Source organism: Hemitrygon akajei, chromosome 29 (genome assembly GCF_048418815.1).
Source record: "Hemitrygon akajei chromosome 29, sHemAka1.3, whole genome shotgun sequence".
NCBI classification, from domain to species: domain Eukaryota; kingdom Metazoa; phylum Chordata; class Chondrichthyes; order Myliobatiformes; family Dasyatidae; genus Hemitrygon; species Hemitrygon akajei.
The window spans coordinates 23,808,287-23,952,465 of record NC_133152.1 but is presented as its reverse complement, the minus strand read 5'-3'; the positions used below and the strand labels follow the sequence as shown (position 1 = coordinate 23,952,465).

At 45.3% G+C, this 144,179-nt stretch overlaps 3 protein-coding genes across 6 annotated transcripts; 1 reads left to right on the top strand and 2 right to left on the bottom strand.

Annotated features, from left to right (window-relative positions):
- Positions 1-50,670: 50,670 nt before the first annotated feature.
- Positions 50,671-60,871, bottom strand: fndc10 (fibronectin type III domain containing 10). Its single transcript, XM_073031902.1, has one exon. It carries the CDS (start codon positions 52,076-52,078, stop codon positions 51,275-51,277), a length of 804 nt encoding a protein of 267 aa, XP_072888003.1. The 5' UTR covers positions 52,079-60,871; the 3' UTR covers positions 50,671-51,274.
- A 417-nt stretch (positions 60,872-61,288) lies between these two features.
- Positions 61,289-115,150, bottom strand: LOC140718321 (Golgi integral membrane protein 4-like). Of its 4 annotated transcripts, none has more exons than XM_073031895.1 (14): positions 114,516-115,149; positions 104,588-104,662; positions 96,618-96,667; positions 90,566-90,619; positions 89,388-89,538; positions 84,562-84,644; positions 81,604-81,753; positions 79,740-79,964; positions 75,516-75,679; positions 72,768-72,991; positions 69,466-69,560; positions 67,719-67,871; positions 66,700-66,774; positions 61,289-61,836 (listed from the first exon to the last, which is right to left on the bottom strand). In XM_073031895.1, exons 1-14 carry the CDS (start codon positions 114,700-114,702, stop codon positions 61,723-61,725), a joined length of 1,800 nt encoding a protein of 599 aa, XP_072887996.1. In that variant the 5' UTR covers positions 114,703-115,149; the 3' UTR covers positions 61,289-61,722. The 4 variants fall into 4 exon arrangements, with proteins under 4 accessions (XP_072887996.1, XP_072887997.1, XP_072887998.1 ...); XM_073031896.1 differs by having other exon boundaries at positions 66,700-66,768; positions 114,516-115,146; XM_073031897.1 differs by lacking the exon at positions 79,740-79,964 and having other exon boundaries at positions 114,516-115,150.
- On the top strand, positions 105,546-142,158 carry LOC140718190 (olfactory receptor class A-like protein 4). Its single transcript, XM_073031632.1, has 2 exons — positions 105,546-105,635; positions 141,184-142,158. Exon 2 carries the CDS (start codon positions 141,211-141,213, stop codon positions 142,156-142,158), a length of 948 nt encoding a protein of 315 aa, XP_072887733.1. The 5' UTR covers positions 105,546-105,635; positions 141,184-141,210.
- Positions 142,159-144,179: the final 2,021 nt, after the last annotated feature.

Sequence of the window (144,179 nt, the reverse complement as noted above, 5' to 3'; positions counted from 1 at the left end):
GTCTCATGGCTATGGTGAAATCACTATTTTCCATCCTGAGTTATATTTACTCTTGTTTACTCAGGTAATGATTGGTAGCAACTAATAGCAGGTGGCTATTCCACCAATGTATTAAAAGTTCTTAAACTTGTTACCAAGTGGAAATACAATATCCCTTGTCAGCATTGAAAATAGTCTTGTAAGTCTTGACCAATGTTTATTCAACACACAATATGTAGACCATAAGAGACAGGAGCAGAATTAGGCCATTCAGCCCATCGAGTCTGCTTTGCCATTCCATCATGGCTGGTCCCGGATCCCACTCAACCCCATACACCTGCCTTCTTGCCATATCCTTTGATCCCCTGACCGATCAGGAAACGGTCAACTTCCGCCTTAAGTATACACAAGGACTTACCCTCCACCACAGTCTATATAAAACATAATTTGGTGATGATTTATTTAATTTCTGTTTGCTGAAGGTTGTTGTGACAAATTGTTTACTGCATTACAACATTTGGCTTCAAGTTGACCAAAAAAATCCAATGAAGGATAGGCAAACAGTGCCCCTAGTGGTACTTGAAGGTGTTTTCGTTAGGGATGTCCACTAATCCTCTCACGATTTCACAACGCAGACACTCAGAATCGGGTTTAATATCACTGGCATATGTGGTGAAATTTGTTCTTTTGCAGCAGCAGTACTGTACAATACATAAAAAATACCATAAATTACAATAAGAAATATACACTCGGTGGCCACTTTATTAGGTATTAGAGTGGAACCCAGTGAGATATTCTGCTGCAGTAGCCCATCCACTTAAAGGTTTGATGTGTTTTATGTTCAGAGATGCCCTTATGCACACCACTGTTGTAACGTGTGGTTATTTGAGTTACTGTCGCCTTCCTGTCAGTTCTAACCAGTCTGGCCCATTCACCTCTGACATCTTTCATTCACAAAGCATTTTCACCCACAGAACTGCCGCTCACTGGATTTTTGTTTTGCTTCTTGCACCGTTCTCTGTAAATTCTAGGCACTGTTGTGTGTGGAGATCCAGGAGATCAGCAATTTCTGAGATACTCAAACCAACTTGTCTGGCACCAACAACCATTCCACAGTCAAAGTCATTTAGATCACATTTCTTCCCCCATTCTGATGCTTGGCCTGAACAACAATCGAACCTCTTGACCACGTCTGAATACTTTTGTGCATTGAGCTGCTGCCACATGATCAGCTGATTAGATATCTGCATTAACAAGCAGGTGTACTTGATAAAGAGGCCACTGAGTGTGTGTATATATAAAACTTTTAATTAAGTAAGTTGTGCAAAAGGAGAGCAAAAATAGTGAAGTGTGTTCAGGGGTTCATTGTCCGCTCAGAAATCTACTAGTGGAGGGGAAGAAGCTGTTCCTAAAAAGTTGAATGTCAGTCCTCAGACTCCGATAATCTTCCCTCTGATGGTAGCAATATGAAGAGAGCATGTCCTAGGTTGACGATGTTCCTTAATGATGGAAACGCTTATTTTGAAGTATTGCCTTTCGAAGATGCCTTCGATGCTGCAGAGGCCAGAACTGGCTGAGTGTACAGCCTTCTGCAGCTTTTTTCCGATCTTGTGCAGTGGCCCCTCCTTGCCAGATGGTAATGCATCCAGCTAGACTGCTCCCTAGGGTACATCTGTAGAAATTCATTACAGTTTTTGGTGACATAACAGATCTCCCCACTGAAAGTACTCGTTGCTTCCCCGAACACTCATTCTCCATTTTGAGCATTTAATGGGCCAGGGTTCCCCATATGAGTGGGTTAGGATACACTTTAAAAAAAAAAAAGTTTTTGAGAGCATTGACCTTTTCTTCACCTTCACCTTCCTTAAAATATCTTGTGGAGCTCGGAGTGGAGTGCTTGTTTTGAGTGTCTGATGTCAGTGTTGACACATTGATTGCAACAGTTCAGAAGTAGTTAATTAATAGTACATGTTAAAATGTCTTGAAATTGTGAAATGTGCTTTCGAAAGGCAAGTCTTTAGTGTATATTCTTCAATATTATTTATAGAGCAGGTGTCAACAACTATGATTCACTCAGATCAAGTCTGAACAAGTTCTTGTGTCGTGGCTTGCCCAACCAATCTGATTCTATACAGCAGGGAATAAATTATCTATCCATGAGAAAAACTGAAGGCTTATTTACTCCCAATAATGACTATAAAAAACACACATATGCACACACAAAAGTATAACAGCTGCTTAAGTATCTCCTGAAATTATTGCAATTTAATGGGATAGCTGGGTAAATAAATGAGCAGCTTACTCCATTGGATATAACAGTTGCTTTTCGCTGGCGGGAGAAGAGGTCAAATCCAACAAAAAGCATCTCTGTACAAGACAGTCAGATCACAAAAAATGAGTGAAAGTGAACAGCACAAAATGAGGATTAGATTTTCTCCCAGTAATCAATTTACTCTCAAGTGATTCCGGACAATTGATGTCAGGAATATACAGCAGAGAGGTTGATAGCTGAAATCTTCCTTAAACTCAATGTTGCTCCATGAGACCGTAAGATATAGGAGCAAAATTAGGCCATTCAGCCCATCGAGTCTGCTCCACTATTCCATCATGGCTGTTTTATTATCCCTCTCAAACCCATTCTCCTTCCCTCTCCCCATAACCTTTGATGTCCTTGCTAATCAATAACCTATCAACCTCTATTTTAAATGTACCCAATGACTTGGCCTCTACAGCTGTCTGTGGTAATGAATTCTACAAATTCACCACCCTCTGCCTAAAGAAATTCCTAATCTCTAAAGGGATTCTGAGGGTGTGCCCTCTTGAAAAAGGTGAGGTGCCTAAGGATGGAATATTAGGCGACTGGAAATAACATTACAATGATAGGAGCACAAAACATTGCTGAAGATATACCAGCTATAATCGTGATGTTATGAGTTCTGTGGTGACAATAAGCAAACCTGCTGGAGGAAGATGCGATCAACAGCCTAATCACTAATTCAGATTGGGATTTAGATTCATTTATTTATCACACGTACATTGAAACACACAGTGGAATGCGTCATTTGCATTAACAACCAACACAACCTAAGGACGTGCTGGGGGCAGCCCAGAAGTTTCACCATGCTTTTGGGTGCCAACGTAGCATGCACACGATGCTTGGCAGAACAACACAGAACGCAACGAGCAACAAAACCGCATCAGCAAGACGAGCCCTTTTCCTCCTCCATCCACAGTTCTCCAAATGTACCACGGTAAATGGATAAGCCATTTAGCAACAGGGGACGTCTGACAACAGTGACAGCTGCTCACCCTTGGCATCACACAAGCTTCCAATCCATCTGTGTGGAAGTGCAAAGATGGAAGTTCGAAGACCAAAGCTGGCGAGTCTGGAAGTCGAGGGCCAAAGCCCTGTGAAGTCAGAGGCCTGAGGCAGGCCAGCCTACTGGAGGCCGGAGGCCCAGAGGTGACCAGTCCTGGGTTGGAGGACCATTTGTGTGTGGGTGGGTGGGAGGGAAGGGACTTGTTCTCCCCTTGTCGTCCTGTTGCTGTTGTTCCATTATTGTCGTTGCTTGTATTGTTTGCCGAACTTTGTTGGCACTGGAGTGCGTGATGACACTTGCAATCTTTTCCCAGCGTATCCTTCGCTTGTATTGGCTGTTAATGCAAATAATACATTTCACTGTGTGTTTTGACATACAGTACATGTGACAAATATTTTTTTATTTTTTAATATTTTGATTTAGAGATACAGGACGGTACAGACCCTTCCTGCTCAATGTGCCCGCACTGCCCAATTACACCCATGTGACCAATTAACCTACTAACCCGTACGTCTTTGGAACATGAGAGGAAACCAAAACGCTCGGAGGAAACCCACGCACTCAAACTACTCTCAGAAAATGGTGGAAATAAATGGATGCTTTGGATAATATGGCGGTGCGTTCAGTCGCAGCAGCTTCTCCAGGGTCAACAAAGGGTGCTACTGAAGTATTTAAATGTATTTTTAATCATCGCAAGATCCTGCTGTACAGAGTACTCACAGTAGAGCAGGTCTACACCATCAGCGAGTTGCTCGCTATACGTTAAGAACTCAGCGTACTGAAGGTCTACGCCATCAGCGAGTTGCTCGCTATACGTTAAGAACTCAGCGTACTGAAGGTCTACGCCATCAGCGAGTTGCTCGCTATACGTTAAGAACTCAGCGTACTGAAGGTCTACGCCATCAGCGAGTTGCTCGCTATACGTTAAGAACTCAGCGTACTGAAGGTCTACGCCATCAGCGAGTTGCTCGCTATATGTTAAGAACTCAGCGTACTGAAGGTCTACGCCATCAGTGAGTTGCTCGCTATACGTTAAGAACTCAGCGTACTGAAGGTCTACGCCATCAGCGAGTTGCTCGTTGGCGGAGAAAATGAAGGAGCTGCGCAACGTGCTGCTGCCGGAGTCGAAGGAGGCGTACAGTCCACTAGCGAGTGATCACCTTGGTTGATTTTCTTGTGATCACAGAACCCCTTTGGACATTGCTAGCGTGGAATGCTGCAAGAACGATTTATTGGAGGGGAGCAGGTGTGGGTGGCAGGGGGAGGCTGCACGGTCTCGGCCATCGCAAGGACTCGAGCCACGGTGCCACCACCATGAGAGAGGCATTGGAGCTATTGCGCTCCACCAGGGGGCGGTGTGGTGCAGCGTTCATGCCAGAGCCAATGCTGCCCCCCACCCAGTATTCGCCTGACAGAAGACAAGTTCTGTTCTGGTTGACTGCAGGTTTCAGTGGACCCAGGGCGTCAAGCCGAGGTGTTGCCTGTTTATAGCCACCAGGAGAGAGGAGTCAGAACCAGTGCGTGCCACCGGGGTGGCATAGTGCCACATCAGCCCACTTCCCCCAGTGTCCGCTTGACAATGGACTCAGAGTCTGATCTACACATTTATATGTTGTGTGGTTTTATTTTACTGACATCCTGTATATTTAAGGACTAGGCCTTGAGCCGTGGTGTCATCTGTTTACAGCCAGCAGGGGAGAAGCATTGGAGCTAGTGTGCTCCGCCAGAAGCGGTGTGGCCTGGTGTCCAGGCTGGACTCGGTGCTGTGCACTGTCCTTCCCCCCCCCCCCCTCCCAGTTTTTGCTCCACAGAGGACAAGCTCTGTTGTGGTCTGCAGATTTCTGCGGCATTGGATGCCTCAAGTTTGGACTCTCTTATAGAGTGGCTGTATCTTTCTATCTTATACGTGCTCTGTGTGTTTTGTGCTGTGTGTGACTGTCGGTATTGTGTTTTGCACCTTGACCCTGGAGTAACGCTGCCTCGTCTGGCTATATTCATGAGTATTCATATGTGGCTGAATGACAATCAAAGTTGAATGGAATTAATCTGAAATCTGATGCTAAACCACAGAAAATCATTCTGTAGGTGTGAACATGGGTCCAATGCAGTTGCCTTAATTCAGTCTGTAGTAAACGGAGTTCACAGTGAAATTCACAGAGCAATTGGGAAAAATTGACCTGAATCTGGACCCTGGGCTAGGAAATTTACATATAAATGATTTTAGTTTATACACGAATAAATATACATTTGGAAAATTGCATTCATTATCTGAATGCAGCAGGACTGATTATCCTTTGAATCGTATTGATATCAACGGGTTCTGTTGGGTTTCTTTATTTTGTAAGGAGACTAATCTCAAGATTGTATATCGTTGTACATACTTCGATAATAAATGTACTTTGAACTTTGATTTTAACGATCAATCTCTTCCCGCCGATGGCCTTTCATTAACCCGCTTATGAATGTTAGAGTTAGTAGGCGGATTGTTAATGAAAACCTACTTTATATTAGAGTTGAAATGAATCTAACTTCGATATTTCTGTTTCACTTCCAATTGACCGAGAGAGCGGACGCGGGTGTTTGTGGACAGCAACAGCCTAATTCTCTAAACGATGCTTGGCAGTCTGCTGGGAGAATCGGACTGAGCATTTGATCTAGAAATACGCAAGGACAAAGCTGTCAGCATCCTCGCTGACAGATGAGCCTGGTCACAACTGTACTCAGCCCCACAATATGACAGATGTTGCCTTGCAAATAACTCGGGACTGCCACGGTGCTCTGCTTATTTTCCTCGGCGCAGATTGCTTGCTTGGTGGCTGTGCAGTGTGATGGGCTCGTAATAGAGCCGGCTCATTCGAGGTCGCTACAAAGTGAGCTGCTGTGAAACGAAGCAAGTGCTTTTCAGACTTCTGTTGCTTGCCAGTGTGGCAGGTCTTTGAGGTGAAACCCCGCTGGTTTCCTTGGCTGAGTAAGTCTAGGGAATACACACTCCGGGCCCGCCAAACCCGTGAGATTGAGTCGGTTCTCCCACTCCAAACCCCGGTTTGTGTGGATGCTGTGTAATTTGCTGCCCTGTTACAGCTCAGTGCCAAGAAACAACAGACAACACACTGCACACAATTAAATCAATTATATTTATGAATCTTAATTAAAGGGTTAATACAGAAAAGGAAGGAAAAACAAAAAGGGCCCATCATAATTAAACAATCAAAATGTGCACCAGTTGGAGCTCAATTCACCGATCTTCAGCCAATCTCGGCACCTGGCTCCATCGAATCATAATCTCTCCACCGGGTTGTATCCTACGACTGCTTCTCGCCAGCGTCGTCTCTCTTCATCTCCCACTGAACGAAGGACCCAGCTCACACTCCAAAGCACCCGTTAACTCTAACCATAACACAAACACTGCTTCTACAGAAAGACCATTACGCTAGCAGTGAAAACCTTTCCCATGGTGTTACAGAGGGAAATACAAAACTTTGATGGCAGGGTCAGGTACAGCGAGGGCCAGGCAGGGACATACTGGGCACAGGTGTAAACTGCTCACTAGTGCTCCACCTCCTCTCGTCATCCAGTTTCCATTGGCCTTCTTAGGACACGTATGCTAGTTTAGAATTTCATATTATCCACGCTGTCACAGAGACAGAAGCCTTTGGGCTGTGGTGTATAAAGATGGCTTTTAATCTGCACTTGATAAAAGCTTAGGGCCTGGGGGGGGGGGGGGGGTGTACAGTGGTGCAGCATTTGGTGTTGCTGCCCACAGCTCTAGCAGTCCGGCTTTGTTCTTGCTGTCTGTGTGAAGTTTGCACCTTCTTCCTATGAGTGTGTGGGTTTCCTCTGGGTGCTCCAATTTCCAAACATAGGTTAACCGGCCACTGTAAACACCAGAGATTCACACACAAAATGCTGGAGGAACTCGGCAGGTCAGGCAGCGACACATGGAAATGGATAAACAGTTGACGTTTCAGGCCGAGACCCTTCTTCAGGACTGGAAAGGAAGCCAGAATAAAAAGGTGGAGGGAGGGGAAGGAGGGCAAGCTAGAAGGTGATCGATGAAGGTAGGTGAGTGAGAAAGGTAAAAGGCTGGAGAAGAAAGAATCTGTTAGGAGAGGAGATGGACTATGGGAGAAAGGGAAGAAGGAAAGACACCAGGGGAAGATGAAGATCAAAGTGGGGAATAGAAGAAGAGGGAAGGGGGAAAGGAAAAGAGAAACAAAATTACCAGAAGGAGAAATCTATGTTCATGCCCTCAGGCTGGAGGCTAACTAGACAGAATATGAGGTGTTGTTCCTCCACCCTGAGGGTGGCTTCTTTGTGGCAGAAGAGGAGGCCATGGACCAATATATGGGAATGGGGATGGGAATTAAAATGGTTGGCCACTGGGAAATTTCTCTTTTGGCGGATAGAGCACAGCCTCAACAAAACAGTTCCCCCAATTTATGTTGGGTCTCACCAATGTAGAGAAAATCACATCAGGAGCAGCACATACAATAAACGATCCCAGCAGATTCACAAGTGAGGTGTGGCCTCACCTGGGAGAACTGTTTGGGGCCCTGAATAGAGGTGAGGGAGGAGGTAAATGGGTAGGTGTAGCATTTCTGTTGCTTGCTAGGAAGGATATTAGTGGGGAGGGACAAATGCACAAGGGAACCTCAGAGAGAGCGATCCCTGCGGGAAGAAGAGAATGGAGTGGAGGGGGGGATTATCGATGTGTTGGGTGGTATGATCCTGTTGAAGATGGTGGAAGTTGAGGAGAATGTTGTGTTGGATATGGAGGCTCTTGGTGTGGAAGGTGAAGTCAGAAAGAACCCTCTCTCGGTTAAGGTGGCAGGAAGATGAGGTGAGAGCAGATGTCCGGGAAATGGAGGAGATGCGGATGAAGAATCCCAATGGCGGAAGAAGGGAAGTCTTGATAGACAAGGAAAGTCTCCACTTGGTAGACAAAGGGAAGTCCCAGAAGAGGGCAGCACGCTTGGATGCAAAGGACTAATATGATGGATGTGGAGAGGATGTTTCCTATTGTGGGGTATTCAGAACTAGAGGGTACAACCTTGAAACTGAGGGGCAACTCTTTAGAACAGAGGTAAGCAGGAATTCTTTTAGTCAGAGAGTAGTAAATCTGTGGAATGCTCTGCTATAGACTGCAGTGAAGGCCAAGTCCGTGTGTATATTTAAGGCGGAAGTTGATCGTTTTCCTGATTGGTCGGGGCATGACAGGATACAGCGAGAAGGCAAGTGTATGGGGTTGAGTGGGATCCAGGATCAGCTGTGATGGAATGGTGCAGCAGACTCGATGGGCTGAAAGACCTAATTCTGCTCCTATGTCTTATGAGAGGCCGCTCCAGGTCCAATCAAAGGTGTATTTGTTTGTCTCTGATGTCCTGGAAAGGAAAGCCTCATCCTGGGAACAGAAGGAAATAAAAGGGAATGGTATTTTAACAGGAGACAAAATGGGAAGAGGTATAGTCAAGGTAGCCATGGGAATCAGTAGGCTTATAAAATATATCGGTAGACAGATTGTGTCCAGAGATGGAGACAGAGAGGCCAGGAAAGGAGAGGGAGATTTGAGAAATGGACCAAGTGAATTTAAGAACAGGGTGGAAGCTGGAGGCAAAGCTGGTGAAATTGACAAGTTCAGCATGGGTGCATGGAGCAGCACTGATGCAGTCATCAACGTAGCACAGAAAGAGTTGGAGAGCATTACCAGGGTAGACTTGGAACTTGAACTGTTCCACATAGCCTACGAAATGGCATCCATGCACATGTCCATGGCTACCCCTTGAGCTTGGAGAAAGTGGGAAGAGCAGAAGGAGAAATTGTTGAATGTGAGGACCAGTTCTGCTGAATGGAAGGAAGTGGTGGTGGAGAGGAACTGGTTGGATATTTTGCTGAGAAAGAAGCAGAGAACTTTAAGGCCTTTTTGACGAGGGATAGGAGTATATAGGGACTTAATATCCGTGGTGAAAATGAGGCAGTCAGGGCCAGGGAGTTGAAAGTTTGTTGAAGAGATCAAGAGTGTGAGAAGCGTCATGGATGTAGTGGGAAGGGACTGAACCAAGGGGGATAGAATGGAGTTGAGGTATGCAGACATGGGTTCAGTGGGGCAGGAGCAGGCAGAGACAATGGGCTTATCCAGACACTCAGTTTGTAGATCGTGGGTAGGAGGTAGAAATGAGCAGCATGGGGTAGAGGAACTATGAGGTTGGTTTCAGTCAAGAGTTGATGATGTTAGTGATAGTGCAGAAGACTCCCGATGCTCCGGAGTGGGGTCCTTTTCAAAGGATAAGTAAAAGGAGGTATATCAGAGTTGCTGCCTGGCCTCAACAATGTAGAGGTCAGGCCACACTGTGGCACACTGTGCTGTCTTTCTGGTGTAGGTGAGTGGGTGATGAATTAGAAGTAGCTAATGAAAGGGAACAGGTGTTTGGGAATTATGTGAGTGAATGGGACTGATAGCATTGATATGGGCTGAATGGTCTCTGACTCATAACCAAAATTGAAGAATATGAAATATTGGAGAAAATGGGAAATGAAATTGGCACTCAATGGAACATTCAATTTACAATATCAAATACCAATTTATTTTGTTAACAAGAAATTATTTAACATGCCAAGAATGGTTACTAATAATAGCCAGATTTATCATTTTCTCAGAGAATACTACGTCATCCTGGTCCTATTTATAGTTTCTACTTCAATGTCATGAACTTGCCTATTCAATAGTTTGATTAACCATTACAAGGATAAGACCTTCTTATCTTTCTTCTTCGTCATCACTACTTCCTTTCTCATGTTTCCAAGGAATCGAGTCTGTGAACAGTTCACTGGATTATTCACTTCTAGTATAACAATATTTGCCCCAAACTTTTATTTCATACTTTACAGATTAAATGCTCCCATTAACTAGTCTGTTGTAATGCAGCAAGTAGAAAGTTTAAGGCGGACTCATTTTCCCATAAACACAGACTAGCTGATTATTGATTATTGAACGCAACATCTAAGCCATTGAGCTACCATCGAGCAGGAGATAGAGAAGCCTGAAGTCCCATGTCAGCAGGTTCAAGATATTCAACCTTGACCAACCGGTACAACCTTATTCACTACAGTTTAGCACCATCATGACCACTTTGATCACTTTGTACTAAAATGGACATTTTTTCTAATTGTGTTCTTTCTTTTTCTTTTTCCTTATGAATTCTGCTTATATGATGCTAAGTAGTTGTGGTGCCACTGCATGTAATGTTTTCATTGCTCCTTTCCATACACGTACTTGTGCATATGACAATAAATCAGACTTTGACTTCATTAGAAGCACCTTACTGCCACTCACGCATGAACAAGGAAATTAATAGCAGTTTATTTTTCAATCAAAATGTACCATTTTAAACTTGCTGACATGAAATTCCATCTGTTTCCATCAAGTTCATGACATTGAAATGGAAACTATCAATAGGAGCAGGATTACGTAGTATTCTCTGGGAGAATGATAAAGCTGGCTATTATTAGTAACCGTTCTTGGCATGTTAAATAATTTCTTTTTAACAAAATAAATTGAAATTTGATATCGTAAATTCAACATTGCACTGAGTGCCAAATTTCCTTCCTGTTTTCTCCCATATTTTATTTTTTCAAATACTTCATTTTTAGTTATCACAGAGATCATTCAGCCCATTGTATCAATGCTATCAGTCCCATTTGCCCACTTAATTTCCTGAAACCTGCTCCCTTTCATGAGCAACCTCTAATTCATCAACCACTCACCTACACCAGAACGATAGCACAGTCTGCCAGTTAACCCACAAAGGAAACTGAGGCACCCGGGGAAAAATTTAACCTATTACATCTTAACAACATCCCTTTAGATTTCTTCAAACTTTCCAAGAATAGCTGCAACTACTCAGAGTGAATATATGGGAGCCACCATTTTTAATACAATTTTGGAAACGCTGTCTTTATTTTTTCTCAATTTCCTTCCCCTTGGTTGATTTTTAATCCAACTTTGGAACATAAAACAGTTCAGAACAGAATCAGGCCCTTTGTGACACAAGTGTGCGATTATGGCCCAAGTACAGAGGGAGAGATACTGAAGCACATGAACAGTTCACAGAATTTTAATAAGAACTGCACAGAACAAAAGGAAAACAAATAATGCTAAATCAACAGGGCTGTTAAGTAAAACTCTCAGACTGAAAGCTGTAACTTAATACTAAATAAACTCCACTCCTTTACAGCGTCAATCTAAACAAGTAGCCTTTTTTCCCAGAATAAGGACAAAGGTAAGCAGGAAGCATTGACGTCACTGAGCTTTGGTCAGGACCCGACAAGACTGAAACGAGAGGAAGGAGGTTAAATATGTAATGCTCTGATTCACATCCTTACTGTTTTGCTGTAGGTATTTCATTTAGCAGCCTGTTTGTTGAAGATAAGGGATGATGTGGAATGTGTGCCATCCAATTAGCGGCAGGTTTTTCTTGGTGAGGGACAATAAGATTGCTCTTGGGGCTTCTGTTTGAGAGGAGATGAAGAGAGAAGATGCTGGGGAGAATGGTCGTAGCGTGCAATCTGGTGGGAGACCCGTTTGTTCGAGATGGGTTGTGAGCAACATTCGGAAGGTGGCGTGTGTTTTCATGTTGACCGAGGGCCCAGCGCGTGAGTGACAGAGAAGTTCAAGATGAGCTCCAACTTGTGCACATTTGACTGTTTAATTAGAATGGGCCCTTTCCTTTTTGTTATTCTTTACTAATCCTTTATTTTAAGTTAAGATTCATAAATATAATTCCTTTAATCATATGCAGTGTACTGTCTGTTATTTTGTGGCACTAATTTGTAACAGGGTAGCAAATTACACAGCATCCACACAAATCGGGGTTTGGGGTGGGACGAGCCATCTGAATCCCACGAGTTTGGCAGCACTTGAGAGTGTCTTCCCTAGATTTACGCAGCCAAGGAAACCTAGGTGCTGCCCCCGAGGTGCCAGAGACCTATGCTCACTGGAAGTCCCAGATAAGAGAGACTTGTCCAGGATGTCATGGCAGGAATCCAAGAACATTCCCCAGAGCCATTGCCCTCCCCATCCACAAGATACTGGACCCTGTCCTGCCCCAGCAGGAGTCGCACAGAATAGATTAGCAACCCATCCACCAAGCAGGGTGGGGGGTCTCTGGAGCAAGGGGTAGGAAGTCACTGGCTTGAGCTGAAAAACATGGAAAACTGGGTGAATCTTTATTGATGATGGTAGGCGAAGTCTGTAGGGCTTTTGTTGATAGCCTTCTCCACTATGAATGGTCTTGCTCAGTATGGTGCCAATCTGTGGCTCTCAGCTTTCAAAGGAAGATCTCTAGATGCAAGCCAGAATTTCCCTGGATTGAGAGGTCTCACCAATCGGTGGCGCTGATCAGCCTGCAGGCATATTGTTTCTGAGTGTGGAGCAGAAAAGCCCTGGCCCGTCTCCACGCATATTTGCAGCACTGGATCAACTGTCCTGGAGCAGGAATTCCCACATCAATCTCTTGGTCAGGGAAGAGTGGTGGCGGGATCCCATTCTGGCATTCAAAGGAGGACACGCCAATGGAGAATAACTGGAGGCAACTGCGGGCAATCTCTGCCCAAACCAGTTGGGAGCTCCAGGTTGTGGGTTTGGAAGAGACAAGGCAGTGCACCTGATGAGAGGCTGGCCGTACCTCCCAAAACAGAACTGAGAGCCTTCCAAAAATGGGACATGAACTGTGGTCCTTGATCAGCCACTATGTCTTGAGGGAGGCCGTACAGTCTGAACGTATGCTGGACCATGAGGTTGGCAGTCTTATGAGCCTACTGGAAATTGGAGAGACCAATGAAGAGTGAAGCTTTGGAGAACCGATTCACAACTTCCAGAACGATAGTGTTTCCATCTGACAGAGGCAAACTAGTGATGAAACCCACCAAGTGGTGGGACCGGGGGCAGTGAGGCACAGATAACAGGTAGACTGGACCCATAGGGTGCTAACATGATGTCTTGTTCTGAGCACAAGTGGGACAGGCTGAGATAAAGTCATGAACATCTTAGGACATAGATGGCCACCAAAATAATCTCTTTTTAAATTCCAGGGCTCGTTGAATCCCCAGATGGCCAGCCAGACGGGAAAAGTGACCCCACTCCAACATTCTGGAGTGCATAGTGGCAGGGATATCCCCCACCAAGGCCTGAATCCAACTGTTGGGCAACCTTCACTTCTGCCTCTACTCCCCAAATCACTATAGCAGCAATGCATGAAGGAAGAATGTGCTCTGGATTGGCGATGTCCTCGGATGTCAAACTGGTGGGTGTGAGCATTGGCCTTGGTATTCTTGGTGCCAGAATGGTAGATGAGGGTGAAATTAAACCAGGTAAAGAAGAGAGCCCCATGGGCTTGATGGGATTGAGTCTCTTGGCGTCCCGAATGTATGAGGAGTTCTTGTGATCTGTCCATACCGGAAAGGGGTGCTCTGCCTCCTACAGCCAGAGTTGCCATACTTCCAGGACCACCTTAGCAGGAAAAGTTCTTGGTGCTCGACATTGGAGAAGAGCATTGGGAGAGTACAGCTCCAATGCCAACATCTGATGCATTGACCTCGACGATGAATGGATGGAATGGGTCTGGATGTTGCAGCAATGGGGTAGTGGTGAAGTGACACTTTAGATCTGAGAATGCTTGGTCTGTTTTGCTTGAACAGCGGAATCCATCAGAGATCTGCTTAGTGAGAGCCACGACGGAACTGAAGTTTCTGATGAAGTGGCAATAACATTTTTCAAACCCCATGAAGCACCTCAGCTGTTTGACAGTAGGTGGTTTGGGCCACTCAGTGATTGAACTTTACGCGGGTCCATTTGAACACTGGAAGGGGTGAGGATGTAGCCCAAGAACACCTTCTCTTTGTGGAACTTACATAACTCACACTTCTCTGACTGGCATAAAGGTTGTCTCAGGGAGTCGTCCGAGAACCCTCTGGACTTGATGGACTTGGTCCTGGTGAGATAGGGTGTAGATAAGAATGTCATCCAAATACATGAAAGCAAATGGATTCAGCATGGCCCAGAGCACATCGTTGATCAGGGCCTGAAAAACAGCAGGATCATTGGCTAGTCCAAAAGGCATCAAGTGTGTATTCATAGCGACCACTGGAGGTATTGAATGTTTTCTTCCACATACACCTTCTTGGTTGTAGGTATTGCGCAGATCTACCTTGCAAAATATGATTGCTCCCTGGAGATGTTCCAAAGCTGAGGTAAGCAGGAGAAAAGGGTAGTGGTACTTTAATGTGATATTGCTGAGGGGCCGATAGTTAATGCTGGGATGGAGCTTGCCATCCTTGTTGCTCACAGAAAAGTAGCCCGCCCTGACTGGTGAGGTAGATAGATGGATAAGTCGCAAGTCCATGCTTCCTTGATGTATTCTTCCATGGCCATCATTTCAGGATGAGAGAGGGCAAAGAGCCAGACCTGGGGAGGGTTAGAACCAGGAAAGAGGTCAATGGCACAGTCGTATGGCCGGTGTGGAGGCAGGGAGATGGCCTTCTTACTGAAGACCTCAAGAAGGTCAACATATTCAGCTGGAACACCAGACAGGTCCACACTAGCAGTTGGCCCAGGAATGGATACGTTGTCAGGGGCTTGAACTGGGGCAAGCCGGTCGGCACTCTTGGAGGGCCTCTAGGGACTAAAGGATCCATGGGTTGTGTCGAGGTGGCCAGTAAAGGCCAAGTGTGAATGACAGTGCTGACAAGTCAACAAGGGAGAAGGAGAACTGTTCCCTGTGATTACCTTCTAGCACAAGTTGGAGGGGTTCTGTGAAAATGTCAAACTTGCTGGTGCCCTGAGCACTACCATCCAGAGCCTTTACATTGCTATTCTCTCTCAGTTGCTGAGTTGCAACTCTCCACCTTTGAACCAGAGAATGTCCATGAGTTTCCCAGTTGTCCTGGAGTCAACAAATGCCTGAAGCTCATGGGTCTAAGACCCCCATGACAAGGAAGCTGGGAGCTCTACGCAATTAGGGGAAGATACTTGCAGGGAAAGTTGACCTGTCAAAATTCTCCTTTATACAGACAGGTTTCCTCTTTTACTGGGCATGTGGGACATGATGTCCGGAAGTGTCCTGGATGGCCACAGTAGAGGCAGGAACCTGTATTCCTATGCCGATCTCATTCTTCCTGACAGAGGTACATGCGCTCCACCTGCATAAGCTCCTCCGTGGACTGTGTACCGGGGGATCAGGGAAGGTGAAGACAGACTGTGATCTAAAGAATAAGAAGCTTGGGGGGATTTTTTTTTTTCTGTGCCACTCAGTTGCCCAGTTGTCAATTCGAATGGCCAGATTTATCAGGTCATCCAGGTTGCCTTGCATGTCATGGACTGCGATCTCATACTGGACCTCTGTGCTCAGCCCATGCTGGAAGGCAGTAATGAGGGACCTCTTGTTCCACCCCATCTCAACCACAAGTGTGCAGAACTCTATTGCATCGTCCCTCACTGTCCCCTTCCCTTGGCACAGACAGTAAACTGACTCCTGACCCTGTGTTCCTTAATGTAGGCATCAGTTACTCTGACTTGAATCATGAATTGAAATAACAAATATCGGTGATTTTTTTTTAAAAAATGGTACATGATAGGGAAATTTCATTGTGATTTTCAAGATCAGCAGCCCAAAATCTGTAAGATACAATTTGCCTAACCTCTAATTATAGCCGTGCCCTCTAATCCAAGCAGTATCTTGGTAAACCTTGTCTGTAACCTCTACAAAACCTTGACACCCTTCCTATAATGGGGGCGACCTGAAATGTGTGCAATACTCCAGTTGTGGCCTAACTAGGGTTTTATAAAGTTGCAACAGAACCTCCTGATTTTTGAAGGTCTTGTCCTTAACTGCCTCTTTACAGTTGACCTACCAAGGTACAACACTTCACATTTAGTCAGGTTAAAGTCCATTTGCCATTCTTCCACCCATATCTGCAACTGATCTATATATTTTGCCAGCCATCTAATCTGTCCACAACACCACCAATATTTGTATCTCCTGCAAACCCATCTACATTTTCATGTATGTTCTTTATATACATCACAGACTGCACAGATCTCAGTACAGATCCCCGCAGAGCACCACTAATCACAGACCTCCAACTAGAATAAGTCTTATCGACCACTACCCTCTGTCTTCTAAGGTCAAGCCAGTTCTGAATCCAAACAGCCAGCTCACCATTGATCCCATTCATATTAATCTTCTGGATGAGCCTCCCATGAGGTTCCTGGTCAAACACCTTACTGAAATCCATTTGACAACATCCACAGCTCTAATTTCATCAATCACCCTCATCACCTCGTCCAAAAACTCAAATCAAATTAGAATGACATGATCTGCGCCATATAAAGCCATGCTGACTCTCTCTGATTAGGCCATGGTTTTCCAAATGCTCATAAACCCTGTCCCTAAGAGCTCTCACCAGTAACTTCCCTACCATTGATGTAAGACTCACCAGTCTACAGTTTCCAGGATTATTCCTGGTTCCCTTCTTGAACAATGAAACAATATTAGCTACTCGCCAGTCCTCCGAGGCCTCACTGGTGGCTGGAGAGGACACAAACATGTTGGTCAAGGCCCCAGCAATCTCTTCACTTGCCTCTTTCAATAATCTGCAGTGTAGCCCATCAGGCCCTGAGGACTTATCTACCTTAATGCTCTTTGAGACCCAACACTTTACTCAAGATGCCCCAGCATATCAATAAACACAGCGCTGATCTCCCTATCTGCCGTGTCCTTCTCCTTGGTAAATACTGATATAATGTACTCATTAAGAACCTCATCCACATCCTTCATATGCAAGAAAATACCCCCCTCCCACCCAACCTTCAGTGGTCCTACCTTCTCCCTTGTTATTCTCTTGCTTTTTATGTAGATAATGCCTTGGGATTCTCTTTGCTCATACTTGCCAAGGACTCTTCATGGCCTCTCCTGGTTTTCCTAATTCCCTCCTTCTGTTCATTTCTGGCTTCCTTATAATTGTCAAGGGCTCTGTTTGATTCTAGCTTCCTAAGCTTCACATACTTTTCCTGGCTAACTTCATCATCTCTATTGACATCCAAGTTTCTCTTACCTTCTCGTCTTTGTCCTTCCTTCTGGCTGGAACGCACCTGTCCTGTACTCTGTGCAGTTGGTCTTTAAACACCCTCCACGTGTCAGATGTGGACTTGCCAAAAAAACAGCTGTTCCCAGTTAACTCTTCCTAGTTCCTGCCTAATGCTCTCATAATTTGCCCTGTTCCAGTTTAATACACTCCCTCAAAGTCCATACTTATCCTTATCTATAGTTATTGTAAAACTTAAGGAGTTTTGGTCATTGTTCCCTAACTGCTCACCCATCGAAAGTTTGGTCACCTAGCCAGGCTCTTTATATAACACCAGATCCAGTACAGCCCATCCTCTTGTTGGACTATCTATCTACATGTTGATATAAGAAACCCTTCTGGATGCACCTGACAAATTCTGTCCCATCTAAACCTCTTGCACTAAGAAGGTCCCTGTTAATATTAAGGAACTTGAAGTTTCCCCATGACAACAACTCTATTGTTTTGACAACTTTCCTTAATCTGCCCACGTATCTGTTTCTCAATACCCAGTGGCTACTGGGGGGGAGGCTTTAAAGTTTAATCCCATCAGAGTGATTGTACTTTCCTATTTTTGAGTTCTTCCCGTATAGAGTCAATGAACGAGCCCTCTGAGTGCACAACATCATATTTCCATATACTGATCCATGCTCTAAGTTCATCAGCTTTACTCATAATACTCCTAGCATTAAAATACACAGACATCAATTGTATTTATTACTTTGCTCCTGGCATCTACTGGCCCTGACATCTACCTTCCTCTGCTACTCTCTGACCTGGTGTCTTGGTTCCCTTCCCCTGCCAAGTTAGTTTAAACCACCCCAAGTAGCACCCCGGGAGAGAACCTCCCAGCCAGGATATTGGTTCCCTCTTGTACAAGTCACCCCTGCCCCAGAAGAGGTTCCAAAGACCCAGAACCTGAAACCGTGCCCCCTGCATCAATTCCTCAGCCACTCATTCATCTGTACTATCATCCTATTCCTGCCCTGACTCTGGGAGTAATCCAGAGGTTACTACGCTGGAGATCCTGCTCTTCAGTCTCTTCCTAACTCTCTATACTCAATGCACAGGACATCTTCCCCCCCGTCCACCCATGTCATTGGTGCCCTGGCTGCTCGCACTCTCCCTTGAGAAAATTCTGCAGCTACTCCAAGGTATCCTTGACCCTAACAACTTTGAGACTACACACCATTCTGGTGTCCCTTTCACAGCCACATGATCTCCTGTCTGTCCCCCTAACTATTGAGCCTCCTATTACTATCGTTCTGCCTGACTTTACCCTTCTCCACTGAGCCTTAGTGTCACTGGCCTGGCTGCTGCTGCTGTGCACTATAAGTCATCTCCTCCAGCAGGATCCAAACAGGTATAGTTGCTGCTGAGAGGAGTAGACACAAGGGAACCCTGCTCTGGCTGCGTACTCTCCTCCCTTCTCCGGGCGCTCACCCATCTACTATCTGGTGCCTGCACTCCAGGTGTGACCACCTCAGCAAAAGTTTCACCTATGAAGTTTTCAACCTCCCAGATGGTCCTGAGTGTATCCAGCTCCAGCCACAGTTCTTTGACCTTGTTAGTCAGGAGCTGAAGTTGGGTGCAAAAAAAACAAACAAAAACGTTTAGTGAGTGGCAGTTCTGTGGGCGAAAACACCTTGATAAGTGTGTGAGCGAATGATGTTGTTGCAGGCCGCGAGCCATTTGGAAAGAACAAGTCTCATTCGGAGTGAGTTTTATTTGAGCCCATAAAAAGAAGGGAGAGGCCATTGTGGGAGAGCGCCAGTGTTAGGACCACATGCAGACAAAAGTGACAGGAAGTTCAGGAAGGCATCTTGGTTAGCATGGATGAGCTGGGCCGAATGGCCAGCTTCCATGCTGGGCAAGTCTATGACTTCATGAGCGGTTTCCTGATCCATATTATGTCATCTAACTCATGCCCCGTTTTTCTAAAATCTGCCCTAAACACTTGAAATATTGTTAGAATACATTTTCTAAAGTGCAAATTCTCAAAATTCACTCATAAACTCCAGACGTTAGGAGTTGCAATCATATAAGTAGTTATTGTTACTCAAAGGTGTCAGAAGTAGAACAAACTGTATTTTACTCATTAAGTAAAATGAGTTAAAATCAGAGTATTACAACACAGAAAAAGACCCTTCAGCCCATCTAATCTGTGTCAGCCTGGTTTTCTACCTGGTCCCATCTGCCTGCACCCAGATCATAGCCCTCCACATCTCATTCATCCATGTACCTGTATAAACTTGTTAAATGTCACAATTAACCCGCGTCTACCACACCTCCTGTACCTAATGAAGTGGCCATTGAATGTATGTCCGTGGTCTTCCACTGCTGTAGCCCATCCACTTCAAGCTTTGATGTGTTGTGCATTCAGAGATGTTCTTCTGCACACCACTGTTGTAATGCATGGTTTTCTGAGTTACTGTTAGAACTCGGTAACTCAGAGGAGAGTCTAGCCATTCTTCTCTGACTTCTCACCTACAGAACTGCTGCTCACTGTTTTTCTCACCGTTCTCTGTGAATGCGCCATTGTTGTGCGTGAAAATCCCAGGAGATCAGCAGCTTCTGAGATACTCAAACCACCCCATCTGGCACCAAAGATCATTCCATGGTCAAAGTCACTTAGATCACACTTCCTACCCATTCTGATGTCTGGTCTGAACAGCAACTGAACCTCCTGACCATGTCTGCATGCTTTTAGGCATTGATTTTCTGCCACATGATTGGCTGATTAGATATTTGCTGTAATGAGCAAGTGTACAGACGTACCTAATAAAGTGGCCGCTGAGTGTTTTTCGATAACCCTGAAAATATAATTCTAAGAAGAAAGATAAAAGTCAAAATACTTTTTTAAAAATGACTTTCCCAATTGCAGTAGAGCAACATATACCCAAAAGTTATAAAACCTTTAGTCAGTTCACCGCCTCAGGGATTTGTAAACAAGAATTTGATTCTGGTGTCACATCCTTCAATGTAAGCTACTTTGCAGAAAATGAATTTTGCAAAATGTGCCTCTTCTGCAATCATAAATTAACACCCCGAGGGGCAATCCATTTGAAACTGATAGCTCTGATTCACTTTGCTTGTTGCTACATTAAAAAAGTCGCCCAACAATATTAGATGAATTCATCATTACGGGAATAGCCTGCCACTGCCCCCTCCTGGTACATTGGAGAAATAGCACGGAAAATATTCCTCTGCTTCATTTGACCAGATTATGCAAAAGCAAGACAATAAGAACAAAGACAGATTTTTATTTCACTGACAGCTAAATCTCCAAAGAGATGGATTAAGTTAAAACAAAGAAGGGTAACAGAATTGCCATCAGCATCAAGAACAAGATAAGAAATAGGAAACCTCTGACTACTTTTGTTTGAAGAGTGAATTTACAGAGGTGACTGACACAAGTCCCCTGTACAATCCCTCTTCATCTCCCTGTGAAGGATGAATACTGATGAGGAGGTGCTACGATACGTCTAATTGTGCAATTTTATCTTTTGGTGATGGTTTTCCCCGGACCTTTGGTTACCTCAAATCAAAGACTAAGGTTATATAACATCGAACAGTACAGCACATGAATGGACCCTTTGGCTGACAACGTCTGCACTGAACTTCCAGTTTCTTATTTTCTCAGCTTTAAATGATGTTTCTACTTCTCCTGCCAGACTGCTCCACCTGACATTGACTTGCGTTGAAGTTCACTGGCTACTTACCTGTTCAATCTGCAAGTCCTTCCTCTTACCTTTTTGCACTCTGGTGCAATCTCCTTGAGAGTTACCCATCACCTCCCCATCTGTGTCATGTCTTGATTTTGAGTCATTTGATTTTCATACAAACATTTAATCTAAATTAGACAAAATACCATACCAGAGGTAAGACCATAAGATATAGGAGCAGAATTAGGCCATTTGGCCCATCGAATCTGCTCTGCCATTTCATCATGGCTGATCCATTTTCCCTCTCAGTCCTTCTCCCTGTATCCCTTCACACCCCGACTAATCAAGAATCAATCAGCCTCTGCCTTAAATATACCCAATGACTTGGACCCCACAGCCACCTGTGAGAACGAATTCCGCAGATTCACCACCCTCTGGCAAAAGAAATCCCTCCTCATCTCCACTCTAAAAGGACGCCCCTCTGTTCTGAGGCTGTGTCCTCTGATCCTAGACTCCCCCACCATAGGAAACATCCTCTCCACATCCACTCTACCGAGGCCTTTCACCATTTGATAGGTTTCAATGAAGGAGTACCCTTTTCACGGACATTTGGTTCTGTGGCATTTTTGAAGCTCTGAATGTATTTTTCTAGTGCAAACTTGTAACATTTCCTATTCCAGGACTATAAAAGGTATAAATTAAAATCTTGCTGAATGCTTGTTGGGGTCATCATTTTCAACATAATTATGTTTTGCAGACTCTGTAATTTCTAAAGGCTTCATGAAGTTACATTTTTAGTAAAACTGAGGAACTGATTGTACACCCATAATCTTGCCACAGGGGTTGACAGTTCTATCCAATCATTTCAGCTCCCTTGCTCTTTCACATAGGATTTGTCATTCCCTCGATTATTTATCCAATTTCTCTTTGAATTTTAATGTATTTGTTTCAGGCTTTGCGGCACAAATCATAACAGCTCACAATGAAAGCATTGTTTTCTTATGTTGTGCCTGGGTGGACTTGAAATCCAACATGGTTTATCCTTGCGGTGCACAGTCTGGATTAACCTGCCAGTTCTGGCTCTCATCAACGCAGAGCCAGGTGTTACAGCCTGCAGTGTTATTCATAGTTATGACTCACAAAGGCCAAACATCGAAGAAATCACAAGAGGCAATCTTGATTTAGCTTCCACAACTGGCCCAGAAATCTATAGGAATTAGGTTGTAATAGACCTTTGGGGGTAAAAGCTATCGAAAAGTCTCACACTGGTAGTTAGAAATAATGACGAGCTTGTGTCTATCTGATAATAGCTAACAATCAACACTAGTGCACTGCTGTACTCTCTCTACTGTGTGGCTAGGCACGTAGGTAGCTCAAATGCCATCTATAAATTTGCCGATGATACAACCGTTGTTGGCAGCATCTCAGACGGTGACAAGAGGGCTTACAGGAGTGAGACATACCTGTTAGTGGAGTGGTGTACTTTGCAGTCAATGTTAGCAAGACCAAAGAGCTGATTGTGGACTTCAGAAAGGAACACAAGCCAGTCCTCATAGAGAGATCAGAAGTGTAGAGAGTGAGCAATTTTAAGTTCCTTGGTGTCAATATCTCTGAGGACCTAACCTGGACACAACATATTGATGCAGCTTAAGGCAAGACAGCATTAGGAGTTTGAGGAGATTTGGTTTGTCAGTTAAAGCACTCAAAAACTTCTACCATGGAAAGGATTCTGACTGGCTGCATCACCATCTGGTATGGGGGGGGGGGGGTGCGGTCTACTGCACAGGATTGAAGTAAGTTGCAGAAAGTTGTAAAATTAGTTAGCTCTATCACTGGTACTACCCTCCATAGTATCCAAGACCCCTTCAAGGACTGATGCCTCAAAAAGGCAGCATCCATGATTAAGGACCCCACCACCCAGCACATGCCCTCTTCTAGTTGTTACCATCAGGAAGGAGGTGCAGAAGTCTGAAGGCACACACTCAGTGATTCAGGATCAGCTTCTTCCCCTCTACCATCCAATTTCTGAATGAAAATTTAATCCATGAACACAATCTCACTACTTTTTAGAAAATTATTTTCTGTTTTTGCACTACTTATTTTAACTTAACTATTTAATATACATATAGATATTTACTCTCATTCAGTTTTTTCTAGATTTATCATGTATTGCATTGTACTGCTGCTGCAAAGCTAACAAATATCACAACACATGTCGGTGATATTAAACCTGATTCTGATTCTATAGCACGTAGCTCCTGACATCCATTAAATAAGAAGAAAAATAAATTTGAGGAGAAAAGATATCAAAAGAAAGTTGAATATAGCAAAACCTAGATAATCCACTATCCCACTATTTGGAAATCCCATTGGCTTTGCATTAAGTTGCAGGTCCCAAGCTCCCTTTAACACACCCAGTTTCTATGCTCTGTTGAACACACAAAGGCCACTGTTCTTGTGCTCACTGTTAACACACCCCAAAGAGCCTGAAACACAGAAGTTGTTGATGAGGTTGGCAGAATTGTGTAAGTGTCAGAGAAGTGACAGAATCATAGACCATGGAAACCAGCCCTTTTAGCTCGTGAGTCAGCCGAAGTGCTCGGCGACGGCCCAAGTACAGAGGGAGAGACACAGAAGCAGATGAGCAGTTCGCTGCATTTAAAAAATAACTATACAGAACAAAAAGATTAAGTGCTAGGCCAACAGGGCAGCCAACTAAAAATCAAACACCGACACTGTAGGTTGGCAGCAGTAACTTAATACTAAATTAAGTCCACTCTTTAACAGAAGTAATCTATATTGTGGCCTTTTTTCCCCAAAATGTGGACTAAGGTCAGCAGGGAGTGTTGTCGTCACTGTGCTCCGGTCAAGACTCAACAAGACTGAAACGAAAGGGAGTGAAATACAACCACAGGGACCCCCTAATCAGCTGGAATGTGCATTCTTATGAATGTGATTGCTGACCCCATTCAGCTGCCCATCTGCAGGGGTGCCCAGACTCTGTGGCAGAGTCTGTGTTTGTGACATATTTACATTAATTCTATTTTATACTTCCCACATTCCCATCCAACCCCCACCACCACCAAATTTCACCTACACATCAGGGGCAACTTACCTATTAACCTATCGACCAGCACCTGATATGGGAGGGAACTGGAGAACATCGGGAAGAAACGTTCTGTCACGGGGAGAATGTGCAAACACCACAGAGACGGTGCTGGAGAATAGGACTGAACGTAGTTCATCGAAGCTGGAGATAGCAGCTCCACCAGCTGTTTCAACTTCGATGCTGTTGCGATCCAACGGTCCTTCAGAAGTCAAGAACGAGGCATAAAACTTGCTGCTTACGGCGTTTTATCAAATGTTACGCAAGCAAAGAAGGAGAAGAGCGGCAGGAGAAACAAAGAAAAGAGGAGTCTGAAAAGTAGTCGTGTTTTTTTCAGGCCGGGCTAGAGATAAGAGTTAGCCAATAAGTTAGCCAGATGCAAGTAATACCACACCCGCTCAAGGGATTTTCAGAATCAGGCATACGTCATGAAATTTGTTGTTTTGCACAGCAGTATATCACAATGGATATTAATAAAAATATAAATTATGATTTCAAAATATATTAAAAATTCAATTAATTAGGTAGAGCAAAAAGTAGTGAGGGGTTCGTGGGTTCACAGTTTATTCAGAAATCTGGTGACGTAGTTGAAGAAGCTGCTCCTGAAACATTGAAGTGTGTGCCTCCTCCTTGATGGTAAGAATGGGAAGAGAACATGTCCTGGGTGACGGGGGTCCTTAACAATGAATGCTACCTTCTTGTGACATTGCCTTTTGAATATGTCCTGGATGCTGTGGAAGCTAATGCCCATGATGAAACTGACTGAGTTTACAACCTTTGGCAGCTTTTCCCAATCCTGTGCAGTTGCCCCTCCTGACCAGACGGTGATGCAACCAGTTAGAATGCTCCCCGTGGTACATCTGTAGAACATTGTGAGAGTCCTTGGTGATGTACCAAATCCCCTCAAACCCCTAATGAAATATAGCCTCCGCTTGTAATTGCGTAAAAATGTTGGACCCAGGATAGGTTTTCAGAGATATTGACGTCCAGCAACTTGAAATCACTCAGCCTTTCCACTGCTGATCCCTCGATGAGGACTGGTGTGTGTTCCCTCAACTTCCCCTTCCTGAAGTCAACAATCAATTCCTTGGTCTGACTGATGTTGAGTGCAAGGTTGTTGTAGTGACACCACTGAACCAGCTGATCTGCCTTGCTCCTGCATGGCTCCTTGTCACCATCTGAAATTCTGCCAACAACAGTTGGGTCATCGGCAAAGTTAAAGATAGTATTTGAGCTATCCACAGAGTTGTGGGTGTAGGGAGGGTGGAACAGCGGGCTAAACTCGCATTTCGGGTGCATCAGTGTTGCTAGTCAGTGAGGAGGAAATGACTGTGTTCTCCTGGTGAGGAAGTCAGGGATCCAGTTGCAGAGAGATTTACACAGGCCCAGGATTTGGAGCTTGCTGATTAGTACTTACAGTATTGAACGCAGAGATGGGACCAACAAACAGCGTACCATTGTGCAGGTGACCCAAGGCCGAGGGGAGAGCCAGTGGGATTGCATCCACTGTGGACCTATTGCAGTGATAGGCAAATTGCAGCAGGTCCAGGCCCTTAGTTGATTCTGGCCAGGAGCAACCTCCCATCACAGTAGATGTGAGTCCCACAGGGCGAAAGTCATTGGGGCAGCTCACCCTGCTCCTCTTGCACACTGATATGATTGTCACCCTCTTGAAGCGGGTGGGAATCTCTGACTGCAACAGAGAGAGATTGAACCTGTTCAGAAAAATACAGAGGCAACTGCACCACAAATGAGTCTGTACTGAGCTGTACTGTCCTATGTTCTAATTGCTGGAAAACTCACTGAATAATCACACAGTAAGGGATTACTTATTAATACTAGCAAGCACAGGAAAGTTAAACTACAAGGAAAATACAACTCAACACCTGTGCTGCACTTTGATAGTTTTATTGGGAACAATGTCAGTAAATCTTATGGTGAGAAAGTGGTCAAGTAGGTTCAGCTGTGACAGAATTGACCCAGCAAGTGGAGAATGAAAACAGGGAACGAGATAAATTGAAGCCAGGGTTGTAAGGGTAAGAGTTTTATTTGTCATGGGCATATTAATGATTGTGTAGAGTACATAGAAAGTTAGAGGGATGTCGTCACGGACATGAGGAAATACTCAGATTTCAAAGCTACCATTCAGAAAGCCATCAGATGTAGCAAAATGTGGGGAAGGGGGGGAGGTTTAAGAAAAAATATTTTAAACTTCACAGTGGGTAGGATCACTGAGAAAAAATAAATTGTAAAAAAATTATAGAAATCGGTGCGTTAGCGTAGTGGTTAGCACAATGCTTTACAGTACCAGCGACCCGGGTTTAGTTCCCGCCACTGTCTGTAAGGAGCATTCACGTTCTCCACGTGACCACATCGGTTTGGTCCGGGTGCTCTAGCCTCCTCCACAGTTCAAGGATGTACTGATTGATATGTTAATTGGTGATTGTAAATTGCCCCATGATTAGGCTAGGAGTAAATCAGAGGATTGCTGGGCGACTGTGGCTGGAAGGGGCAAAAGGATCTGGTCCACACTGTATGTCAATCAATCAATAAATAAATATACTCATAAATAAATAAATAAATAAATAGATAGATAGATAGATAGATGGATGGATGGATGGATGGATAGGTAAATAAGCAGAAAATGGAGGAAGTACCCAACAGTTCTGGCAGCATCTGCGAAGGAAAGCAGAGTTAATGTTCAGGTCGAAGGCCCATTATCGGTATCCAACGCAAAGGATGCGGTATGCTTGTGCAGAGATTGTGTGAAACTGAGAAGCAGTTGAACAATGGGGCTTCAAACAGAATGCTGCCCTCTCTCATTCTGATTTACTGCCAGTTAGTATCTACCTGCGCGATGAAAGAAAGCGGATGAGAATTAGCTTTGCCTGGAAATATCTGACCAATATTGAAAAGGGCTGAATTTGTTAGTATTCTAGCAATGTCTGAGGGGTGTAACCTTCTGCTCCGCTTGAAAGGAATGAAACCTTGATTAATGGTCCATTTATTCCCAAGCAACGTGAATGCAATTTTCTGAAAACGATCTGCCACAGGCACAGGTCCAATGCGCTACCCTTTGTTAAAAAGGACACCAGCTTAAATAAGAAAGCCTGTAGGACCTCAGATGGAAAAAAGAGAAATTAAGAGTTAGCTTTTCATGGAATTAGCTCTGCCTCAGGAGACCACAGGCACATTTGAAAAGCTTTGGCTGAACAAACAGAGATTCGCTTGAATAACCTGAAATTGTCTCTTTCCAGAAAACACTGGAAATAGCAGCAAGTGGGAGAAATTGTATTGCACAATGAATGGCTCATTCTAATTCACCAGACCCAATAGGTCCAGTCCCAATACACTTTATTTTACCGTTTCTTCATCAGTTTGCTGATTTTCTCCATCTCTAGAAAGCTAATTGTCTATCCTTCACTATAAAGGTTTCTCTTTGTCAGTGAGCCCCTTGTACCTCACACACACTGCACCTGCAGGCTTTGCAGTAGGAGGGACTGAACGCCTCTGAGTGCTCTGACCTTTAGGTGTTGTTTGGGTTTTGGGTCCTCATCTTAGAAAACCTTTTTACAACTCGAAAAACCTCGACTCCTATGACTCCTATGAGTGGCTCCAACACTGGCACACCAACACGCCCCCTCCCCCGGCGGAGATCTGATCGACGATCCCACCTCGTTCCTCCCAGGCTTTGCTACAGCTACCAAAGAAACTGGACAGCCTCAAATAGACTCAGAAATCAACATGCCAGAGCGGTGCAAACACTACCACCGATGGGGCGCCCGGCAAACTCCAGCTTGCCCCTATGGTGTCCCAACCTAGGATGTCCTCCACCTGGTTCAAACATGCCCTCTCACCAAGATCTGAGAAGGCTATGCCATGACCCATCGACGTGGCTTCGAGCTGGAGGAGTGGGATGACAAAAACCAATTAGAAGTGTGAAGAGAAAGCACCTTGCCATACAAAATAAGGTGCATTCGTCCTTCCCCATCAATCTCCCTCCAGGTACCTATCCTAGCAAGTGAAAAAAAAAATGCCACACCTACCCCTACACCTCCTCCCTCACTACCAGCAAGTCTGTTGGGATCATCAACTGTATGCGGTGCTCCCGGTGTGGCCTCCTATATATCGGTGAGACCCGACAAAGATTGGGAGACCATTTTGCCAAGCACGGAAAAAGCACCAGAAAGCCCGTGATCTCCTGGTGGCCACCCATTTCAATTCTACTTCCCATTCCCATTCCAACACGCCAGTCCATGGCCTTCTCTACTGCCACGATGAGGCCACACTCAGGTTGGAGGAGCAGCACCTTGTATTCTGTCTGGGTAGCCTCCAACCTGATGGCATGAACATCAATTTCTCAAACTTCAGGGTAATGCCCTCCCCCCACTCCCCTCCCCATTTCACCATTCCCCATTCCTGTTCCTCTCTCTCACCTTATCTCCTTACCTGCCCATCACCTTCTTCTGGTGCTCCTCCCCTTCCCTTTCTTCCATGGTCTTCTGTCCTCTCCTATTAGATTCCCCCTTCTCCAGATCTTCATCTCTTTCACCAATCAACCTCCCAGCTCTTTACTTCACCCCCTCCCCTTTCCAGGTTTCACCCATCACCTTGTACTTCTTCCTCCTCCCACCCCCCTCCTTCTTACTCTAACTTCTCTTCTTTTCCAGTCCTGATGAAGGGTATCAGCCTGAGACTTTGACTGTTTACTCTTTTCCATAGACACCGTCCACTGGAGTTCCTCCAGCATTTTGTGTGTGTTGATCCAAACTTGGATTCCTTCCTTGTGAGTCAGGTGGAGAACCAGCAAGCAGATCTCAGGCAGAAGGTTTCCCACCACAAACAAACACTACAGTAGAATTTAAGTCCATGTTCTCAACCCCTGGTATAAAACCTTGTGTCTGCAATACAAATAGAGGTCAGGTCTCTAATAAGGGATTTTCTGCTTAGATGAATGAGGAGTGCTCACATTGTACAGTAATTTGAATGTGGAGGAACGTATGAAGCTGCAGAGACGAGTGAACTTATGAGCACCTAGCTCCCCACCATTGGTGCTACCTATACGAGGCACTGGCTCAAAAGGGCAACATCCATTGTCAAAGACCTCCACCATCGGGGTGATGCCATCTTCTTACAGTTCTTCTCAGGCAAGAGGTACAGAAGCCTGAAGTCCCACACCACCAGATTCAAGGACAGCTACTTCCCTTCATTCATTCAGTTCTTGAGCCAAATGGCACAACCCTGATCATTACTGTGCAGCAACACTATGACTAAATTGATCATATTTGCACTAAAATGGACTTTGTTTTTAAAAAAAATCTCCTGTCCTGCTGAAGGGTCTCGGCCCAAAACGTCGACTGTTCACTCTTTTCCGTAGGTGCCGCCTGGCCTGCCGAGTTCCTCCAGCATTTTGTGTGTGTTGCTTTGTTTTTTTCCCCCTGTTCTGATTGTGTTTGTGTAAAAATGGTCTATAGTTCATGTTATTGTTTCTTTTGTGAATGCTGATTATATGATGCCACATGCCTGTGATGCATTTGACAATAAACTCTACCTTGACTTTGAAATGTATAGAAATTGTAATGGACTTGAGACAGATGATATATACCTGGTTAGGGTCACAGGTTCTAGCCATTCAGGATAGAAATGAGGAGAGGTGACATCACTCACCATGATGGCTGAGACTGCAGAATTCTCTCTCCATAAGGACTGTGGAAACTTAAGTAATGTTTTCCAGTTAAAAGATCAGCCTTGATGTTAATGAGTGGTGCAGCTAACAGTCAGGGCTAAATGTTTCCCTACTTCTTCTTCTATGTTCTTCTCTGCTGATAGTAAAGGACCTGTCACACTTCATGGCCTCTGGGCCATTGAGGTGGTTCACCTATCGGAAACTGGAACCAATTTATGCCCAGAAGCTCAGACAATGAACAAAGTGGACCTTCTGACAGAATGCTGCTGGTGCAGTAGGTGGAAGAAGACATGTCGGTCAGGACTGTTCCTGATTGTTTTCACAATCTGTGGCGTGCTACCCGATCTGCCCACTGGGTGCTTCTGGGTCAGGGATACTTAAAAAATGGCCAAGTTCGCACTTCTGGCTAGAACATCGGGGCAGGGTTAAGCTGAACAGTGGCAACATTTACAGCCACAGGACTTCAGAATTGGATGGCGTTCTGGAGATCTGCATGAGAACCAGTGAGAGTTAGAGGCTGCAAGAGAGAATTACAGAGAAGAAAGGAGCAGAGGAAATTCTACTGGTCAGCCAATAAATATCCAGCTGACAAGTCCCGGAAGGTTCTGCTCCAGAAATACACTGACAAGTCTCTTCGAATTATATCACTAACAATTTCTGTATCGTCCATTTGGTCTTAATATAAGCATACTATTTTTAGCATTTTCTGAATGTAGCACATTTTTGACCTATGTTTTGGCAAAATATGCTGCTTTCTATATTTAGTCGAATTTTAGCTTGAGAAGTGTCAGTTTGATCATTCTCTGCTACTTAAGTGTTTCAGATTCTGTCAGTAGCATTATTCAGTTATAACAATGGTGAGAGGCTTTCACCCTGAAGTGACTGGAGACTTGGCAGTGCTGTTCAAGGTAAATTTGGCAACAAGTGCGGTGTTGTAGGAGCCAGACTCAATCAGGAGCTCCATTAAACGTTTGGCAAACTGAAATTGTTTTCACTTCTGAATTCTTTTAAGTATTATCAAACTGAGAAGAAAAATTGACTTTCTAAAGAACTTACATAGCTTGCTAAAGCAGTCTTACACTTCAGTAATAGGTACAAGTAGAAAACGTATTGAATGAATCATGTTAACCCACACTATACCAGGAGCCTTTACACAAAAATATTTTCAGGTGATGCATCTCTAACTAAAAACACATTACACCACAGTATTATGAAGTCCTTCGCTCAGACAAGTTACAACTCACAGCATGTATCATTTCTGGGCTGTAAGTGGCAGGTTCTTATACTGTTGGACATGAGGTTTTTTTAGTCACATAAACAAATAAGGAGCATTCATGAAAGATCCCAGGAAGTCATTTATAAGTTATGCTCAGGAGCCACTGACAATGTTTGACTCTACTTCACTGTCCATTGGCATAATTCAAAAGCCCTTTCTGTAGCAGAACTTTTCTCCAGCTGGAGCTAACATCCTAGAACAAACAACAGTGTGCCACTGCCAATCAAATTTGCGCAGTCTTCAACGAAGGTTGAGCATATAATTCAAAATTTAGAGAAAGTGAAAACAGGAGTATGCTATTCACATCAAACCACATCACCACCTTGATCCAAAGATAGACCATGGAGCTGAATTCTAAAAGGTAGTTGAGAGATTTCCTTTGATATCTATAGGAAGGATGTTGAGGCTTTGGAGAGGATGCAGAAGAGGTTTACCAGGATGCTGCCTGGGTTAGAGGGCGTGTGCTATCACGAGAGGCTGGATAAACTTGGGTTGTTTTCTCTGGAGTGCCGGAGGCTGAAGGGAGATCTGACAGACATTTACAAGATTATGAGAGGCATAGCTATAGACAGGGAGTAGCTTTTCTCTCAGGGTAGAAATGTCTGATACCAGAGGGCATGCATTGAAGGTGAGAGGGGGTAGATTCAGGAGGATGTGAGGGGTAAGTCTTTTACTCAGAGAGTGCTGGATGCCTGGATTGCGCTGCCTGGTTTAGTGACAGAGGCAAATCCATAAGAGGCCTTTAACAGATGTTTAGAGAGGCGCATGAGTATGAGGAGGATGGAGGGATATGGACATTGTGTAGGTAGGAGGGATTCGTTTTTGGGAGTTTTTTGATTTGCTTTTTAGCTGGTTCCTGCGCTGTACAGTTCAATGTTCTACCAGGGCAGTATTTGACTGAGTGTAGCGGCAAAAGGAAAATATAACGTCAGTGGGCGTCAATGAGAAGCACCTGCAGTGTCTGGAGTCGTACCTCACACCTTCTCCAAGAATCCTCTCCTCGTCATAGTGAAGAGGCTTTTGAGTTCCTGAGAGCAACGGCACCAGGACTTCAGCCATCTGGTACTTTGCTCCTGCTATGGACGGCCATGGCGGGAAGGTTCCAAGCAAAGAGCGATCCAACCAGGACCTCAGTGGTGGGGCCGGCAGAGGATGATGATGCATCACAATGGCAGTGAATGCAGATGGAGGCTGTAACAGTGTTATCTTGCACTGCATGTGGCTGGACCCTGGCCCCAGCCTGTCAAGATGGCTGACATGCAGCAGCCTCCCCACACTACCCAAAATCACATGCTGGTGTTCTCCTTTAAGGGAATCCACCCTAATATCCCGGATCAGCCTCTCCAGCTACCTGAGGACACAATAATAGACAACCCCTTCGGAGAACATCATACTCAAGTGATCGCGCTTTTACCTCACAAAGAAAGGAACAGGGTTGTGGTGACTGAGTGATCTACTCTAGCCTACAGACATTGCTGCAGGAGTTGCATCTAGGACCAAACATCTTTGCCTACTTCTCATCAAGGACGTTCCTTCCATCATAAGGAGGAGATGTGTTCAATTCCGTTCGTAGCCTCCCAGAAAGTGACGGCAAACAGTAGATTAGCCACCAGTCAGACATGTACCGATAAGTAAAAGGAAAGTATCATACTTTTCACCCAAGTGGCAACCAATGATCACCTCCAACAAGAAAGCCTAAATCTCAGAGTGTGAGATGTGCTCCTCTCTCCACAAATGTGCAAACTTACACCTTGAGATTTATCTGCTTCCAGCAGCCACTAAAGCAAGAAACCCGAATAACCCAATTTAAAAAGAAGCAAAGACCAAAAACACTGCGCAGAGAAAGAGAGGGAGGAAAAAACACACACTGTGCAAACAATGGAAGCCAACCAACAGCATTCCGAGCCAGACTGAGTCCCTAGATCCACTCCCAGAGCAGCCAGACTGGGAGATTGAAATTTCCCTATCACGCAGCATTTTTTGAAATTTGCCAATAATTGTAATTACAATTCATAATTCGAGTCAGGATCACTGATGCCAACATTAAGGAAGGCATTCTTGTTGGTCCACAAATCAAACATGTCATCGGTGACAGGCATTTTGAGGAACTTCTAGTTGGACCGGAGAAAATCGCACGAAAGGCATTCAAGGATGTTGAAATTTTTTTTGACAACTACAGAGCAACAAACTGCGTGCAGCTGGTTGACAACATGCTTCAGGCAGACAAAACCATGAAGAGCAGCATGTCACTAAAGATTCATTTTTTGCATTCCTTTTTAGACAACTTCCCTGCAAAACTTGGCGCTGTCAGTGACGAGCACGGTGAACGGCTTCACCAGGACATTGCAGACTTGGAGAAATAATATCAGGGCAACAGGAATCCATCAGTGCTGGCTGATTATTGTTGAACACTTAAGTGAGAAGCCTCAGACACTGAGTACAAATGAAAATCATCAACAAAACATTTTTAGCTTAGTTGAACGACTGCAAAACGTCAGCACCATTATGCAATTAAACTCAGTATATTCAGTAAAATTTCATCTCTTATTTCTCCAAATTCTTATGTGATACAAGTAGTCTGAAATTATATTTATGCTCAGCTTCAAGTTGTCTATCATAAACAAGAAACATTCCAAGGAAGCAAAACTTCTGAAAGAATCTATTGTCCAGTGTAATGGGGTACAACAGCAGGGCAGTAACTGGGTTTTCTATGATACTCAGCCTTTCCGCCTTTTTCAAGACATAATCAGAATCAGGTTTATTATCACTGACATACAGTGAAATTTGTTGTAAAGAATAATGCATAAAAAATTACCCGAAATTACAATAAGGCATGTAATTAAAGAATGTAAAAGAGAATAAATAGTGAGGTAAATCAGCAGCATAATGGATTACGTACTCTCTACTTGCTCAGTTTATGCTAAGTAACCGGTGGTTGACCTGAGCCCAGTGATGTTTCAAAGATGTACATTTGGGAGGAAAGAACTGGCGTTACCACCAACAAGTGGTGAGGAGGGTATTGTGGGCGGGGCTAAAGCAGACGACTTCTCCCAGCTCGTCAGCTAAACAGTTAAATCCTTCCTATTCTAACGTCTCTATTTTTCTTTTCAGGGTGGCTGGGGTCCTGTCGGGATCTTTGATCTACAGCGGCACTCAAAAACTGTGGTTCTGCATGATGGCACATTCCTGTTGGAGCTCGCTGATCAGCTGCATTTCAGTCTGTCCAGGTTCGGTCCGCAGTCGGGTGCCTTTGGGGCCTGCGCGGTCCTGTAGATACAAATTCTCACCGGTGTCGCTTCCTGAAGCATAGTGGGAGCCAGAACATCAAAGTCGGCGAGAGTGGCTGTCGGAGGGCTCTGCACTCAGTAATCGATTTGCCAAACCTCGAGTTGGAAAACTTGGAATAAAAAATCCTTCAGACCGACTGTAAACTCGAAATAGCAACTGTTGTCTCCCCTGTCACTGTGGAAGGAGCAATACCTGTCTTTCCATTATTAGTGAGAGAGAGAACCTGTGGGACGTCAAAAATGTTGGAGTGAACGGTTAGTTTTTAATGGACTGTAGACCATGGTCTCTCTTTGGGGGCTTTGCCGTTGCTGGCATGGTGGGTGAGGGGAATGCTGATGCTTTCTGCTTGAATAAGTGGGGGGAGAGGAAGAGGAAGGGGGAGAGTTTGATGCTGCTTGTGTTTTTTTTCTCCTTGTTTTGAGGATGTTTGTGAAGAGTAAGAATTTCAGGTTGTATATTGTATGCATTCTCTGATATTAAATGGAACTATTGAATTTTAGGGATCATTTGTCAATAGAGCATTGGGATTATCCACAGAGCTTATCAATGTCCAGGGCCAAAGTCTTATAGAATGAGTAGCCCATAGGGTGTCAGGGTGGAGCAAGTTGTTCCTCAGGAGGTCAATAGGCAAAGAGCCACCAATACTCTGGATGTTTACCACCATCCGAGTCAATCAGCCTTCTTGATTGGCAGCTTCACTCAATGTGTGCACCATCTACAGATACACTCCAGACTCACACCCTCTGCCCTCAAGAAGGACAAAGGCAGAAGATACACAGCATTATCACACACACACATTTCCACGTAAGCACACTGTCCTAATTTGGAAACATTCCTTCATCATCACTGGGTGAACACCTTGCTCAACAGAATGTTTTCACTAGAAAGACCTGCAGTAGATTACACTGGTGATTCACTCTCAGGGGCTTTAAGGACTAGTCTTGCCAGCCATGCCCAATTTCCAAAATATGAGTAAATAAATCACCCTCTGGATTTCCTCCAAAGTCACCTGCGGTAATACTGAAGCTTTATTTGGACCAGGTGCATCAGGGAGTGAGTATCTAATGAACATGTCCACGTTTCTCTTTACACGGCATTTACACAAGCCCTTCAAGTAGCGGTTCCATCACAGGATGGTCATGAGGGGGGAAGGCCAGACTGGTAAAATTCCCATTCCAGTGCCAGAACCCTTCACTTCCCTCATTTCTATCTCCTCCATCCCAGCCCACAGTTTGGAAATAATCACTTTTCAGTAACATTCAGGGACACAGAGGCACTTGGAAATGTTAAAGTGACCTTCGTTACTCAATGGTTTCAGTCGATGGTGAGAAAGGGGAAGAATTTTACTGACAATGCCTTTGGCTTTGAAAGGGAACAGTGGGAATAACCTAATCCAGGCCATCATCTGATCTTCAATCAACATCACCGAACAGATTATCTGGCTACGAGGGATGCCAACAGGAATTCAGCACCCCAATAACTGTTTAAAAAAAGATTATCTTTATTTGGCACACGTACATCGAAACGTACAGTGACACAAACACAAGGAAATCTGCAGATGCTGGAAATCCGAGCAACACACACAAAATGCTGGAGGAAGTCAGCAGGCCAGGCAGCGTCGACGGAAAAGAGTTAAAAAGACAGTTGACGGTTTTGGCCGTGCACCTTCATCAGGACTGGAATAAAAGGTGAGAGGTCAGAGTATGAAGGTGGGGGGAGGGGAGGAAGAAGGACAAGGTGATAGGAGGTAGGTGGAACAATGGGGGGGGGAAGAGATGTGGTTGATTGGTGAAAGAGATAAAGGGCTGGAGATGGGGAAATCTGATAGGAGAGGACAGAAGGCCATGGAAGGAAGGGAACACAGTCCAAGGATTGCACCTGGGCAGCCAGCAAGTATTAACATAACATACCCACAACTCACTAACTGTAAACCTTGCTGTACGTCTTTGGAATCTGGGAGGAAATTGGAGCACGTGTATGAGCATTTGTGTATAACGGGTATTTAATGCAGCTCTCACAGCAAGTGCTTGGTGGGGAAGAACCACAGTATAGGGCTCTTCTACCACTGGAGATGGAATGGGCCTGGTCTGGCGAGAAGCCTCTCATTTATAGTAGTAGTGTACCACCCCAGAGGGCCACAAGTGGGTCGATGGTCCTATTGGTTTTACAGAGCATAATAGAATAGTACTGAAAGCATTGACTGTGAATAGAGTCATAGAAAAGTACAGAACAGGAACAGGCCCTTCGGCCCATCTAGTCCATGCCAAACCATTTAAGCTGCCCACTCCCATCTCCCTGCACCAGCCCCATAGCCCTCCATACCCTTACCATCTATGTACCTATCCAAACTTCTCTTCAATGTTGAAGTCGAGCTGGCCTGCACCACTTGCACTGGCAGCTGATTCCACACTCTCACAACCCTCTGAATGAAGAAGTTTTCCCTTGTTCTCCTCTTAAACTTTTCACCTTTCATCCTTAACCCATGATCTCTGGTTGTAGACCCACCCAACCTCAGTGGAAAATACCTGCTTGCAAGAAAGAAGAGTCATTGCATAGTTTATTCTTGTGAATATTTTTTATTATGAATAAAGTTGAGTCTGATAATAAACACATAAATTTAATGCAACTCTCCATAAGATGCCAAATTTTATTTCATGATCCTGCTTCTCTCTGGCAGCTGTCACCTGGTTCTCCGAGGGAACTTGTGCGTAAATTAGTAGCCATGCTTCCTACACATCTATGAATCCACTGAATGGTACTTCATTCAGTGTAAATTGATTTGGGATTATGTGCGGTGGTATGGATATAAAAGTCTTCCTGTCCTCGAATCAGAATCAGGTTTAATATCACTGGCATATGTTGTGAAGATTGTTAACTTTGCAGCAGCCGTACAATGCAATACATAATAGGAAAAAAAACATGAATTTCGTTCTATTGTTTGCATGGTTTGTCTTCTCTCTCTCTTTCCCCACACATAGGATTTTGGTCCTTTTGTGTTTTAATTGGGTTATTCGGGTTTCTTGCTCTGCAGCTGCCCATAAGCAAACAAATCTCAAGGTATGTAATTTATACATTCTTTGAGAATAAATGCGCTCTGAATTTTTGAATTACTATATATATTCATTCAATAGTTAAATTCAATAAGTAGTGCAAAGATCTGAAAAATTAGCAAATGTAAAGGAAATGTTTATTCTGTGCCGAGCCTGTAGTGTACCTGACCTGTCAAAGTCTTAAGTGCACTAGAGCCAAAATCATACTTTTCTCATTTTCGTTAGCTTGGTTATTTTCCCTAAGCATTAATTAAGACATTGAAAATAAATGGGGCTTAATTTAGTATAAGCCAGATGCCTCCAGATAGACTTTGCTGATTCATTACTGCGCTGTGCTGACCAGCAGCAGGTGCTTGGGCTGCAAATGACTGGTCAGATAGCCACCATTAACTGCAACATACAAGTCAATTGGTTTACGAATGAGATTTCAGTGACAGGCACTGGAAGACCAAGAGGATAATTACCAGGAAGTTCAGTGTTTAAATAGATTCTTGAGCGATCTCAATTTCAGTAATTAAGGGTATTTTAAAATTCAGCGAGCTCTCATCTATACAGGGATATATTTTGATGGGCAGGGACAGATTATTCAGAGCATTCTATTCACAGTATGAGTGCTGCACTCTCCCGGATGATTGAGAGATCAGTCTTGGCTCCAGCTGACAATCTTGGACCTGTTTCAGCATTCATACGCATATAAAATGAACGCTCGTTTCCGAATTTGCATCTCTCTCTGACCAGCATAGGATTAGCTCTCCAGTCTCCAAACAGAAATATATAAGAAAATAACAAAACTTATGTTGACCAAATGCATTGGGATTTACAAAGGACTTCTATGGAGACGATAAATTTTGTAACCTATATTGTAAGATACTGGCTGGTAGTGCGGAGTTATCAGCATCAGATTTCAAGGAGAGTGGTCCCAGCTCCGAATCTGGCATGCTTGCCATACGTGTTGGGTTGAGCATCGAGCTAGCAACTCAGCCTCATTAAAAAACACAAATAAAATGCTAAAGAAGCAGCAAGATTGCCGAGGAATAACATAATAGATTGGACTATAACCAGGCTTTATCATTACTGATAATTGCATTTATATATTGATTTTCTAATGGTATCAAGATAGAAGCAGAATCTGCACAATGTGTTTCAAAACGGAATATTAAAATCCACTCTGAGGGATGTAAAGAGTCCCTTTAGCGGACTTTGAAGAGCAGGGAACTCACACAAAGTACTGGAGGAACTCAGCAGGCCAGGCAGTTGGAACATCGACTGTACTTCTATCCATAGACGCTACCCGGCCTGATGAGTTCCTCCAGCAGTTTGTGTGTGTTGCTTGGATTTCCAGCATCTGCAGATTTTCTCTCGTTTTGAAGAGCAAGGAAGTTGTTGGCCAATGTTTATCACTCAATCATCTTGATCAAAATTAGATTATTTGATCATTATTATTGTAGCTGGAAGCTTGCTGCCCACAATATTGATTGTTTCATTTCTTATCTTATAGCAGTGACTACATGTCAAATACTTCACTGCCTGTGAAAGCATTTTGGGAATATTTGAACCCCGCTCTTATAGCAGGTGCTATATGGCGTTTTGCTAATCACTATGCTACCGTGCTGCCCCAGGGGATGAACTGTCTCACTAAACACCATTTTTTGGTAGAAATGTACACAGTGAGACTCTCTGAGTGGACAAGTATACTGCTCTGTAAGACAGTATTAAGGTTCAGTGATTGAATGCTCCCATTTACTATCAGAGAATGTATACAGTATACAACCTGCAATTCTTACTCTTCACAGACCGCCATAAAACAGAAGACCTCAAAGAATGAAAGGCAGAAAACCTTGGAACCCCAAAGCCCCCTCCACCCTCACGTGCACAAGCATCAACCCACCCCCTCTCCCGATTTGTTCCAGCAGGAAGCATCAGTGCCCACCAATAGCAAAGCCCCTTCCCATGATCTGCAGCCCAACAAAAACCATTGTTCACCTAACAGTTCGACATGCCGCAGGCTCTCTCTCTCTCTCACTAACAAGGTCTGTCAGTAGTGAAGCTGAAGCAAACTCTGAAAGCATTAGAGGGGAACAGTCTGAAGGGCAGGCTCAGGTTTATAACCTCAGCAAGCAAAGGGACAAGGGTGGTTGATGTAATGCATAGGATTCATTCATGGATATTGGGGTTGCCAAGAGGACAATGCATTACTGAGCACGTGGAGATGTAGAGATAGGATTTGCAAGAGCACAAAAGGAGAGGTGGGAAAGTGAGCACGATGCAAAGATCAGAAAGGGGGGAGGGTGTAGAAATAGGGCAGATATGAAATGTTTGATAAACTCACAAATGGTATCTGAGGGAACTGACATTAGACAGCGGCTAGTGGATGGACAATTTAAAGTTAACATAACTTTTTTTTTCTCTGAAATAATCTAGGTTACCCACAGGAGCTTGATGTCATATTTTGATTCCCAGATGAGATATATATCTAAATATCTAATCAACCAATTCATGTGGCAGCAACTCAATACATAAATGACGTGGTCAAGAGGTTCAGCTGTTGTTTAGACCAAACATCAGAATGGGGAAGAAATGTGATCGCAGTGACTTTGACCATGTTGGTGCCAGATGGGGTGGTTTGAGTATTTCAGAAACTGCTGATCTCCTGCAATTTTCATGCACAACAGACTCTACAATTTACAGAGAATGGTGCGAGAACTAAAAATAAACATCCAGCGAGTGGCAGTTCTGTGGGTGAAAATGCCTTGTTAATGAGAGAGGTCAGAGGAGAATGGCCGGACTGATTTAAGCTGACAGGAAGGCGACAATAACTCAAATAACCACACGTTACAAAGGTGGTTTGCAGAAGGGTATCTCTGAATGCACAGCACATCGAACCTTGAAGTGGACGGGCTACAGCAGCAGGAGCCCATAAACATACAGTCAGTGTCACTTTATTAGATACAGGAGGTGCCTAGTATAGTGGCCACCGACTGGAAAAGCAGACGCTCAGGAAATAACATAACAGTCATTAAGATGAATGCTGCATATTTGTCTTCAAACCATGAGAGCCTGATTTAGTTACTATATAATCTTGAGATATCAAGCTGGCAGTCTCACTGTACCATGTTTTGGGCTGCGTGACATTTGTTTTTTTAACTGCACAATTTACTTTTAATTGTATCTAAATTATTTTCCCTTGCAGTTTTAAGATCTACCTTCTGCTTCCTCATTCACTGTAATGGTTTAACTGGAGAATCACTTATTCATGAAAATATCAATTGTATTTATTTTCTAATTTCATCTCTATATACAAGATAGATAGATAGATACTTTAATGATCCCAAAGGAAATTACAGTGCCATAGCAGCTTTACAAGTGCACAGATATAAATATTAGAAGAGAACTAATAAAAAATAAAAAATAAGATACCTCAAACAGATTAACAAGAGGGGCTAACTGAAAGGAAAGGAAAATTCTTTCCTTTCAGTTAGTCCTGACGAAGGGTCTCGGCCCGAAACGTCGACAGTGCTTCTCCTTATAGATGCTGCCTGGCCTGCTGTGTTCCACCAGCATTTTGTGTGTGTTGTTTGAATTTCCAGCATCTGCAGATTTCCTCGTGTTAACAAGAGGGGCTATAGGTTGACTTATTATAGAGCCTACTGGCAGAGGGTAAGAATGACCTCATATAGCGCTCTTTGGAGCAGTGTAGTTGTCTCAGTCTATACAAAAAGTGCTTCTCTGTTCAGCCAAGGTGGCATGCAGAGGGTGAGGAACACTGTCAGGAACTGCCAAGATCTTCCGTAGGGTCCTTTGTTCCACCACAGGCTCCAGTGTGTCCATTTTCACTCCCATAACAGAGTCAGCCTTTCTAATCAGTTTACTGAGCCTGTTGGCATCACCCATGTTGATGCCATTGCCCCAGCACACCACCGCATGGAAGATAGTACAAGTGACAACAGACTGGTAGAACATGTGAAGGAGAGGCCTGCATACCCCAAAGGACCTCAGTCTCCTCAGGAAGTAGAGGTGACTCTGGCCCTTCTTGTACATAGCCTCTGTGTTGGTTCTCCACTCAATCCTACCTTCTAGGTGCACCCCAGGTGCTTGTAGGTCCTCACCACATTTGTGCCCTCACCATCAATAATAACGGAACAGTGCAGGCTTAGTCTTCACCATCTCCTTTGTCTTACTGATGTTGCGCTGCAGATAATTCAGCTTGCTCCATTTGACAAAGTCCTCCCCTGTGGCCCTGTATTCCCCACGTGTAACCTATCCCCATATGTGAAAGAGAAAGTACCAGGCCTGTTACATTTGCATCATCGGAAAGACATTATCTAGCCTTCCAGTGAGTTAATTCACCCAAGGGAATGAAAGGGTTAACATACGAAGAGTATTTAATGGCTCTGGGCCTATACTTGCTGTTTAGAAGAAACCTATCAAATACTGAAAGGTCTAGATGGAGTGGATGTGGAGAGGATGTTTCCCATAGTGAGGTAGTCTAGGACCAGAGGGCTCAGCCTCAGAATAGGACACCACTGAGGACAGAGATGAGAAGGAATTTCTTTAGCAAGAGGGTGGTGAACCTGTGGAATTCATAGGCACAGACATCTGGGGAGGCCAAGAGTATATTTAAAGCCGAGGATGAAAGGTTCATGTTTAGTCAGGGCATCAAAGATTATGGGGAGAAGGCAGGAGAATGGAGTTGAGAGGGAACAAATTAGCCATGACGGAATGGTGAAGCTGATGAGCCAAATGGTTTAATTCTGCGCCAATGTTTTATGGCCTAAAGGGGGATTTGATGACTATAGTCAGCTTCAGGAGGAGAGTGAGAAAACCTGCTACCTTCTCAAATCTATGCTCTTAATTTTCTGTCTTATCTTACCTTCAATATAAGATGGTGCTCGACTGGTATAACATGATATTTTGCACTATTTACAGATCAGGATAAGGAGATATCAGACTTGCCAAGAATGCAGCCATCATGATAGTGAATAGAGGACAGGATGCTGGATTTTTAATATTTGCACAGAAGGTACCATCATTAAGTATAAACCAGCATGCCATCTGGCAGAATATCTGACCCATTTTGCAGTACTCTAAGCTTTGTATTAGAACATAAATAGGACTTAAAAATAGAGAACCTCCACAATGAGTGGACTAATTTAACCTTCTAGAAGGATTATAACTTAACGTATTGTCAGCGAGCTTTCAAACGGACTTTTTAACCAACATACAGAACCTTAAAGAAGGTTTGTGGTATGCATAAATGAGTCTTTGACTTCAAACGTCAACTCTTTTCTCTTTCCACAGGTGCTGCCCGGCCTGCTGAATGTTTCTGACATCAGCCTTTTTAATTAATGTAGTTAAAGTATCCAAAAAGTTAGTTTACTCTCAGTTGTCTTATATTTTGAAGCATTCGTATCAGGGAATTACTATACAATTTCAAAAATCTTTTGATGTAGGATTACTAAACAGTAATTCTGGCTTAGTATGACATTAAAACTGTGTGTAACTAAATGTAAGAATTCCAGGCTATCAGAACTGAGGTGAAGTCATGATTTCCCTTGACTGTAGGGGCAAACACATAACCAGGTGAGGGGAGCCAATTCAACGACACCAATTTAATGATTTTCACACTGGACACGCAAATAGAAAAATCCAGAAACTACTGCTAATTTCAAGGAGTAATTAGGACAAACAGCTGCCGTTTTGCCATCATTAGTACTTGCAGAATCTGGGCCAATATTACAGATAATTAGCACTTCAATTATGGCCATGTTTTCATTTACACTAATGTTTGCTCTCACATATACTGTCAACATTGGCGTGCTCATTTGGACCACTCCAGCTCAACCTGGAGAAACCGCTACATCTTCAATCCAGTTCAGGAATGCTTGCTCCTAGTATGAAAGTGCCAATGTGCGGGATCGTAGGAAGATTCAGACAGTTGTAAACTCAGCCAACATAAGCCTCCCCACCATCAGAATCAAGTTTAATATCACTGGCAAATGTCATGAAACTTGATTTTGTGGCAGCAGTCCAATGCAATATATAATAGTAAAAACATGAATTACAGTAAACATTTATATTTTAAATTGTTAAGTAGTGCAAAAATTTAAAAAAATATAGTATTGCAATGGGTTCAATGTCCATTCAGAAATCAGATGGCAGAGGGGCAGAAGCAGTTCCTGAATCATTGAGAGTGTGCCTTCAGGCTCCTGTACCTCCTTCCTGATGGTAACAATGAGAAGAGGGCATGTCCTGGCTGATGGACACCACCTTTTTGAGGCACTGCTCCTTGAAGGTGTTCTGGATACAACAGAGACTAGTGCCCATGATGGAGCCAAGTTTATAACCATCAAGAACATCTTCCAAAGGTGTCGCCTCCAGATGATGGCCTCCATCATTAAGGACCCTCAACACCCAGGGTTTGCCCTCTTAAACCGAGAGGGGAGAGATTTAATTGAAACTGGAGGGCCGATTTAATAGAAACACGAGGAGCAACTTTTTCATTCAGAGGGTGGCTTGGTATGGAAACAGCTGCCAAAGGAAATTTTTGAGGCAGGTACATTAATAGTATTTAAAAAGCACTTTGAAGGAATTTTTTTATAGAAATATGGGGTAAATGTAGGGAAATGGGACTGGTATCTTGATTGGCATTGATCAGATGGGCCAAAGAGCCTGTTTCTGTGCTGTCTGACTCTGTGACCACTACACTTTCTATGCACTTCTCTACCCAGAGGCCATTCCTTGTGTTAGTCACTACGGTAGCTGAAGGATTTTCTTTTTGACATGGTTAGTTTGAACCTGGTTTCTTGTTTGTCAGATTAGTGTTAAGTGCTATTTCAGACTTTAGAAGACTATGATGGGAAATTAAGAGCATGTCTGATATGTGAGATCAGAATGGTGAGAGATTTGTTCATCGTTATGGAATAGAAAGTGATTTGTTGTGGATATTGTGAATAACTAGACATAAATCACCAAAGTCACTAAGATTTGATTTGACAAAATGTTATTGGAAATAAGAACTCATAAGTTTCCTTTTTCACAAGAATCAATCTATAAAAATAAAATTCTGAAGAGTAGGTAAAGGCGAGGAAATGGGATTTATATGACAAGATATGTTATATGTCTTATGAAAGCTGGGTCAGACAAATTGACCCAAATAGATTCCTGCATTAAGCATTTTCAAACAGTATACAAGCTCCAGTTTCCTGAAACACTTTGTTTTTCTCCAAACTGGCACAAGTACAATAGCTAAATGACTTATTTCTATTTTGGAAATGTTCTGTGATTCTGAAGAAGGAAATATATTGGGAAGGAAGATTCGGTGAAAGAGAGGTAGAGGCGAGAGGGTGTGTGAAATGTTTTTAACATCAAAGGATTTATTTCTATGCAAAAAAATAAAAGCAGTTGTACGTCATTGACTCCTCAAGTCTTCTCCGTAATACAATACAATCACGGATGATCTAGGGTTCACTGACCCCTCGGTTAATAATTAAGAGTGTAAAAATTAGGGGTGTTGTCACGGGGGGGTGGGTGGGAAACAAAAGAGGTTTCGAAACCCAGTGCTAACTCAATATCGATTCCTTCTCTCTCTCTCTCTCTCTCCATACCCTAGGCGGCTTTCTGTCTCGAAATCCTCTTTTTCTATTCAATGACTTTGCCTTCACTGCCTTCTGTGGTAGAGAATGCCATACGTTTGCCACCCTCTGAGTGAAGAAAATTCTTCTCATCTCAGTCAAAAATGCCGTATCCTGTAAGATTCAAAGATTGTTTACCATCACTCTTCAGCACGTCAGTGCAAAGGAGAAGGAAATGATTATTACTCCGAATCGGATGCAGCCTAAAGAAACACAAGAATAAAAACCCACAACAAATATAAATGCAATCCTATGAAACGTAATGTACAGGTAACTCGTATATACATTACATTGATTGCATGTACGTAGAGTGATGTTTGGTGATGTGTATGTTGTGGTGGTGGGGTGGGCTAGTGGGTGGAGGTGTTGATCAGCTTGATGGCTTGGTGGAAGTAACTGTTTTTGAGCCTGGTGTCCTGGTGTGGATGCTGTCTAGCCCTTCCCTGATGGGATGGGAAAACAATCGAGTGGTGGTGGAGGTGGAGGTGGGGGGAAGGCTAGGATCCTTCATGATATTGCTGGCTTTTTTCTATCATCTGAGCCAGAAACTTACAATGCTTGACATTCCATCTCAACTCCCCAGTCTCCAGGAGGGGCGTGGGGAGCAACCCTTCCGGCATGTTAACCCTATCAGAGTTTTGCATGCTTCAGAGAGATTTTCATCTAAGTGCTAGTAAATATAGGACTCATTGACCCAGTCTCACCTCATGGGACGGTCCTGCCATTGTCACACAGTAGCGTAGTGGTTAGCGCGATGCTATTACAGTTCAGGGCATTGGAGTTTGCAGTTCAATCCTGGCATCCTTTGTATGGAGTTTTATACACCCTATCTGGGAAATGCATGAGTTTCATCCCTCAGTACAAAGACTCACCTGTTAGAAGGTTAGTTGGTCATTGTAAATTGCCCAGTGATTAGGCCAGGGTTAGATTGGGGGTCTGGTGTCACGGCTCAAATGGCTGGAAGGGCCTATTCCGCACTGTATCTCTAAATAAAATAAAATAAAATTTAAAAACCTTGTCAGTACCTGCCATGTCTGTACCCAGATAGAAAATGCAGTCTTGATTCTCAAACTTGTTTTATCTACAGACTGGGAATATTCCAGCATCCCAGGCTCAGGATGGAATTCTTCAACTTCCAGTAACTCTTTTTCTTTGCTTGTTCCTGAATTGGCTCGTCCCACCAAAAGGTCTGTGTTATTGGCCCAGTTTTTCCTCTCTCCCTCTGCACAGTCTGCCCTACAGACACGTCGGAAAGCCCGCAATTTGTGTGGGCTGCGTACAAGTTGTGCCCATCGACCACAAGTTCACCCGGGTGTAACCATGTCCTCACAACGATAAACACAACAGATTCTGCAGATGCTGGAAATCCAGAGCAAACTGCTGGAGGAACTCAGCAGGTCAGGCAGGATCTACGGAAATGAATAAACAGTCGATGTTTCAGGCTGGGACCTTTCATCGGGACTGGAGCGGAAAGGGAAGAAGCAGAATAAGGCGGCAGAGGGAGGGGAAGGAGAACAAATTAGAAGCTTGTACTTCTCCCAGTGCAGCCTCCTCTACATGGGTGAGACCCAACGTAGATTGGAGGACCACTCGGCTGAGTACGTTTGCTCCATCACAAAAAGCAGAATTTTCTGGTGGCCACCATTTTAATTCCAATCTTCATTCCCATTCTGATATGTCAGTCCATGATAGATAGATAGATAGATAGATACTTTATTCATCCCCATGGGGAAATTCAACTTTTTTCCAATGTCCCATACACTTGTTGTAGCAAAACTAATTACATACAATACTTAACTCAGTAAAAAAATATGATATGCATCTAAATCACTATCTCAAAAAGCATTAATAATAGCTTTTAAAAAGTTCTTAAGTCCTGGCGGTAGAATTGTAAAGCCTAATGGCATTGGGGAGTATTGACCTCTTCATCCTGTCTGAGGAGCATTGCATCGATAGTAACCTGTCGCTGAAACTGCTTCTCTGTCTCTGGATGGTGCTATGTAGAGGATGTTCAGAGTTTTCCATAATTGACCGTAGCCTACTCAGCGCCCTTCGCTCAGCTACCGATGTTAAACTCTCCAGTACTTTGCCCACGACAGAGCCCGCCTTCCTTACCAGCTTATTAAGATGTGAGGCATCCCTCTTCTTAATGCTTCCTCCCCAACACGCCACCACAAAGAAGAGGGCGCTCTCCACAACTGACCTATAGAACATCTTCAGCATCTCACTACAGACATTGAACTGGCATATTTTGCTCCTGTATACCCTTGTGTCACCATCTGAAATTCTGCCAACAATGGTTGTATCATCAGCAAATTTATAGGTACTGTTTCAGCTATGCCTAGCTTGACAGTCATGGGTGTAGAGAGAGTACAGCAGAGTGCTAAGCACACATCCCTGTATGTAATTGTCAGCGAGGTGGAGATGTTATTTCCAATCTGCACAGATGGTGGGTTTCCAGTCAGGAAGTCAAGGATCCAATTGCAGAGGGAGGTACTGAGGTCTAGATTCTATAGCTTTTCAATCAGGACTGATCTCCTCTACTACCATGATGATGCCATTTCCAGGTTGGAGGATTCACATTTCATATCCCGTCTGGACAGCCTCCAGCCTGATGGCATGAACTCCTATTTCTCCAACTGCTGGTACTTTCCCCCTTCTCTCTTCTTCAATTCCCCACTCATCTCTTTTCTTCACCTCCTCCTGGTGCCTCTCCTCCTTCACTTTCTCGCATGGTCCATTCCCCTCTCCAATCAGATTCCTTCTTCCCCAACCCTGTACCTTTTTCACCTATCACTTCCCAGCTTCTATCGTCATCCCCACTCCCCCACCCACCTGGCCTCACCTATCACCTTCTAGATTGGACTCAATCCCCTCCCTCACCCCTCTTATTCTGGCTTCTCCTTCCTTTCCAGTCCTGAAAGGTCTTGGCCCAAAACATTGACTGTTTATTCATTTATACAGACAGATCTTAGATATTTCCTTTGCCCCCTCCCCACATCCATTTTCTCTGCAACTTAAAACTACCGTGTTTGCTTCCTTAATTCCAACAAAAAGTTTTGGACCCAAAACTTTCTCCATCCACAGATACTGCCTGGCTGCTGAGTGTTTCAACCTGGGGCTGGATTTATCAGCTTTCAGGCCCACCCGTAACAGAAATAGTCCTGGGGATCTTTGACTCTCACTTCTCTAGTACTCCTGAGGCATACACGTCAATCCTGTTTACAATAAGTCAGGAAGCCTCTGTTTGACAGCTCAAAGTGGGAATTACTGACTATCTGATTCATTGCTACATTGTACAACACATTCCTCCATTCACTGGTTAGCCGCTAAAGCCAATAAATCTTGGAACTCCTGCAAATTTCACACCACCCACAGTGTTTATATTCTTCCTACTTAATTTAGAGTTTTGTTTTTGTCTTTGTTAAGTCCCCAAGCCATCTCCTGGGAATTACACTGAAGCTACTGCTTGGTACTTCCCACAATCCCAACCTTTGGGCTGCCGGCGTCAGTGTTGGAGGCGGATACGATAGGGTCTTTTAAAGGTACCTGGAGCTCAGAAAAATACAGGGCTATGGGTAACCCTAGGTAATTTCTAAGGGAAGGACATGTTCGACACAGCTTTGTGTGCTGAAGGGCCTCTATTGTGCTGTAGGTTTTCTATGTATTCAATATTAAATAAGTCACGTTCAGGGTGAAAATAATCAAACACTGCAGACGCTGGAAATCTGAAATAAAAAAATAGAGAATACTGGAAATACTCAGTAGGTCAGGCAGCACCCATGGAAAAAGGAATGGAGATAGTGTTTCATTGGAACTTAATACTTTTAATCTTGTTTTTTTATTTCAAAGTTCAGTGTCCTCTGCTCTAGTGTGTTTCACTAGCAAATTTCCCTGGTTCAGGGACAGCTGCAGATTTGCATTAGATCACATCAAGAAAGGGTTACATAGCACAGCACAGGCCCTTTGGCCCGCAATGTTGTGCTAACTTTTAATTACACCCAAGATCAATCTAACCGTTTTCTCCCCCATACATTGTCCTCTATTTATCTATCGTCCATGTGCCTATCTAAGAGTTTCTCAAATGCCCCCAATGAATCTGCCTCTACCACCACCCATTTCACACACTCATCACTGTGTAAAAAAAACATACCTCTGACATCCTCCGTATACTTTCCTCCAGTCTGTCTACACGTTGAATCAAGAATCCTTCCTGGACACACCTCAAAGTTCGGTCACCTTCCACATCTTTTGCACTAAGGAGGTGCCAGTCTGTATTAGGGAAGTTTAAGTCGCCCCCCCCCCATGACAACCCCTTTTTTTTTAACACCTTTCCAAAATCTGCTTTATGATCAGTTCCTCGGTATCTGTTGCTATGTGGGGGTGTGGGGGGGAGGGGTGATTGCTCCCTTCCTGTTCTGACTCAGCAGAGTATCCCTCCACAACCTCCCCCCTTTCTGCTGCTGTGATACCATCAGGGGGTTTATTGAGCCCGCCTTCGAATTTTGTTCTCTCTTGCTGAGAGGATACAAGGAGATTGTCCCCCGTCCGTCTAAAACACAGCGTCTCCACAAAATGCTGGAGGAACTCAGCGGCTCAGGCAGTGTCTACGGAAAAGGGTTTCCGGAGCCGATGCGTCTGGACCAGATCCCTTCATCAGGGCTGAAGGGAAGGGGGAGGATGCCTGAATCAAAGGGTGGTGGGAGGGAGAAGAGGTTAGCTGGAAGGTGATAGGCGAAGGGTGGGGGGAGGGAGAGGTCAAGGGCCTGATGAAGAGGGAACCTGACAGGAGAGGAGAATGGACCAAACCAGAAAGGGAAGGAGGAGGGGACCCAGGGGAAACTTATACCCAGGTGAGAGGTAGTTAAAAAGTCAGAAAGCGGAATGGGGGGGGGGGGGGGTTGTTCACCGGAAGGAGAAATCGATATTCATGCCATCAGGTGAGGGTATCAGGGTGGAATACAAAGTGTTGCCCCTTAAACCTGAGGGTGGCCTCAGTTTGGCACAAGAGGAGGCCGTGGATCGACACACCGGAATGGGAATGGGATTCGGAATTAAATGTCTGGCCACCGGGAAGGGGTGGTGTGTGTATGTGTGTGTTTGTGTCTTTGGATTTCCAGCATCTGCAGACTTTCTGGTCCAAGTGTCTCCTCTCTCTCACACACTCACAGACTGATTTCAGGAAGTGGTTTATCCCACCAATAAAAAGGAGTCAACTATATCGATTTTCCTACTCACAATGAACACTCCAACATTCCTCCGTTTACTTCTTATGCATCCAATGATCTTTTCTTCCTCTCGTTTCGCTGCGCCCCCCTTCCCTGTCCCCGAGTCGCCCTCAGTCTGCTCTCCTGACCGAGCCCCTCGCTGTCCCGATTCTCATTTCCCTCCAGTCGCTCGCTTTTACAGGTCGCAAGATGCGGGTGGCGAGGTGTCGTGCCTGCCTCCTCCCCGTCTCGAAGCCCCCTTTCCGAACTCCCAGACGACGAGGGAAGTCCCAACAGAAAGTACAAACTGCGGTCGCTCGGAGACACTCAACATAAAACCAAACGTGTAACACTCAACGTTTGCTTTTTTAATTTCCTACAACCGATAAACACACAGACGATTCCGCTCTTAAATATTCAAAATAAACCTTTAAAAAATTAAACCGAGCACGCGTTTTGATTCGGAGAGATAAACGGTTTCTAACATTATTGTTTTGTGCTTAAGTCCTGGGACGGGTCAATTTCGCAGCAAAGTGACCGTCTGACAGAGGGGAGTTCAGGGTGAAATGATAGAGGTGAGGCGGCTTGCTGAAGCGTCCCTCCCAGCCAGGGATCCCCCTGCTCCAGCGGAGCCCCTCCGTCTCCCGAGTCAGTCTGAAGCAGCATCTGCAACACAAACGGGAATAGTCATCCAGCCTCATTTCTCCCTCTCCCCGAATCCAGCAGCGGGGTAAGGGAGTCACGTCGTGAGAGGCGCGGGGAGCTGCCAAAAGACTCTCAATGGACAGTTCGGGTTCACCAGTCCGAATGAAGGGTCCCGACTGTCCGTTTCCCTCCACAAAATGATGCCTCCAGCATCTTGCCTGTTGCTCCAGGTTCCGGCACCCGCAGCCTCCGGCGTCTGCAGAGGCTCTGGGTCCCCTCGGCTCCTTCTGCTCCCCTCTCCCGGTTCTATGTGGTCATCCTGTGGTCGCCGTGGCCCCGCTTGGACGAGGACCTGGGCAAGGCGGGGTGCATGATGTTCTCGGTGATGTAGGCCACTAGGAGGCAGATGATCACCAGCATCACGCAGATGGAGCCGCCGACCGCCGTCATGGCGATGACAATGTCCTGCATGCCGGCAGGCTCGGCCCTGAACTGTAGGCAGTCCTCGTCGCGCTGGCTGGCGTTGTTGTAGAGGGTGTGCAGGCAGATGCGGTAGTCCACGCTGTCGTGTACGTTGCTGAGCAGGTAGTCTCGGCAGGCGACGCCGAGCTGCACGCTGTCGCACTGGAAGCGAGTGTAGAGGCCGCTCCAGCTGCAGTTCAGCCTGAAGCCCCGCAGCTGCCGCAGGCGAGGCGGCCGCCACTGCAGGAAGACGCTGCTGTTGGCCAGCACGTTGGCCACCAGCGAGCGGCCCGACCGGTAGAGTCGGCAGCTGCCCGGGCCGCAGCTGAAGCCACTGTCCGTGCTCCTGAAGCACACCCGCTCGGCTCCCCTCCCGTTCAGCAGCACCTTGTAGGCGCAGGTGGTTTCCTCCAGTTCGCTACCCACCTCCCTGGGCTCCGCGTCGCCACCGTCCTCCCGTCCTTGGGCTCCCGGCACCAGCGCCTCCTCTCCGGGCTCTGAGCCATTGCCGCTTCGCTCCCGGGATCCCGGCTCCAGCACCCCCTCCTTCTCCTCCCCGTCGCTGCCGCTGGAGTTCCAGGAGCCGCCGCCAGCGCCGGCCGAGCCGAGTCTGCACAGTAAGAGCAGCAGCAGTAGCGGCGGCCGCATCCTGACCGAGTGCGGGCTCCGGGAAGGTCTCTTCCCCCCCCTTCCAAACCACTCACATTCTCCGCTCCGGCTCCGGGTTCTTCCCCCGCGGAGCAGCCGCCGCTTCTCCTGCTGGCGGAGGATGGCTCCGCCAGTGATGTCACCGGCTTTGACTTTCAGTCCATCTTTTGTGTCCTTGGGGCTGAAGCTTGAGGCCGCGGTGGGCTCGGCTCTCGATTGCACACGCAGACCCCCGCTACTTGGGCCGGACCCTGCCTGGAGCCCCTGCAGTCGGTGGGTGCCACGGTTGTTCCCCCTAAATGCCAGCAGTGCACTCAGATCTCTGGAAGGTCGCAGCGAGGAAGCGGTGACCGCACGTAAAACAAACGGACCAGACAATGGCTCTAGTGCTCACTCCTGCCGAGGAGCCCTCCCTATTGAGCAGCGCCTGGAGTGGCTTCCCTGATATCTGGCTCATTTTCACAGCAATATTCCATTACCAAAATCGGACCATTTGGCTTGAAAATTGCAAAGCGCAGTCTGTTTAATTGATCAAACAGAAACGCGCCGCCCCATATGATCTCTCCTATTACAGAGTGCTCAGTCGTGAAAATTTTTAAAAATACATACAGCTGACCATTTAAGCCAGATCACTACGTGGGCAGGTGTAAGCCCCGACCTGACTCTCTGGACTTCCCGGACCCGACGCCCTTGCCCCGGGTCTCTATCTCACACCCCCAGTGCAAGTGTCACATACTGTTTCTCTGACCCATGCAGCCAGTCCCAGTGTCCCGCCCTGTCTCTTATTACTCACCTGGGTTACATGGCCTCTCCTGCCACACGAGGGTCTCTGAAACCCACCCAATAGCAGATAATGATCAGCCCGGAGCCTCTGAAGCAGGTGTGGGGTTAAGCTAACACAAGTCTCCGAGACTGTTAAACAGTCTGAATAATGTGGATTATTAGAGTTTAAACGATTGAGGATCAGGGTATGAATTTAAACGATAATTAATTAAAAGGAAAAGTAATGTTAGACGGTACTTTTCCCCAACAGCATGACCCGTGCAGTTGGCTCGGTGAGTGCTCTTGCTACTGCGGGCGGCTGGACTGAGCCCGTTATTGAGGGCAGATTTCCTCACAAAGTAACAGTTAAGAACACCTGTGACCTCCTGGATAATTCTAATAAACACTTGAGTATTTCTTCCTCAAACATTTCATTATTTTTGTTAACCCCCCCCCCCCCACCAGAACATTACGGGGGCTGTAGGAAAAGAGTGGGGTGACTGGGGTGAAAACGACTGGGGACTTTGGGCAGGAGGTCACCAGCTCAGCCACCCAGACACCACTGTTAGTCAATTTAGTACTTTTAAACATAAAGGCACATCTTCAGAGATGTTGTGAACGTAAGAAATAGAAGCAAGAGCATGCCATTCAGGCTTTCTAAGCCTGCTCCACTACTGAATATTTAAAACAGTGTCCGACCTGTATGTTTCCTGTGCTGTGTCAACCCAGTATCACTGAGAGTGTAACTGTCTCTGCCTTGGATACACTCAGTGATGGAGCCTTCACCACACTCTTTGGTAATGAATTCCAAAGTTCTTCACTTATTTTCAGACTGTGTTCTAGATGTCCTGACCAGAGGAAACATCAATTCTGCATGTATCTTGTCAAGCCCCATGGAGAGGCTCACCTAGGTAACATCCCAGAACATCTTCTCTATTCCACTTTCTAAAATCCAAGCAGAATGTCTACTTTTTGTATATTGTAAAATATGTTTTGTTCTGACTCCCATCATGGTTCCATTGACTCTCCGCAGTTGTTACATCTTAAAGCGATTTTTAATGTTCCAACAGCTGGTAAATTCCACTTAAAATATACTGTATCTATTGAATTTTGGATCTATCTATTTAATCATCGAGATTCAGTGTGGAATAGGCCCTTTCTGCCCTTCGAGCCACACTGCTCAGCAATCCCCCAATTTGCTCCTAACCTAGTTTACCAACCAGTACGTCTTTGGATTGTGGGAGGAAACCAGAGCACCCGGAGGAAACACACGCAGGCACAAACTCCTTACAGGCCGTGGCAGGAATTGAACCGGGGTCACCTGTAATGTAAAGCGTTGTGCTAACCACTACACTATCGAATAAAATGTATTATCAAAGTATGTACATGTCTTCTTATGCTACCTCGAGATTCATTTTCTTGCAGCATTTACAGGAAACTTTAACAAATACAATAGTATTTATGTACATAAAACATAAATGATCAATATCCGAAATTTATCCTGGTAACAATCTTCTGTCCGTACGTTGCAGCCTTCCTTACTCAGTACTGCATTAAACAGCTGCAGGTATCTTGCCATTCCAGTCTGAACTGTAGCTCCAATTGTCCTGACATTGAACTGTAGATTTAATAAGACGGACCTCGCCAGACCCTGCACTCTCTGAAGGTCTGCCATATCCACCACTTCCCCTTACCCCATCTCATTGTGAAGATAAACTCTGGGAGCGTAGCAAAGCAAAAACTTGTAAGTAGGTCATAAATAACTGAATTATAAATAGACAAGCTGTTGACTGAATTTGTAACAGGGCTGCAGGAAAACAGAAAACTTAATGAAGAAAATACTATTTTCAGAGAGCTGTTTGAATCTCACCAGATAGCACCTGATACGAAGTTCTGGCAGTTTGTGGTTTCAAAAACCCTGGCGTTTAATGATTGGCTGGATGAAAAATAATCACAGCTCTCACAATAAAGCTGCCAGCAATTCTTCAGCTAAAACAACAGAACTGGTAAAAACTCCGGCTGTTGTGACAGGCAAACTCAACCACGCATTGTACTAAGAATTCAGTTTCAGCGTCAAATTAAACTAAACAAAAATACTCTGGTTATTGGTATGTGAAATATAAACAGTAAATGTTTATATATTCAGCAGGCCAGCCAGCATCTGCAGAGACAGAACAAAGTTAACCTTTCATCGGCCAAACTTTTACAGCCTAGTGCAGGATTCCCTAAAGGTTAATTTGCAGGTTGAGCCTGTGGTGAGGAAGGCAAATGCGATGTTAGCATTCATTTCAAGAGGACTAGAATATCAAAGCAAGGATGTAATGTTGAGGCTTTATAAAGCCCTGGTGAGGCCTCACTTGGAGTATTGTGAGCAGTTTTGGGCCCCTTATAAAGGATGTGCTGACACTGGAGCGGGTTCAAAGTAGGTTCACAAAACTAATTCCAGGTTTGAATTGCTTGTCATATGAAGAGTGTTTGATGGCTCTGGGCCTGTAGTCATTAGAGTTCAGAAGAATGAGGGGTGACCTCATTGAAATCCATCGAATGGTGAAAGGCCTTGATAGAGTGGATGGGGAGAGGATGTTTCCTATGGTGGGAGAGTCTAAGACCAGAGGACACAGCTCAGAATAGAGGGGCATCCTTTTAGAATGGAGATGAGGAGGAATTTCTTTAACCAGAGAGTGGAATCTGTGGAATTCTTTGCCAAAGGCAGTAGAGGAGGCAAAGTCTTTATGTATATTTAAGGCAGAGGTTGTTAGATTCTTGATTAGTCAGGGCATGAAGGGATACGGGGGTGGTGGGGGGGGAAGGCAGGAGATTGGGACTGAAAGGGAAATGGATCAGGCATGATGAAATGGCGGAGCAGACTCGATGGGCCAAATGGCCTAATTCTGCTCCTATATCTTATGGTCTTTATCTGGGGTTCAATGAGTTACACACACACACACACACTTGTCAACAATAAGGCTCACAGTACAGAAAAGGGAGATTGTCATGAGCTACAGAGCTGACTAATAAATTGTCTTTGGCTACAGTTGCCCTCGGAGGATGGTGATGGGGTCGGAACACATCACTGCCGTTCTATTTAAGACCTGTCTCTTTGATAATTCCTGAAGGACAACAGACTGGGAGCTATTCATTGTGCCAACTCTGCATAAAGTAGTTGAAGCTTGTCAGCCCCGAGGCTAAGTGAAATAATCCCCTCGCTCAGGTCTGGCTAATTTTAGTGCGATGAATTTCTTGTGTCAGTAACAGGGTCAGGTATGATTCCACCTCCAAATGTTCTTCATCACCGCAACTGGAAATGCAGAAAATTCTACATCCCAATGACACTTACACGAAAAGCTGTTGTTATGGGCTGATTTTGAAAGCCTTGGGGGAGAAGTTACAACTTCTCAAATTCCTTTCCTCCACTGCCACTATCCAAAAGAATCTACTTGCACTGTTTTATCACGAGATGCCCAAAATTGTGCACAGTACTAAAGATCTTGTTCAGCTTTCATGTGATGGGAGTTGTTTTCCTATTTAATACCTTTAGGCAGGAAAACAACAATTTAATGTGGCCTGTTTCTATTTCTCCTGCAGCTTTTAATGGCCTTTATCTGAACATCAAACCTGTTTGGCACTGCATCAGAGAGAACAGTATTACTTGAAAGTGCACTAGTTTACTTTGGAAGTAAAACAGAAAATCCTCCTAGAGGACCACAACCTCGTCATGGGGTTTGGAGGCTTGCGTGCCTCAATGACCCGGAGAGCTATGTTGGCTGGGGTCAGGGCTTTATGCTTTGGCTCTTGGTAGGGTCACCCAGGTCAAACAGGTCAAAGGGTAGAGGCCAGACTAAGAGTGGTCCACCGGTCCTCCAGGTTTGGGGGTTCAGCTCAGGGCCAACAATGCTGATTGGTTAAAAATCATTTGTTACAGATACAGCAGTGATGAATCCTTCTACATCGGAGTGTGACAGTATTCCTGAGTCTCCACCCGGGACTTGCCTGACTGACAGTGGTGAAAATGAGAAGGAGCTACCGACACGATGAAGGAAGCCCTGAACACTGCCAGAGATGGAGGACCTTCATTGCTGTGCTAAACGCCAACGGCGTAACGGGAAGAACAAATCAAAAAATGTTGGAAACAGTCAACAGATCAGATAGCATCTGCAAAATTAGAAACAATTAACATTTGAGGTTCTATGACTTTAGTCAAAGCTCCAGTATTTGTTTCATTATCCTTTTTCAAATATACTTCCATTGTTACAGCACCCCCAGTTCAGTAACTTTAGACATAGAACAGTACACCAGAGTATGGGTCCTCCAGTCCGTGATACTACATAAACACACTCCGTGATCGATGTAACCCTTTGCTCCTACACAGACATTAACCCTCCATTCGATGAATCTCAAATGCAGACAGGCTATATTTTCTGTAACACACGAATGCTGGCCTCTCAAAGTCCAACCCTACATCCCCATTGTGAGAGGTGGATACAGGTAAGGCTGGCTAACGGGGCTCTGTTGAAGCTGTCTAGGCCAATCCCCTGTACAGTGATACAGGAACATTGATGAACTCCAACCAGACCATCGACTTCAGAGGACGATGGTGATGGGAGGCCATTGATGGTCTATGCTCCACTTAGGAGCCAAGGGCCCAAGTATGTATACTAATACTGAATGAATCCACTCATTCTAGCTTTCTTGTCTGATTAGTAGCTTCACCCCTTGCTTTCTAGCTATTCCTCTCCACCCATGAAGCTCCAGTCCCCAACTCAGTCTGTGTTGATGAACCAGTGGCAATCCATTTCTCAGAACTCTTTGAAGGAACACAGAAACTATTCATCGCTTCACTTTTGGATAAATGTGCCGACTGATCCTCAAATAATAATAACTGACTGCAACACACACACTCGTGTACACACACACACGCACAAAACGCTGGAAGAACTCAGCAGGTCAGGCAGCATCTTCGGAGAGGAATAAAGAGCCAACGTTTTGTACTGAGACCCTTCATCAGGACTTAAGAACTGATAGTTCCTCTACCAATTGAAACAAGGAAGGCTGTCCCGTAATTTCCTACAAATAATGTTACTCTCCAGTGTTCAGCCTGCTCACTATTCTCAGCTGAGAGCAACTGCTAATATTTTTTACCTCCGCGCAGTAACCAGTTCTGCAGAATAATGATCCTTGTTAACAGCTCTACAATCACAATTCCCACTCTCCGTGAAAACGGAGACAATGTTTGTGTCTGCGCCACTCAGCAATCTCCACGATAAACCTGTTACTCCAACTATTTACTGGATCAATATTTATGTCCTACAGAAAGTCCTTCATCATCCATTGAGTTTTTTTCCATCTTTCTGAGCTCTTTATATTCTGTAGTTGACCAGGTTTTGCTAATTCTCACCCAGGATGAGGAAGCTCACACATTACTTTGTCGTAACATTGTTACTAGATGATTAAAAATGCAGTAAGTTCTTTTTCTCCTAATCACACACCGTCTCACACATACATACACACTAACATACCCTACAGTGACATTTTACTGCAAGTGTACAAAACCAAAATATTTGGATTTTGTGAAGAATCTATATAAACGATTTCAGATGATACACTGTAGTACCGGGAAGCTGCAATATTACTGTGTATTAATATGGGGCAGTCTGCACAGAAAACCTGTGGAAGATCCCTGGCTTTGACTATATATTAGAAATGACACCCCACCCACCCACACACACAGTGTATTATGCCTCCCACCACCTTACAGATCTACGGAAGTTAACATGTCAACTTCAAGCTTTCAAGATACAGCACAGTAACAGGCCCCTCCGGCCCAACGAGTCCGTGCCTCCCGGTTACACCCATGTGACCATTTAACCGACCTAACACGTACGTCTTTGGAGGGTGGGAGGAGATCCGGGCACCCGGGGGAAACCCGCGGCGATCAGAGTGAGAACGTACAAGCAGGCAGCGGCGGAATGGAAGCCGGGTTGCTGATACCGTGGGAGTGTGATACCAGCCGTTTCCCTCGCTGCTGTTGTGGAGCTGCGGGCATCGTCTGCCCTGTGCGTACTTGGCTTGTGAACTGTCTGTTATGAACAGTTCACGGGAATGGGATCTTGCTGTACCCCAGGGAGGACCTGTATCAGGCTTATAACGCTCTTGCTTCACGTCACTTGGGAGATGATGCAGATAAGATTAAACATTATAGAAAGAGAAACACCAAAATGTTTCAGTTAAAACACTCGGTAAGGAACGAAGCTGAAACATGTGATGACCATCTCATTGGATTGAAGAGACGGGTAAACACGGGTAAAGGGGCGTGGCAGAACCTGTTGAGCACCGGCTACATCAGAGAGGGGAGTTACTGCTGCTGAGCGGCTCAGCTAGGCAGCAGCTGAGGGTGGCCAGTCCACCTGGAGCTGGAGCTATCGATCAGTTGAAGTGACGCAAGCAGAACCAGTTATTAGATGATCCAAAATCTGGGGTTATAGAACAGAAAAGGGAAAAAAGTGGTGGGTAGTCATTGTGAATTCTCCTTAAAATTACCGTCTTAGCTGGTACAGCTGAATGTACAGCCCACTATGTGGTAACCTGCCTCAATGACTGTTGTCCAAGAGCACTTACATCCACAGTGACGAAGTGTTTGGACAGGGTGGTGATGAAGCACAACAACTCCTGCCTGAGAAGCAACTTGGATCCACTCCAGTTTGCCTCCTGGCACAACAGGTCCACAGCAGATGCAACTTCATTGACTCTTCACTCAACCCTGGAACATCAGGACAGCAAAGATACACGCATCATGATGCTCTTTATCGACATCAGCTCAGCATTCTATACTATCAGCATCTCAAAACTAATCAATAAACCTCAAAAACCGGGCCTCAATACCTCCTTGTGTAACTAGCTCCTCGATCTCCTTACTTGCAGACCGCGGTCAGTTCAGATTGGCAACATCTCCATCAGCACAGGTACACCACAAGACCCTGTGCTCATCCCCCCGCTCCACTCACTATGACTCCGAGGCTAGGCACAGCTCCAGTGCCGTATTCAGGTTTGCTGATGACACCACTGTTATAGGCCGAATCAACGGGGGTGATGAATCAGCATACAGGAGGGAGATGGAAAATCTGGCTGAGTGGTGCCACAACAATCTCTCACTCAATGTCAGCAAGCCAAGGAGCTGATTATTGATTTTAGGAAGAGGAAACCAGAGGTCCACAAGGCAATTCTCATATGGGGATCAGAGTGTCAGCAATGTTAAATTCCTCAGTGTTATCATTTTGGAGGACCTGCCCTGAGCCCAGCATGTAAGTGTAATGAAGAAGGTAGAACTGCAGTGCCTCTACTTCATTAGGAGTTTGCGGATATTTGGCACAACACCTAAAGCTGATATTTCTATAGAGGTGTGATTGACTGGTTGTATCACGGCCTGGCATGAAAACACTAACAGAAACATAGAAACATAGAAAATAGGTGCAGGAGTAGGCCATTTGGCCCTTCGAGCCTGCACCGCCATTCAGTATGATCATGGCTGATCATCCAACTCAGAACCTTGTACCTGCTTTCTCTCCATACCCCCTGATCCCTTTAGCCACAAGGGCCATATCTAACTTCCTCTTAAATATAGCCAATGAACCGGCCTCAACTGTTTCCTGTGGCACAGAATTCCACAGATTCATCACTCTCTGTGTGAAGAAGTTTTTCCTCATCTAGGTCCTAATGCTCTTGAACAGAAAATCCTACAAGTCCAGTACATCACGGGAACGCAGCGTCCACCACCAGGGACCCCCACCACACAGGACATGCCCTCTTTCTCACTGCTGTCATCAGGAAGAAGAGCGTGAGAACTCACACCACCAGGTTCTGGAATAGTTATTAACCCTCAACCATCAGACTCTTGATCCGGGGGGATAACTTGACTCAACTTCACTTGCCCCAACACTGAACTGTTCCCACAATTTACGGACTCACTTTCAAGAACTCTTCATCTCGTGTTCTCGATATTTATTGCTTATTATTATTATTATTTTCTCCTTTGTATTTTGCACAGTCTGTTGTCTTTCGCACACTGATTGTTCATCCTATTGGGTGCAGTCTTTCACTGATTCTGTTACTGTTCTCGAATTTACTGAGAATGGCTGCAAGAAAACCTATCTCAGGGCTGTTTATGGTGACATATATATACTTTGATAATAAATTTACTTTGAACACTACACCGTAAAAAAGCAAAGAACAAATTCAGCAGGTGAGAAGAGTCATTCTCTACTGTATAACAGCCTCCAAGACTTTGCTGGTCTCCACCATCTCCAGGCAATGATCATTCTTTACAGATTCAATGGGATTCCTCTTTTTCAATATCAGATTGCTGGCATGTGAAAAATACATATTTTCCAGAAATCATTCTGTAAAAAAAAAAATCCAGTATGCGCTCTGGTGCACAAGGAGAAATAGACACAATGTATTTTACACTATTTATCACTTCAATGCCCTTTTATCCCATTGAACCAGCTGTTTGGCTGTCCTTTCTGGTTCATTCAAAGTGGGACCATTAATGGGAAGTTTCCACTTCCTCCTGACCATTTTCAAATTCCTCTGGAATTGAACATTACCACAGTCCATCACCTTTGGACAAATAATATGCTTAGACAAAGCCAAGCATCAGTCGATACTTAAATTCTGTTTTGAAACAAACTTGTTGGGATCAAGTTGTTTGTAGTAAGTCAAATGGAAAAACTTAAGTTCAGATATCAGCGTCTGCCTTGGTCTTGCAGTTCGGAGAATTCCACTAGGACAGGATCTGCTCTCATCCCATAACTCAGCTCCCCGTCTCCTCATTTTGGGAATGAGAAATCACCCCGTATTACACCACAGTGCTCCATCCATATCTAGATTCAATATTCTTCTTCCTTATTGGCTTCATCGTCTTGGATTCTGGTGTCTTCCTCAATGTTGTCTTTGCGAGCTGCGTCAGGGTCTTCATCATCCATCTCACCTCCGTTATCCTCCTGTTGTGGAAAGCACACAACGTCAGACGGTGCCCGTCCAAACTGATGCTATAACAACCTGTGCGTAGCGCAGAGGCTCGTACGGTTTCCGCTCACGGACTGCACACCCTACACAGTTTACCCCTGATAGGAAGGCAACTCCGCTGGAAATCTTACTCCTTTTGCCATCACATCACTGGGCCACAACTGCCAGAACGGCCTTTGAAATCAAAACTAGGGGAAGTAAGAGACCAAAGTTTCCAATGAACAGACCCAGCTGGCAATGCCAAACCCAAAGCTTACTGCTTTACCCCACCTTCCCTAGGCATGTGGCATCTTCATCAGTTTTTTGGTGGGGGGGGGGGGTTACCCTGTTTTACCTCTCTGCTCCCACCACTGAACAGCAAATGCTCTCTGAATCAACAGTTCTTCCTATAACCATTTAAAACCACTGGCTTCTCTAACTTGCCAGCTTCTTATTCAATTATCAAAGTTCTGCTTGATTTTACAACCCCTAATTGAAATTATTCTCAGCTTCCAGTGGGAATAAATCCAGTTATCTGAAGCTACTCCTACATCTATAGTTCAGTTATCGTCCCCCTTAAAGCATATGCTTTCTGTGATCCCGAACAGCACTAACTTTCAGGTGACCCTTTCCACAAAGTCCAGGGTCGCTGAATTTATTCAGTCTTTAGTGACTTTCTGTTAAACGTTGACTCTCATTCTTTATTTTTCACGTGACTTATCCATATTAAATAGCAAACTTGACCATTCTGGTAGCAACAAGCGATCTGCCAGAGGATCTGCTTGATCAGCAGCTCAAGCAAGATCAACTGGGAGAAGGGAACTGTCGACATCTCAGGTCAAAACCCCGCATCAGGACTGAAGCAGATTGTTGCTCCAGATTCCAGCATCCTTTGTATCACCAGCCTGCCAACTTGTCAATGACCTTGTGAAATCTTTCAGATTTTTGTTCTTTGTTAAATCACAACTAATGTGACATTAAACATTTTCATTATTGTATTTCCCACGTCGAAATGGAATTTGCCCAAGACTACAAATCTCATACAGCCAGCCTGTCAGTTTTCAACACCTTTATTCCGAGCAACAGCCCTAACCTGTATCAGGTATTGGACACCATCTCCATGTGTCTCCAACCAGGAGCTGGACACCATCTCATTGCCTCTGACCAGGTTCTAAACACCATCTCCACATGCTCCCTGACCAGGTTCTAAACACCATCTCCATGTGCTCCCTGACCAGGTTCTAAACACCATCTGCACGTGCTCCCTGACCAGGTTCTAAACACCATCTCCATATGCTGTCTGACCTTCAGTGGCTCTGGTAAAAATTTATAAATTTTCTTCTCTGTTTTCAGATCTATCCATGACCTTACTCCTTATATCTATAACCTCTCCCACCTTTAGTGTTCTCCCTTTCATCTCTTCACCCCCTTGCCCACCCAAGGCACCCATGTTCCTCCAGATCTATCCACTTAAGCATCTAAAAAATTAGTAACTCCACATCTCCTCAGCTTTCAAGGTTTTTGTGCTCTGGAATCCCGCCAGACTTCCCTATGTCTGCCTGTCCTTTAAAACAGCCTCCTTCACGAAGCCTTTTGCTCACCAGCCCTAATGTCTCTTGTTTCTGGTGGGTTGAGCCAGTTTTTGCTGTTAAAGCTGCTTTATACAGTGTTGAGGGATTACCAAGGCTTATTTTCCCCCTAATTCAAGAACTATTATAAATGAATGGAATTTTAAGTTTTGTAGATTTGGAGTTGATCTGGAGCAAATTAAATACAGGCAACATTTTCCAGACTCTGGTTAATAATAACCCTTAACAAATACACATAAAGCCTCAATTTACATTACACATTCACAAATCATGCTCACTGGGTGTAGTCAAATCAAGGAAATGTTATCTCTTGGTTGACTCTGATTTATGATGTAGAGGGAGGTGTGGTCGGTTCAGACTGCACCAGTTCCCAGAGCAATCCCACTAACTTCCCTACCACCCACTCCCTCTCACATACCCACCATTCTGCTCCCAATTTATTGTTTTACAACATTGAATCACAGTGGATTTAATTTGGCTTTTTTTTGGACACTGATCAACAGAAAAAGACTCTTCCATGTCAAAGTGAAAACAGATCTCTATAAAGGGATCTAAATTAATTACAAATATAAAACAGAAAATAATTAATTGCATTAGTATTCAGACCCCCCCCCCCTTTAAAATGCCAGACAGAACCATTACTGGTGCAGCCAACTGGTTTTAGAAGTCACATAATTAGTTAAATGGAGACCTGTTTTCAGAGACCTGTGCGCAGTCAAGGTGTTTCAATTGACTATAGTGAAAATGCACCTTTATCTGGAAATTCCAACTGCTGGTGAGTCAGTATCCTGGCAAAAACTACACCATGAAGACAAAAGAACACTCCAAGCAACTCCACAAAAAGGTTATTGAAAAGCACAAGTCAGGAGAAAGATACAAGAAATTTTCAAAGTCACTGAATATCCCTTGGAGTACAGTTAATTCAATCATAAAGGAATGGAAAGAATATGGCACAGTTGCAGTTCTGCCTAGAGCAGGCTATCCTCAAAAACTGAAGGGGACTAATGAGGGAGACCAAGAGACCTATGACAGTTCCAAGCTTCAGTGACTGAGATGGGAGAGACTGCACATACAATGACTGTTGCCCGGGTGATTCACCAGTCTCAGCTTTATGGGAGAGTGGCAAAGAGAAAGCCACTGTTGAAAAAAAAACTCACATGAAATCTCAGTTAGAGGTTGCCAGAAGGCATATGGAAGAGGGTTCTATAGTCTGATGAAACCAAAATTGAGCTTTTTGGCCATCAGACTAAATGCTGTTTGGCACCACACATCATCAAAAACACACCATCCCTACCATGAAGCACGGTGGTGGTTGCATCATGCTGTGGGGATGCTTCACTGCGGTAGGCCTTGGAAGGTTCATGAAGGTAGAGAGTAAAACGAATGGTGCAAAATACAGGAAATCCTGGAGGAAAACCTCATGCAGTCTGCAAGAGAACTGCGACTTGGGAGAAGATTTGTTTTCCAGCAAGACAATGACCCCAAGCATAAAGCCAAAACTACATAAGATTGGCTTAAAAACAAAGTTAATGTCCTGGAGTGGCCACGTCAGAGTCTAGACCTCAATCCAATTGAGAACTTGTGGCTGGACTTGAAAAGGGCTGTTCACTCACAATCCCCATGCAGTTTTATGAAGAAGAATAGGGAAAAATTGCAGTGTCCAGATGTGCAAAGCTGATAGAGACCTATCCACACAGATTCAAGGCTGTAATTGCTGCCAAAGGTGCATTTACTAAATACTGACTTGAAGGTGCTGAATACTTATGCAAACAATTATCTTGTGTTTTATATTTGTAATTAATTTAGACCAACTAAATTAATTACAAACGATGACTCCTTTGCTTGCATCTTTGGAAACAGCTCTATTTCTACCTCTAATATCTTTATTTTTCCCATTCTGGGTTCTTTTGAAGACCCTGACCTGGAGTTACAATGCAGGCTTCAGTTCTTTGCGGGAATGGGACCCGTTCCCGGGGTTCCACGACTGGCCGTTATTCGACATGCCAAGGGTTCAGCCTGAGAATCTCGATCGTGTTCAGAAGCCTAAGATCTCAGGGCTCTGGGGACGGGCGGATCGAAGGTCAGTGTCACGGCAGGAGACTCGTGTGTCGTCGGGGAGGCCGGAAAATCTTTCACTGTGGGCCCAAAAACCCGAGGTCTTTGTGATCTTCGGACACAGAACTCGAAAAAAGCGACGAAACGGACTTCTAACATCGTAAACCATCAGGTTGTTGTTATGTCTCCTGCTCGCTGTGAAAATGGGGTCACCCCCTCCCTTGCCAAGAAGAAAGAGAACCTGGGGTTTGTCGAATGTTGGATGAAATGCGAAGCCTTCGGGGTAACTTTAGTCTGTGTCTTTGCTATTGCTTAGCACACGCTTGGGCTCGGTGACGGTACCAATGTGCTTTATTTTGCTGGTGGGGGGAGGGGGGGATCATTGCTTGCTGCCGCTTATACGCGGGAGGGGGGAACTGGGGGGGGACTTTGGGGTTCTCATGTTTAACTGTCATTCATTCTTTGGGCCACTCCTGTTTCCATGGATGTTTGTGAAGAAAAAGCATTTCAGGATGTATATTGTATACATTTCTCTGACATTAAATTCAACCCTTGAACCTTTGACATGAAAGAGTTGTTTCCTGTTGATCAGCATCAAAAAAACCAAATCAAATCCTCTGTGATTCAATGTTGTAAAACAATAAAACATGAAAACTTCTGGGGGGGGGGGGGAGTGAACACTTTTTATAGGCACTGTACACTGGCTGTAGTTTACAAGAACAAATTAGCCTGCCAACACACACGTCGTTGGGATGTGGGAGAAATCCAGACTAGCTGGGAAGGTGAGGGTTAAAGCTACACAATCCCAGAGCAAACTCCACATGAACACACTGGATCAACAGACAATAGGTGCAGGAGTAGGCCATTCAGCCCTTCGAGCCAGCACCGCCATTCACTGTGATCATGGCTGATCATCCACAATCAGTACCCCGTTCCTGCCTTCTCCCCATATCCCTTGACTCTGCTATCTTTAAGAGCTCTATCTAACTCTTTCACAGGATCCCAGAACTGAACTGTGGGAACTATGAAGCAGGAACTCTTCCACCGTAGTTTCTGAAGCAAAAGACTGACTGGAATGTTTTTGCCCAGGATGTGGGTCTGTGGTAACACCAGAGGTTTGGTGACCAGCTTGGCAAAGGGGCACCTGAGATACACTGGCAGTCAGGCAAACAAAAGTTGGAGTTGGGCTCCAAGTGAAACACAATCACTACTTACATTTTCTGCCTCCTGGTCTTCTTGGTATTCATCCACATTATCTCCTTCTCTACTTGCTGCATCAACATTCTGGAGCTAGAAGAGGAAGAGAAGAAGTTAAAAGTTTTGGATTTACTCCTTCATGGGCACGACACTGAAGAGAATTTGCAGCCGTTAACGCCCCAATCCTGACCGTGCTGTCACGTTCTCACTCGGCCGAGGGATGGGGTGCAGAGGGATAACTGAGTGGGGTACGGAGCCAGAATTAGTGAATGTGAAAGGGGAAAGGGAGGAGAGAGAAAGGAACGTAAAGGGCAGGAAGGGACGGGTAGAGAAGATGGGGGAGTGAGGTGTCGGGAGAGTGGGAGAGGAGGTGAGAATCAGGAGGCAGTGGGAAGGTGGGGAGTCGCAGGGAAACAGCAAGAGGGTGGGAGGACTGAGTGAGGCAGAGAAAAGGGCAGTGAGAAGGGAAGGAGGGAGAGGAGGTGGGAGGCAGGGTGGGGGGGGGGGGGGGGGAAGAGGGGCCCGGGCACGGAAGGTGCTGAGCCAGCAGGGTCAGTGTGGCAAGAATAAGCTTAAAGAGCAAAAACACCCCCACCCCCGGTTACTCTCTTTTCCCAAACATCTTTGAAGCATCATTTGCCTCAGTAATGTGTATTTGTCACAGGCTTTCAGGACAGACAAGAGCGGATCAGCAGTATTAAACTGGTAATGAAGTGCTCCCTTATCTCTGATCAGACAATGTACCAGAGCGAGGCGCTGGCACCGCAGGCAGCTCGAACAGTCTGTCTGGCTGGCCCGGCTACATGAGCCACAGCACCCAGCTGTGTGCTTCCCCCCACACCTGCTGTTCACCGCAGAGGCTCCAATCCCACCACATTAAATTCAGGCGGTGAAGCCTGCAAGTCCCCTGGGATAATCGCACACATCTAGACATTATAGCAAGCACTGGGCACCAAGAGACGGGCACATCGTATGCCTTTTGCCGAAGGCTGTTTGGCACTGCCCTTTCCGACACCGTCGCCCCCGCCTTCCCTCACCTTGGCACCGGCCTTCAGCAGCAGCTGATCCTTCAGTGCACCGAGCCCGGGTGCCTTCGCCGCAAAGCCTGGCCTCTCCAGCTCAGCTTCTTCAAACTCATCCTCTCCCTGGTTGTTGGGGTCCTGAGCTGGGTCCTGGTCAATATCTGGAATCTGAAATGACAGCATAAAACTTGAACCTTTTCTTTACACTCCCTTGCCCCTCTCGCTCCCACTTAAAATCCTCAAGTTTGCACTCCCTCTCCCCTTTCACTCAACTAACTCCTCTTTTCTTTGTCTCTTTCTCTCTTTCCCTCACCACCTAGTGAAGGGATGGTGGGTCTACTGAAGAGAAGGGCTGGATGAGAGGGGTCAGTGACAGGATGGGAGGGGCTCCTGAAGAATAGGGCTGGGTGAGAGGGTTGGATTCGATGGTGAAGGGGCTGAAGTCGAAGGTGAAGAGGTTGGGGTCGAAGGTGAAGGGGTTGGGGATGACAGTGAAAGAGTTGGGGTCGGTGTAGGGGTTGGGGTCAATGGTGAAGGGGTTGGTATCGAAGGTGAAGGGGTTGGGGTTGGCAGTGAAGAGGTTGGGGTCGAAAGTGAAGGGGTTAAGGTCGAAGGTGAAGGGGTTGACGGTGAAAGGGTTGGGTCAAAGGTGAAGGGGTTGGGGTTGAGTGTGAAGGAAGTTGGAGTTGATGGTGAAGGGGTTGAGGTCGAAGGTAAAAGGGTTGGGGTTGAAGGTGAAGGGGTTGGGGTTGAGTGTGAAGGAGGTTGGAGTTGATGGTGAAGGGGTTGAGGTCGAAGGTAAAAGGGTTGGGGTCGAAGGTGAAGGGGTTGGGGTTGAGTGTGAAGGAGGTTGGAGTTGATGGTGAAGGGGTTGAGGTCGAAGGTAAAAGGGTTGGGGTCGAAGGTGAAGGAGTTGGGGTCAAAGGTGAAAGGGTTGGGGTTGAAGGTGAAGGGGTTGGGGTTGAGTGTGAAGGAGGTTGGAGTTGATGGTGAAGGGGTTGAGGTCGAAGGTAAAAGGGTTGGGGTCGAAGGTGAAGGGGTTGGAGTTGAGGGTGAAGGGTTTGGAGATGAGGGTGAAGGGGTTGTGGTCGAGGGTGAAGGGGTTGGAGTTGAGGTCGAAGGTAAAAGGGATATAGCTGGAATATGTTATTCTCTTGCACCCTATTTCTTCCCTGTGCATCAGTATCTGGGTTTTGTTTTGAAAACTTAAGAAATAATAACATTTTGTGAAATTTGTCTGTCCTAGTCCGTGGGCTGGTTACAGAGCTCAACTCCGAATAGAAGCTGGGAGTAACAGCTTCCAAAGTCATTCCCATTACATTCACTATATTCACCCCATCTCAAAACTTCTTGGAGAAGATGCAACATCTGCCATCGAGATCCCCGCAATCAGGGCCACACCATCATCTCACGGCCATGGTCAGGCAGGAGATACAAAAGCCAGAAGTCCCACACACCAGGTTCAAGAACAGCTACTTCCCTTCAACTAAGCAGTTCTTGAAACAACCTGCACAAGCCTAATCACTACCTCAGCACAGCAACAGCATGGCCGCTTTGTACCACTACGGACTTTGTTTTTAGTAAAAGCTCTGCATTATTCATGTTTAATTTATGATTTTCTTTTGATTGCTGTTTAATCTGATGCTATGTGCCTGTGATGCAGCTGCAAGTTTTTCATTCCTCCTTCCATTCTTTCATGTTCTTGTGCATATGACCATCTCAACTTTGAAGAACACACGGTGTGCAGAGTCTAGGAACTCACCAGAGGCTCCTGTGGAATCAACTGTCTCCGAGATGACATGGCGTGTGCAAACAGCTTCCCCGCGTCCATTTTGTCCACTTCCTTCAATCCATTGTCTTAAAATAAAGGACCAGATTGTAAATAGCTCAACTGTAAACTTACAGCAAGAACCAGCAGCTAATGAAACACAGGTAACGTGTAATGCAACAGTGAAGCCGCAAAAGAGAGAGGCAGAAAAGCACAGAGTAACACTCACAAAATGCTGGAGGAACTCAGCAGGTCAGGAAGCATCTTTGGAAAGGAATGAATAGTCAGTGTTTTGGGCCGAGACATTTCATCAAGATGAAGGCCCTCAGTCTGAAACACTGCCTGTTTATTCCTTTCCACAGATGCTGCCGAACTTGCTGAGCTCCCTCCAGCATTTTGTGAGTGTTGCTCTGGATTTCCAGCAACTGTTGAACCTTTTGCACTTCCACAGAGAAGCACCCAAAGGGGGGCAAAGCAGGAGAGAGAAAGGAGCAAAGATAGCGGGCGAGCAAGAAGCTCCTGGAGCCACAAGCAGTGAGAAGTGAGGCGAACCCAAAGTCCAGTTCTGTCCGGTCTGGGTGCGATGGACTGAATAACCTTCAATACCGGGAGGGAACAAACAGGAAGTGGTAACAAAGACGGAGAGAGACAAGAGACCGGTGGATGCAAGAGTGAACTCGGCAGGAAGACATCAATGCAGCCTTTCTTAACACTTGTGTTATCAGCTTGTCTTCGTTCATGAAGTAGGAAACAGATTCAGTCTGTGTGGCACGCAGGGTGTGACAGTTCCAGTTTTATTACACTGGTTACCCACATTCTCCGAAATGCGGCATTTTACACCCATGGGTCACGCTAATTGCAGGAGCGGGCTCATTACATTGGGCCTGACCTCGTTGGCAGCTGGAGATCACTACAAAGGAGACCACAGGTCAAAGGAGCAGAATGAGGCCATTCAGCCCATCGAGCATGCCTCGCCAATGCATCATGGCCGATTCATTTTCCCTCTCGACCCTATTCTCCTGCTTTCTCCCTGTAACTGTTCACGCCCTTGCTAATCAAGAACCTATCAACCTCTGCTTTAAGTATACCCAATGACTTGGCCTCCACAGCCGCCTGTGACAGTGTAAGCAGCCCCTTCAAAGGAGTGCATGGATCTTTTGCAAACATCTAATGGCAAAAGGGTAATTTCTTCACCAAGAGGCATCACCTGAAGCATAGCAGCACCCCTGTGGTAGAGCACCGGATTATATGATCACGTCTTTCGAATGGCATTCAATATCAACTTTAAGAGCACTGGTGGCAGCTCTGTGGGAAATATGCTCTCTCTTAAAGAGCACTCACCAAGAATCAGACTAATTCTATAACAGTTATTCCTAACTTGAATAAATACTTGGTTGAAGGATCTTTGCACCATTCCACAACTTTAACATCTGGTGATCCTTCTGCTCTCCCCCCACCCCCCACCAGACGGTGTGTTTGTGTCCCTACATGACGATCGTGCTGCTATACATCAAGGTTAGCAAATTAGTTAGGACACAGACAGAAGAAAGAACATTTTAGGAACGTTTGCAAATAATGAAACCAGTTTTCCTTATATAGTAATGTTGGCTGGGGTGGGAATCATCAGGAGGCCTGGCCCTGGAGGGAGATCCCCAAACTGCCTGCCTTCACAGCCCCACAAGTACCCGTTGCCAGCACATTCTCTGCAGAGATGGTAAGACCCCGGGACAACAAAGAGGTGTGGAGAGCCACCTCTCGGAGAAGACAAACATTTAATGACGAGACTCGCCCCTCCCTTCAACGCGGCAGCACCTCCACTGGCTGACTGAGGAAAGGTCAACACCACAGAACTCTCCCCTCCCTCCCTCGTGCTTCCCAGAGCCGGACAACAGGAAACTGGAAAAACACCACTAACACCTTTGAAGTCTATGTAAGGTCAAACAACTCAACAGTGTTCTCCACCAGGCCAATATTCCCGACCCGGAGACACCAGATACACTCAATTAGCGCGACTGGGCTTCACCTCTCTGACAGTTCCACTCTCTCGCAACTCTGTGATAAAGAAAATTCTTTAAACTCACTTCATTCCTGCCTCTCTGACAGTTATGATCCCAAGACTTGGCCTCGCACAGGTGGAAATATTCCTCCTGAAGATCTTGATCAGAACTCTACTCAACCTCTTTTTTTACTCAAAAGGAACGAACCCCAACAGTCTGCAAGTTCTTTCACGAACACGGCCATTAATGGGAGACGGGGCTCTAAAGAACATGACGGCAAGGTCAAAATCTTGCTGGCTTGAGGTGCAGCCAGACGCCAGATTTTGTACGTATTAACGTTCACTGTCTGTCTCAGAAGCTGGCAGTGACATTAAATTTTGTTTACTGTCACAGTCAGTATTCAGCTCAAAATACACAGCCAAAGCTTGAGAAACATATGACTCATCTAAAGCAGATGTCTGACAGCTCAGAGGCACTAATGCCGCAGGCAAAACGCTGAGGACAGAGTGGGTGACATTGACACTTTTGGGGGTCAGCTTCATGCTTCAGGGCTCCTCGGCTCCATCTGGAGAAGATTAAAGTTTGAAATAAACTTATTGCCAAAGTACATTCGTATATGTCACCACATACAACCCTGAGGTTCCTTCCCTTGCGGGGCGATCATAGAAAATACAAGAAACACAACAGAATCAGTGGAAGACCGAACCCAACAGGGCAGACAATAGCCAGTGTGCAAAACAAAACTGTGCAAATACAAGAAGAAAGAGTTTTTAAAAATATACAATAATAAATAAATATCGAGAACATGAGATGAAGAGTCTTTGAAAGTGAGTTCAGAGGTTGTGGGATCAGTTCAGTGTTGGGGTGAGTGAACTTATCCCCTCTGGTTCAAGAGCCTGAAGGCTGAGGGGTAATAATTGTTCCTGAACATGATGGTGTGGGTCCTAAAGCTCCTTGCTGATGGCAGCAGTGAGAAGACATGTCCTGGGTGGTAGGGGTCCCAGTTGATGGATGCTGCGTCCTTATGACATCGCTCAGTGTAGGTTTCTCTGCTATGGGGAGTTTGAAGATTAGAAAGGAGGCATGCCCTATCACAGCTGGATGTGGGACAGTGTGATTTAAAGGGAAGCAGCTGGCTGCATTGGTTCGGGGCGAGAGAATTAAATGAGGAAGTGAGAGAGAAATCCAGTGAGCTGCAGCACAACAGAAGGAAATGTTGACGCTGGCGTTTGCCCGAATATCCGCAAGAGTAACTCTCTGCTGGAGGGTTGCAGCTGCAGTAAACGTTTAAAGACCTACTCATTGTCTCACGCTCCTCCTCAGGCTCCCCCTTCCCATCCCTCGCACGATCCACATTCCAGTCGGCGTTCCCATTGCCGGCACCCCAGTGGCTGCTGGTGGACTTGGCAGGGGTCGCCTGAGGCTCCTGCCTGTTCTCCAGGGGGGGAGCGGGGCGCTGCTCTGGCCGGCTGTCCGGTTCGAAGTCGATGCCTTGGTTCACATCGTTAATGATCTCATCCCACCTGTCAGCAGAGTGAGGCAAATCAAACATCAAAGAATTTCAGGTTCGTGGAACATCCACACAGCAAAGGTGCACACACAGGATGCTCTTTATTGACTACAGCTCGGCATTCAATACTATCATCTCCTCAAAGGTAATCATTAAGCTTCAAGACCTTGGCCTCAATACCTCCTTGTGCAATTGGATCCTGGATTTCCTCACCTGTAGACCCCAGTCAGTTCAGATTGGCAACATCTCCACGATCTCATCTGCATTATTGCACGACAAGGCCGAGGGCTTAGCCCCTGCTCTACTCGTTTTACAGCTAAACACAGCTCCAGTGCCATATTCGAGCTTGCTGAGGACACCACTCTTGTAGGCCAAATCAGAGGTGGTGATGAAAGGAGGGAGACTGAAAATCTGGCTGAGTGGTGCCACAACAACAACCTCTCACTCAACGTCAGCAAGACCAAGGAGCTGATTATTGACCAGGAGGAGGAAACCAGAGGTCCATGAGCCAATCCTCATTGGAGGATCAGAGGTAAAGAGGGTCAGCAACTTTAAATTACTCGGTGTTATTATTCCGGAAGACCTGTCCTGGACCCAGCACGCAGTACAAATATGAGTTAAACACGGCAGTGCCTCTACTTCCTTAGGAGTTTGTGAAGATTTGGCATGTCATCTAAAGCTCTGACAAACTTGTATAGATGTGTAGGGGAGAGTATATTGACCGGCTGCATCACAGCCTGGTATGGAAACACCAATGCCCTTGAATGGGAAAACCTACGAAAAGTAGTGGATGTGGCCCAGTCCACCCCCACCACTGAGCACACCTACATGAAAGGTGTCACCGGAAAGCAGCATCCATCATCAGGGTCCCCCACCACCCAGGACATACTCTCATCTCACTGCTGCCATTAGGAAAGTGGTACAGGAGTCTCAGGACTCACTCCACCGGGTTCAGGAACTGTTATTACCCCTCAACCATCAGGCTCTTGAACCACAAGGGATAACCTCACTCAACTTTACTTGCCTCATCGTTGAAATATTCCCCCAACCTATGGACTCACTGTCAAAGACTTCATCTCATGTTCTCAATATTTATTGCTTATTTATTATTATTGCGGTTTGTATTTGGACGGTTTATTGTCTTTTGCACAGTGGCTGAACGCTCAACTTGGGGCAGTCTTTCATTGACTCTATTATGGTTATTATTCTACTACGGATTTGAGTATGCCCGCAAGAAAATGAATCTCCGGGTTGGATACGTACTTTGGTAATAAATTTACTTTGAACTTTGTCAAGATGGAGAGCAAGTTTGTAAATCTGGCGGGAGCAAAGGATGTTGGGACCGGCGAAGATCGAGCACCATGGGAGGGGTGTCGGTCAGGTGGCAGAGAAGGAGTGCCAGGGGGGAGGGGAGGGCGGAGTGGCACTGGTGCTGATACACCCAGCCCTGAGGCAGCAGGTAAAGTAACTTGATTCCAAACAACTGCTGTATTGATCATTACAGAATGTCTCTCTGGTGCTTCCCGCTCCCTCCCCTCTCCCTTCCCTTCATTTCCCAACCATGATTCCCCTCTCCCTGCCCCCTTCCCACTCTCAGTCCACAATAGAGACCCATATCAAAATCAGGTTTATCATCACTCACACACATCAAGAAATGTGTTTTTTTTGCAGCAGTACAGTGCAATACATAAAATTACTACTGTACTGAGCAAAAGTCTTAGCTACATATAATGCCTCGGACTTTTGCACAGTACTGTACTTCCTTGCATTAATACTTTTAAAGTCCCCTCTTCCTTCTCTCCTGAAAAAACTGACCAATGATTTGTTCCGTCACTGCTACCATAACCAGGAGCTCAGCATTTACCTGTGGTATCCAGGCAACAGTTGTCCAAACGTTATTTGAACACAAGGGATTTTGCAGATGGTGGAAATCCAGACCAACACACAACAAATGCTGGAGGAACTCAGCAGGTCAGGCAGCATCTGTGGAGAGGAATAAACAGTCCACGACCCTTCATCAGGAATGTTTACTCTTTTCCATAGATGCTGCCTGACCTGCTGAGTTCCTCCAGCATTTTGTGTGTGTTGCTCACACACCCCTGGCACTCAGACTTCCTGCCACGTCCCATTGACGTGAACGTTGACAGAGTAACTGGCCCTCGTGTAAGTGGGAAGCGGAATTGACAGGAGTGTGGAGAGAATAGGTTACAGGGGGAACTACTGGCAGTGGGGGGGGGAGTGAATTACTCAATAGGCTGCCATTGATTTGATGGGCTGAAGGGTCTTGGTCTATAATGTAAGGAAATTTATAAAAAATACATATAACTGTGACCACTGGATCCATACCAGAGAAACAGACCATTGGATCCATGCTTCAAAGGTAGATAGTACTGACTCAGCCCTGGGCCACAATGCGCTCTTCTCCAATATAATCAGTGACAGTATGAATCTACCTCTAATTGCATCAGCCCTGGCAGATAAAGGTGGGAGTGCAACCAAGAACACAAGTCCCGTATCAGCGTTTCTCCGTTACCCACCTTTTCGGTGGCCATTGACGATTGACCGGACGGCCCTCCAGCTGCAACTTGTTGGACATGAGGTGCTCTTGTTGCGGGGCAACCACGTCTCTCTCCGGCTGGCGGTCTTGCTCAGTGGCACCGCCAAGTGTCCGGATCTGGCCATTGACCAATGTCCTCGCACCCTGGGCCAATGTACAAAGAAAGAAAGGACGTTAGTAAGCCGATCACCAAGCACCTTTAGGGCGCATTCTGGAGTTAGGGTACATAGCAAATATGAACTTCAGTAACACACAAAATGCTGGAGGAACTCAGCAGGCCAGGCAGCATCTGTGGAAAAAAGTACAGTCAACGTTTTGGGCCGAAACCCTTCGGCAGCAACCAATCTTTAAACCTGAACATGGATTGTAGATTAAATTTACAATAGTTTCCCGGAGCTGTGGATAGCAGTTGACTGAAAACCAGACAATGCTGATTAACATTCATTTTGGGTGTCCGGAGTGTGGGTGTGAAAATTATATGTAATTCAAAGGAAGCATTGTAGGTACATTGTAGCTATAGCATTGTCTTGCTGTTACGCTTGATGTTTAGCATATAAAAATGCCGTGTAATATTGGGTCTAGAGGCCTCTTCCTCCAAGAGTGTCCCAATTTGTTGAATAAAAACTGTATCCACTAGCTTCAGTGTCCCTCCGGTAACTTTGTTCATGTTTGAACAGAGCCTCCAACACCAGAGTACCAAATCAAGTCTGATTGCATTCTCAAAGATTATTGTACCAGAGTGGCCGTCATTGCTCTGTCAACCATCTCTTTATTCATAGGAACTTCCAAATCCACGGGAAACCAACAGAAAGAGCAGGAGACTCCAAGCGCTGGAAACCCACAGCCTGAGTTCAATCCTGTCTTCAGATGCTGTTGGTGTGGAGTTTACACCTTATTCCTGTTTTATTTTATCACTTTGGTAGAAAAGAATCAAAGGGTAGACTACTTTCTAAATGGAGAGATAATTCAAAAATCTGAGGTGCAAAGGGACTTGGGAATCCTTGTGCAGGATTCCCTAAAGGTTAATTTGCAGGTTGAGTCAGTGGTGAGGAAGGCAAATGCAATGTTAGCATTCATTTCAAGACTAGAATATAAAAGCAAGGATTTAATGATGCTTTATAAAGCACTGGTGAGGCCTCACTTGGAGTGTTGTGAGCAGTTTTGTGCCCGTTATCTTAGACAGGATGTGCTGAAACTGGAGAGGGTTCAAAGGAGATTCACGAAAATGATTCCAGGTTTGAATGGCTTGTCATACCTCTGGGCTTGTATTCACTGGAATTCAGAAGAACTACAGGGGATCTCACTGAAACCTATCGAATGCTGAAAGGCCTTGACAGAGTGGAAGTGGAGGGGATGTTTTCTGTGGTGGGAGAGTCAAAGACCAGAGGACACAGCTCAGAACAGAGGGGCGTCCTTTTAGAATGGAGATGAGGAGGGATTTCTTCAGCCAGAGAGTGGTGAATCTGAGGAATTTGTTGCCACAGACAGCTAGGAGGCCAAGGCTTTATGTACATTTAAGGCAGAGGTTGATAGATTCTTGATTGGTCGGGGCAGGAGATTGGGGCTGAGAGGAAATATAAATCATCTGTGCTGAAATGGTGGAGCAGACTCGATGGGTCAAATGGCCTAATTCTGCTCCTTTGTCTTATGGTCTTATTTGGAGAAGTACACAGGTGATATAGAAGAAACCAGCCGATTCTCTATCTCAACAGATGCTGACTGACATGCTGGGTCTTTCCAGCAAACTGCTGAAGTAAGGCAAACTTGCAAGTGGACCGGGCACTTCCTGCACTAACTCACGGTCACAAATATCACATTCTTCACACGTCTGGTGACATTGTGAATGTGTTTCTGCCCACAGTTACTACGCAACAGAAACTGAATCAAAACGTCACTACTTCTCGTTATTCCGCGCAGTTGTGTCTCATTCACCGCAAAATGTGCAGGATTTAAAATGTCGCCCAGCAAACACCACTGTGTTAAACTGCAACTGCTGTGAAAAGTTCACTACCTGCAGTCCTAGGCACAGACTGAGGCTCCTGACAGCTGAATACCACGGCTCACACAGCTGTGACGCGCAGCCACGGACCGCGGAGGCTAGGGACGAGCTCAGCCCCCTCAACGTTCAGACCGTCACTTTACCATTCCGACAAAGGACACAGACGACACCGCGGAGCAAACAGAGCTCACGACGCTGCTTAATGGCGCAAACCACATAGAAATAGATTACTTAGTGGAAGGTTCCAGGGTTTGTTTACATGAATTTCAGTTCTGTGTTAACACTTCACTTAACCCCGGTTCCATGCACCGATTATGTAGAGAATCCGAAGGAGACACAACTCTACCCGTCCAGCTGGGCTCACTGATACTCCCAGCATTTCTTTTCCCATTTCAGATTTCCAGTGTCTGTAATACTTGAAGATACAGCACTGACATATCATTAAGAACATAAGAAATAGGAGCAGGAGTAGGCCATCCGGCCCATCAAGCCTACCCCGCCATTCAATAAGATCATGGCTGATTTGGCCATGGACTTGCCTTTTCCCCATATCCCTTAATTCCCCTACTACGCAAAAATCTATCCAACCTTGTCTTAGATATATTTACTGAGGTAGCTTCCACTGCTTCATTGGGCAGAGAATTCCACAGATTCATCACCCTCTGGGAAAAGCAGTTCCTCCTCCTCTCTGTCCTAAATCCACTTCCCCGAATCTTGAGGCTACGTCCCCTAATTCTAGTCCCACCTACCATTCAACAACTTTCCTGCCTCTATCTTATCTATCCCTTTCATAATTTTATATGTTTCTATAAGATCTCCCCTCATTATTCTGAATTCCAGCGAGTACAGTCCCAGGCAACTCAATTTCTCCTCATAGTCTAAACTTCTCATCGCTGGAATCAACCTGGTGAACCCCCCCTGCACCGCCTCCAAAGCCAATAATCCTTTCTCAAGTAAGGAGACCAGAACTGCACACAATACTCCAGGTGCGGCCTCACCAGTTGCAGCATAACCTCCCTGCTCTTAAATTCAATTCCCAACAGGAATGTTACCCCGGACATTCCATCTTCTCCCTCTCCCATTAGGCAGATGGGCCGAAAGAACGCAGCACACAACTCCAGGAGAGCCTCTACCCCCTTGTTGTCAGACTCCTGAACAGGTCCCTTGTATGACAAGTTGGACTCGTGGCCCGACAACCTGCCTCGTTATGACCTTGCAGTTTATCGTTTACCTGCTTTGTGCTTTCCCTGTAGCTTTTACCCTTCATTCTGCACTGTTTTTGCTTTAATTTACCCTAGATCAATGCTTGGTGTAATGATTTGATCCGTATAAACAGTTCTACTTCAAGCTTTTCACTGTATCTTGGTACGTGTGACAATAATAAACCAGTAACAAATACCGTCCGACGATTCCTGGGAACAGATCGCAGGTTTAGGCTGGTGGTGAATATTTGTGACTCGGGTTGAGGCGTGTGAGGTCGGGGTGTTGGCCGAGCTTGCAGACGGTTCATCGCCAGTCGAGGTGACATCCTCAGTACGCAGTTGTTTGTGTTTCTCTCGGGGAGTGCTCTCGTTTATTTGGCCCCCGTTGGCTTGCCTCGGTCCTGACTGGCTACCCCTGACCTCTGACCTCTGACTTCGATTGGCTTGCGCCTGTTTTAATATGTTTGTTTACAGAGTTATCAGAAGAGAGCCAACAATGACATCACTTCAGCTGGGACACCGAGGAGGTTCTGGCACAGCCAAACAAGGAGCAGGCACAAGAATCTGTAGAAGCATGGTTCTCTGATCGCTCCCTAAACAAACCTATCGAAATAGACGCCTTCTACGAATCCCTAAGAGCCAAAGAAACACAGACCAATAAAATTCAGAGGTCAGCTGAAGGTCAGGACTGAGGTAGGCCAACAGGGGCCGGTACAAACCCGAGTACTCCCAGAGAGAAACACCGACAACTGTGTGCTGAGATTGTCACCTCGACTGGCAGTGAAACGGTTCGCAAGCTAATTGCCTAGATCGCAACCTCAGATCACAAGTGTCTGGTACAAGGCACTCCTTAAATGCACAGAGCAGCTTCAGGCTCTGCAAACTAATTTGCAAATCAATTGCTGTCTTGCAGTCACCTCCTTCAGCTTTCGTCCAGTTACCATTAGCAACGACAGTCACGCACAGACCCCAAACCCTGCTCTACAGCAGGCAAAGCCCTCACCTGGTTCTCTGGGTGCAGGTTATTCACCATCCTGGTGACCCGAGGCCTGTGATTGGCTCCGGCCTCCTGCAGGCTCAGCTGGTCTTTCGGCTCCCGGGCGGGCGTGGTCTTCGGCGCGGGACGCTCCTGCTGCCCCTCATTCGGTTGGGCCGGGCGCCCGCCCACATCTTGTTCTGCAAGTCTCCTGGGAGTCGCCGCGCGCTCCCCCCTTTCCGACGGCGGCGGCTGCGGAACGGGAAGAGAGCCAGTGACAACTCCGCGATGGGCCCGTGGTTCGACGGCGAGGTGGGAGCAAGCAGAAAGGAAACCTGCAATGGGTTCTGACTCAAGGAACCGAGCACCTAGCCCTTCCACAACTCAGGACGTTTGGCCACGGAAACAACTGAGGAGTTGGAAAGAGGAGCAAGGTAGCTAGATCACTCTCCTCCACCGAGCTCCAAGCAGCCATTTACGTAGGGACTGAGAATGGTGGGGGTAGGGAATTCCAACAAAGTTGCAGTGGCTTCTCATTGAGGCTGAGAACCAGAAGCCTAAGGTAATGGAGTTGGAGTCCACAAATAACTGTGACATTGCTGGCTGGATGCAGTTCAGGGAGGCGGGAAGGCCCACCCCTACCTCCACTCCTCATTGTATAACTCTGAAACGTAAGGTGTCTGGACCAGAGGGCACAGCAAGGGACGTCCCTTTAGAACAGAGATGCGGAGGAATTTCTTTAGCTGGGGGGTGGTGAATCTGTGAGCTTCACTGCCACACACGGCTGTGGAGGTAAGATCATTGGGTATATTCAAAGCGGAGGTTGACAGGTTCTTGATTAGCCAGGCCATGAAAGGTTACGGGGAGAAGGCAGGAGAATGGGGTTAGAGGGATGATAAATCGGTCATGAAGGAATGGCGGAACAGACTCGATGGGCCGAATGGCCTAATTCGCTCCTACGTCTTGTGGCCTTGTGGTCCCAGTTTGAAATCTTTCCAGGTCAAAGTTGGGGGCCTGACCAAACAGAGCTAACCAGAAAGAGTCACGTTCACATCACTCACTGAGTCAGTAACCTGGAACCCAAACCCAGAAATGCACCAGTCTGCTGGGGAGCAGACTCCCCTCAACCTTAGTGTCAGAATAGCTCAGTATTGTCAAAGAGCCAGAAGATGTTAGCTGGGACCTCACGCTGGAAACAGAGCATCCTCAACAGTCTGATGCCTCAAAATCAGATAGAACCCACAGTCACATCTGACTGTTCTGAGGGACGTTCCAGTCTCCGCGAGGACAGTACAGAGGGCAGGGAAATGGGGTACCAGCCATCACAGGGCCTGACACTACTGAACACTGCCCCTGAGCTGGTGCCTCAGTGTCCCCTCCCCGAGTGGCCAGAAACTCTGGGGCGGGCAGGAGAGGGGAGAAGAAAAAAATCGAACCTCTTTCCAAGGGGCTCATTTTGAAATCTTTCCAAGTCGGAAACACTCCAGTGGCCTTGATCACACCTCGCTCAGGTCTAGAGCAGCGTCTGGTGGGCAGGGGACAGAGTGAATCCCCAACCCTCATGTCACAGCCCTGGGAGCCACCTCAATTCACGGCTTTGGGCCGTCTCCGACCCTTTACCAGAGGAGCAGAACAAAACCGCTTCAGACTGTGATGGGCAATGCAGGGCCCTGTAGAAGGTGATATATTAAACAAAACTACTGCATGTTAAAAACAATTCCCCTGTCAATTTGTTTTCAATAGATTTTACTGGGATTACACAAAATACACCTTTATCTCCCTAATGAGCTGAATCCCAGTGAAAACAATTTAATAATTGGAATCACCGAGAGACTAACTAACAAATCCGGACTGAAAAATCTCAAAATGTTTTGCCTTAAATTAGCTGCACCTTCTGTTCAGTGAACTTCATCTGGCTGCTTGCAGGACCCCAGGGCTGCCTGTGGCCTGCCTGATTTTGTTCCTGCTTCAGTCCGGGGCTTTTGAAACTTGGCATTCCGTTGAGAGCTTGCTTCAGTTGCCTGAACTCTTCCACCTGGCTCTGGAAACACAAACATGACCAAACAGTTAGGGGTCTGACTCGGACTGTGCAACGCGGAGACAGAAAGAGAGGGGCGAGTCGAGAGGACGGTCAGTGTTTACCACTGAATGACAGAGTTCGGTAAGCCTGGAGAAATACTACACGGACACAGCAACTATCCCAGCCAACCAGGACACAGTGAGAAAAACTAGCACGTGGACAGGCAACGTACCCACACCCTGCGCCCACCAACCCCGAGGCCTGAACGAGCTCAGGATCTCCCATCACTTCTGGGCCACACAACTAGGAACTCTGTTTAGAAACTATTTATATTTCCCTGGCTCAGTGTTCCATAATTCCCCTTGGGAGCAGATTCGCCAGGTTTTAAAGTGTCTCATATCTCTGCGTGAAGCTCTTAGGTCTCGGTTCTTGTTCGAAACCGCCACCCGGGGACTTAAGGACCGGGAGGAGATCAGGTCCTACTGCCACAGTGTTTGTCTCCGATCCCCCATTAACAGGCCGCTGGGCGTTCTGTAGCAGAGTTGTCTGTAGACAGCTGATTGTCCAGGTGGGGGCTGGACCCCCACTCCCACTCCAGGCAGGTGAGGTGTGGCCGGGACACGTACAGTCTTGGACTGTGGTGCTGGGTTCAGGATGTGTGTACCTAACCACCCTTGCCACTAAAGGAAAACCTTCTATTCCACTTCCCAGATCACCGGGAAGCCTCCTGCCTGTCCCGAGACCCAGTGAATTGTTACCGGAAGATGCTTCTAGGATTGACCATTTCCCCCACTTTGCCACAGGCCCACACCACTGACAGCAGGGAGTTAAATGCAGCCGAGGCAACAAAACGCTTGCAGCTGGCAGCGAAGCAGCAGGGCAGTGAAGTGTGGGAACAGTGTTCATCAGGGACGCCGGTTAAAAATAGCTCCGGCACAGTCCCACGGAGTGGGCTGCATGGGAAAATGATGGCAACCTGCTTATTCAGTCCGGGCACAGTCCTGGAGAGTGGGCTGAACTCTTATCGATCACTGTACAGTGACATGTTTCCACGAGATGTCCTGCTCGTCAATCAGCCACTTCGCTACGACACAGTCCACAAGGGCCACCAATCCTTTCGCTGTGTTCCCCTCCAACCCCAGGGTTCCTCTGGAAATTCCACACTATCCAGAAGCCAGAGGTAATTAACCATTTGGTGGAGGAATCTGGTTGCTGCTTTTGTAGCAGGTGCGCGCACTTTAACCTTGTCAGTCGACTTCCTCGTTCAAGCTGCACCAGGGGGCCAAAACGGACTGAACCTCCGCCTGAGGGGGTCCCTGAGCCAGCACTCTGCTCAGAGGGAGCGATGTGTGACAGAGAGATCTCGTGGCACAACGTCTGCCGTAAGCGAGAACGTGCAGAACTCCACTATCACCAGTTCCACAGCCTTTACTTGAAGCACGATTAAAGAAAAAGAATAAGGAAAATGGCACCAATGAACTGGTACTTTAATGTCGTTCTCTCAATGTGATCATCGCTGACATTCACAGTGGGATCCTTACACCCCTGATAATGTGGCGAAGGGGGTCACATCCTGAGCTGCTGAGATAGGTTCCTTCACAGCTGGAACCTGTCAATCAGACTTCCTTCTCCAAAAGGTCAAGAATTGTTTGGGATTTTACAAGACTTCTTTGGCTAGAATGACTTCAGGAAGTGGATGTTCTACTATTTTGAATGAATCTCTTGAAAAAGCACCACGTTCAAGTCTCCTGTTGAAGGGATCTGATCGAGCGAGATTATTGACCAAATATTTCATGAGATAGACAACTGACCAATGGGTGCCTCTCATGGCTCACTCGACTGTACTTCCTTAGAAGGTTGGCGTCATTCAATGTCTGTAGTGAGATGCTGAAGATGTTCTATAGGTCAGTTGTGGAGAGCGCCCTCTTCTTTGTGGTGGCGTGTTGGGGAGGAAGCATTAAGAAGAGGGACGCCTCACGTCTTAATAAGCTGGTAAGGAAGGCGGGCTCTGTCGTGGGCAAAGTACTGGAGAGTTTAACATCGGTAGCTGAGCGAAGGGCGCTGAGTAGGTTACGGTCAATTATGGAAAACTCTGAACATCCTCTACATAGCACCATCCAGAGACAGAGAAGCAGTTTCAGCGACAGGTTACTATCGATGCAATGCTCCTCAGACAGGATGAAGAGGTCAATACTCCCCAATGCCATTAGGCTGTACAATTCAACCGCCAGGACTTAAGAACTTTTTAAAAGCTATTATTAATGCTTTTTGAGATAGTGATTTAGATGCATATCATATTTTTTACTGAGTTAAGTATTGTATGTAATTAGTTTTGCTACAACAAGTGTATGGGACATTGGAAAAAAGTTGAATTTCCCCATGGGGATGAATAAAGTATCTATCTATCTATCTATCAACACCGAGTCTCTTTCTGGTCATAGACCTTTCCAATGATTTATTTAGAGCAAAAAACTATACACAAGACTTAATAATTAATAAATAAGGACAAAGGTCCAATTAGGAAGAGAATCTCGAAGTGGGGCAGTTAGAAACAGTGGCAGTTCTTCAAGTTCTGATGACAGATTTGGACATTGCAATGAGACAAAAACCCTCTGGGAGCAGAATTAAATGAGTGAAAGCCTCGATGCTATTGTAGCCTTCTGGGCCATCAGTTCTAGCTGTTCTAACAATCCATACAGGCACTGAGTTAGAGGGAATTATGCACCTGAATTTCCAACCAAGCTGACACAGATAAAAGATGGCTCTCTTGGAGACTTGGAACTGGGATTGTAAAGATGAACCAAAGCCGTTCCAGTCACTGGTGCGTACCTGAGCTTTCGCCAGCTGGTCGTGCATCTCCTGGTGGGCCTTCCGGAGCTGCCTGCTCTCCTGCCTCAGCTTTAGGATGTTTTCTGGAAGGGGAAAGGGTTCAGATACAGCAATTACAGAACTGGAGAAAGAAACCAATCCTAACCAATTAACCTGAACACTCCATATCAAAACGGCAAAGCTGGGAGGAAGTGTGTACTTGAGTAAAAGAGAAAAGAGGCACTGTGAAAAAGCTAAGAGGAAGATTAAAGGAGGAAGATAGGAGAAAGTGAATCCTTTCCTATCCTGATAACTCAAATATGAACAGTTTGTAAAGACAATTCCTCCAATGCTTTGTTTCATCCAGCTTTTAGCAATGCCTGATTATATATCTTGAATTTGACACTCAACCCTATCAATATTTCTGGTCCATACATTGAGCTATTACATAACCCCACCACTGAGCCATTACACAACACTGCTTGGTGACCACCAGAACCAGTACATAGTACCTTGTGTACACACTGAAACCATACACAAGTCCACAACAGCGTCTGCGTACACAAACGGCCATCGAGTCATAAAACAACTTTGGCTCAAGTTGTCCATGCCTACCAAGATGGACTAAACTAGTCCCATTTGCCCACGTTTGGCTCATTTCTCTCCTATCCATGTTATAATCCAAATGTCTTTTCATTTAATTTTTAAAGTCTTTTTTATTAATTATTATTAAAGATCAACAAAAAAGTACATTAAGGTAATCAAGTCAGTATGTCAATATGTACAATGAAGAATTAAATTAGCAAATAACTGATTAATAAAGCTAAGCAATATATCAATAATAAGAAGAAAAAATAAAGTCTTAAGAATATTTTCTTTTGAAAAAAGAACTCCTTCTAAGAGAAAAAAAAACCCATTGGGAGCACAACCCTGGAGCTATACATCATACAAGCTTCCATGAAAGAAAAACATCAATCTGCCAACTCAAATGCATTTAAACAAAAATTGGAAGGAAACCATATGAATTAACTCAAATCAGATGAAAGTAGCGGGCAAACGAACCCCACCTTTTCCCAAAATCAAATCGAGGATCAAAAGTTCGACTTCTGATTTTCTCCAAACTAAGACATAACATCACCTGAGAGAACCATTGTATCAAAGTAGGAGCAGAAACATCTTTCCATTTCAACAAAACCAAATGTCTTTTAAACATATTGTGTATTCACTCAGCTGGCCAACGTCAAGACAAATTTACGAGATCTCTGTGCAGAGATCAAGCTGAGAAGATGAAAGAGAACCAATGCTTGTGGAGCATTTGGCTTTTGAGAAAGCTTTTTAATACAATTATACCTTCAGGGTTGCTGAACAAGTATGGGATTGGGGGTATTATTCTACTATGGATTGAGGGTTTGTTTATCCCAAACAATCTCTTATAGGATCCACCTCAGGACGACAGACGGTGACAAATGGGAGACTACAGGACTGGTGCTTGGCTCCAAGCTGCTCACAATCCATATCAATGGTGAGGCTCAGCGCAAAACGTTGACTTGACAGAGCTAAGTGATGATGAGAAGCAGAGGTGTCCAGGGGATAGAGAAAAGCTGAATTGGTGAGCAGCAACACACAATACAATGTGTTAAAATATAGTTTACGGTCTTCAGTAGAGACAAAAGTAGAAATGCTTTTAGATGGACGAAACTGGGAAATGTTATTGCTCAGAAGGATTGGAGCAACCTTGCACACAAATGCCACAGGCAACCAAAACGGTAAATAAGACTGTTTTTATTGCAAGGGAATTAGAGAACAATGATACAGATACCTTCTCAAAATTACACGTGTAATGCTGAGACCACAGCTAGAGTACTGTGTACAATCCTGGCCTCCTTTTCTAAACAGGAGGACATACTTGCCAGAGAGGGAGTGCAGCAAAGATTCACCAGGCTAGATCCTAGGATGCTGAGTGAGAAGGAACTGAGTAGGCTGGGGCCTCTGTTTTCTGGAGTTTTGAAGGATAAGAACTGAGCTCAGTAAAACACACGAAGTTCAACAAGGACAGATATGGAAAAGATTACCCCCTCCCCCCCCCCCCCCCATCCCCACCTTGAGAGAAGCAGAATCACAGGTCACTGTCTTCAAGTGAGGGGCAGGCAATGAGAGTGATGAACATTCCAATGAGGGCATTCTTTACTCTGGACCAGTCAGTGATACCTTTAAAATAAATTTAAAGATCCTTTAAATGTCTCTTTTGAATGGAATCAATGAGTGATTCATTCAAAGACACATCAGAAGAATCGAGGATACAGGGATAGTCAGGTCCTTTGGTCCAATGAGTCCCAGCAAGTCCCAATTTCCTGCATTCAGCCCACATTCCTCTAAGCCTTGCTCCTCCACCTGCCCAGACAAGTACTTCTGAAAAGACATTCTTGTACCTGCCTCATTTTGGCAGCTCATTCCCACATTCTCAACACTCTGTGGATGAGGCAGGAAAATGGCGTTAGGGGGAGAAGTTCAGTCGTGATCTTTAATGGAAATACTGAGCAGGTATAGGGAGCCAAATGACTTTCCCCTCATTCTGTTCTTGTACAACATGACCTGGACCATACCCTCAGCCAATACACACCGCCTTGTTCATCACCATCATCTCCTCCAACAATCCCTCAGGACCAAGGGTGACTTAATCCCATTCCGGTTTTGTGAAGTCCGAGGTAACTGACACAGCCAATGTGGGAACTGAAGGTCCTTCCACAAATGAGTCTGTGGGCACCTAATGAGGTGAGTAATTTGCGTGGTGACTTGCTTCTGTGTTGTCCCGAAGCATTCAACCAAAGTTCACAGTACCATCCTGCATGGTTATTCACCACTTTGGGTGATTGCGAGCCTGGGAGTCCCAAGGGTCAGTAGGGACGTGGAATTTCTTCAAGGAGGCACTCAGCATTTCCTTCCAACCTTCTTGGACGTCCACCAAGCAAACATCTACTGGTCAGTTTGTCTTTCCCCACACCCTCCCCCCAATAATCTCTGACTATAGTAAAGCTACGAGAGTCTGGGAATCTGGCGCTTGCGATGCCCTACTCAAACGGACGGAGTACTGGCTGGTGCACAAGTCTTAACCAACGGCTTGTTGGCGAGCACCAGACCTCACGCCAGCACCGAGTGCTGGCACCTGTTGCTTCAGATCACTGTCCAAGCGAGTTCCCATAACAACGTCAGCACCAAGACTGGTATGCCTGACTGAAGGCCAAAATCAACAAGCTGCCAAAATAAAAACAGAAAATGTTGAATACTCTCAGCAGGTCGGACGGCATCAGGGAAAGAGAAGCCAGATGAACGTCTTAAATCTTCATCAGAAGATTTACCACATCCATCCCCTGAGAGAGCACTCAACACCACCAAATCCATACACAAAGCAGGTCCATCACACGCAATGGCTCATTACACAACACCCCCCGGTGTTATTATGACTTGTTCCAAAACCAAACTTTCATTTAGTTGAAAGATAATTGGCCTGAAATGTTAACTTGGGGCGGCACGGTGGTCAGCACAACACTTCCCAGTGCAGGTGACCCGGGTTCAATTCCCGCCACTGCCTATTTAGAGTTTGTACGTTCTCCCCGTGACCGTGTGGGTTTCCTCCGGGTGCTCTGGTTTCCTCCCACATCTCACAGACACACCAGTTGGTAGGTTAATTGATCATTGTAAATTGTTCTCTGACTGGGCCAGGGTTGAATCAGGGGGAATACTGCGCGGAGCGGCTCGAAGGCCTGAATGGCCTACTCTGCTCAGTATCTCAATCAATAACTAAAGCACTCTGCTTCTCTCTTTAAAGACGCTGCCTGACCTCCTGGATACCTGCAGGCTTCTCTGCTCCTATTTCACATTTCAGTGCCTTGTTACTGGTTCGGAGAAGATGGTTTCCATTACTTTGCCAGATGTAGTAGGTCTTTCAGTCTAGAGGTTACGGTCAGTCAGTGTCAAACTCTGAATTTAACAGAATAGTAAAAGTAAGAAGGATTCTGCTGAAAGCTATTCTTATCCTCTCCTGCACAATGTATATTTCCTGTCTGGATCGAATATCTGTGTAAAATCTATACGGCATAGTTGCAATGAAATGGAGATAAGGAGGGAAAGAGTAAATACAGGTTTCCCCCGCTATCTGAAGGTAGAGCGTTCCTATGAAACCGTTTGTAAGCCGAAATGTTGTAAAGCAAAGAAGCAATTACCATTAATTTATATGGGAACAATTTTTGAGCGTTCCCAGACACAAAAAATAATCTACCAAATCATACCAAATAACACATAAAACCTAAAATACACGAACATATAGTAAAAGCAGGAATGATATGATAAATATACAGCCCATGTAAAATAGAAATGTTGTATGTACGGTGTAGTTTCACTTATCAAAATTGGGAAGACAGCGAGCTGAAATCAATTTGGAGAAAAAAATTGGCACGTACACGCATACACATATAACTGCCCACATAAGGTTTCACGGTCATGGTAGTCTTTCTTGGGGTAAACACACATATAAAGCGGGCATCTTTTTTTCGTAAAAGTGAAAATGCTCTTTGGTTAGCAAAACCAGGTACTAATGTAGGTCTTTCGTAACAACGAGCTGTCGTAAAGCAAACGTTTGAAAAACGGAGGACACCTGTAGACGCAAACACTGACGACGCACATACGTTAGAGCTGAGACACACTCTGTCTCTGTCTCACACACACACACCAGATGGACAAAAGGTCTGGCACGGACGTGGTGTGTCAGAGTGCCTATTTCCGTGCTGGGCGCCTCTGAATTTACGGCACTTGTGCACACACGAAGTGCAGACGCAGACACACACACACACCTTGTAGGCTGCTGATCTCCAGCTCCTTCTGTTGGCGAAACTTCAGGAACTGCTGGCTGTGGGCCTCGGCTGCCTTCTTGTGTTCCAGCTGCAGGCCGTTGTGCTGGACCTGCAGCTCCGCGAACTGCTTCCTCACCTCGTCGTGCTGGTTCTGCGGAAGCAACGGTGTGCGTCAGTCCAGAGTCCTCCTCACTATCCCACAGCCCCCTCACTGCGGGACGCGCAGGGAGCGGAGACATCAGGCACAGAGGTCACGGGGGCTCCCACAGGACCTGTCTGCGTTGGGGGGGGGGGGGGCGCCAATCGGTCAGGATGTTAACGGTGGGCCTCGGTTGAGAGTGGGTGGGAAACAATCTGGGCAGAGCCACAAGCCTTGCTGGATGTGGAGCCAGCATGGGATTCGGCTGCTCTGTGATGCCTCTGCAGAGAAGGAACAAACACCGGGGAAGCGAGGGGAAGTCTCCACTAGTTTTAGGTTCTCCCACCAGCAAAAACAGCCTCAAAATAGAAGGATGTTCCTTTAGAACAGAGATAAGGAGCATTTTTTTTTAGCTGAAGGGTGGTGAATTTGTGAAATTCATTGTCACAGGCGGCTGTAGAGGCCATGTTGTTGGATATATTTAAAGCAAGAGGTAAGTAGGTAGGTTCCTGATTATTCAGGGTTTTCAAAAGGTTGTGAGGGAGAAGGCAGGAGAATGAGGTTGAGAGGGGTAATAAATCAGCCACGATCGAATGACAGAGCAGACTCGATGGGCCGAGTGGCCTAATTCTGCATCAATGGCTTACGGTGAGGGTGAGAGCACAAAACGACAGTGGAAGTCATCAGCGAGCAAACAGAACCATGAGCCGCTGACAAGTGAGACACCGACTAAAGGGTCTTCTGATGGTGCTGAATTGTCTCACTGTCTGTCCCCACCAGTTCGCCCTTCAACAACGGGTAACAGGCAACCGGGGACAAAGCGCCAGCAGAGTAACATCAGCTAAAAGGCCAAACGTTCTGAATTGAGCCCAGGCTGCAGCAATGTGAGTGCCCAGAATCTGCTCTCCGTTTATTGGGAACTGGACTGCGACTGCCCAACACCGCCCAGTATTAATAACTTAAAGAAAGACTAACAGCCCCCACCCGCCCCATCTCACGAGGAGCTGCGGCTGGTTCCTGTACCAGCAGTCATACCCACCTTCAGGATCTTATGCTGGGAACTGAGAGCGCTGTATCGATTCATGGCATCTTGCTGCAAGAAAATCACACCAGGGTGGTTTAGCCAATGCTCAAGGCTCAGAAGCTGAACACACAGGCCGCATAAAATGGGCGACCCACCTCAAAAATTCACGCACGCTCTCATACCTCTCCCTCATGCCCTCCCTGCCTGGACCTGCAGCCAACTACGCCAGCCCAGTTCCCCCACCCCACTAAAACCAGTGCAATCCCAAAACAGCATTCCAGCCCCATCCGCAGGAACAGCTTCCATCCCAGTACCGCAGCCCCAAACCCAACAGCAATTCTTCACCCCGTCTTCCATTCGATGATACTCCCTGGTCCTTTCAGCCACATAGAGCCCAGAGTATTTTGGGAGCCAATCAGATCGAGCTAATTAAGTTGTTTTGGGGGAACCCAATGACTTCTGGATACATCGGGATCAAGGGGAGAAAGAATGAAAAGAAGGGACTGGATCCAAGCGGTCTTGGTTTACTTAGTGTTAATTCTGTTCCTTGGGTGACAGAAAGGTTCCTGTTGGGAATGTTTTTCTTGTACTGGGATAACATATAGCACAAGAATAATGGTAACTAATATCACAGACCATAAAATCATACACATCTTCATCATCATCATGTGCCGTGCCATATGACATCATCATCATGTGCCGTGTCATATGACGTCATCATCATGTGCCGTGTCATATGACGTGGGTGATCATGGTCTTGTTCTTGGCAAATATTTCTACAGAAATGGTTTGCCATTGCCTTCTTCTGGGCAGTATCTTTACAAGACAGATGGCCCCAGCTATTATCAATACTCTTCAGAGAGTGTCTGCCTGGCGTCAGGGGTTCCATAACCAGGACTTGTGATATGCACCGACTGCTCATACGACCATCCACCACCTGCTCCCATGGCTTCATCATCCCTCTCAAACCCATTCTCTTGCCTTTTCCCCATAACCTTTGATGCTTTCATGAATCAAGAACCCATCAACCTCGACTTTAAATATACTCAACGACTCTGCCTCCACAGCTGTCTAAGGCAATGAAATTCCTTCCCATCTCTGTTCTGATGCTCTTCTATTCTGAGACTGTGCCCTCTGGTCCTAGACACTTCCACTACTGGAAATATTCTCTCCATGTCCACTCCATCCAGCCCTTTCAAGATTTGGTAGATTTCAATGAGGTTCCTTGTCATCCTTCTAAACTCCGGTGAGTACAGGCCCTGGGCCATCAAACGCTCCTTATTTGATAATCATTCTGTCCCTGGGATCATTTGCATGAACATCTTCAGGACTATCTCCAACGCTAGCACATCCTTCCTTAGACATGGGGCCTAAAACCACCTGCAAAGTTCTAAACGTGGTCAGACCACCACCTTATAAAAGTCTGGCATTACATCCTTGCTTTTATATTCTAGTCCTCTTGGAATGAAATGCTAGCATCACATTTTTGCCTTGTACTCCTTGGCATCTATCCAAAAAAAAAAACATCATCAACTTTGGCAGACAAACTATGTGGTCAAGCACTGATGGGGCATCATAAGAACATGGAAATAGGAGCAGGAGTAGGCCATCCGGCCCATCGAGCCTGCCCCGCCATTTAATAAGATCATGGCTGATCTGTTCGTAAACTCAGCTCCGTCTACCTGCCTTTTCCCCATAACCCTTAATTCCCTTACTATGTAAAAACCTATCTAACTGTATCTTAAATATATTTAGTGAAGAGGCCTCAAAGGCTTCCCTGGGCAGAGTATTCCACAGATTCACCACTCTCTGGGAAAAACAGTTTCTCCTCATCTCCGTCCTAAAGAACCAGTGTCCTAACTGGGTTTAAGCACTGGCCACAGAGCGGCTGTGTTACTTGACGAGTAACCAGTTGAGTGACAATCCAGACTATACCTTTCAAATTCCATGCCTACAACTTGGGGGCTTAAGCGGAGCATGGAATGAAAATGTAATGTCAGGTAATAACTGAAGCTGTCATGTAATCATAAAACTCATTGTCCTTTCAGAAAAGAAGTTCCTCATCTTGGCTTCTGTACGGTTCCAGAGACGTGGCAATATGTTCAATTTACAACTAACTCTGGAGTGTCTGGCTCAGGCAGGAACCGACTGAAGTATTGCTTAGAAACAGACAGTAACTACCAGAGGCAACCACATCACAGAGAGAACAAAACAGAAATCAATAATCCCAGTTCGAATCTTCACTGTTTTGAATTGTGGTTAGTTTTCAATAAGCCAGGGATCAGAATCCCCGGACATTTCCTCCAAGGGCCTGGATGTATTCCTTCCTGTTCCAGGGAGTGTGCTGGATTGTGGCCAAGCAGCTTTTAATGTTACTGCTCCGAACAAACAATCGAGTCTTCCTAAAATAGAAGTTACTTCAGCGAGAGCGAGCGGGGACCCGGCAGTCGATGGGAACAGAAGGGAGTCTGTGAAGCTCAGGAGCCCCAGGCCGAGGGGAGGCAGCTGCCCTCGGCTCAGGCTGTCCTCACACTCCTCTGGCACCAGCAGGTTGCCACACAGCTGGGCCCCTGACTGACGGTCAAAAAACCCCACCGTTCAAGTAAACAAGCCCTCGCCGGCACTGGAGAGAGAGAGGCAAACTCGCAATTACACAGCAACTTTCGAGACACAAAGCACTTTGCAGTCACTGAAATAATTATTTGATGTGTCGATTTGCACATATAAACTCTCAATCAAGCAAGGCACTGAGCAGGCCCTCCCTGACCACCTTAAACATCAGTCCTGTCTTCAATCTCAAGTGGCCAAAGCAGCTCTCAGGACACTTGGTACCATCTGAAAGGAGGCACCTCTGGCAGTGTAGTCCTCTCTTGGTATTGAGCTGGAACAGCAGCCCAGCCTTTTGTCCCCAAGTCTCCAGTGAGGGTCTCCTCTCACCAAGTAGTTCAATAGTTAACATGGGCTTCGGACACAACGCCCGAAATCCTTCCTACAGTTTGGCCGGATCTAAGCCCCAACTCAATGTACACCCAGCTCGGCCTCCGTCCTGCCATCGCGGCAGCAAGTGGATGTCAAAGGCACAGAGTGGATAAAGCAGACGCTTCACAAACTGGAACGAGAACACAGCCCGGAGGCCGAATGAAATAAACACCACCACAAGGACGCAGGATTAGGATGACGCCACCTGGTCCTTCAAGTATGAACACGGTTGATTTGCCTCAAGTTTCAACTCCCCTTGCCCCAGTTCTTCAAGGCTCTCAAGTCTCCAATATTTCAAATATTTATCTCCCTCCTCTTTAATTAGCCCCAGTCATCCAGCCTCCACTAAAACCTCAGGTAGACCATTCCAGGGATTTACCATCCTCTGTGAGACGGTTTCTAACCAGCTACCCCCTAATCTTGTAACCATGTCCCCTTATTCGAGACTCTCCACCGGTGTAAACAGACCCACAGCTGCTCTATCGTTCTCCCTTAAGATTTCAGTTTTATCATCCCTTGTTCACATGCGTCATCCGGACCTTCTGGGCCGAGACTGGAATGGGAGAAGTGGAGGGTCAGATACCGGAGTGAGGAGCAGGAGCTGGCGGGTGATGGGAGAGTCAAGGGTAAAGCCGAAGGTTGAAGTCCAGACCTCGGCAAGAACGGAGTTAGAGGTCTAATGGGAGAAGCCCCTGGGTCAGCTGGTCCAGAGGTAGAGGCCCTAAGGCCCAAGCCCCTGGATCAGCTTGTACGTTCAGAGGCCTGAAGGTCCAAGCCCCTGGGTCAGCTTGTACAGTCAGAGGCCCTAAGGCCCAAGCCCCTGGATCAGCTTGTACGTTCAGAGGCCTGAAGGTCCAAGCCCCTGGGTCAGCTTGTACAGTCAGAGGCCCTAAGGCCCAAGCCCCTGGGTCAGCTTGTACAGTCAGAGGCCCTAAGGCCCAAGCCCCTGGGTCAGCTTGTACAGTCAGAGGCCCTAAGGCCCAAGCCCCTGGATCAGCTTGTACGTTCAGAGGCCCTAAGGCCCAAGCCCCTGGGTCAGCTTGTACAGTCAGAGGCCCTAAGGCCCAAGCCCCTGGGTCAGCTGGTCCAGAGGTAGAGGCCCTAAGGCCCAAGCCCCTGGATCAGCTTGTACAGTCAGAGGCCCTAAGGCCCAAGCCCATGGATCAGCTTGTACGTTCAGAGGCCTGAAGGTCCAAGCCCCTGGGTCAGCCTGTACAGTCAGAGGCCCTAAGGCCCAAGCCCATGGATCAGCTTGTACGTTCAGAGGCCTGAAGGTCCAAGCCCCTGGGTCAGCCTGTACAGTCAGAGGCCCTAAGGCCCAAGCCCATGGATCAGCTTGTACGTTCAGAGGCCTGAAGGTCCAAGCCCCTGGGTCAGCCTGTACAGTCAGAGGCCCTAAGGCCCAAGCCCATGGATCAGCTTGTACGTTCAGAGGCCCTAAGGTCCAAGCCCCTGGGTCAGCCTGTACAGTCAGAGGCCCTAAGGCCCAAGCCCATGGATCAGCTTGTACGTTCAGAGGCCTGAAGGTCCAAGCCCCTGGGACAGCTTGTACAGTCAGAGGCCCTAAGGCCCAAGCCCCTGGGTCAGCTTGTACAGTCAGAGGCCCTAAGGCCCAAGCCCATGGATCAGCTTGTACGTTCAGAGGCCTGAAGGTCCAAGCCCCTGGGTCAGCCTGTACAGTCAGAGGCCCTAAGGCCCAAGCCCATGGATCAGCTTGTACGTTCAGAGGCCCTAAGGTCCAAGCCCCTGGGTCAGCCTGTACAGTCAGAGGCCCTAAGGCCCAAGCCCCTGGGTCAGCTTGTACAGTCAGAGGCCCTAAGGCCCAAGCCCATGGATCAGCTTGTACGTTCAGAGGCCTGAAGGTCCAAGCCCCTGGGTCAGCCTGTACAGTCAGAGGCCCTAAGGCCCAAGCCCATGGATCAGCTTGTACGTTCAGAGGCCTGAAGGTCCAAGCCCCTGGGTCAGCCTGTACAGTCAGAGGCCCTAAGGCCCAAGCCCATGGATCAGCTTGTACGTTCAGAGGCCTGAAGGTCCAAGCCCCTGGGACAGCCTGTACTGAGGTCAGAGTGATGATATTTCCAAGTCTGCGAGTCCAGACAGTGTCTGAAGGCTGGAGGCCTGGAGGAGGCATGTCCTGAGGTTGGGGGCCTGTCTGTGCGTGAGTGGGTGGGAAAGAAGTTTGATTTGCTGCTGCCGTCTTCTTTTGGTGTTGTCGTTCCTGCCTGTGTTGTTCAGCTGAACGTCACGGTCATGCTATGTTGGCACCAGAAGGTGTGGCAACGTTTGCGGGCTGCCCCCAGCACAACTTTGGGTGTGTTGGTTGTTAACGCAAACGACACGTTCCACTGTAGCTTTCGATAGACGTGCAACAAACAAATCAGAATCTGAATTTTTCGAACAATGCTTTTTAACCTTTCATGAAAGGAGAACCCTCCCATCTCATGACTTAGCCTACTGAATCTTTTCTGGACTGCTTCCAAGACTACCACAACCTTTCTTAGATAAGAGAATCAAAACTGTACAATGTGCAGATGCAGCTTCACCAATACCCTGTATATTTGTAACAATACTTCTCTGCTGTTAAACTCCAGACCCCAGCTGCCATTTGTCTTCTTAATTTCATGCCACACCTGCACACTATTGTTTTGTGCATCATCAACATGAATGCCCAGCTCTCTCATATGCCATCTCTGTCCAGACTCTTTCTGAATCCTCACACCCGCTTTTCGATTCCTTCCACGGAGGCGACTGATCTCGCACCTTCCTACGCCAAAAGTCTCCAGCTGAAACCAGTAGGGGTGTAAAATTCGGGGTGGCACGGGAGTTGGGACACATCTCACCCACCCGACTGCTCTCCCAATTAACCGTTCACTGTGAATCTCACATCCAGGAAAGTCCTGCAGAATTCACATCACTGTATGCAAAGCCTTAACAGTGAGGATGAAAAGACAAGGAGAGAAGATCAGATTAATCGAGGTCAGTGGTTAGGCGGTAAAGGATTTGCATCTATAAACAGGAAGGCTTTGAAAGGAGATGAGTTTCAGCTTTGAGATGAAGAGATACATTTATAAATAAAATGGGTACTCACCTTCTCTTTGTTCAATGACTCTTGAGCTTCCAATTTATACACTAGAAAATCTGCAGAGACGGGAGGAAATGGAAGTGAATTAACAATCATCAGGAACAGGTAGATGCTTTTAATATTCTAAGCATTAGGCAGTCATCAATATGTCCATCAGACCACAAGGCACAGGAGCAGACATACCTGCCTTCTCCCCATAACCTGTGATGCCACAGCCTTCTGTGCCAATGAATTCCACAGATTCCCCTCCCTCTGGCTAAAGAAATTCCTCCCCAACTCTGTTCTGGAGAGATGTCCTTCTACTCCGAGACTGTGCCCTCCGGCCCTAGACTCCCCCACTATTGGAAACACCGTCTCCACATCCACTCCATGTAAGCCTGTCGATATTCAACAGGTTTCAACGAAATCCACCCCCCCTCCACTTCATTCTCCAAACCCCAACGAGAGTACAGGCTCAAGGCCGTCACGATTAACCCTTTCATCCCCGGGATCATTCTTGTGAGCCTCCCCTGGACCGTCTCCAATGCCAGCACATCCTTTCTTAGGTAAGGGGCCCAAAACTGCTCACAATACTCCAGGTGTGGTCTGACCAATGCCTCAGCATTACCTCCTTGCACTTATACTCTGGTCCTCTCACATCTTACACTGGCTGCAGAACACGGGTAGCTAAGGGACAGGCGTTGTAACTGGACATCCTTAAACTGAGCCTGGCACCAAAGAATGGATGCGTCTCCCAGCAGTTCACCACAGCCACCACAAGCATGGCTCGTATTTATTTACATACATTGTGTGCATGTTAAAATGACTCAGAGTGCTCTACGGGATTATTATCAAACCAAAAAGAATGATTCCGGACAAAAGAGGGAGATTATTAAAGATAAGAAAATAAATAACCTCGGTTAAAGGGGTATGTGAACTGAAGACGGTGAGAAGAGGAGGTTTGGAGGGCTCCAAGCAGGAACGTCCGAGCTGAGGGCAGGGATGGCTGCCCACGATGCAGAGTTTGTTAGCTGGAACGGCAAGTCTGACAAGCGGCCAATAAGCAGGATGTGCGATACATCCAATGATTGACTTGTGCTTAATTAGTGCAGTCAGAATGATGCAAGGCACCACATTTAGAGAGCAGAGGTGCGAGGGAGTGGGGGGAGGACCAGAGTCACAAGGAAGTGACAGCGTGGTTAAAGAGTTTGAGGCCGACACTGGGGCCCGGTAGAGCAAATATATATTTTAACACGCCACAGGAAGCTGGGTGGTACTGGTGTCCAGGGAACTTGATGTCCTTTGGTACAGAGCTCTGAAAGTTGACCTGAAAGATCTGCAAGCAATTAGCAAGGCAAGGCATACACTGGCCTTTATTAAAAGAAGATTAGATTACAAAAGAAGAGAGGCATCGTGTTCCAGCTACACAGGGCCCTGGTGAGACTGCATCTGATATACTGCATACAGATCCAGTCTCCTTACCCAGAGCAGGATGTACATGGTGTAAAGGAATGTAGTCAAGGTTCACCAGCTTGTCTGATGAGGAGAGCGTAAACAGACTGGACCTATGAACACTGGACCAAGGCTTCCCAACCATGTTTATGCCATGGACCAACACCATTAAGCCTGGAGTCCATGGACCCCAGGTTGGGAAAGCCTGCTCTAGGAAAACAAGAAGTAATCTCTTAAGATTCTTAAAAGACTCGACAAAGTAGAGAGTTGATATTTCCTCTCTCCAGAACGAGGGAAATAGCATCAGGTCAGGGACCAGCCATTCCGGACTGAGCTGAGAAGCAAGATTTTCACCCAGAACCCAAGTAGTCTTTGAAATCTTCACTGTGCAAGGGCAGGGAAGCTCGGTCACTGAGTGCGTCCGAGGCAGAGGTCGGTAACGTTTTTAGATATGGAAAGCACCAAGGTTAAAGGTTCAAAGTACATTTGTGATCCAAGTATGTGTGCTTGAACCTTGAGATTCATCTTCCACACAGACAGCCCACTACACAAAGAAAACCGTGGAACTCCTTCCAACATTAAACCACCCCCCCCAACCCCAACGCACAGAACAAATTGCACAAGTGGGAAAAAAAACTAGCGAAGCCACAAAACAAAAAGGCAAACGACAGTGAAGTAAAAATTGAGACGTTCTTGCTGAATAGGGAGCGGGCCTGAGGGCTCCCATTACTTTGTTTTGGACACCCCCTCTCCGGGCACAGGGACCAGCCCCGTGGTGAACTACGTACAGATTCGGAACCGACTCATGAAATACACAGGAGCTCCAGCCCTCTCGCAGAGCACTGACTCTGCTCTGAGTGGAAAACTTTCTTCTCAACTCCACGCCCCACGGCTGAGCCTCTGACACTGGATCTGACCACTGAGGAGTTATCCTGCCTAGTCCCGCCTTCCAGCAGCGGATCGGTAGCCCTGAAGGTCCTGCACCTTCAAACGGACAATCAAGAACTCTTTAAGCGTTTCCTCCGCTGCTACCACCCTTTTGGGCACTGAGTTCTACGACCTTAGCATCCTAGAGAACATTCTTCCCTGGCTCCGTTCTAATCCTCCACCTAAACCCAAGGTACATTCTAGGACGCGCTGGGGCACTTCATCAGTGAGGTGGGGGCCATCGGGCGTTTTGGGTCTCTCGATATCAACCTCACCCAGGTGACCCGGCCAGGGTTGAGCTGACTCTGGCTCGGTCCAAGGGTCACCCCTCTTGATCCACAGCCATCTGGAGCCTCTGTGACGGACCTGATGGCTCCTTACCTTGCAGCCCCCATAATGCCAAGGAGAGAAGAGGCTCTGCAAACCCAGCTACCACCCCACCTCTGTAGACTCCCATCGTGCCCTCCACTCTCATCTCTGGCAGTTCTCTACCTGGTACATTGTCTCCACTTATTGTTCCGCCGATACTCCGACCTGCTCAACACTCCCCTGCATTTTCTGCTTTTATTTCATATCCACGTCCCTCCTCACACATCCCCCGGCACCCTTCCAAAGCAGAGTCCGGTCGTCCGGCCGACGGGTTGCTGTCACCGTCCGTTCTCCACATAAACCTTCGTCTACTGTTGTGCCACACAGAGTACCGGCAAATCCCTGCGCTTCCTTCCTTCCTCACACTCACCCCGTTTCCCGTTAAGTGCACCATTGCATCCTCCGCACTCCCACCATTCTGTGGGCAAAGGTGGACTGGATTTAGTAGCGACTGTCTTAGCTTTATGAGCCTTGGTTAGTTAATGCCCGTTACGCTACTGGGCATTTAGGGCAGCACTGAAAGTCGCCCACCTCAGGCGGAGTTCAGGGATTCCTTCGTTGTCTCAGTAGCTTCCTCTCAGTTTTCACTCCCGTCAGTCACACACGTCCCGGGTGGAGACTCAGGAATACATCACACTCAGATGTAGAAGGATTCTTCACTGCTGTTTCCCTAACAGTTTTGTTTGACCAGTCAGGGTTGTTGGCCCTGAGCTGAACCCCTGAACCTGGAGGACCGGTGGACCACTCCTAGTCTGGCCTCTACCCTTTGACCTGCTCGGCGTAGGTGACCCTACCGAGAGCCAAAGCATGAAGCCCTGACTCCAGCCAATGTAGCTCACTGGATCATTGAGGCACGCAAGCCTCCAAACCCAACGACGAGGTTGAGGTCCTGTTGGGGGCATTTTTAATTTCACTGCATCCCCACCTGGGGGGGTTGATTTCAGGGGGCCGGCAAAGCTGCTAAGCACATAGGTTCTGACACAAAGGTTTTCAGCTTAAAATGTAAAGCTCAGCAGCCCTTACAGGATTTCCTCTTGAAATAAGGGACTGTTTGTGGTGTGGCTGCAGAGTAGGAGTCGCAGGAAGCACAAACGATTATACTCTTTCACAGATAACAGGAAAGCAGAAATGGAAGGCATTAACAGAGCCGATCCTCCCTCCACACCACCCTCCCGCTGCTTGTAGGAGGAGTTTGTATGCTCTCCCCGTGACCGCGTGGGTTTCCTCCGGGTGCTCCGGTTTCCTCCCACAGTCCAAAGACGTACCAGTTAGTAGACTAATTGGTCGTTGTAAATTGTCCCATGATTGGGCCAGGGTTAAATGGGGGAGGGGTGTTGCTGGGCAACACAGCTCAAAGGGCCGGAAGGGCCTGTTCCTCACTGGGTCTCGATAAATAAATACTTCCTTGGCCAAGGCCCCCACAAGCTCTGCCAGACCCAGGGGACCTCTGCAGGCACGAGCTCACCTTCTGCCCAGTTCACTAACAAACGGAGTGAGTGAAGTGGCAGAGAGATGAGCCAGAAGAAGTTGCCCAGCAAATGCCACAGGTAAGTTTTCCAGGGGCTTTGTTATTTTCCTCAAGAGGCCATTTGATCCACTGAGTCTATTCTGGCTCCCAGACCAATCCAACGTTCCCATTTTTTTCCCCTCTGTGACACAGTCTCTTTTACGTGCAACATTTTTTTATTATGGTTTGGGTGGAGGGGGAAGAGTTCGACTTCAAAATTTTCAGATGACAATGAGGTAGGAAGAGCAGCTAATTATAGGTCAGAGCAGATTAAATCATTAGATAAACTGTGTCAGGTGTAATTCAATGTAGGCAAGTTCTGTAGGGAGCAGAAATAAAGCACTTAAATGTAAATTTAGAAAATCTCCTTTAAAGATTTGTGTCAGTTCCTTAATTGCTCTAATTTCTGAAACTACAGCAACACCAGAGGGCTTCAGAGCGTAAACATTCAACTGAAAGATCATCTATACCCGGTACCCAGCATTTTAAGTTGTTGCAGGTGAGAAGGGGAAAGTTTACAGGAGATAGGCAGGGCAAGTTGTGTTTTTCTTCTCCCCCCCACCCCCCACAAAGAGTGGTGGGTACTTGGAACAGGTTACCAGAAGACTGATACAGAAACAGATACAACGGAGGTGTTTAAGAGGTTTTTAAATGGGCACATGATAAAGGATATGGATCATGTGCAGGCAGAAATTTAGATAAACTCTGTTTCATGCCCAACACAGACATTGTGGGCCGAAGGGCCTGGGACTGTACTGTTCTACGTACAACCTCCAAGAGGACCACAACCTTGTCATTGGGTTTGGAGGCCTGTGTTCCTCAATGACCCGGAGAGCTATGTTGGCTGGAGTCTGGGCTTTACGCTTTGGCTCTTGGTAGGGTCACCCATACCAAACAGGTCAAAGGGTAGAGGCCAGACTAAGAGTGGTCCACTGGCCCTCCAGGTTCGAGAGTTCAGCTCAGGGCTACCAAGTGTTACGGAAACAGCAATGAAGAATCCTACATCTGATTGTGACGGTATTCCTGAGTCTCCACCCAGACCTGCATGACTGACAGTGGTGAAAACCGAGAGGAAAGCTACGAACGATGAAGGAAGCCCCGAGCACCGACAGAAATGGAGGGCCTTCACTGCTGCCCTAAATGCCAGTGGCGTAACGGGCAGTAATTAAGTTCTAGGTGGGACGGGTCATCACACAGGCCTTGTGACCACACGCCTGGGAGGGGAGGTTTCCCTTTGCTGCGGTACCACGGCCCACTGATCACAGCCGTCTAAATCGCAGCGCAGGGACAAACACTGAAACTTGATGTTTGAACACAATCCCAGCCAGCTGATTCAGAACCACTTCCACATCCAGCCTGACCCAACTCAAAGTCACTTGGAGAAGAGCTGGACAGAAAAATAAAGACTTGCTATGCTGCACACACATTACTATTGATCTAGACTGGAGGACAATCACCATAATACTAAACAGATCTCCCTCACCTTGTTAAGTACCAAGCCAGCAAGGTACAGCCCGAGGCAACGGGATCTTTAATCAGAGTAAACTCAGCTGTGCCTGAACTGCATACTTAGATATCAAAATTCAAAGTAAATTTATTTCCAAAGTACGCGCAGGTCACCATATTTTACCTTAAGATTCATTCTCTTGCAGGCATGTAGAGGAAAATAAGTACATCGATAGAATTTATGAATAACTATACACGAAAGCGGCACAGTAGCGTACTGGTTAGCACAACGCTTTACAGTGCTAGCGACTCGGGTTCAGTTCCCGCTGGTTCCCCGTAAGGAGTTAAAGGCAAGCAGAAATGGAAGGCATTAGCAGCACAGTCTCCTCCCCCCACGTCACCCTCCCGCCACTGTCTGTTTGTACGTTCGGCCTGTGACCGCAGTGATTTCACCCAGGTGCTCCAGTTTCCACCCATGTTCCAAAGGTATACCGGTTGGTAGGTGAATTGGTCATTGTGAATTGCCCCGTGATTAGGGTAGGATTAAATTGAGGTGGGGCGGGGGGGGGGGGGGGGGGACTTGCTGAGCCGCCTGTCTCAATAAACAAAGAGGACTGACAAACATCCCATGGAGGACAAACCGCGCAAGTAAAATTAAGTATTAAATGATACGGAGGAGACGAGTTGTAGATTCCTTGAGAGTCTTGCCTACAGGCCGCGGAGTCAGCCGAGCATGGGCTTGTGTCGGAGCCAGGCTGTGGTACGCTGGAACCCACCAGCAGCGTCTGCAGTTGCTGCACAGGAACTTGGGAAGTGACTGTTTCCATCGAAGGCAAGATCAGTCTTGCCCTTGCTCACTCCAGTCAAAAGCAACCCACCCAAAACATAAACAACAACATCCTGGATCCACAGCACAATCTCCTAATTTGACAGCTAGTTTTTTTAAGAACATGCCTGAAGGTCGACAAAAGGAGAATATTCCCTTTGAAACGTGACACCACTTTGTATATTAAAAAAACACAATGAAACCTCCTCTCAACAACAGCCAGTGAATTGAAACATCGCAACCTGGCATCTCCTCCAGTCTTGAGCTAAAACCACCTGCACTGCCGAAATAACTGATTCCCCTGTGAAACAGGAACAGTTTAGTTTCTTGGAGATACAACGTGGTAACAGGCCTTTCCAGCCTAACAAGCCCGCAGTGTCCAATTATTCCCATGCGCTCAATTAACCTAGTAACCCGTACATCTTTGGAGTTGGGAGGAAACTGGAGCACACAGAGGAAACCCACACGGTCACGAGGAGAACGTATAAACTCCTTACAGAAGCAGAGGGAATTGAACCTGTTGCTGCACTAACCGCTATGCTATCGAGCCGCCCCAACATGGTTCCTTCCTGGGGTGCAGACAACTCTTCACTGAGAAGCACGACTCAGCCAACTGAGCTTGATTTATGAACACTGTCAATGTTCCTCACTGGGGCAACACAGTCCCCAACCGTTGTGCCCCTCTGTGAGGCACACTGTTCCTGGGCCCCGTCTCCACCCCCCCCCCCCCCCCCCCCACAGGCACCTTTTTTCTCTCTCTTTCGAAGACAGTGTCCTGGGCCTTCTTTCACTCAAGCATTGTTTCCTTCTCTCTGGGCACAGAGCCCCAGGACGCTGTCACTCCTCCTCACTCTCCTCTGGGTCACCGTTTCTACAGGCTCTGTTTGTCCCTCTTACGGCAATGTCTGCGCCTTCTCTCTTTTTATCTCTTCTGTGGGCACTTTTCACCTCAAGGGGGCAATGTCACTGGGCAGTAAGCCGCCAGGGGCTCTCTCTGACTGTACTCCCACACACATTAGGCTTCAGTTTGTTGGCTGCTACCTTCAACGCACACAAAATGCTGGAGGAACTCAGCAGGTCGGGCAGCATCTGTGGAAAAAAGTACAGTCGACATTTCGGGCCGAAACTCTTCGGCAGGACTGGAGAGAAAAAGCTGAGGAGTAGATTTTAAAGGTGGTGGGAGGGGAGAGAGAAACACCAGGTGACAGGTGAAACTTGGAGGGGGAGGGATGAAGTAAAGAGCGAGGAAGCTGCTACCCTCAGCTGAGCCAGACACCTTCTATGTTTTGGTGACTCAAGAAGCCTACCTTGTTCTCAAAACAGTGAGACGAGGTTTTTGGTTTGTATTAAAGTGGGTATTGATCAGTAGCCAATCTCAACAACGTGACTACACAATGTCGGTTACTTTAGGACTGAGGTGTTAACTGCAGAGACTTAAACGATACACCTGACCGGAGGGAAACGGCTAACCTTCCTTTGTCTTCTTGTGCTCGTTTCGTTCCTTCTGTAGGGAGCGCTCCAGTCTGGACCGATGCTCATACACAACTGTAAAAAGAAACAGATGTTATAGATCATTCCATACAATCCTCCATTTCCTGTTATTCCCATGCAGTACACACATATTAACGGGACACTTTCCACCTCCCCAAGCCCAGCCACGTGAAGCTCCAGGGAACAGTGAGAAGCAGTTCAGATCTGTCTGCACCGTCCTCCTCCTCTCTTCTCAACCCAGATTTTATTTACTCTTGCTGCACACGAGGAAGGTAGCAGGCAGCGGGATAGGGCAAGGAAGGGGCAGGATCCTGAGGGAGAGGGTAGCCTGTGCAGGAAGCGGAAGCATTGAAGGAGAAGTGCCTCGGGAGGTGAGGAAGGACGGCCAGAGGGCGAGGACTCAGCAGCCTGGTGTCCACGTCAGGCCCAGCTCGCAATGAAAAGGGGGATTTGCCGGCTACATCACAAGACCGTGACTCCTTTCCCAAAGGGGCAGACATCCACCCTGTCAAAGGTCACAGGACCCTTACAGTGTGTGCCTCTCAGCTGAACCAGGGAGGAGGATAAACACTCAATGAACAGTGCCTTCCCCTCCTCCATCAGATTTCTGAATGCTCCAGCAGCCCACGAACACCATCAAATTATTCTGCAAACACGAGGAAATCTGCAGATGCTGGAAATTCAAACAACAACACACACAAAATGCAGGTGGAACACAGCAGGCCAGGCAGCATCTATAGGGAGAAGCGCTGTCGATGTTTCGGGCCGAGACCCTTCGTCAGGACTAACCGAAAGGAAAGATTCTGCTCTCTTTTTACACTTTTCATTGTAACCTGTGGCAATTATTTTAGGTCTTGTGTTGTCCTGCTGCTGCAAAACAGTGAATTGCAATACAGACGTCAGAATTAATAAACCTGATTGTGATTCTGGCGCCCAACACCTTGCCGAGGCTTCTGCCAAACTGGATGCTTGGACGCTTCCGAGAAACGTTGCCAAGAGTGGAACGTGCAACGTGGTACGCGACCGGGTGAGTCCGCCTCATTGTGGTACTATTGTCGGATCGGGCTGTGGAATTGGTTTTACTCTTGCAGTTTTATTTTCTTGTGCTTGACTGCATCTTCATACAATCACACGTGACAGTTCAGTAAGTTTTTCAGTGTTCACAGTTGCCTGTGAATTTTCCTGGAAACTCTCATTGGTGGGTGTCACATGACTTCAATCTAGCAATTTCATTGGTTAACGTTATTACTCTCATCAGATCTAAAACCTTTGTTTCTCCTCTTCCCTTTGTTCTCTCTCGCTATGCCTCTTCCTTTCTATCCTTTGCTCATGTAACGCTTAACAAAATGGTCACGAGCAACGCACTTTACGCCTCATTCTTAACTCCTGAAGATCCCTCAAAAAGCACCAGGATCCAATACGGCGTGCGGTCCCGTGACGCCCAAGGGAAGGGAAAAGAAGCACGGTAAAGCTGGGAGCGTCAGGGCAGGAATATTATCCAAAGCTGAGGCTACACAAACCATTAGTCAGACCGCACTTGGGGTACAGCGAGCTGTTTTGGGCCCCCCATCTAAGAAAGGAGCTGCTGGCATTGGAGAGGGTCCAGAAGAGGTTCACAAGATCTATCCCGGGAAAGAAAGGGTTCAAAGTTCAAAGTAAATTTATTATCATGGTCCATATACAACTCTGAGATTCATTTTCTTGCCAGAATACTCAACAAATGCATAATAGAGTAATAACCATAACAGAATCAATGAAAGACTGCACCAACTTGGGCGCTCGACCAGTGTGCAAATACAAAAAAATTAAAAAATAAGCAATTAATATCAAGAACATGAGATGAACAGTCCCTGAAAGCTGGAATATTTCAATGATGGGGGGCAATTGAAGTTGAGTGAAGCTATCCCATTTGGTTCAAGAGCCTGATGGTTGAGGGGTAATAACTGTTGCTGAACCTGGTGGTATGAGTCCTGAGACTCCTGTACCTTCTTCCTGATGACAGCAGCGGGAAGACAGCATGTCCTGGGTGTGGGAGTCCCTGATGTTGGGTGCTGCTTTCCTCCTCCCATTGTCAAGGATGTCCCTTTACAGGAGGTGAGGAAGGATTTTTATAGCCAGAGGGCGGTGAATCTGTGGAATTCACTGCCAGACAGCTGTGGAAGCCGGGTCATTGGGTTTATTTAAAGCAGAAGATGATGGGTTCCTGATTAGTAAGGGTATCAAAGGTTATGAGGAGAAGACAGGAGAATGGGGTTGAGGGAGTTAATAAATGAAGTGGCCACTTTATTAGGTACCCCCCCGTAGCCCATCCATTTCACGTGGTTCGGCATGTTGTGCATTCAGAGATGCTCATCTGCACACCACCATTATCTGAGTCACCGTTACCTTCCTGTCAGCTTGAACTAGTCTGGCCGTTCTTTTCTGACCTCCCTCATTAATAAGGCATTTTCACCCACAGAACTGCCTTTTGTTTTTCTCATCATTCTCTGCAAACTCTAGAGGCTGTTGTGCATGAAAATCCCCGGAGATCAGCAGGCTCTGAGATACTCAAGCCACCCCATCTGGCACCAACAATCATTCCATGGTCCAAGTCACTGACATCACCTTTCTTCCCCATTCCAATGTTTGGTCTGAACAAGTGAACCTCTTGACCATGTCTGCATGCTTTCATGCAATGAGTTGCTGCCACATGATTGGCTGATTAGATATTTGCATTGACAGGTAGGTGGACAAGTGTCCTTAATAAAGTGACCTAGCAGAGCGTAAGTCAGCCATGATGGAATGGCGGAGCAGACTCAATGGGGCAAATGGCCTAATTCTGCTCCAATGCCTTATTGTCTAAAGCAGGTGCGGCCTGGTAACCAGCTCAGCCCCCTGTAACTCCCCCAAGGGTTTCTTGCCAATACCGTGCCTATGTACCCAGCAGTTCAAAGCCAGCAGGGCTCAGCAACAGCTGCCTTCATTTTTAACCTCTCCTCAGCTGTGACACCCTGTCCCAAATAACAATGGATGAGGGATACCTGGGGAAAGAAAGAGGGCTGGCCTGGAAGGACCATCTCATGAACATAGTACTGGGCTGAAATAACTAACACTGGGGTGGGGGGGGCATAGTTTTAAGGTGTTTACAAGGGAAGATGTCAGGAGTTAAGCTTTAGATAGATAGATAGATAGATAGATAGATACTTTATTCATCCCCATGGGGAAATTCAACTTTTTTTCCAATGTCCCATACACTTGTTGTAGCAAAACTACTTACAAACAATACTTAACTCAGTTAAAAAAAATATGATATGCATCTAAATCACTATCTCAAAAAGCATTAATAATAGCTTTTAAAAAGTTCTTAAGTCCTGGCGGTAGAATTGTAAAGCCTAATGGCATTGGGGAGTATTGACCTCTTCATCCTGTCTGAGGCGCATTGCATCGATAGTAACCTGTTGCTGAAACTGCTTCTCTGTCTCTGGATGGTGCTATGTAGAGGATGTTCAGAGTTATCCATAATTGACCGTAGCCTACTCAGCGCCCTTCGCTCAGCTACCGATGTTAAACTCTCCAGTACTTTGCCCACGACAGAGCCCGCCTTCCTTACCAGCTTATTAAGACGTGAGGCGTCCCTCTTCTTAATGCTTCCTCCCCAACACGCCACCACAAAGAAGAGGGCGCTCTCCACAACTGACCTATAGAACATCTTCAGCATCTCACTACAGACATTGAATGACGCCAACCTTCTTAGGAAGTACAGTCGACTCTGTGCCTTCCTGCACAAGGCATCTGTGTTGGCAGTCCAGTCTAGCTTCTCGTCTAACTGTACTCCCAGATACTTGTAGGTCTTAACCTGCTCCACACATTCTCCATTAATGATCACTGGCTCCATATGAGGCCTAGATCTCCTTTCACACAGAGCAGTGAGTGTGTGTGGAATGCACGACAGTGGTGGAGGCGGATACGATACGGTCTTTTAAGAGACTCTTAGATAGACACATGGAGCTTAGAAAAATAGAGGGCTAAGTGGTAGGGAAGCTTTAGGCAGTTTCTAGAGTTGGTTACATGGGCTGCACAGCATTGTGGGCCGAACGGCCTGTAATGTGCTGTAGATTTCTATGTTCAATGTTCTATGTTTTTTTTTCCTGTTCATTTGTCCCTTCCCCACAGGACCAAGCCTCTCACCCAGGACAAAGTCCTGACTGTTGCAACTCCTCTGAAATGGACCTTTTGTATCGACAGACAATGAGTCACATGAGCTGAATTCTGCGGTAACGTTTAACAAGCAACGTAGTTCAGTGAAGTGCAGCTCACATTTGGCAGCAGTTTAATCCACCCATCTTCAAAGGTACACAGAGCCAACACTAAAGACGCAGTGAGCAGATCAATCAGGAAGAAGGTTTTAAAATACGAGGGAGGCTGAGAAAATACAGCAGCTTCCAATATCTGAGAGTCCAGGACCATCAGCAGTAGGTAGACATAGGCAGGTTTGTGCTTCGGGTAGATTCCAGATGGATATTCAGTAAAAATTACATTTATTATCAAAATATGTCTTCTATTATACAACCCTGAGATTCACCTCCTTACTGACAGCCACAAAACAAGGAAATCCACTTAGAAAAAAGACCGTCAAACACCCAATGTGCAGAATTTTTAAAAAAACAATAAAAGTAAGCAAATAACATTGAGAAGTGCAGTCACCAAAAGTGAGTCGGCAGCCACGAAGCCAGTCATCACTGCAGCCGATGCGGGAGCCCGTTCGTTGAAGCTCAGCGCAGAGACCAGCAAACCTCACAGGACAGTGAGCCGAACGCCGGCCCGTCCCCGACACCCTGACCTTTTCAATCTGGCTTAAATCAGCCACACCTCGGGCCTTTCCCCACTCTCGGCCCTGCTGCCTCGGATCACCGCCAAGTCTGCTCCGGCAGTGGCCAAATATTGGCTCACTCCCCACCTCCACTAATCAGTCCGTACACGCCACGCTGCAACTATCCTGCCCCTTCACGGTGCAAAAATGCCATGTCATACAGCAACGCTCCCTCTAATTTGTAATGACCAGTGTGCGCAAAAATCTTGTGCCGTGCAATTTTTTTTTGCCCAGTGACAACACCATGTGCGCACTGAATAATTTCTTCAATAAGAACAGTATAAGTAAGCCGGTTCTAAAATCTGCAGCCAAACCATCGCAAACTCTACGCTGTCAATACCATCCACACCAGAAAACCGGAAAAGGAAATGTGATTGTATACGATCATGAAATATACTAAACAGGCCAACATGGTAGAAGGGGACAACCTTTTGTGCGCTGTTTAAATTCCTTTGTGCGCGAGTAGCAGGAGGTGTGAGTGTGTGCACACCTCAGAGGGAACATTGTCGTGCAGGTTTAAAAGTTCAACTCCGAAAAGGAAGTTACAGGCTATTGATTGCAGTGATCATTTACTAGAAAAGGTCTGACTAATAAAGTAGTGAATAGTTTTCTTTGAAGCCAGTAAGTCGTCACTATGATTCACCGGTGCCTTCTTCAACCAGAAGGCTGAGGCTGAGAGCTCAGTCGTTTTAAGGTCTGGGGCGGCGGTGGACAGAGAGGAAGAGATGTTTGGGAAGCGTCAGAGAGCAATGGCCCGTCAATTACTGACCGTTGTAAATTAAAGCAGGCCATGGGAGGCTGTTCAGGAATGCGCGGAACCACAAAATTAAACTGGTGCACAGCGTGAGGCAGGGTGGAGCAAGTGACAACCCAGACCATTTGACACAGCTCTGTTTGCAGGAGGCTGAGAGTTTCAATAGGCCTGACTTCAGAATCAGGTTTAATATCACCAGAATATGTCGTGAAACTTGTTATGCAGCAGCAGTACATTGCAATACATGATAATATAGGGGGGGGGAAACTGAATTACAGTAAGTATGTACGTATATTAAATAGTTAACTTTAAGTAAGTAGTGCAAAAAATAAGGAAATAAAAAAGTAGTGAGGTAGTGCTCATGGGTTTAATGCCCAATCAGAAATCTGATGGCAGAGGGGAAGAAGCTGTTCCTGTAATCACTGTGTACCTCCTACCTGACAGTAACAACGAGAAGAGGGCATCCCCTGGGTGACGGGGGTCTTTAAGTGCTTTTTGAAGCACCACTCCTTGAAGAGGTCCTGACTACCTCGGAGGCTGGTGCCCATGATGGGTGGAGCTGACTAATCTTACGACTGTCTGCAGCTTTACTTCGATCCTGTGCGGTAGCTCCCCCCCACCCCACCCCACCCCATACCAGATGGTGATGCAACCAGTCAGAATGCTCTCCATCTTACATCCGTAGAAACTTGTGAGCGTTTTTGTTGACATCCCAAATTTCCTCAAACTTCTAATGAAATATAGCCGCTGTCCTGCCTTCTTTGTGGCTGCGTCAATGGGTCAGGACCAGGTTAGGTTCTCAGAGATATTAACTCCGCCATCGTAGCAGTTTCTGTTCAGTGAACAAACGGCTTTCTGTAAGGCCTAGATACTTATGAAATGAGAAGAAGACAGTGAACAAAAGATATAATCAGATTACTGGGGGATTGCACAGGCAGAATGCCATGCTAATATGCCATCAACAGGCTGCATCAGACACCAGGTCACTGCATGCCCGAATAATGGAGAATCAGAACTCTGGCCACTATACCATCAGCCTAGACAGCAGCAGACTGTCGGTCAGTCCAAAGGTCAAGAGCAGAAACCACTCAAACTTGTTTATCTCTGCAGCGCTGTTTGGAACCAGTTCCATGGTCAGCGTTCTCATCTCCTAGTAAGAACTTGCAGACTGAAGTTCCACCCTGAATCTGCAGTATAAGGTCTCGTCCGAAAATCCGCCACATTAGTGAGGGAATGGCACACTGTTCTCTTGAGTGGATGCAGGCTCAGGGGTAATTTGGCAGATACCTCCTGCACCTAATAAAGTGGCCCATGAGTTTATCTTCACGGCCTTCTGCCGCTGTGGCCCATCCACCCCATGGCTCCACGCGCTGTACACTCTTCTGCGCACCACTGTTGTAATGTGTGGTTATTTGAGTTGCTGTCGCCTTCCTGTCAGCGCGAACCAGTCCGGCCACTCTCCTGTGACCTCGCACTAACAAAAGTGTATTTTCACCCACAGAACTGTCACAATTTTTTCTCGCCTCAGTCTCTGTAAACTCTCGAGACTGTTGTTTAAGTCCCAGGAGATCAGCAGTTCCTGAGCTACTCGAACCACCCTGTCTGGCACCAACAACCATTCCACGGTCAAGGTCACTCAGATCTCATTGCCTCCCTCATTCTGAACAACAACTGAACCTCTTGACACTTGACCATGTGTTGAGTGCTGCTACGTGATTGGCTGATTATATATGTGCATTAATAAGGTGGCCACTAATAAAATAAAGTGGCCACTGACTGTAGGTGTTCCTTTGGTCCTAGTCACAGAGAAACAGGAAAGTTCTTCCCTGGACCTAGACCACGACTTATTTCTCAATATCACTAAACTGGAGGATTTAATCTTTAGTTCTGGTCTACAGATGAGATTTTCTGATGCGAAGACACTCACAACTATCTGCAGATGTACTGTGAGCGCATTCACCGTCTGATACGGGGGGGGGGGGGGGGTCACCGTACAGGTTCAGAAAGAGCTGCAGAGAGTTGTAAACTCTGCCAGCTCCATCATGGGCACTAGCCTCCCCAGCACCCAGGACACCTTCAAAAGGCGATGCCTCAAAATGGCAGCATCCTTCATGAAGGACCCCAGTCACCCAGAACATGCCCTCTTCTCATTGCTACCATCAAGGAGGAGGTACAGAAGCCTGAGGTCAAACACGCAATATTTTAGGAACAGCTTTTTCCCCTCCGCCATCAGATTTCTGACAATGAATACACTACCTCACTGTTTATCCCTTTTTGGCTCTCATTTTTGCACTACTTATTTAATATATATACTCACCGAAATTTATGTTTTTTTAAAATATATTGCAATGTACTGCTGCTGCAAAACAACAACTTTCATGACAAATACCAGGGACATCAAAGCTGATTCTGATGAAGTGGCTGATGCCTCTCAGCAATAATAACTGGGACTGATTATATGAAGCTACCATATTGTACTCTACCACATGAAACCAATTCGTGCTACACTATGAAGCCAATGTTCCTGCTGCTTCACACGGCGTGACACAGACCTCTTCTAGGTACCTGGGCCAGTGTACCCATTTGTTACAAGGACAGGTAGCTGAAACGTCAGCACCAATCAACACTTCTCCAAGCAACGCCAACATCAGCATCACTACCCAAAAATAAAGTCTGCCATTTCTTGTGATAGCAGGATATTCCCAAGATATGCTGCCATGTGAACGAAGTGTAGTGTATTAAAGTGCCACCTCTTCCAAATAAATAAATGTAGCACTTGCCAAAACAAAGTTTCAGACAGCTAACTCCATTTTAACATTACAGAAATCATAAATCAAAAATTAGCATTTCATTTCTATATTACTTATTTTTTTTATTTGAAATTCCCATCATTGTGAGTTAAAAGAGATTTCCTCACAGGAAAATTTGGCAATAATACATCGGCTTGAACTTGTATTGTGGTGATTTAGAATGGAGTGTATTGATGTCACTTCTATATTCCACATAATGATTTGAAAATACAAGATTTCTCTTTTTTTTGCTTATTTCATTCCATTCTGCACGTTTAGGACTTTTATTTAAGCGTAAGGTAATTTGGTCATTAAAGGCTGCCAACGTTGGATTTTATGGTGCAAGTGTGTTTTTGATTAAGTTCACCTGTAAATGAATGATAGTTTTACACTTTTATTACACACGATCCTTTCACCTGGCTGCCATCGAGGACAGAATCCTCCTTCAAGGAGTTGCTTACATCTGCTCGGTGCTACACCTGTTTACATTGTCTGGTTTTAATTTTTAAGTCTTCCCAGGAGAGGGCTCTGCATTTGCTGGGCTTGGAAAGGTTCACGCAGCGTTCCTCTCGGCTGCCCACGTGCGCACGCACACACACACACTCACACAACACTCTTGTTTTACAGTTACATTTTATTAAAACTTTCTGGCCCAAATATTTTGTCTGTATTCTTTGAAAGCTGAGTTTAAGGCACCGCGGCGTTACTCCATCGGCAGGTTCCAACCCTACGACCATTGAGCCTGCCTTCCGGTGCACCGTTCCGAGTTAAACTCAGACCTTGCTGGCTCCAGAGGAACTTAAAACAAACATAACTAGTGAAGCCTCGGAGAATTTTAGATTAGCTCCCTAAAACAATCAAAGGTTCAGAACCGACGAAGTCACCGCGTCCAACAAATGATCAACGTCCAATGAGAGAGACACAGATCAGAACCACCATGAACGGTTACTGACAGAACTTTGCCAACATCTAAACTTGTTTCTTGCTTCAAGTAACAAACGGCAACTTTACTTCAAGCGTGCAGTGCTTTCCCGGGGGACATTTCTGACGATACCCGAGGAAGAAGTTGGAGTTGTTAGCCCTCCCTAAAAAAATGTTGAGTGCATCAAAAACCCCGCAAGGTCTCTGACCTCAGTCAATTCCACCCTCAGACATTAATGAATACTGTACGCGGTATTGATTCCGCCTCGGGCATAAGAGATTAATAAATGGAGACTTCTGAGTTCATGCGTAATGTCCACTGGGACAAAACTTGTTGCGGAGGACAACTATTCCAGGAATGTAAACATCCCAAATTAGCAATATTTACAATATTCTCCGCAAAAAAAAGGGTGGAGAACGTCCGACGTGCAACTAAGTGAACTCTACGCTTCAGAGTCTCGCTCCTACAGATTGCGACGGCCCAAGATCTTACAGTCACCGGATACCTCTCACCCCGCCTTCCACCATTCGCGTTACACCCCGTCGCTGCTCTTTTTAAACTCTTGGGGAAATAATCCTTTCTTTCAAACCCACCTTGTAACTGAGCCGAGACAGATTCCTGCTGTTGTTTGTACTTCTGAGCCAGCATTTCGGTGCTCCGCACATTTTCCTTTAGCTGGGTGTAGGTGTACAGCCCGAACCCAAAACAAAGTACAACTAGAACACAGAATCCCATTTGAAGCAGCCCTTTCTGTCTCCGGGAGCACATCCCATTGCCCATGGTGGAACGATTATCCAGCGATCCACTCTATGCAACCATTGATCTGACGGGGCTCCGCAGCCAGGGACGCGATCCCCGTCCTCCTTGGCTTCCCTCGCAGCGAGACACCCGAACGAAGGTAAACAAACGTGTGCGGGAAGCACAGCGGAGCAAAATCCCGCGACTCAGCTCCGATCCACATTAACTTGATACAGTTAGGAAGTAGCGAGATGGACAGTGAGGCTGTCCAATCAGCTGCGGCGCCGCTGAAACCGCGTACACTTTGCAGCCACTCAGCTGAGAGGCTGGGCGGGACTTGTGGAGATGAATGTGGCCTATCCTCACTTGCCCGTTTATTTTCGGGGTTCGTCGGGTCGATGTTCCGTCCGGTTATCGAGGGGACGGTCACACAGAGAGACTGGAATCACCGTGCACAGCTCCCTCAATCATTCGCCCCCCTCCAAGCTCCTATTCCGACTGAAACTTGAGAGTCCAGGCGCTCTTAGCGCCCTCCAGCACGGGAAGACCGCATAGTTCTGTTCGCCCCGACCATTGAATCGGCTTCTTAAAACGCATTTGTCAGCCAACTTGTCAATAATATGATATTGTTTGTGTCAGAATGCTCCTGGAAATCCTACGATCCCAGAACAAGCGAGTCAAATCTTGCACCTAGTACTGAACCGAGCTTAAGGTCGAAAGACCCAAAGATTGCATAAACTTTGGCGCAAGAAAAGATAGAGCTATAAATGCGGGAACTTCGAAAATATCCAGCCGGTTATGCAAAGCCTGTGAAGAATGGAAGCGTTTTAAAACGGTTTAAAAGGTGACTGGGTAAAGATAGAAATCAGCCAAATCTCAAATTGGAGAGCTGAGAAAGGTTGGAACATTCGTGATAAAGTGGGATTAAGGAGGATTAAATGACGCAAAATTTGGTGTGTCTGTTGAGAGACGGCAATGAAGGTTTGTCTATCCAGATGATCTGCCTGGACCAGATGCACAAAGGAGGTGAACCCAGGTCAAGCCCAACTGGAAGAAGTCCGACAATCCAGGACTGAATGGCTTGTCATACCAAGAGCATTTGGGCCTGTATTCACTATAATGTCAATAAAGATCATTCAATTCAATTCAATAATTCAGAAGAATGAGCATGACCTCATTGAAACCTATGGAATGGAGAAAGGCCTTGATAGAGTGGATAGGAAGAGTATGTTTCCCTATGGTGGGACCAGAGAACACAGCTTCAGAATAGAGGGGCATCCTTTTAGAATGGAGGCGAAGAGGAATTTCTTTAGTCGGGGAGTGGTGAATCTGTGGAATTCTTTGCCACCAGCAGCTGTGGAGGAGGCCAAGTCTTTATGTATATTTAAGGCAGAGGCTGAGAGATACTTGATTGGTCAGGGCATGAAGGGATCCGGGAGAAGGCAGGAGACTGGGGCTGAGAGGAAAATTGGATCAACCATGATGAAATAACAGAGTAGATGCAATGGGCCAAATGGCCTAACTCTGCTCCTATATCTTATGGTCTTATATTAGAACTGGTTGGGTTGAGTTCTTCTCCAATTGTGGCAATCCATTTGCAAACAATTCTCGACAATACAAGGAAACATCATCAGTGCAGTGTTCACTTGTGTGTCCTCCAAATGCTTGGCCTATAGGCAATTGATTCAATTGATTGGTCATCGTTACGGAAACCCAATTGTGACGCAGGGAGGGGAGCTTATTAGAGCTGTTAGAACTTGCAGGGATATTAGAACTATCCAGGGAAACATTAACCTTCATGCACTTGCCAAGGTAGCTTGGAGCAGGAGAAGACATTTGACAGCAGGTCACACACTTACACGATGGACATGCTCTCCAAAGTGGGACTGGAGAGGAGATCAGCAAATGGAGAGGACAGCTGCAGACAACAGTAGTGCTGTCCAATTAAACATTGGAAGATGGAAACCTTCACGATCCAAATCAGAAGTAGGCACAGCAACCCTTTTTCCTCCGTCATACCCCTGTGTTATATCGTGTTTTGCCAGGATCGTAAGGAAGGATGTGGCAATCCAGAACTCCGAATTTCAGAATCTGTACTGTGGCAGCAGTGAAGTGCAATACATAAAAATTACTATGTTACAATAAGAAATAAGCAAAATAGAGCATAGAAGCGCAGAAACAAATATCACTGTGATGATTGTATGCTCTGGCATCAATTGGTTGGTGACAATAAAGTATAATGATAGTGAGGCAGGGTTCATGGACCATTTCGAAATCTGATGGCAGAGGGGAAGAGGCTGCTCCTAAAATTGTCACTATGGACTGAGGTTCTACCCCTCCAAGATGCATAATGAAAGAAACAACTACAGCTGCAAGATCATCAGCTCAGTGACACTGTTGTCATACTAATAATTACTGTTTTTTAAATGTATTTATTGAGACACAGTGCCAAACAATCCCTTCTGGCCCTTTGTGCCACGCCACCCAGCAATCATGAGACAATTTACAATGACCAATTAACCTACCAACTGGTACGTCTTTGGACGGTGGGATGAAACCGGACCATTGGAGGAAACCCATGGGGAGAACATACAAGCTCCTTACAGGCAGCGGTGGGAAGGAGTTTTGCATTGTAAGGAGTTGTCAGCGAGCACGTGGTACCGTCTGACACACTGTAGACCAGCATAAGGTCACAGTCAGTAGAGCTGCTGCTTCTCAGCTCCAGTAACCCAGGTTCAATGCTGACCTCAGCACTTGTCTGTGTGGAATCTCCATGGGTTTCTTCCAGTCGCCCAGGATTTTTCCCGCATCTCAAAATCATGCAGGTTGGTAGTTTAATTGTTCATTGTCACTTTACCTGCTCACTGCCTGTTATGCCGCTGGCATTCAGGACAGCAATAAAAGTTCTCCAACTCTACAGGTCCTTGGCCGTTCAGATGTAGAAGGATTGTTTATTGCTGTTTCCGAAACACTTTTGTTTTACGAGTAAGAGTTGTCAGCCTGAGCTGAACCCCGAAACCTGGAGGACCAGTGGACCTCTCTTAGTCTGGCCTCTACCCTTTGACCTGTTTGGCATGGGTGACCCCATCAAGAGCCAAAGCATAAAACCCTGACTCCAGCCAACGTCGCTGTCCGGGTGATTGAGGCACGCAAGGCTCCAAACCCCAACAAGGTTGTGGTCCTCTTGGAGGAATTTCTCACTGTAATTGACCATAATGTGTCAGTGAATGGTCAAGTCTAGGGGCAAGTGATAGGAATGTGGAGTGAAGAGAAGGAGGGATGATGTAAATGTGTGCCTGATTGTTAGTATGAACTTGATGGGCTGAAGGGCTATTTTATCTCCTGTATGACTAAGGTGCAGGACCTTGTGCCAATGGACGATGGGAAAAGCCAGAGCTTAGTGTCCTCTCATCTGCAGACGAAATGGTCTGTGGAATATATGTGAAAGAAAATTTTATCATAATGAATCTTGTGAAATTGAGTGGAAAAGCAAATTGTGCAGAAGATACAGAGAGTCTACAGGGAGATATAGATAGGGTAAGTGAGTGGGCAAGGGTCTGGAAGATGGAGTACATTGTTGGTAAATGCAAGGTCATCCACTTTGGAGGGAAAAATGGAAGAGCAGATTATTATTTAAATGGTAAAGAATTGCAGCATGCTGCTGTGCAGAGGGACTTGGGAGTGCTTGTGCATGAATCACAAAAGGTTGGTTTGCAGGTGCAGCAGGCTATCAAGAAGGCAAATGGAACGTTGGTCTTCATTGCTAGAGGGATTGAATTTAAGGCCAAGGAGGTTATGCAACTGTACAGGGTACTGGTGAGGCCACATCTGGAGTACTGCATGTAGTTCTGGTCTCCATACTTGAGGAAGGATATACTAGCTTTGGAGGTGGTGCAGAGGAGGTTCACCAGGTTGATTCCAGAGATGAGGGGGTTAGACTATGAGGAGAGATTGAATCGCCTGGGACTGTACTCACTGGAATTCACAAGAATGAAAGGAGATCTTATAAAAACATATAAAATTATGAAAGGGGTAGATAAGATAGAGGCAATAAAGTTGTTTCCACTGGTAGGTGAGACTATAACTAGGGGACATAGCCTCAAGATTCGGGGGAGTAGATTTAGGACAGAAATGAGGAGGAACTGCTTTTCCCAGAGAGTGGTGAATCTGTGGAATTCTCTGCCCAATGAAGCTGTGGAGGCTACCTCAGTAAATATATTTAAGGCAAGGTTGGATAGATTTTTGCATGGTACTGGAACTAAAGGCTATGGGGAAAAGGCAGGTAGGTGGAGATGAGTCCATGGCCAGATCAGCCATGATCTTATTGAATGGCAGAGCAGGCTCGACGGGACAGATGGCCGACTCCTGATCCTATTTCGTATGTTCTCATGTGAATAAATAAAACAATACTGCAAACAGTTGGTGTATTGAAGCATAGAGTGAAATCTTCGAGCAGTCACTCGAGATCAAGGGTGATGCATCAGTTCAGTTCCTTTGAGTCCTGACATGGCTGATAGGTCAACATGGGGACAAGGCCATGGGATACGCAAAAGGTGCTTTAACGAGAAGGAGTTTCTAGTTCCTTCAGCTGTTTGGCCATGCCTTCTACATGAACCTGTTGAAGAGAAATGAGGTCTGTACTTTCTGGATGTTTCAGCTCCATTTTAGCATCACAGGCTAGGAATTCCCATTCGATGAAGATGTTATAATTTCCAAGAATATCTTCAAAATTGTGGTGTGCATGGTAGACGCCATTACTGCCCTATCAGTTGAGTGTCATCAGAGCTTTGATGGTAGGGGTGTTGGCCTAAGCATGGATGTTGATATTGGTTTGGTTATCCCGCCAGTGCTTGGAAGGTTAGGTATTGAATTTTCCTTCACAATCTGTAAAAAGAGTCCAAACGAGAGGATCAACAAGCCATTACAGAACAGTACAGCACAGGGACAGGCCATTCGGCCCACAATGTTGTGCTGAACCAGCAACAAAGCAAATCAAAAACACCCAAACACTAATCCCTCCTACCTACACCATGTCCATATCCCTCCATCTTCCTCACATCCATGTGCCTATCCAAACATCCCTTAAAAGCCTCTAATGTATTTGCCTCTACCATACCAGGCAGCGCATTCCAGGCATCCACCACCCTCTGAGTAAAAAAACTTACCCCTCACATCCCCTTTGAACCTACCCCCTCTCACCTTCAATGCATGCCCTCTGGTATTAGACATTTCAACACTGGAAACCCCATTATATTGACAGTTCTGTATACCTGCTTCCTAGAGAGAGTGTCAAATACAATTAAATTGCGCACATTCAAATATTCCTAATCAGCAAAGTGAGGGGTACTGGCATGCTGCCAAGCAAGTTCAAGGTGAATCTCTGAGTCCGTTCACTCCACGTTCTTTGCATGAAGAACGATCCAAGAAAGGAAAGGGTTTCCAGTTAAGGGCCAAACAATAGAGACCTGCTGTGCTGATGGAATTGCACTATACAGTATTTTTGAGTCTATAATGGGCTGATTGGCACATTGTATGTCATTAAGAATGTTGAATTTGTAAAAGGGAGAAGTTAATACTTTCAGGTGTGACCTTAACCAAGATGGCATCTTATCCTTCCCTTAAATTGGATCTCCCTTTAAAGATCACCGAATATATAGTTCTGTCATTTCTATTGCAAGTTTTGCGTAAATACATAATTTATATTGAATAGTGTCATGCTTCACTGCTGACTTATATTAATGATACCAACAATTACAATTTTTTTCCTGAGGGAATCTAGGCACTACAGTAAGTGAAAAAAACACGCTTCAGGGACCCAGCATCAAAGTCAATCTAGTTAACAAAGGAAAAAAAAAATCTTGAGAGAAGCCCACTGCTGTCGCGGACCTAAGGTGAAAAGTTTGGGTAATTTCGATCCATTTGAGGAGAACGTGACCACATGAGCAGCCCCAAATTTTGGCATTCATTAATAGTCACACTCCGAGTGGTCTGAGAGGAGCTGATAGCAGAATGGGGTGCAGCTGGACGTGTGAAGGTTGGAGCTGAGATGTGTTGTTGAGATAGAAGAACTTACTCTTCAGATAGAATGGAGGGAACTTGTCTGCATCTGAACCTTCTGTATCACACTGGGGCTCTTGACGCAGATACCATGAATTTGAAATTAAATCTTCAGCAACAACACTTTCCTGGGTGAGCACTAACAAAAGGAAATTATATCACTGCTGATAGCATCCTGATTTTATCCCATGTATACAAGTTTAGTTTTATCTTTTATTATTATCTGTTTATTAATTTTTCAAAAGAAAAGCTGGTTCATGAGAAATTCACTGAATTCACAAATACCTATGATCAGGTTGAAATTAATAAAAGTCTCATTCATTGTCACCTGCCATTAGGTATTTGAAATTTTTCCACAGTTTTTGAAGGGTTGTTTCCAGGATTAGTCATAAATGTTGAAATACATTTCATTCTGTTTGTTGTTGGGGTGTTGGCCGAGCTGAGCAAATAGCTTGCAGATGTTTCACTGCCAGTCAAGGTGACATCCTCGGTGTGAAGTTGTTGGTGTTTCTGTCGGTGAGTGCTTGCATTTATATAGGCCCCCGTTGACTTGCCTCCATTCTGATTGTCTACCCCTTCAGTTGATCAGGACCGAAGCAAGCGAACAGGGGCCGATGTAAACGTGAGCACTCCCAGAGAGAAACACCAACAACTGCGCACTGAGGATGTCACCTTGACTGGCGGTGAAACGTCTGCAAGTTAATTTCCAAGCTCAGCGAACACCACAACATCAAATGCCTCAACCCAAGTCACAAATATTCAACACCATCCTAAACATTTCATACCCTTACATCTCAAGCAGTCCTTCATCATCGAGAAGAACATGCTTCCACTCCAGTTTCATAGGTCTTTAGGTGGCCAGTGAGGCCGGTGTAGAACTGCAGACTCTTCCACAGATGGGGCAGGAAGTGGCAAATGGGGTGGGCGGCATTAGTTTGCAAAGCAGTGCACTCATTCCATTACCTACGCGTGCCTTCTTTTGTACTCCTTGTGGTTCTCAATGGGCCAACAGTCTGCAGTCAACTGAACTGCGCCAGTCAAATATCCAGATCTCGCCGGGATTTGTATTTTCCATTTCCCACACAGTTTGTAGATGAGGAGGCAGTGTCTGTGGCCAAGGCAGTAAGCAAAGCCTTTACAAAATGCTTGCTGATCAAGTGAAAAGTGTTAGCATTTTTGTTGTGAGTAAATAAATTTATTTTTAGAAGCAAAATATCATTTTCTCCTACACCAAAGGCACCAGAAATGCGGACAACAGCGCAGAACGTTTACAATTTCAAGCATGTTGCTCAATTTAATTGGCACCAAAGAAAAAAACCCATTTGATCTGTCAACAAGGAGGATTGATAAATGGTTTAATCTGTGAGCAGGGTTTCCTGCATATTTATGTTGTTTCTGATGTTGGTGAATATCTTGAAATTTTCATTCATCCATTCACCTATGCTTCCATAAACAAAATATTATTTAGTTTCATAAAGTATTTTATAAAAGTCTATCCTTAATTCAAATTCTGCACCATTCTTCTCCAGTATGAATTCAGATGTCAGCAACACAATTAGAATCTGCCATTGTGGCTGTTGTTTCTATAATCGGCTAGCCCTTTGGGTCCACAAACATAGACTTGGGGGGAGGGGTGTTGCTGCATTGGATCGAAGTAAGCTGCAGAGCATTGTGAAGTTAGTCAGCTCCATCATGGCTTCTAGTCCGTAGTATCCAAGACATCTTCAATGAGCGGGGCCTCAAAAAGGCAGCATCCATCATTAAGGACTCCCACCACCCACGGCATGTCCTTTTCTCAATGTTATCATCAGGAAGGAGGTACAGAAGTGTGAAGATACACACTCAGGGAACAGCTTCTTCCCCTCTGCCATCTGATTTCTAAATGGACATTGAACCCATGAACACTACCTCACTACTTTATTATTTCTGTTTTTGCACTACTTAATTAACTTAACTATTATATATATATATATTTACTGTAATTCAGTCTTTTTCTATACTTACCAAGTATTGCATTGTACTGCTGGCTCAAAGTTAACAAATGTCACAATATATACCGGTGATATTAAACCTGATTCTGGTTTGAATGATTAGAATAACAAGGCTTTGCTGATTTATTTTTTAAACCCACAGGATATTGGAGGGTGGCTTTATGATTTGATGGAGTGAATATATCACCTGGCTAGAGAAGATGGAACCAGGTATACAGTCTCAAGAGTGGAACTTCTCCAATTAGGTTAATGGCCAGGGAGATTTCTTGATACAGAGATTGACAATCCTCTGAGACAAGGGATGGCAGAACTGTTGTACAAGAAGACACAGGGTCAATTAGCCACGAGTACACTGAGTTTAGAAGAATGAGCCAGATGGTGTGAAACTCTGCCATCTTATCTATATTTTTCTGAATTTATTCCAGAAGGGTTTCAGAATGAAGGAAATCAAAAACGATTGATATATCTTGTCTTTTGCTTTGGAAACTTTGAAGGGCCACAGAGGTTCAGTGTAATCAAGACTGAGATTAGTAACTATCATTTCATCAAATGGAAAATTAAGATAATAAGAGATTATGACCTCTGCAGTTTCCATGGCTCATCTCCTGTGTTTCTGGATAAAACACTAAACCGTTCAGGAGCATCATTTAAATGATATGTTTTGTTTCCATTGAGACAAAATCCTTTTGCTACGATATTCCACAATACATAGTGATGTTTTGGGTGAAGACATTGCTGTATATTGGCTCTGAATAAATATGTCTGCAAGCAGCAGTCTCTGCCCAACCTTTGCACATTGCAACAATCCACTCAAAAAGTTTTGAAAAGAATTAACTTCACATAACATCATAGTAGAAGTCTCAAATATAGTGAAAAATGTCGGGATTTAAGTAAGGGAGGAATTTTAAACCGTCATGTCCTAGAGAGATACTAGTGGGACTAGAGGTTGTCGAGCCTCGTGGAAATGATGTCTGCAGATTAGGGAGTGGCTTCAGTGGAAGTGAGCAGATTGATTATAACCGTCTAAAATGCCCGAAATACTATTAAGATTTTATAGATGGGAAAATGCTGTTCAAGAAAGGGGATAACTGAAAGCAGAAATCTATATAGGTCTGCAAGATTATCATCAATCATTAGGAAGATACTGAAATTCTTTGTTAAGTACTTAACAGTAGGACGTTTAGAGCATCAAAATAAAATTAAGCAGAATCACACAAGGTTTTATGAATGTTTTAAGCAACTTTATTGACGGCCTTTAAGGATCCAACAAGCCAGGATAGTAGATGAACATGTGATGCATTTTGATTTCTGAAAGGCAATCAATAAAGTGTCAAGTGGAAGGTTTACAGTGCATGGCATTGTGGGTAATATACACTCAGTGGTCACTTCATTAGGCACACCTCATTTATGCAAATATCTAATCAGCCAATCACGTGGCAGCAACTCAATGCATAAAAGTGAGCAGACACGGTCAAGAGGTTCAGTTGTTGTTCAGACCAAACATCAGGATGGGGAAGAAATGTGACCTAAGTGACTTTAACCATGGAATGATTGTTGGTGCCTGACAGGGTGGTTTGTGTATCACAGAAACTGCTGATCTCCTGGGATTTTCATACACAGCAGCCTCTGGAGTTGACAGAGAATGGTGCAAAAAACAGAAAATCATCCGGTGAACAGCAGTTCTGTGGGTGAAAATGCCATGTTAGAGAGGTCAGATGATGCCTAGACTGGTTCAAGCTGACGGGGAAAGCAATAGTAACTCAAATAACCCTGATTTACAACAGTAGTGTGCAGAAGAGCATCTCTGAATGCACAACATGCACAATCTTAAAGTGGATATGGCACAGCAGCAGAAGACCACGATATACTCTTGGTGGTCTCTTTATTAGACGCAGGAGGTAGGTTCCTAATAAAGTGGCCCCGGAATGCACCAGCCTAGGCAGAGAATTGGCAATCAAGCACAAAATGAAAGTTGGGATAAGTCAATCTTTCGATTTCCTTCATTTTGAAATCTTTCTTGGATATATTCAGCGACTTGGCCCCTGTCATAGAAGGTGGCAGAGAAACCCCCATAGTTTCACCACTACCTGACCTGCTCTTCCAGATTCAAGTGTGCTCAGGCCTAATTGACCCTGCTGTTCTCAAACAGCAGTCCTACCACCTCTTGTTTCACAGGGTGGTCAGTTTCTGTACGTTTCTACCCCAGAGAGTCACTGAAGACATCAACACTAGATTTTAGACCATGCAGGGAGTCCGTGATTACAGAGTACAAGTAGAAGAGTAGAACTGAGGGCATGATCTGCTCAACCGCGAAATTACCAAACGGTAGAGCTATTGAAGGGTTTCAAAGGTACATTTAATGTCAGAGAAAAAAATGCTGAAATTCTTTTTCTTCGCAACCATCCACAAAAACAGAGGAGTGTCCCAAAGAATGAACAACAGTTAAATGTTAGAACCCCAAAGCCCCCCCCCAGCTCCCCCCACCCACGCATAAGCAGCAACAAAGCAACAACCCCCCTCCCCCACCAGCAAAAAAAAAAGAATTGGCACCCATCACCGAGCACTGAAGCGTGTAGCAAAGCAGCAATAAAGACTTGTTCACCCGGTAATTCGACATACCACAGGCTTTCTCCCTCTCCCTAATAAGGGAAAAAGGGGTGTCTCCGTTTCACAGTGAAAAGGGAGACATAACAAACAACTTGTTGACTTATGATGTTAAAAGTCTGATGCATTGCTTTTTCTGAGCTCTGTGCCAAAAGAACTCGGGTCTCTGGGCACGCAGCCAGCAGCCAGCTTGCTGCTTTCGATCTCCCGTGTACTCCCATGACACACAAGTTTCCTACGGAGGCACCAACCTCGAGTTCACAGATCCACGAAATCCCAGAACCCTAAAGGCACGCTAGTCTTCTAGGCTGCGTCCTTGGTATCTCAAATAGCGGCCAGTCGTGAGACCTCGAGAGCGGGTCCCATTCCCGCAAAGAACCGAAGTCAGCGTGTAACTCCGGGTCAGGGTCTTCAAATGAACCCTGAAACCTGAAATCCTGTTCCTGTTTCTTATATTCTTGTTCTCTAAAACCATGTCCACAACTGTCTTATTCTCATTGAAAACTTTAATGTGTCCTCTGCCCTATTCTGGTGAGTGTAACTCACTCAAGTTTAAAAAGACTTTTGGCTGCTTGGCGGTAAGTGATATAAATAGTAAGGCCTACAAATTCTGTCTCAGTTCATATCTGAACTGGTCTGTCAAAACCAGTTAAACCTGATAGTACGTGTGTTTATACAACATTATTATTCAGCAGTCAGAGCAGCGTTGTCTTTATAGCGTCAAGATATATCTTGTAATGTAGATGACTAGCCAATTTGAACATCATGATAAAGAGCAAAGATTGACCTGGGGAGATGTTAACTTTTCATCTTCAAATATTGTTCAGGAATTGTTATAAACACAAGATACTCTGTGGTTGCTGGAAATCCAGAACAACACACACAAAATGCTGGAGGAACTCAGCCGGTCAGGCAGCATCTACGCGGGGGATTTAACAGTTGATGTTTCGGGCCGAGACCTTTTGTCAGGACATGGTGACCAGGGAGACAGGGTTCCAATGAAAAGCAGCCACATTCTACAGCTCCATCGATAACCTACATTAGGTTATCAAGTCTCTGGAATGGGAGTTAAACATACAACCTTCAGACTCCCCGGTGAGAGTGCTGCCATTGAGCCAAGGTAGAGACTCATAAAGAAGGGGTAACTCCAGCCAGGCTCTGCAGCACGAGTTAATGTTGGATAATTCCTCCTGGACGGAGTGTGTTGTATGTGGATAGTGGTATCACCTGAATGCAAAAAGCCCAGCCTGCATTTTCCTACTGGGGGATTGGGAGCACTAATTCCATTAATTCATGGAAAATAATTGAACCCTAGAGGACGACGTTAATCAAGTGAAAACCGAAGACACAAACACTATTGTAATGAAGAGTTCATGTGAGTAAATATGAACAAAGAGCAACAAAAACATCCTCGGGCAATAGTCCAATTAATTGTTCAGGTGGCTCATTAGATGCCAGTCATCGGAGTGAACTCGTTCTTTTTCAACAGAAGTTAGAACAAGGATCTTCCACTTAGGTTATTGCGATGTGATGCAGCAGATCTTCAAATATGTGACTGGAAGTATGTTTCCAGGGACACAGTGGGGTTCCCCGACTCTGCTTCCCTAGCACACCGTCAATATAAAAGCAGGGATTTCCGCTTCTCAGCTGCAGGTGAAGCAGTGCCTTAAGGCGAATTCTTGGTTCCATTCCTTGCCTCTATTTCCCTGTAGATCAGTTTCCAATATTTCTGGCTAGTATTCATTTATGAAATGACATGTTTACCTGGTGTCACCGATCGTTTTCCCTGCTTTATTACTTTTCCTTGGATATATAATATCATTCTGGAGATTGAAGGTCCTCACACTAGTAGTACACCTCTAGCCTAGGGGCGTATTTTCCTTTGCCGTATTAACCGATTTAGTCCCAGAGGATGATCAGCGTGAGCTTTATTGTAATCGCGGGTGGGTGGATTCCCTTAATAGAGAACACCTGGGTGTGATTTTAACATGGGGGGGGGGGCGCTGATGTCCTTGACATGTCCAGTGGCATGGAGTGCAAGGCAACTGGGCCCTTCAGTCTTCCTCCACCCTTTACTGCCAGTGTGATGTGTCATCTTCTTCCTCCAGCTCCATCGTCGTGGCCTTGGTTGAATCGCTCCTTGTCTGCAACCTTTTTCTTAATCTTACCACCATGGGTGACCCTACCAGGTTGTGTTGGCACGTGGCCAAGTGGTTAAGGTGTTCGTCTAGTTACCTGAAGGTCGCTAGTTCGAGCCTTGGCTGAGGCTGCATGTGTGTCCTTGAGCAAGGCACTTAACCACACATTGCTCTGCGATGACACCGGTGCCAAGCTGCTTGGGTCCTAGTGCCCTTCCCTTGGGCAACATCGGTGGTGTAGAGAGGGGAGACTTACAGCTTGGGCAACTGCCGGTCTTCTGTAAAAGAAATCTTGGAAACTTTCCAAGGCGCAAATCCATGGTCTATCGAGACTAATGGAGGTCTACATACACACCCTACCAGGAGCTAAGCACCAAACGGATAAACTCCAGACCACATGGTTCTCGGTATCTCAGGAACTCACAGGCCTCTCCACCACAGCAAGGTGGTGAGCCTTGAAGAACTAATGACTCTGCAACTGAAGAAACATTCTGGCAAAATACTTAAACCATCATTTCACTGGGTATCCAGTTGATGTAACTATTGGCTGATCGGAATCAGCAGAATATCTTGGGGAAAATACATCCTGCATTTATAGAGCAGCAGAATATCTTGGGGAAAATACATCCTGCATTTATAGAGCACTTTTCGCCACATCAGAAAGCTTTTCACAGCCGACAAGGTACTTTTGTAAAATTGTCACTGTTATAATACAGGGTTTGCCAGATCAGAGCAGTCTCTGGATGTTGAGAAACAGTGGAGTGTGAAGGAGCAGAGGGATTTGCCTGTTCATGTACACAAATCATTAAAAACTGGTAGATAGCACACCTGGGAAACCAATGAAAGGAACCACTGCTGGAACAGACAGGGATTCAGGAGTTCTGTCACTGCTCGAAATTAAAGAGGCACAATGGGTAAGGAGAATATTTTTTTTAAACGGCTACAAAAAGTAATCAGAACAGTCAGAACGCGCGGCTAATTGAGCCTCTGTCTCACAGCTCCAGTGACCATGATTTGATCGTGACCTTGAGTACCGTCTGTGTGGACTTGCATGTCCTCCCTCTGACTGCATGGATTTCCCTTGGGTACCTGGTTCACCCCTGCCCCCCACACCCAAAAATGGGCAAATGGGTAGGCTAATTGGTCACTGTAAATTAGTGTTCAATGAGTGGTGAACTTGCAGGGAGTTGATGGGAAGGAATAAGAGAATAAAATAGGTTAGACTAGGGATAGTGTAGATAATTGGTGCTTGCAAGGGAATTAAGGGTTATGGGGAAAAGGCAGGTAGATGGAGCTGAGTTTACGGACAGATCAGCCGTGATCTTATTGAATGGCGGGGCAGGCTCGATGGGCCGGATGGCCTACTCCTGCTCCTATTTCTTATGTTCTTATGTTGATGTGTGGTATCAAATCTGATGGACCTGTTTCTGTGCTGGGTCTCACAATGACTCTAAAAGTTTAATAGAATGATTTGAAGGGGCTGGAACAAAAAGTCAATTTAATTATGCTTCATTTGCATCTCATCTTGGTCAGACCATAGCTGGTGCACCACAGTTAGTTCAAGACTTCAACATCAACTGTACTTTTTTCTATAGATGCTGCCTGGCCTGCTGAGTTCCTCTAGCATTTTGTGTGTGATTATTGAAGAGCATATTGATCTTGGAATGGGAATTGATTTGGTAATTTGTTTGCTAAAAGCTAAACAAATGACCAAAACCAAGATTTGAATGGAGGCAAGATATCTATGAGAGATACCAAGGGACCTATTGGGAAACTGTGCAGTACTGAAAGACTTGAATCACTGATTGGTAAGTTATAAGGTGAATGAGATGGTGTTAATACGGGTTGCCCACTTAAGCATTGCTTCACCATTGTTATACCAGGATTGACAAGGTTTAGTTATCAAGGAAGGTTGCACAATGTCAGCTTGTAGTCCCTGAGTATAAAAGAATGGGGGCCATTCTGATTGCGCTGTGTCAATTGTTAAAAGGTCTTTGATGGGACGTATATGGAGGATTACTGTCCCTGATGAGCGGGTTAAAAAAACACAGGGGCAAAGCTCCAAAACTGCAGTTCAATCACTCAGGAACAAGGTTGGGAAGCACATTTTTTCACACTGATGGCAACCGAAATGTAGAAGTCTGATTCCATAAGGCCTACGGACATCTGGACATTTGGAGATGCCAATACTGTACACTGTGGCTGCCTCCTTGGGCACCACGTGATAAAACCATTTTAGTTGGCATCCCCCCCCAAACCTCCATCCCTTCTGCCTATTACCTCAGTTACTGTACTGTGCTGTAGCTCTTCAAACTACATTTTATAATGCTGTTTACATTGTAAGATACATGCTGGCATTGACGTATTTATACACATGTCTGTACTTCTAACTTGGTTTTTATATAAGTCTTTATTCTTTATCATTGTTAAATGTTGCTTTTTTGTTGCATGTAACACCACAGCAAATTCCTAACACATGTAAATGTATACTTCGAATAAAGTTGATCTTTGATCCTTGATCCTTGGAGCTTTCAAGATTGTTACCAAGAAATACGATGAGAAAAAGTTGGTGGATATCGTCTACATGGGCCTTAGCAAGGACTTTGACAAAGTCCTACATGGGAGGCTGGTCCAGATGCTTAAGTCATTTGGCATTGAAGATGAAATGGTCAGTTGGATTCAACATTGCTTAGAGGGAGAAACCAGAGAATGGTAGTAGATGGTTGTCTCTCTGAATGGAAGCCTGCTCCTATTGATGAGCCGCAGTGATCGGTGCTGGGTCTGTTGTTGTTTATTTCTATACTAATAAATTAGATGATAATGTGGTAAACTGGATCAACGAATTTGTGGATGACATCAGGATTGCGGGGCACAGTGGACAGACAGCGAGCAAGGCTTTCAAAGCGTGCAGTAGGATCTAGAGCTGGAAAATGACTGATGAAACTTAACGCAGACAAATGTGAGATGTTGCACTTTTGAAGGACAAACCAGTGTACATCTTACACAGAGAACGATAGGGTCGTGAGGTGTGCGGTAGAACGAAGGGACCTGGGAATACTGATCCGTAATTCCTTGAAAGCAAAATCATAGATAGATAGGTCCGTGATGAGAGAGTTTTTGGCATGTTGCCCTTCATAAATCAGGGCAGTAGTACAGGAGTGTTGGATTGTTATGTTGCAGTTATATAAGGTATTGGTAAGCCTGAATGTGGAGTTCTGTGTGCAGTTCTGGTCATCTCCCTACAGGAAGTTTATCAATAAGAATGCAGAAAAATATCTTGAAGGACATTGCCAGGACTTGACTTACTGGAAAAGGTTGAATGTCTTAGACTTTATTGCCTGGAGTTCAGAATAATGAGGGAAATCTTATATAAGTATATAAAGTTTTGAGGAGGCATAGAAATTTATGAGGAACAATGATAGGGTGAATGAATGGAGGTTTTTTCCCCTCAGGTTAGGTGAGACGAGAACAACGTGTCATAGGTTTAGGGTGAAAGGTGAAATATTTAAGGGGAATCTGAGGAGGAACTTCTTCATTCAGAGGATACTGTGAGTGTGGAATGAGCTATCAGTGAAATTGGTAGATGGGGGATCAGTTGTCACACTTTAGAGAAGGTTGAATTGGTAGATGGATAGGTGGAGTATAGAGGGCTATGGGCTGGGTGCAGGTAGATGGGACTAGACAGAAAGCTGGGTCAGCACAGACTAGATCAGCTGTAAGTCCTGTTTCTGTGCTGTGACTGACTCTGTGACTGAGATGGAACTTGAGTAGGTTAAGATATCAAGGAAATTGGGCATTGGCAAGAAAACTGTGTAGAACAGCCATACTGCAATTGGATGGCAGAGAGGTTGGAAGGTCTTTATGGTTTAATTCTTTTTAAAATATCCCTATGTTTCTAATGAGTCTTGATGAGAATTTAAGTCAAAGGAATGAATTTTGTCTGAAGATGCCAAGTGGGCCCCACTGGGAAATGTGATACTTGATCAATGAATTTTGATAAGAAGGTCAAGATGTTGGACATGCAGACAGATCTAAAAGTTAACACTGGAGAGACAATGAGGGTGTTCTCTGGATCCCTCATACAACAGTCCTTGGTGAAGAGATAGTGAGCACTTGAAAATCTACACAGGGTCAATAAAATGAATTCACACAGCTTTCACTGAAAGCTCAGTTGGAATTATGAATCATTTAGGGAAAGGTGAAAGGGTACATCCTCGTAATAAATGCATGCTTTATGTACAGGGAAACACACACAAAATGCTAGAGGAACTTTGAAGATCTCTTGTGTTCATGTATAGGGATGTGATTTGATAAAGCTTTCATAAATGCTTAAGAGCAGTCAAAGATCAAGGTATATCGGGAGCCAAAGAATTTGTGGTGAAACTGTGCAGTATTGTACACTGATTGGTAAGTCATGAGGTGGGTACAGAAAGAGTCGCCCCCTTTGGTGCTTTGAAGGAATCTCCTGATAGGGCTGCATTGTACACGGTTGGTAGCCGGAAGTAACCAAACTTACTGTATTACCATTGCAGGTATCTGCAGAATCTGGGAGCAGATGCCCAGGAAGACAACATCCATCAATAAAGCTTCAATGGTGGTACAGACTATCATGTGGAATGATCATGCTGGCATAGTAAAACAGGAAATATTAAGGGGTTGAATGTCTATGAAATGGATATATCAGCAAGCCCAGGTGAAGTATATTCCAGGCTGTTAAAAGGAACAATGGAGTAATTTACAGAGGTCCTGACTACTTTTTAAAATCTTTTTCTGACAGAGAGTTGCAGGACTGCCAATGTTGTTTCGAAAAGGTGGATGAATACACCTTCACTCAGAAAAGATTCAAAAACAGCTTATTCTCTCCTCTTCCCCCTTTTCATCAAGTAGAAGATACAAAAGCTTGAAAACTCATGCCAGCAGGCTCAAGGACAGCTTCTATACAGTACTGCTTTATAAGGCACTTGAATGGACCTCGTACACAATAAAGATGAACTCTTGATCACTCAGTTTACTTCGTCGTGACAATGCCACATTAGTTGTCTAAATGCAATCACGACCGGAGGTCCATGAGCCAGCCCTGATCAGAGGATCAGCATCTTTAAATCCCTCAGTGTCTTCATTTCTGAGGACCTGTCCTGGGTCCATCACGTAAATGCCATTAAGAAGAAAGCACGGCAGTGCCTGTACTTTCATGGAAGTTTGCATAGATCTAGCATGTCATGTAAAACTTTGACAAACTCCTACAGATGTGTGGTGGATGTGTGCATTTGCTGGTTGTGTCACAGCCTGGTATGGAAACATCAGTCCCCTTGTACAGAAAAGCCTGCAAAAAGTAGTGGCAGGGTCACCCACTATCCCCCCCCCCCCCCACCCGCCGCCCCAACCATCAAACGTATCTATATGGAGCACTGTTGTAGAAAGTAGCATCTATCATCAAGGACTCCCACTATCCAGGCTATGCCCTCTTCTTGTTTTTGCCTTCCGGAAGAAGGCATAGGAGCCTCAGGACCCTGCATCACCAAGTCCAGAAAAAGTTATTACCCCTCAACCATCAGGCTTTTGAACCAGAGAGGATAACTTCACTCACCCCATCGCTGAACCGTTTCCCTGAACTGGATTCCTTCATGACCTGGATCAACACGTTGACGTCGTGTGGAGGCTTGCGTGCTTCAAGGTCTCCATCAGGCGATGCCAGCTCGGGCCACCCATGCTGGGACGTCTGTGGGCAAGATGCCAGACGAAGACTGATTCAACCCCGGCTCCTGAACGGACTGACTCGTGCCTGCCCCTCCCGGGCCCTGCCATACAAAATGAACAACAACTGGATTCACTTTCAGGGACTCTTCATCTTGTGTTCTTGATATTTATCGCTTACTTATGTATTATTATTATTTCTTGTTTTTCTCTTTCTGTATTTGCAGTTTGTTGGGATTTTTTTTGCACATTGGTTGTTGTCCGCCCTGTTGGGTGCAGTCTCTCATTGATTCTATTGTGTTTCTAGTATTTACTGTGTTTGCCCACAAGAAAAGGAATCTCTGGATTGTATATGGTGATATATGTGTACTGTACTTTGATAATCAGTTTACTTTGAACTTTAAATGCACCATGCTTTCTCCGCAACTGTAGCATTACAGTATATTTGACATTATGTTTTATTTTTCCTTTCACAGTACCTGGATGCATATGGATTGATTTGCATGGATGGCCTGCTAACAAAAGCTTTTCACTGTATCCCAGTGCATGAAACAATAATAAACCGGTTACCAATAAACAGTTAGCATGGATCCATTAAGGGAAGGTTGTGTGTTGACCATCTTGATCGAGTTTTTTGAAAGAGTTAAACAAGGAGGGTTATGTGGGGACAGTGGATATGCCTCAGCCAATGTAGATTTTAGCAAGACTTTGACAAGATTCCACACAAGAGGATGGTCAAAAAAGGAAAGACCATAGAATTTAAGGGGGTGTAGCAATATGGATCCAAAGTTGTCATAGAGTCATCGAACCCTACAGCACAGAAAAAGGCCATTTGACCCATCTAGTCCATGCCAAACTATTATTCCACCCAGTCCTATCAACCCGCACCTGGGACATAGCCCTCCGTACCCCTCCCATCCAAAGTCAAAGTACATTTATTATCGAAGTGTGTTCATACAACCTTGAGATTCATCTTCTTTCAGGCAGCTATTATACAAAGAAACCCAATACTCCATGGACTTATCCAAACTTCTCGTAAATATCAAACACGAGGAAATCTGCAGATGCTGGAAATTCAAACAACAACACACACAAAATGCTGGTAAAACACAGCAGATAGTAAGAGATCTCTTACTATCTTTCCTTTCGGTTAGTCCTGACGAAGGGTCTCAGCCCGAAACGTCGACAGCGCTTCTCCCTATAGATGCTGCCTGGCCTGCTGTGTTCTATCAGCATTTTGTGTGTGTTGTTGTTCTCGTAAATATTGTATTTTTCAAAATATCTAGACCTTTCCCCTGTGTAATCCCCATTGTTTCTAATCCCCAAAAATCTTTTGATCTGAGATAATGCTTGACGTTAGCACCAGGAGTTTCAAAAATATTATAACTTTGGCAAGAAATCCTACTTGTACGATTTAGAGTTTCTATCCGAGATACCAGCAGGGCTTGGGGGATTGGGGATAGAAACTGCTTAGTTTTAACAGATTAGATGTTTTATCCCTATTTTTATTAGGTATGGGCTTCATTCCCTCATCCTTAACCTCCGGGGACTGATATGGGTTCAGCGATTCATCATCACCTCTGCCTGGATTACGTAAAACACTACTGCTTTCTGTCTCCTCCACCAAAAATTGTTCCTTATCCCACAACTTTCCTGAAGTGCAAGGGTAACTTTGGCTTTCACATCACCACCACAAATCTTTTTTATTAAGTTCCTCTCTCTGTTAATTAGCATTGCCGAGAAAGTGTTTAATATGTACTGGGGGCAAGGATGGTTTTGCCTCTGCAGAAGTACACGTGGGATGAAACGAGCTCTTCAGGCCTGTGCAGGGTGCCGGAGAGTGTTGGGCTCTGAGGTTTTCAGAGCACCTGAATTGGTTAGCTGTTGTTTGATGGGAGTCATTCATCATTTAAAATTCCCTGTGTTTACTCGAGCAACTCGTTTTTTGTAACAAGGTCTCCTGGTGCTTTCTGCCTAAGCTTGTTAAGTTTATTTTGATAGGCTCAGGGATAGCATGTCACTCATATTATTTAAGCAAACTCCTGATTAGCACAAATCACAAGTTCCTAGTTCTGAAAATGGTACTTCTCGCGTTCCCACTCAGTCAAGACACCGATGTTCTTTCGGAATTATTATGAATAAACTCTCATCGCCATCTCTACACCGGAGTCTGTCTTTCCTCAGCACTTGGGCTCCAACATTGCCAGGGCACTTCATGATATGGGAGGATTATTCTGAGGTAAATATCAGAGACCAGTGACAAGCCAGCATTGCAAATTCCTGAGCCGTTCTGTCACTTGGATGGCTCCAGGACAAGTCTCTGAGTCAGTCGGCTTGGATTATTACAAGCCTCCCTGGCTGGCCTCCTGTCTTCCACTGCAAGATTAGCTTTATTTGTCTTACGTAAAGCATATAGTGAAGTGCTTCGTTCTGCAACAAATCAAATCAACGAAGATTGTGCTGGACAGTCCGCTGGTGTCACCGCACTTCCAGCGCCAACATAGCATGCTCAATAAATGAGCTCATTCTAAATCTGTTCCCATACCAAGTATTCCCTCTTTACTTTCCACATTTAATTAATGTTTTTCTTCAAACCCACTCAATTCAATTTGTCCTTAAACCTGCTATAGTCACCATCATTCTTTCACCATCAGCATCACCAGGACAAGTGCATTTGATGAAATGAGCTAGTATAAAGACAATTTATCACCCAAGTAGCTTTCTTGGTGTACAGTGTCTTGGTATTGGTTTATTTATTGTCACCTCTAGCAAGATACTGTGAAAAACCCATCTTGCGTACTATTCATACAGTCCATTGTGATAGAACCAGTTTAAACAAGAACAATGCAGAATAAAGTGTAAAAACTACAGTACAGGTAGACAATAAAGTGCAAGATCATGACAAGGTAGCTGGTGAGGTCAAGTGTCTATTTATTGTACGGGAGGTCCATGCAAGAGTCAGATAACAGTGGAATAGAAGCTGTCCTTGAGCCTGCTGGTACATCCTTTTTGATCTTTTTTCGTATTTTCTGCCTGATGGGAGAGGGGAGAAGAGAAAATGTCTGGGGTGGGTGAGGTCGATTACGCTGGCTGCTCTACTGGAGTATAGACCGAGTCTACAGGGTGGGGGGGGGGGGGGGCGGGGGGTGCTGGTTGTTGTGATGTGCTGAGCGGAGTCCACAACTTTCTGCACTTTTCTTGTGGTAATGTGCAGAGCAGTGGCCATACCAAGTCGTTACGCATCCAGACAAGATGCCTCCTGTGGGGGTGTCAATAAAAAATTGATAAGGGTCGAGTGCAACATGCCAAATTTCTTTAGCCTCCTGAGGACATAGAGGCATCGATCAGCCTATAATACTCTGTATTAAATTAAATTAAATGACAGAGCTTCTTCATAGTAGGCATTCCTGGAAGGGAAGTCCAGAATGAGAGGAGGGGACTTAAAGATGACTATGTAAAATTATAGAATCCAAGGCTGCCGATGCTGAAATATCACCCTGTCTTGCAGCTTGATGGTGTGGGAGTAGGACAGCTTAGTTATTAGACTAAGGGGACTGGAAGATGAGTTCAATACCCAGCACTGATTGAGTAATTTAAATTCACAATGAAGTTCGGAATTTTAAAGAGTATCGAATATTATAAAAATTCATGCTCTAAAAGAATCTGTTATCTCCAGCCTACGTGTAACTCAGAAACCTGCAGAGATACAGTATATTTGACTCCTGACTGACTTCACAAAGGGTTGGGTAAGGCATTCACTTTGTGAGGAATTGGTGATTCATTCTACGCATGAATGCATTTTTAAAACATTCTGTTGTTCTCTTTTCTTCATATTTACAAAATCTATTCTGGAAATCATCAGGGATTAGAGTGCAGAAGTGTGGCTGCTAAAAGGAGGAAGGCCCTTCCTTTGTAAGGAATTAGTGAGTAACTACACAGTGGATGTATCCGCTTCTGTGGATCTGGTTTGTAGGATAAGACAGAACACCTTTGGGAGTTTTACTGAGTGAGGAAAAGAAAAAAGAAATGAACAGTTGCATTGGTCTTGCTTCGTTACACAGAGAGTGACAAGACAGACTACAGGACTTCATCACTCTGCAGAAGCTCGGAGCAAGGCGATCAATGGGTCAATACTGAAGCTGCAATAGAACACTCAGGAGGATGAAATTCATCTTTCGGAACTTGTAGCCAACTTTTTAGGGAAAGGAGAAGGAAAATAAGCAGTTTTTTTCCAAAAGCAATGTATAATCATTTAATTTTTTTTTCAAAAGTTAAAAGCTAACTAAATTGCAGATGAACAAGGCATTGGATTTATTCCACAAAGGAAAGCAGGCAATCGAAAGCTGATGAGACTATCTCAGTAATTGATTAAAACTCCGTAGTTCCAATCTATTAAGAAGGTCCAGGTCCCCGGAAAGTGGGAGGAGTTGTCTCCCATAGGTCTCCCCGCGGGTTGTGAGCATTTAATGCAAGTGGAAATAAAAACAGTCGCTAACAGGTTTTTAAATGGGAAGGTTACTCAGAGTGGCCTTTCTCAGATCACAATGGTTAGAATGCTGAAGGGCGAGGTTACTTTATGCCAAGCAAGGTGATCATGAAAGTGGAGAACCATAGCTTGTTCATTATTTTTTATTATCCTCCAGCGACAAGAGGCACCGCCTGGAGGAGTGGGTGAATGCAACTGTTGCTCTTTATATCCACTTTCTATCAAGCCTTATCTTATCCTAGGGAAATGTCTGGCAAATCTTGGAAGGTGCTTATCACTCCTGGGAATAAAACTGGAACTATAAACTACTCTTTGATGTCCTTTAGTGTAAGTTTATTGGTTTTGATCATACTCCCTCACTTTATTATAACTCAAGCTCTTGATTTGATGTTTGACATTGATAAGTGAAGAACAGATTAATTTAGTAAGTGGTGGCCTCTACCCACCCAGCGTTCCACTTACTCACTGAGCTAGAAGATCTGTGGATAACAGTTTTAAGACTAATTTCCAAACTGAGGGACAGTGCTGTGTCAGTAACATTATCACATTAATTAATTAGCCTGTCATGTAAGTATTACTGCAGTTTAGAAGGGATTGTCTCCAGAGTAATGAGCTATTTGTATATAACACTGAAACGTCTATCCACATTCTGATCCCAACCTTCATCACAGCAACATCAAACTTGGACTTCTGTGATTTAAACACTACTGCATAGCGGAGAGAAAAAGACACAGGTGAGAATTATATAGTTTGCGAAATGAGCTTAATTATTGACAGCGATCTGAAAAGTTACTAATGATTATATAAGCCATTTAATGTTTTTACTGAAAACTTTAAAATATGATTTAATAAAGGAGAGATGTCTCACTGGTAGAAAACTCCTGGCAGAAAAGGTAGTGAAGTTGCAGGTGAGATTTTGCTGTTGATGGTTTTACTCAATAGACACAGTGTAGGATCGTCCTTTGTTCAGGACTTTACTGAAGTCTTCCTTACATGGAATTTAATGCTGTTGTGAAAATGGCAGGAAGAGAATTTTTTAGGCAAGCACATTGCCCCTTTCTCCATGACAGTGATGAAGTAGAGTCTCAAACAAAGATGTTGGGGTGCTGAATTTTTATTTCTTTTCTACAAGCCACTATGCTAAGTCAGAGCTGGTGAAGGTTTGTGAAGGAAGTGAAAAAATTCTGTATCTCTCTACTGAACCACAAAAGGTTCTGAAAGCAGGAGGCCTTTTAATCCCCTATGTTCCAAATTTTAAAAAATACAGATGCTGGAAATCTGAAACAAAAGCAGAAAATGCTGGAAATACTCATCAAGTTAGATGAATAGAATTGACACTTCAGGGTCTTTTACTGGAGATGTTAATTCTATTTTATTTCCACAGATGTTTCCTGACCTGTGGAATGTTTTCAGCATTCTCTGTTTCTGTTTTTCTAACTCCTATATTTGCTTTTGAATGTTGTACGGAAAGAATCCAACAGAAGTGGGACCCTGCAGTTACTATGCTAAATTGTAGGCAGTTCCTCTGATCTTGTGGTCATTTAGGATTTTAGCCTTGCATTGGAGAAGGAACTTCTGACTATAGCGAGGAACTACAGTGCCATTATGGAATTTCAAATGCCTGACCAACAGACAGTGATCACGGAATAAACTAACCAACGTATAGCTACTCCGAAGGGAAACAAAGAGAAGAAGAAGTGGCTGCCCGTGTTAAAGATGACCTGGTGGCACTTGTGATGGACAGTTCAGAACTTTTTAAGCTAAGAATGAACAAGAAAATAGATTAGACATACAGATACTCGCTTTGGAGTCTGTTAACTGATTATTACACAGAACCTATGACAGGAGCCTGCCACAAGGACTTTTTTATAGGGACCATATGTTGCACGAATGTGCCAGTATTTAAACTGTGTAGATCACCATCTAATAGTACGCAGCAATCTTCATTGTTCACATAAGTTGCAACTCCTCTATATTTCTATTTTTAATTTTTATTTCAAAATATACCATTCTGGTAAGTTGCTTTCTACCTGTCAATATGTAAACCATTCCTCAGTCATTCATAAAAACTATCCTACTGCTATACCTTCATAAGAATTGGATCTTTATAACAGTTTATTATTAGGTCTGTAAAAAGATCTAGTTCCTTGATTGTGCGTTTTCAATAGGGGTCAAAGAACACAGACAGGTCTAGTTCTTGGATCGTGCGTTTTCATTTGGGGTCAAGGAACGCAGACTAGAGACTCTGGCACTAACTAGATTCAGTCAATCCAGCGACAGCTCCCCCAGTGAGAATGCTAGATCACTTCGGCTAGTCTCACATAATCATTGCTGACAATGGGGTCTGTTGCAAATTAACAAATTGCCAACATTCACTGTGCTAACTTATGAAGAATGGTCATTAAGGTGAGGTACAAATTAACCCGGACGTGCGTTAATAATTCTGGAAGAGGAAGCAAGGAGATCACTGGGTGGAAAAGTACAGGGACATCCAAATGTGAAAGGGAGTTGTTATTGATGGTATGGGGATGGTTTGGAGAGTGTCAGAGGAGGTTTTAGGGAGATCTGACTGTGGTAGCCAGGAAAGAGCATAAACGTTGTCATTTTGAGTGACAGGGTAAAGAAACAAGGATTTGTTACTATTGTGCTGGTTGAGAGATAGGCTGTGAGAGGTTAGATAGAAGGAAAGATTTCAAAAAAGGTAGGAGGAAGGTAATTACAGTTTTAGAGGAGCAAATTAATTTCCACAGGCAGTAGAATCGATAAGGAGATATCAATTCAAAGTTATCTTCAGAAAGAGAAAGGTACAAAGAGTTGTTTTACATTTGGCCACGTATACAGTTTGCTGACTATAGTCACGTCGCTGGATAATGCTGTGGATCTGATAACAAGATCAATGATTAGATGGGAAAGGTGACTCTGCCTCCTCCTGACTCATCTCTTTACAATTGCTCATTACTTTCCTCCACATGGCACTACAGAATCTATTGTCTGTGAAGCTATGGAGCAAAGGGCTTTCCATGACATTAACCAGAATGCTCACCACACAACTCACCTTTAGCCGTACTTACAATCATATATTGCAATTATGCTCAGTGATGTGCAATAGCATCCCAAACAAAGCGTGTTGTATTGAACACACCAAGCAATGTGGGGAGAAAGATTTGCAAATAGAAGGGCGAGGCATCATGAGCTGGAAGAGTTTATAGGATTAAAATGGCCGATGTCACTGCCTGTGTAGATTAATTGGAGGTACAGGGTCCTGTGTTGTCGAGCAGAGCCAGGCTTATAGGTTCCTGCTGGGAATGAGGATGGGGTGAAGACATGGAGGGATTGGTGAAATAAACCAATGGTTTTAAAATCAGTTCTTTGGAGATTGAGAGCCAGTCAAGATTGACAATAATAATGGTCAAGAGAGAATGTCAAAGTCAGATAACAAACAAAAAAGTGCTTGAAAAAGAATTTCAAAGCTAATCTGTTTACCTTGAAGTATTTAATGTTTAAGATTTCCTTTTTCTGATGACTATATTAATTCTTTGCATTATTTTAGCAGTGACCAAACTCAACGTGCTGATGTGAGATGGCAGAACACCCTGTTCAGGTTTTTGTGTATGGTTTGCTCGTAAGCTGTGGGATTCTGGGGAACGCCCTGGTTATCTGGATTGCCGCCGACTCCACCCGAGAGAACCGCTACCTCGCCTCGTCCGACCTCATTCTGATGAATATCGCTGGGGCAAATCTGCTGCTCTCCCTCACGAGGAACACCTTGCTTCTGACCTTTGACGCCGGCTACACCGTCTCGTTCTCCGACGTAGGGTGCAGAATGATGATGTTCATCTGGACCTGGCTGAGATCGGCAAGCATCTGGGTCACCCTCAGTCTGAGCCTGTTCCACTTCATCACAATCAGAACAAGCCGAACTGCGTTGGAGAGGCTAAATGAGAGAAGGAAGGTTGCCAAAGCTATGGTGATTGAGTGGGCTTTGAGCTTTGTGTATTCAAGCTTTGCACTGCGCTACTCATCCAATACAAACACTAACAGTACCGATAATTTAATGTTAATTAGTAGCACCATCAGACCTTTGCTCGGCTGTGTGTGGACATTTCCAAATGACGTTAGTGGTCTTATATACACAATGGTCTCTGTTGTAATTCATGAAGCAATCCCAATAACTCTAATGATTTTTGCAAACTCTGCCACCTTGTTATTTCTGTATAATCACTATAGAAAAACCCAGGACACGATGTTCAATAAACAGATCAGCACCGAATGGAAAGCAGCCAAGACCATCCTGTACCTGATTCTGCTGTTTATTTTTTGCTGGGGCACACATGTGTTTTCAGTGAATTATTATAATTTTAAGGGCAGCCCCTCGACGCGCTACATGCTCATTATCGCTCGGTTTTCTGCCTCGGGGTTTCTGGGATTCTACCCACTGGTGGTGGCAACAGGCCATGGCAAATTAAGAAGGAAAATGGCAAACATCTTGAGATGTGGGTGGCTGAAATCCCCCAGCCAAAGTAGCTGACCACTCTTCCAATGAAAAATGTGTGGATTTCTTGTCCAATCTTACAGAGGTTAGCCTGGAAGTGATCAGTACTGTGGGATATCTTTACTGAAAGATTATACTTTATTCATATTTGATGTAATATTGACTCAAGCCACAAGAATTTGTATAAATTATGCGTTGGTCCACCATCTCCTTGCTTTAATTGGATGATCCTCGAAGTAAATAGGAGGAGTCCATTCGATCCCTCAGTTATATGCTGACACCAGTGATCCACATCAAAGCTCTAGGTATTCCCTTTCTCCAGAATAAATATACCCTCAACTAACAAAAACCTATTGACCCCAGTCTCAATATTGCTAACTGATCAAAACTCAACACCACTAAATGTGAATTCCATCCCATTTCCAAGAAAGGGCTAATATATTGAACTAACTAACTATGATGCATGGTTATTCAAATTTCACTGTTTGTCCAAAGCTCCTAAATTTTTTCACTGTCTGGAGAATTCTCTTGTTTTTCTTTCTTGGAACTAAACCAAGTACCTTCACAGTTTCACCACTTTGAACCAGTACAATTAACTTGTTGATTTAAGAAATCCATGAGTTTTGTAAATTCATGCTCCTAACTGCATTTCAATGCTGTCTAAGCAAACACTGCTCTTAACTCTACAGCCCTTCGCTGTGCTTAAATACGGAAGAAAGCTGAAACTCCAGCTCAGACCTGGTCACTGTGGGAACAACAACTTTGGTTTGAGAATAAATAACCTGCTCATCTTCCTTTACATTGATGGCAATGGAGAATAAGGCAGCCCACTCTTTACAGTTTTTGAGCCACGCTGAAGTGGACTGCCCATAGAGTCATGAATTGTATCAGACAACTCAAGAACTACCAAATCATTGAAAACTTTAATTTGGAAACATCCTATCACCAATGGGGATGAACTATCTTGTCTCATTCCAATCTTCTGCTCACTGCCCCAGATTCCACTTTCTCAAGTATCTATTTAATTGTGTTTTTAAAACTTCTTCTTAACTTGATGGAGAGGTTTCCTCTACCTTAACCATTGAATGTATTTGACATTTAAAATGCTTGCTCTGTTAAGTTAGTTCCCTCCTATGACATCACTATACAAACATTATTATTTTTGCAGGCACCTTTCAACCTTTGAATAACTGACTGATAGGCATTGCTAGACTAGATTAAATGTGTTGTTTGTACAAACTGCTCTCCTATGATTTTCAGTAGGAAGTTCATATCGGGCTACTGTATGAGTTCATGTTGAGATTCATCTGAGATACCCACAACAACTCTCATAGACAAAATACATTGGCTTGGACGAGGTCCAAGTGAGTAGCTATTGCTTGTGAAACGTAGGAGTTAATGCCTCTAAATGAAGCAAATGGAAGAGGAGGTTGAACAAAGAGGAATAGCAGCCTGTGGACCCACTTTTGGGGACCCTGTAGCTCACATTCTCAGCATTTTGTTTTACTTTTTAAAATTATTTGCATGATTTGTCCTCTTTTGCATATTGGATGTTTGTTGGTCCTCGTTAGGCATGGTTTTTCATGGATCCTATTGTATTTCATTTCTTTCCTGTGGGCACCTGCAAGAAAATGAATCTCAAGGTTGTATATGATAGACAAACATACAGTACTTTGATAATAAATTATGAACAGTGAAGTAGACTAAATAAAGAAATGCAATCTATTCAATACAATGAAGATAATACTGAACATAGTGACAGGATTGGTGTGAATGTATGAATGTTTAAAACATTTCGTTCGGTACTGTAAGTATGCTATATTTTCAGTTTGTGAAAGAGAATTTCCTATCTTAACCACCCTCTGTAGTAGATTTTTCTGTTTTCTTTTCTCACCTCTCTTTCTTCCCCATCTGTCTTTCTCTCTTCACTCTCTTTCTCTTCCTCTCTCTCTTTCTCTCTCTCTTTCTCTCTCTCCCTCCCTCTCTCTCTCCCCCCCCCCTCCCCGTCTCTCTTTCTATCTCTCTGAGTGGACAGTGCTTTGCTTGTTGTGTGTATA

Coding starts and splice junctions, on each gene's coding strand:
- LOC140718190 (XM_073031632.1), top strand. CDS start 141,211: ATGGCAGAACACCCTGTTCAGGTTTTTGTGTATGGTTTGCTCGTAAGC.
- fndc10 (XM_073031902.1), bottom strand. CDS start 52,078: ATGCGGCCGCCGCTACTGCTGCTGCTCTTACTGTGCAGACTCGGCTCG.
- LOC140718321 (XM_073031895.1), bottom strand. CDS start 114,702: ATGGGCAATGGGATGTGCTCCCGGAGACAGAAAGGGCTGCTTCAAATG. Junction 69,561..72,767: donor GGAGGAGCGTGAGACAATGA/GTAGGTCTTTAA, acceptor CTTTATTTTAAG/ACAATGGATTGAAGGAAGTG. Junction 67,872..69,465: donor TGATTCCACAGGAGCCTCTG/GTGAGTTCCTAG, acceptor CTGTCATTTCAG/ATTCCAGATATTGACCAGGA.